The 125,771-nt window shown below is 37.9% G+C and overlaps 5 protein-coding genes across 7 annotated transcripts; 3 read left to right on the top strand and 2 right to left on the bottom strand.

Moving 5' to 3' along the window:
• Window positions 1–4,521: 4,521 nt before the first annotated feature.
• loxhd1b (lipoxygenase homology PLAT domains 1b) lies at window positions 4,522–25,820 on the top strand. The gene is made up of 41 exons (XM_017468490.3): window positions 4,522–5,704; window positions 5,898–6,012; window positions 7,376–7,456; window positions 7,554–7,738; window positions 7,866–7,964; window positions 8,082–8,230; window positions 8,952–9,075; window positions 9,451–9,701; window positions 9,995–10,130; window positions 10,296–10,456; window positions 10,560–10,646; window positions 10,740–10,875; window positions 11,052–11,206; window positions 11,314–11,474; window positions 11,565–11,641; window positions 12,257–12,453; window positions 12,552–12,744; window positions 14,366–14,526; window positions 15,158–15,476; window positions 15,683–15,834; window positions 16,144–16,277; window positions 16,448–16,593; window positions 16,674–16,778; window positions 16,966–17,094; window positions 17,471–17,632; window positions 17,883–18,064; window positions 18,177–18,293; window positions 18,373–18,535; window positions 20,443–20,597; window positions 20,726–20,935; window positions 21,068–21,173; window positions 21,349–21,557; window positions 21,793–21,978; window positions 22,354–22,481; window positions 22,590–22,707; window positions 22,928–23,105; window positions 23,527–23,712; window positions 23,852–24,022; window positions 24,144–24,282; window positions 24,567–24,719; window positions 24,821–25,820. The coding sequence occupies exons 1-41, from the start codon at window positions 5,419–5,421 to the stop codon at window positions 25,299–25,301; spliced, it is 6,783 nt and encodes a 2,260-aa protein (XP_017323979.1). The 5' UTR covers window positions 4,522–5,418; the 3' UTR covers window positions 25,302–25,820.
• Window positions 25,474–43,761, bottom strand: rnf165b (ring finger protein 165b). Of its 2 annotated transcripts, XM_017468488.3 has the most exons (9): window positions 43,304–43,473; window positions 36,783–42,473; window positions 36,389–36,698; window positions 36,115–36,246; window positions 35,637–35,766; window positions 34,767–34,871; window positions 34,465–34,560; window positions 29,449–29,552; window positions 25,474–29,235 (listed from the first exon to the last, which is right to left on the bottom strand). In XM_017468488.3, the coding sequence occupies exons 2-9, from the start codon at window positions 36,850–36,852 to the stop codon at window positions 29,118–29,120; spliced, it is 1,065 nt and encodes a 354-aa protein (XP_017323977.1). In that variant the 5' UTR covers window positions 36,853–42,473; window positions 43,304–43,473; the 3' UTR covers window positions 25,474–29,117. The 2 variants fall into 2 exon arrangements, with proteins under 2 accessions (XP_017323977.1, XP_017323978.1); XM_017468489.3 differs by lacking the exons at window positions 36,783–42,473; window positions 43,304–43,473 and adding an exon at window positions 43,510–43,761.
• A 9,467-nt stretch (window positions 43,762–53,228) lies between these two features.
• Window positions 53,229–62,687, bottom strand: LOC108265125 (polyadenylate-binding protein 1A). The gene is given in 11 exon segments (XM_053680277.1): window positions 53,229–54,376; window positions 54,560–54,598; window positions 54,709–54,842; window positions 55,282–55,547; window positions 55,712–55,802; window positions 56,451–56,559; window positions 56,681–56,833; window positions 56,836–56,889; window positions 57,260–59,426; window positions 59,866–60,035; window positions 62,159–62,687. Coding segments are annotated over 6 exon segments (675 nt in total). The 5' UTR covers window positions 57,441–59,426; window positions 59,866–60,035; window positions 62,159–62,687; the 3' UTR covers window positions 53,229–54,376; window positions 54,560–54,598; window positions 54,709–54,842; window positions 55,282–55,460.
• A 4,388-nt stretch (window positions 62,688–67,075) lies between these two features.
• Window positions 67,076–81,538, top strand: bnip3la (BCL2 interacting protein 3 like a). The gene is made up of 6 exons (XM_017468565.3): window positions 67,076–67,223; window positions 71,813–72,077; window positions 73,134–73,215; window positions 74,881–74,987; window positions 77,140–77,295; window positions 79,090–81,538. Exons 1-6 carry the CDS (start codon window positions 67,169–67,171, stop codon window positions 79,136–79,138), a joined length of 714 nt encoding a protein of 237 aa, XP_017324054.1. The 5' UTR covers window positions 67,076–67,168; the 3' UTR covers window positions 79,139–81,538.
• A 1,832-nt stretch (window positions 81,539–83,370) lies between these two features.
• On the top strand, window positions 83,371–123,438 carry dpysl2a (dihydropyrimidinase like 2a). Of its 2 annotated transcripts, XM_017469001.3 has the most exons (14): window positions 83,371–86,700; window positions 99,583–99,671; window positions 102,513–102,697; window positions 105,105–105,269; window positions 108,858–108,919; window positions 109,957–110,037; window positions 110,137–110,205; window positions 110,699–110,819; window positions 110,970–111,126; window positions 116,558–116,699; window positions 117,901–118,071; window positions 119,285–119,464; window positions 120,936–121,101; window positions 121,625–123,438. In XM_017469001.3, the coding sequence occupies exons 1-14, from the start codon at window positions 86,659–86,661 to the stop codon at window positions 121,714–121,716; spliced, it is 1,722 nt and encodes a 573-aa protein (XP_017324490.1). In that variant the 5' UTR covers window positions 83,371–86,658; the 3' UTR covers window positions 121,717–123,438. The 2 variants fall into 2 exon arrangements, with proteins under 2 accessions (XP_017324490.1, XP_017324491.1); XM_017469002.3 differs by lacking the exon at window positions 121,625–123,438 and having other exon boundaries at window positions 119,694–121,073.
• Window positions 123,439–125,771: the final 2,333 nt, after the last annotated feature.

Here is a 125,771-nt window from a genome sequence, read left to right as displayed (position 1 = left end):
GTGACATTCGAATGAGTTGGCGGTCATCCCAGTCAGTGGAGAGTCGTTTTTGCCTTCTGCTGGTCTGTGGCTTTGTTATCCCCAGTGTCTGCTGCTTGACCTTGTTCTTATAAACTGCCGTTTTTGAAATTTTAAGGATGGAAGCAACCCGATGCTCATTGTATCCCTCTGCCAATAAAGCCAGAATTTAACCCTTCTTTTCCTCACGCAAAACTTTCCTTTTCAACTCTTTTGGCATGGTCAATAGTTATTTTTTAATTGCAGTTACTTTTAAGGTACTATTAGCACTGTCTTTGCCACCCAGCTGGTCCTATTGCAAGAGTATAGTGACGAACACAGCAGTGGATTTTATACTTTTCCCTGTTATAGAAGATTTGGTTCATGTGATCACCTAATCAGTACCTCATTTAGTAGAATGACATGTGCCTGTGTTGGAATTCATAAGACACTGGAATGGAATGGCTGCCATACATGTAGAGATACTGATTTATGAAAACTTTGCAGTGGTCCCTTAATTTTTGTGTAATATAACAAAAATATAAGTGTATCTATCTATCTATATCTATATATATATATATATATATATATATATATATATATATATATATATATATATATATATATATATTTCCGGACTATAAGCCGCTACTTTTTTCACACGCTTTGAACACTGCGGCTTAAACAATGACGCGGCTAATTTATGGATTTTTACGAGCTAACGCGCTTCATGCCGCCAAAACATTTAGCCTCGTCACATCGGACCAATGAAATTACCGAACAGGTCACAGTGGATTCAGTGGTTCAAATTAAATCAAACGCACTCACACTAAATTCTTCAGATCAGTCATTTTGCGCTTCATGCACACCCCCTCATCACGGAAAACACACGAAGAAATGCATATGATGCAGCTTTCAAGTTAAAGGCAATCGATCTGGCTGTCGAAGAAGGAAATAGCATGCGAAGAGCAACTTTTGCTCCAGTCTGCCAGTGGATCCTAACAGCGTCGAGCAGTGTCATAAAATCTACCATCACCAGCGGGTTTCGAAAGGCTGGACTGCTGCGTGATGAAGAGGACAGCACAAGCTCAAGGGCGAATTTGCCTCGAGACGTAAGTGTCATTGAGAGCGACAACGAAAGAGAGACTGAGGAAGTGTGTGACGAAGTACCGGTAATTCTGAGGCTGTTCAATTCCGACACTGAAGAAGGCGACTTTAGTGGTTTTAGTGCGCAGGAGGAAGATGAAGATAGCGATCAATGACTTTTCCTGGTAGGCAACTGTATTTTTTTTATTTTTTAACCAGCCGTGTTACAGGCACTGTTCAGAAAAAAGCATTTACGGTACGTATTTAATTAAAAGGTTTTTAAAAAAAAAAAAAAAAAATCTTTGTGTAACATCTTTCTGTGTAAATATCTCATGTTACAACGTGGACACCTGCGGCTTATAGACGAGTGCGGCCTATATATGTACAATTTTTTTTTTCTTTTTAAAGTTAGTGGGTGCGGCTTATATTCAGGTGCGCTCAATAGTCCGAAAATCACGGTGTATATATATATATATATATATATATATATATATATATATATATATATATATATATATATGTGTGTGTGTGTGTATATATATATATATGTATATATGTGTATGTATATATATATATATATATATATGTATATATATGTATATATGTGTATGTATATATATATATATATATATATATATATATATATATATATATATACATATATACATATATATATACATATATACATATATATGTGTGTATATATGTATATATGTGTATATATATATATATATATATATATATATATATATATATATACATATGTATGTATGTATATGTGTGTGTGTGTATATATATATATATATATATATATATATATATATATATATATATATATATATATATATATATATATATACACTTAGCCACAAAATAGCCAAATGTTTACCAGCAAAGTGTGCGCATGGAATGTCGACAGAGTTAATAAAGTTAATAAAAGTTTTACGTTTTATTAAAATTTTAAGACAAATGTCACGTTTAATAAGGGACGCTCATGAGAGCCCAAACATCATGCATGTTTTTAAGATACAAGCTGATTATTTATTCATTCGACTCTAATTGTATGTATTTGTAATAGGTGAATTTCTAATTTGTGAAAATAAAATTTAAGAAAGGATGTTTGTGCAAGGTGCTTAAAACAGAGATTCTTAGGTAGTTCATCTTTGTGATTTTGTAAAAAAAAAAAAAAAAAAAAAAAAAAAATAAAGAAAGAAAGAATGCTCTTTGGCCCTTGTTTTGAATAAATGCTCACATGTTGCATGATCCAATTCTTTATCACAGGTATAATAAATGGGTTTGTGTCATGTCTAACTCTGAGTCCTGAAAATCAACAGAGATTGTGTTGATTTGCAAACTGAATAAATGGGTCTGAAGAAATGAAAACTGAAGAAATGGGTCACCAGTATAATGCGGTTTAGGTCTTGAACATTCAAATGTAATTGCCTTTGATTTTGCGCTTCAGGAAAATGTTGTCTTCAGGTTACATATTTAACAACATCCTTGTTATCCCTTTAAATGTTATCAGTGAAATGGATTAAGAAATTTAGGTACTAAAATAGAACTGGCCTGGCAGCCTGTGTTATAACATTGTATCTAAGCTGCCTATTTGTAGTAATGTGAATATTTAATAGTATGGCTACTTTGCAAAGGTTTATTTCCAAATGAATGCTTCTTCTAAATTAGCACCCTTAATCTTATGCAACACAAGATGCGTGATTCTTGTTTGATATTTTACTTTTTCTAAAGGTTTTATTTTCAAACCATTCAGAAATAAGTAATATATCTCCACACATCTCAATATGTTCCATAGTACATGTAGTGACTCCACACTAGCTATTAATAATATTCCTATTAATAATATTTAATTATTATTATACAATTACACATTTGCTCATTACAGGAAATATTTGTCCTCATATATCCCAGTTTGAAAGGAAGCTGAGGTCAGAGAACAAGCTCAGCCAGGGTGGTTAGTGAATTTCAGGATAACAGTCAAAGCCTCTTCCTTTTCTGTTGTGGATTTGTTTACACATAATTGATTTCCTTCTGCTCTATTTATTTGTATTTTTCCTTATTTTCAATGTGAGAAAGGACATAGTTGTTTAGATTAATATCCTCTTAGATTTGTGTAGAAAATAAGCACAGAGGACAATGGACAAGCACATCGAACAAGCGCACACAAATAGCTGAAGACTTATAATGCAGAATGGACAGCCTGGTCTGATAAGAAACTATAACTTCATCCATCCATCCATCCATCCAAGGGTACACCCAAACACTCAAAGGCATTTTTGTGTCTATTAACAAACTATACTTGCTAGTACATGCCTAGAAAATACTGAACTCTTAAGGGTTTTTTGGTTGTCCCAGGAACTATTAAAGGTTCTATGTACTATAGTACTCTAGAAAAGTGTTTCCCTGTTAGAAAGGATTCCAAGTAGAACCCCTTTTTTGGAAGCTAAGAATGAAAACTCATTTCAATTAGTACTTCATTTGTAAGGGAAGAACCCTTTCCAAAGTGCTCTTGAAGAACTTTTTTCACCTATGTATGTACTATGAGAAATGGTCTGCATTTATATAGCCTCTTTTTTAAACCTAGTGGCTCTATAAAGTGCTTTACGCTGTTTCCCATTCACCCATTCACACACCAATTTTAGCAGAGCTGCCATGCAAGGTGCTGGCTTGCCATCAGTAGCAACTTGGGGTTCAGTGTCTTGCCCAAGGAGACTTTGGCATGTGGAGTCATGCAGGCTGGGAATTGAACCGCCAACCCTATGATTAGTGGACAACCCGCTCTACCACCTGAGCCACAGACACAACACTGGATTATTTTCCAACATGAAACTAGCATGTGGCTCACTTTTTCAGATAAATATTTTAAATATCATGTAGTTTTATGTAGACAATGTTTAGATTATTTTGAGCCGAGAGTAAATAAATATAATAAATCTTAAATAATAATAATAATAAATATATACATTTATATAATTTAATACATTTTTATAATTTTAGTTTCCTCCACCTTCACAACATATCAGTCAAATATATGAGGGAATTTTGTGCATCTTTTTCCATAAACACTGTTTTATAAGTAAATAGTAGATCTAAAATCTAAATAAATTGCCTGGGTCAATAGGCTATCCCTTGCATATTAGATAACATAACATCAGTATCATATATGTACTATAGTCATAGGGAAATAGTATCATAATTTTGATCAGAGACGTTTGAGTTAGTTTGAAGTATGGTCAGCGTATCCAAGAGATCTGACTTTTTAATGTATGAACTGTCTGAAGTGGATTACAGTTACTTCACAGTTACTTAGGAGTATGGTAGAAATTACATGTTAAAAGATAATCTTACTTCTGTAAGCTTTTTATTAGTGCTTGAAATGCAGTAATAATGGGTTCACAAACATAATCATGGGTGAATGTCTCCACCAACTGGGAAAATGTGGGTATAACTGCCATGATAAAATCACAGCCCTTGCCGAGACTATGAAATATCTTTCTCTCAAGTAACTTTATTTATCTGTATATTAATGAAGAATTATTATACACAAAATTATTAGTCACCTATTTAATGTTTTTGAATTTAAATGGATCTTTTTATAAGTTATAGCTCCATAGTTATTTTAACGAAACTGTGAAAAACAATATGCAAATAATAATGATAACAATAATAATAATAATTATAATTATTATTATTACTAATGTGAGGTCTATAAATTTGCTTCTTAATGCTAAAAACACAGGACTTTCCTTACCAGTCAGTTTGACTAGGAACATGCCCTTTAACAGTAGCCCTGTCTAGTGAGTGTCCACATGACTAAGACATGGTAAATTTTAATGAGGCCAGTAACTGTTGTTGTTTGTGATGAGGAAGGCCCTGATGTTACAGCTTACTTGTACCCAAGAGCCCTTGCGCTCTCTCCATGACCCTTCCTGTTGGCAGGTCTCCCTAGCATCACAGGTCAGCCGAGGTGTCCTTTACGTGAACGCAAAGACGACAGTTAAAGTTACAAGGCAGTAAATAAATTAAAGATGCCCTCGAAGGGGGGTGGAACGCGGCAGGAGCAAGAAACCAAAGAAGAGAAGCAGCAGTCACAGCTAAGAAGGAAATGAAAGAGCAACGGTACAGATTTCGATAAATGTAGAATGAAGCAGGAGAACCTAAGATAGACTGAACAACAACTGATGTGAGGAAGAGCAAGAAAAAGGGTGAAATTGCATAAAAAAGCAAGAAGAAGGATAAGAAAACTTCATTGGAAGATGAAGCAGATGATGAGACGGTGAGAATTAGCAAAGCCAACTTAAGGAGTACGCAGGGGGGATAATGGGGTCAAAAGATAAGAAGTCCAAAGAGGAAGGTAAGAAAAAGAAGAAAGCCGAGAAGGAAGAGCAAGAAGAAGAAGACGAAGAAGAAGATGATGACTCTCAAAAGAAGAAAAAGAAGAAGAAGGCCAAAAAAGGTTCCACAGACAGTGATGATGAGGGTAAAAAAGGCAAAGGCAAGAAAAAGAAAAAAACTGTTGACTATGTTGAGATCTATGAGAATGAGTTAAGGAACTATGAACCAGAAAAAATAGAAAACTATGAAGATGAATACCATAAAAAGAAAGGTATGGATTCTGCTGTGGTTTTGGTTTATTAACGCACTGCTATAGAGTATTCTTATTCCATTTCAGTTGTAGTATTACACATTTGATACTTTATATTTTATATCAAGATGTATCCCTTGATTGTCTTTGCATAAGTACTCTGTAGAATGTCTATTTGAATCATCTGATTTATTGTCAATACCTACACCTCTAGTTTATGAGGTGGTTACCATCACTGGGGAAATAGCTGGGGCAGGGACGGATGCCAACGTATTTGTTACTATTTTTGGTGATTATGGCATAACTCCAAAGGTGCATCTTGCCAGCAAGTGAGTATATATCTATATATATCTATATATCTATATATATATATCTGTATATATAAAGGTAATTATTGGAAAATCAGACTCACAATTGTGATTGTTCAGACTGAGGGTTTCCATATAGTTGAATAACTGATTTGTAATTTTTTTTTAATATCATTATACTGATGATATTGACAGCAATTTGTGCTTTTCATTTTCCCCCAAATCCACAGCACTGAAAAGAGGTATCTGACTGGCATTTTCTCTCTGATTAAAATGACAGAAAAGCCAGTTGAACGCTGCTTAAAATTGTGTGGGGTTGTCTATACACACATGATATTCTATAGCCTTTTTTTTTTTTATCAAGGACCAATGTGCAATTGTTCTTCTAATGTATACTCTTAGAAAAAGGGTTCCGCAAGGGTTTTGTTGGATAGTTGATGGTTCTTCACTTCAGAGTCTACTTAGAAGTCTCTCTGATCAGGAAACACTATGTTGTTCTGCATAGAACCTTTAAGGGTTCCCCCAGAGAGACGATCCAAAAAACCCTTTAGGATTCTAGATTGATTTTTTTTTCTAAGAGTGTCGAGCTGTAACTACTTTAAATGTTGCCAAATGGTGCAAGGTGAAGGTGTGATTAATAAATCTAAAGCATGTGAAAGTTTTTGGAAATTTTAGAGGCAAATGGACTTGGTTCTCATGATAAAGTATAGAATATCCATGTGCTGTAAATTATTATAAAGGACCTGCTTGAATGTATGGTTTGGTTATGTGCCTTCTTTTTTCAGTTTAATAGGAAACAAAAGACATTATTCTACTTCCAGATGAAAATCAGGTTTTTTGTTTGTTTGTTTTTTTACTAAGAAGAGAATACAGAACACTTGTCTTTAGCATGCATGATTTGGACAAGGTAGAAGATATCAGCTATGTATCTGTTTGATTTTATTTAGTGAACAACATTGAACCTATTTTAAGAATAATTATGTAGCACAATGTGAAGACCAATTTTAAAGATACCATTTAATCTGAATGTTTCTATTTGTGGAAAAGATAATTAATGAAATGTAATGAAGTGGTGTAACTAAATTACATTTCTTTGCACATTGTGCTATACAATTAGTAAGAATTCACAAAGCCTTATGTACAGTTGAGTAGCTCTTTCAAGTAGATACAGGGCTGGTCATTACCTACAATAATTACATATTTGTTTACTGCTACTTAGCTAATATGGTTTATCTTATTAATTCATTATCAGTGAGAACTTATACTTAGCTAGCTTAATTGACTAAGGCTTTTTAGTCTTTAAACTCTTTTTAGTCTTTACACCCACCTTATCCTATTACTTTCCTAGAACTAAGAGCTTGTATTATATTTATCTTCCTTACAGAAATCGGACTGCTTTTGAGAAAGGCAAAACAGATGTTTTCCGGATAAAAACTCACAATGTTGGTACTTTAAAAAAGATTAGGTATTCTAAAATAACAAACAATTCCTTCATGAACTCCATATGTATCATCAATGTGAGTATAATTATTCAACAGAAGAGTTTCTTTTGCTTTTTTAAGGATTGAGCATGATAATACAGGCCTAAGCGCTAGCTGGTTCTTGGACCGTGTGATGGTGACTGACATGAACAGACCCCATCAGCGATATTACTTTGCCTGCAACAACTGGCTCAGCAGGAAGGAGGGTGATGGACTCATTGCACGAGATCTACTGGGAACTATAGATCCATCTGACATGCCAAAATGTGGGTCATTCTTTCATATGTCGGACATTTGATAATACAGCTGGACATACACAGAGGCATTTCTCATTTTGACTAATTCTTAACTTGACTGTATTTCCTATGTGGCCACATATTTCTTGTTTTGCAGATAATAAATATGTGGTGAGTGTCTTCACTGCAGATGTCAAAGGTAGTGGAACAGACGCAGATGTATTCCTTAATATTTTTGGGGAAAATGGAGATACTGGTAACCAGCATGCTCTTTACAATGTATCAATCATAATAGTATGCTGCTTTATATTGTACAACTAATTTATAATGTTATGTCGTTATTTGGCTGTCCTATACATTGTGTTTTGTACAGGGGAAAGGAGACTCGACAGTGAGAAAAACAACTTTGAGAGAGGAGCAGAAGACAAGTTTACTATTGATGCACCAAACTTGGGTAAATTAAGGAAGATCACCATTGGCCACAACAACAAAGGGTCCTCTGCTGGATGGTTTGTAGACAAGGTACAAGTTTAGTCTTTTATTACTTCAAAATCTATAACAGCGTAATGACCATTTAAAATGTTTTTGTTATTAAACTACAGAAAATTATGATGATGAAATGAGTATAACAATATCACATCTGTTTGTTACTTCCATTGCTGCTCTTTGGTTATTCATTCACTTGTTTGCTGAAGTAGGTTGTATAAAAATGTTATTGTACAGTTATACAGCTATTTGTTTCATAACATTTGCATCCCTATCTTATACATTACCAGACTCCTAAATGATAATTTAATGGTTTCTTAATAGGTATGCACAATCCATATCTAACGAGTGTGAATATGAAAGAATGTGTAGGAAATTACTGGTAAAAAATCTAGCTATAGGTTGTTTTACCATGGTTTTTTCCTTGGTAATGCACCTCAGACCTTGGAGTTTGACTCTGTAGCTTCCTCTGCATCTGTGTCACTCACACACTTTGAGATGAGGTCATTCTCCTGGACTGTAGTCACCTTATCTGTGTTGAAAGGAAACACCACTCTACTTAAAGGATTGTTTTTCCTATTGAAGAGGTGCACTACTGAGCACATAGATTTGCACATAGATTATACACATTGAATCTATTTATTCCAAACATCCTGTATGAGTAGATTACACACATTATGTAGTTGAACTCAAATAAAAGGAGATGCATATTTTTTTCTTTCAATATTTTATTTGACTTGATTTTGCTTGTGTTTAGGTGATAGTGGATGACCTGGGAAACAAGGCAGTGTATGAGTTCCCTGTTGGTCGCTGGTTTGCCATAGATGAGGATGATGGAAAGATTCAAAGGGATATTCTGGTGGGAGGAAGTCAGCCCACGGGTAGGAAAGTGATTTTTTGATTTTGATTATATTTATGCAGACAAAGCAAGGTGAAGTACCTAGTTAAAAGAAAATGCCCCAGATGCAACCGTATTAGGTACAACCTTTTTTGTAATCATTGATTGTGCTTAAAGTTGATCTTTTTTAGCAAAAACCTTTTGAGAAGAGTTTATTGACAATCTTAACATTACTGTTTTAATGTTTCATATCATCTTAGAAACAAGATCTGGACTATTTGTGTGAACAATTGTCAGTCTCCAACTGTAGACATTCAACCAGTCATTCTCTGTTTTAGGCCAGACTTTTTGGTGTTTCTGGAGAGTAAGCGCAGCCTCAAGAGAATCTAACTCCATTGCATGTAATCCTATCTTGCAGGCATTGTTTACAACATACAGGTGGTTACAGGAAACATCAGGGGAGCAGGGACAAACTCCAAAATCCACATAGTCATGCATGGCTCCAAGGGCACAAAGAACAGTGGAAAGATCTTTCTGGAAGGTGGCAAATTTGAACGTGGACTCACTGACATCTTTAACATAGAAATTGCAGCTTTGCTAAGCCCTCTTGGTCGCATAACTATTGGTCACGATAATGATGGAGTCAGTGCAGGCTGGTACTGTGATAAGGTGAGTTACAGACTAATATCATGTGACAAATAATTACTGAAGCAATCAATCTGCATCAGACTCTCATTAGAAAAGAGACTGGAGGAATGTTTCTAGTGCAGGTTAATGGTGCCTACTTCTTTTCCCAAGTGAAGCATTGTTAATTCTTCTTACATTTCTGCCATAATAGTTTAGTGGCCATTTATATTTGCCCAATGTTTTTCCACAGCCTTCCTCACTGTTTAAAGCACTATGGGCTTTTTGAAGCAGTATTAACTGCTTGAAACACTATTGATCATGCCTGTTTCTTTCAGGTAGTAATCTACTGCCCTTTCACTGGGCTTGAGCAGACATTCCCCTGTTCTAAGTGGCTGGATGAGGATGAGGGCGATGGCCTAATAGAGAGAGAGATTTATGAAATGGTCTCACTGCGACAAAAAAGACAAAAGAGTGAGCAGTCTTATAGCTCGGAGACAAGTTTTTAATTCAAGAAAAATAGTCATGAAATAATCTAACCAGAAAGTGAGAGATTTCATGTGTCACAGGACTGTCCTTACAGTGCTATGGCTGAGATGATTGATGTCCTGTTGTTCTACATGTTCTGCTGTTCATCAGAGTATCCATGGTCTCTGTGGATTTGGACGTCTGATCTTTCTGGGGCAGGCACAGATGCATCTATTATACTACAGATCTATGGAGAGATGGGCAAGTCTGATGAGATGAAGTTGGACAACAAGACAGACAATTTTGAGCAGGGTCAGGTTGATAAATTTATGGTAATTAGTGTTTTTAGAGTCAAAATATTTTTTGTTTTATTTCCTAACTAATAGAAACCCATAAGTCTCAATCGATGGGTTGAATTTCTATTAATGCCTTTAGATTGAACTACCTGATCTTGGAATGATGAAAAAATTGAGAATATTTCATGAGAAGAGAAATCCATTTGCAGGATGGCATTTAAACCAGGTAAATACAAATGCAAAGTTTATGTGTATGTTTTAACTTTTCCAAGAATTAGGCTTTTGGCTTGTGTGTAATTATTTATTTATGCCTCCAAAGGTGACGCTTATGAAAACATTAACAAAAGAGAAATACAAATTTCCCTGTAATCGCTGGCTAGATACAAGTGAAGATGACAACGAAGTAGTAAGGGAGCTCCCGGCAACTGGAGATCTTATCCAGGAGCCACTGCCAGGCAAGAGGCTAAATCATTTTCAAGAGTGCCTTCACAGACCTTGAGTGTAAATGCTGTAATGGCAAATTTGGTTTCAAAGCATTTGTACTACCACTAGATTGTCTTCAGCATATTATTTGATATTAAGGTGGCCTATGTTTTACTACCCTACAACAAAGCTCTTTCTTTATTTGCAGTTATAAAATACAGAGTCACAGTCTACACTGGAACTGTCAGTGGAAGTGGGACAGATGCTACAGTCTTCCTATGCCTGATAGGAGATTTAGGAGACACAGGTGACCGCATCTTAGTAAACTGCAAGAATAATGTCAACAAGTTTGAGAAAGGCAATGTAAGTAGAATTATCAAGCCAGACCTTTGTGGAATACAGACATAATATACCTTATGGCTTGATTTGTGCCCTTGCACTTTAGACTTTGCATTTGTGTTCATTTACAGGGTGATGAATTCATAATTGAGGCTGTGTCGATAGGGCAGGTACGCAGAGTACGGATTGGCCATGATGGGCGAGGGGGAGGCTGTGGCTGGTTCCTAGACAAAGTGACGGTCAGAGAAGAAGGACAGGCTGAGTCTGAGGCTGTAGAGTTCCCATGTAATAGGTTAGTGAGGTTTTAATTTCTTATTAATGTTGGTAGTTGAAATGATAATGTTTCAGTTGCTCGTGGTACAGTATCTCTTTACTAATTCAGATGGCTTGACCGTAATGAGGATGATGGCCAGATTGTTCGGGAGTTAGTTCCATTTGCTGATGGACAAAAACTCTTTAGTAAGTTTCTCCTGGTACTTCTTCATATTGTGTGTGCTTAAGTTTATTGGATTACATAACTAGAATAATAGAGGTCAGATTTAAATGCCACACATGTCCTCAATAATACAACTGAAAGCAATTTGAGACCTTTGAGGCTAGAATGGTTATTTATATGCTACTGAAAATATTACCTTACATACTGTAAAGGTTTACATTAAAATATTACTAAAAGTATTTAAAAAGTTGAACATTTGTATCTGCTTTGACCTTATTGATGATCATGGTTATGGCTCAATATCAGGCAGAACCTTATAATTCCAAGGTCTCAGATTGCAATCTTCTCATGAAGAGGTTGCCAGGGTTTCTGCCCTTCCTTTTGCTAAGTAAATTTAAGGGAGCATCTACAAGCTTGTGTAGCAGAATCTCATTCATGTAGTCAGTGGCATTGAGAGGTTAATGACCATAGGAGGAGGCATCTGATACTGATGGTACTATATGCAGTTTGGGTCCTACACTCAGAACCAGACACACCTCAAGCAAACCTGTTTGATTAGACATTTTAATCAATCGTACTGATTTTGTCTGTTCATTACATGAAATTTGCTTATAAACTTTTAAACTTTTGATTTTTAGACACCAGCTTTCATATTGAAGTAAAGACAGGAGACATCAATGGTGCCAGCTCAGACTCCAAGGTCTTTGTGAAGCTTTATGGTGAGAAAGGTGACACTAGTAAAATGATGCTGGTTGTTTCGTCTAATGACCTGCGGAACTACTTTGAAACTGGTCGGGTTGATATCTTTACCATTGAGACGTTTGACATTGGACAAGTGCGTATGGCTTAAGGGCTGTAACTTTTACTCTCCGATTTCTTATATGAGAAATGCCTACTTTAAACTGTAAACTGATGTCGCTGAACTTAATCCAGATCAACCGTCTGCTGATTGGCCACACCAACGAAGGCATGAGGGCAGGCTGGTTTCTGGACAGTGTACAGATCATGGTGCCCAACCAGGGCAAACGCTACATGTTCCCCAGCCATCGTTGGCTCTCTGAAGATGAGGCTGATGGCAAAACTGAAGTGGAGCTCTATCCAAGTGAAATACTTGATATTGAAAAATGTACTCATTTCACACTGTATAATATGTAAAGACAATTCATTATATGTACAACCCCAATTCCGAAAACGTTTGGACAGTATGGAAAATTATAAAAACAAAGAGGAGTGATTTGAAAATGTACTTTGACCGGTAAACAAAAACATATAAAGACAAGGTATTTGATGTTTTACATAATCAACTGCATAGTTTTTTTTTTTAAGTTAAACATTTATTTTGAAATTGATGCATGCAACACATTCCAAAAAACTTAGGACAGGGGCAATTTTGGACTAATATTGAAGGTATAAGAAGGTGATGTGAAACAGGTGAGGCAATTGTCTAATCATACTATATAAGGAGCCTCCAAAAAAGGCCTAGTCCTTCAAGGCCAACAGATGCGTCAACGAATAATCCAACACTTTGAGAACAACATTCCCCAAAGACAAATCTGTGGGATTTTGGGCATTTCAACCTTCTACAGTGCACAATATAATTAAAAGATTTAAGGAATCCGGTCAAATCTCCGTGCGTAAAGGGCAAGGCCGAAAACCACTTCTGAATGCGCATGATCTCCAATCCTTCAGACATCACTGTCTTAAAAACCATCATGAGTCTGTAATGGATATCCTGACATGGGCTCGGGAATACTTTGGTAAACCTTTGTTAATCAACACCATTTGCCGCTGCATCCACAGATGCAAGTTAAGGCTTTACTAGGCAAAGAAGAAGCCATACATCAACACTGTCCAGAAGCACCACCGATTTCTCTGGGCTCGGTCTCATCTGAGATGGACAGTAAAACAGTAAAATCGTGTTTTGTGGTCCGACGAGTCGACATTTCAAATAGTTTTTGGATAAAACAGTCATCGTGTTCTCTGGGCCAAAGAGGAAAAGGACCATCCACACTGTTATCAGTGTCAGGTCCAAAAGCCAGCAGGTATGTCAATGCCCATAGCATGGGTAACTTGCACATCCTTGAGGGCACCATTAATGCAGAAATATATGTACATATTTAGGAGCAACATATGCTGCCATCCAGACGTCGTATTTTCCAGGGATGTCCCTGCATTTTCCAGTAGGACAATGCCAAACCACATTCTGCCTGGAGAGTGCGGGTGCTAACATGGCCTGTCTGCAGTCCTGACCTGTCTCCGGTTGAGAATGTGTGGCGCATTATGAAGCGCAAAATAAGGCAACGAACGCCTTGTACAGTTGGGCAGGTGAAGAAATGCATAATGGTTGAATGGGGGAAAATTCCACTTGCTAAACTTAAGTGCCTAAACTTCAGTGCCCAAACGCTTAATAAGTGTTATTAAAAGAAAATACGATGTTACACAGTAGTAAACAGTCGACTGTCATATTTTTTTAGTGTGTTGCAGTCATCAGATTTTAAATGAGTATATATTTTCAAATATAAATCACATTTACAAAGTAAAACATCAAACCAGATTTTTTTGTTTTGTTGCAATCTTCCATACTGTCCCAACTTTTCGGAATTGGGGTTGTGTGTGATATATATATATATATATATATATATATATATATATATATATATATATATATATATATATATATATATATATATATATATATATTTGTTTGTTCTTAATTAAAATTCTCAGCTCTGTCTTTTTCCACACAGTAATAAACTATGAGGTTACTGTGGTAACGGGTGATGTTTGGGCTGGAGGAACTAATGCCAGTGTTTTCATCCAAATATATGGAGATCAAGGAAAAACAGAACTTATCACCTTGAAGAGCAGGTCAAACAACTTTGAAAGGGGAACCACTGATATATTCAAGGTCATAACTAACATTTATGGTGTTTTACATACTTATGCCATTTGTCTAATTTGAAATATTTCATTCAATTTCTGCTTGACAGCCAATCATTTCCTATAAAAATGTTTATACAGATTACTTGATGATCCTTAAGGTGGCAATGGTCTGCTTAACGTTCTTAAGTAGTGCACCTACCAGTTTTTTCAAGGACCACCAAAGAAAAAGTACTGGAAACCTGCAGATTGGCACTAATGTAATATTGTATCTAGTGGCAATGGGTATTGTAAACATAATTTGTCATCTCACCAAATCATCCTTAGTAGTTTATCAATTTCTTTGGTCAGAAAGTAGAAAATCAAGGATAAAAAAATCTTTAGATGTTTTAAAGTTTACAGAATGTTGAAAATATTAGTTTGCTTTAGTTCATGTCAATAGTAATGAACAGTCCCCACATTCTATTTAGAAATTTAATCAAACTTTAACTATACTGTATTTATCCAATACTAATTATTTCAGTTTTATAATACATCTTGTTCAAACACTGACACCACAGGAGAATTTCCAAACATCTAATAACAGTTTCAATTTATATGAATGCTCTGAATAGAACATCAACAACCCTGAGACACTTTTTGGTTTTTGTTTGAAACAGATTGAAGCTAAAGACGTGGGAAATATCTTCAAAATCCGCATTGGCCATGATGGATCAGGAATTGGTGCTGGATGGCACTTAGAAAAGGTGGACCTGAAGTACCTGGTCATGGCCATGGTGAGGAAAGAGAAGAAAGAAGACAAGAAGAAAAACAAAAAGAAGAAAAAGAAGGAGGACGAAGAGGATGATGAGGTTGAGGAAGTGATGCAGGAAGTAGTGAAGACGTTAACTTTTCCCTGTGATCGCTGGCTGGCTGAGGATGAGGAGGATGGGGAATTGATAGTGGAGCTTCTCCCTGAGGACAATGAGGAACTAGAGGGTAAATAAATGCATCAGAACTTTTATCATCATCTCAAATAACATCTCTTTATTTGATCATTAATCTATACACACAGGCTGCTTACTTTATTGTACCATCATGTAAATCGGCTTTACGGTGTATTACTGACTATCAAAACACTCATCACCATAAATATTAATGACATTCATGAAGGGAAATAACCATTTGAACATATCCATTCATAGAAAATACATATGAAGTCAGTGTCTTTACGGGGAGCATGTGGGGTGCGGGAACCGATGCCAACGTTTACATCAATATCTATGGCGAGAATGGTGACACTGGGGAGCGTCCCCTGAAGAAATCTAACAACCTTAACAAATTTGAACGTGGTCAGGTGAGTAAGACTCGATTATCACTCTGAGACTGTCCTCTAAAGTTAAGCGATCTGATATAGTGCCACCCATTATTATGAATAGATGCTGGTGTACTGTAGCTCTTAATGCTAACTGATCATATATAATTTATGCCATACCTTCATTATCATGCCTGAGGTAACACAACACACCATGTTCTTATAACTTTTGAAGTGTTGAAGGCAATGAAAATGTTCATTTTGTTATGTAGGCAATGAACTAATTCTGATAATTTTCACTTATTTTGATAACAAAATTTTGCAAGTCAGCTGCATCTGTATGTGTTGCAGGAAGACGTGTTCACAATAAAAGCAGTTGAACTGGGGCCTTTGAAGAAGCTAAGAATCCATCATGACAACAAACATGCCAACTCAGCCTGGTACCTGGACCGAGTTGAGATTATAGATACAAAAGATGACACCACGTGAGTGTGCCTTTGATAAGAAATTTTGAAGACATGAGTTAATTCTAAGCAATTTTGCTATTTTAACAACAAAAGTCAATTATAATTTTACTGCTAACTTTGATTTAGTAAGTTTCATGGAAAGCAAATACATTTCAATGCAATGATGTTCAAATTGGATGCTAATGCAGGTACTACTTCCCCTGTAACCGCTGGTTGGCTGTTGATGAGGATGATGGCCAGATTGTCAGAGAGCTGGTGCCTGTAGATGAGGCTTTCATGAAGAAGAATGAGGATGAGGAAGAGTTAGGAGCCACCTTAGGGCTTGAGCAGAAAGGTAAAGAAAAGGTTGACACATGTTGTGTTTTAAAAACTATGCACAAAAAGATACAAAGATACATTGATATTTTTTCACAGCCATGTCAACAACATACACCCTGAGGATTAAGACTGGGGAGAAGAAATATGCTGGAACAGATGCCAATGTGTTTGCAGTTCTTTATGGAGAGAATGATGATACAGGTTAAACATCATAAAGCAATGGAATTAGAAAAACTTAAAAACGAAGCAGTTTTTAAACGCTTTCCTAAAAGCATTCCTCAAATATCATATTTTCAATTTGTGTAAATGATTGCCACCTTCTTGGGGGCTTTGTGCGGACATCATCTGCTCTTACTGTTCTTTCTGTGATTCTTCATTAATTCTACAGGAATTATTAACCTGAAGGCCAGCAAAACTCACAAGAATAAGTTTGAGCAAGGATTCATCGATGAGTTCATTGTGGAAGCTGTTAATCTTGGAGAGCTTAAAAGGATCAGAATTGGGCATGACAATGCAGGTAAGTTTTTGGAGTATTAACCTATCTAAAATAGGAAGGAACCAGGTTAATTTTAACAGAATTTTGTTGAAAGTAAATGTCATTAATGCTAAACTAAGGCAGATTTACAGTTGTGCCTGACCAAGGCTTATTCTAGCTGGATGTAATTGACTGCTTCTAAAAGCTGTTAGTAAAGACTAGCTATCTGTATCCGAAAGACTATATTTATTCAGCAATGTGTATCACAGCAGTCAAGTGCAACATGAACCTGATCTTGAGGAGCATGGTTTATTGTATGAATGAGATTTGTTAAATATGATCGGTAATATAAGTCTGAATATCAGTGCCAACACTTTAGCAAACATGATGTTAACACATTGCATTGCCTCTCATTCAGGGGGTTCAGGTTGGTTTTTGGATTGGGTGGAGATTAATGCACCTTCTCAGGGTTTAAAACTCTGTTTCCCATCTGGCCGCTGGCTGGATAAGGGAGAAGATGATGGGGCATTAGCAAGAGATTTGTACCCAGCGGAACTGCAGACTGAGGTGTATACTCCATGTAAGGGACGATTGATTTTACACTATATTCAGCTTCCTATTTATATCCCATATTCTTCTGGATAATTACTCTCTTGCAAAGCTCAATTCAAACCTCAATGTAAATCACAGTTAATTAATCTGAAACTTAATTTGTTCAACTCCCTGCATGTCACCAGGGTCTGACTATATAATGTAAAAAAACAACAAAAAAACAAAAAACCTTGTATGATGATGTATATCATTGGTCTTTTTGTCTGTTCTATCTACAGTTGTGCCCTATGAGATTAAAACCTTTACTAGTGATATCTTTGGAGCAGGAACGGATGCAGATGTCTTCATTGTTCTCTATGGTGAAAATGGAGTCTGCACCCACCAAAAGTATCTGTGTGTGAATAAGAGAGAAAGGCGCATGTACTTTGAGAGGGGAGCAGAGGACATGTTCATTGTGGAGGTGAGCACAGTACATTACAAACTACTGCTAATTTAAAAACTTACAATTGGTCTTTATTTACATTTCCTCAGCTTTGGTGTGCATGACAAATTTATATTTTGTTAATGTGTAGCTGGAAGATGTAGGCGATGTCATTGAGAAGATTCGCATTGGACATGACAACAAAGGCATAAACCCTGGGTGGCATCTTGACCGAGTAGAGATTAGAAGACTTTTAAGGAAAGGAAAGGTAGTATATTTTTATGCTGTTTTCTTTCCAGACATAAATTTCCAGAAATAGTTGCAATTTAGTTTGTATCCCTCTTAAGGGATCTGAGACTACCATCTTCCCATGTGAGAGATGGCTGGCAAAGTCTGAAGATGATGGTGAGACAGTGAGAGAGCTTGTACCCTCAGACATCATCATAGAGAGGCTTCTGAGAGACGGCACCCTGAAATGCACTGAGACCGAAGTGGAAGATGCATTGGAAAGTATGTTCCCCATTGAGCACTTGTTTCTGACTAAATGTTGCATACTACGTAGTACACTATATGGCCAAAAATATGTGGACCATCACACCCATATGTGGGTCTTCCCCAAACTGTTGCCACAAAGTTTGAAGCACACAGTTGTGTAGAATATCTATGCTGCAGCATTAAGAATTCCCATAAGAGAACTAAGGGGCCATGTTCCAACATGACAATGCCAATGTGCAATGCTCTGTTCCATGCAGACATTGTTTGCCTCAGGTGGTGTGGAAGAACTCGAGTGGCGTGCACAGAACCCTGACCTCAACCCCACTGAACACTTTTGGGATGAACTGGAACACTGCCTGTCTGCCATGCCTATTCGTCTGACATCAGTTCCCGACTTCACTAATGCTCTTATGGCTAAATGGGCACAAATCCCAACAGTCACCCTCCAAAAACAATATATATATATATATATATATATATATATATATATATATATATATATATATCCAAATCTAATAGAAAGCCTTCCCAGAAGAGGTTGGAGGTTATTATAACAACTAGGGATGCACCGAATGTTTGATGCATTTAGCAAAAAAAGCATTTAGCAAAATGCATTTAGCATTTTCGGTGTTTGGCCGAATAAGTGAAAAGGCCGAATAAATTTGACCGAACAATGACGTGTTTGATGACGCGACAAAATAGCCTAGCAACCAGAGTGAGACGCGCGAATGTCACGACCTCGATGAGGGGCGCGCACATGCACGAGCTACGTGCACGAGCTACGTGCTCTTCGGATGTTTACTTTTTTGTTTCTGTTCCGGAATATTCTGTCACGTCGCAAGACGTAAGGGAGTAGAGTACGGAAGCGGGTAAAGACATATTTATTTAAGGGCAGGCAGACAAATCCAAATCGTAATCCAAAAAACGTAGTCAAGACAGGCAAAGGGAATCAAAGTCACGGTCACAGAAAACAGGGTCACAACACAAAACAAGAAACATGAACTAGTACTGTGGACTGGGAGTGGAAAAACCAACGGGGGCTAAATGAAATAATCTATAGTTTAAACTAACTAACTCTATCAAGGAACAGAACATTAACAACGTATCTAACTATACTATATCTACTATAATACTCCGCGAGGTGTACAGGGACACGAGCGGTATATATCCCCAATATAATCAGCCGTATAGAACCGAATAGAACCATTTTTTGCACTCTTGTCAATGCACTTTTTAATGCACTTTTTTTTTGTAGGCTACAGAGTGTTACATTCTTCCAGCAGTCAGTTATAGGCCTAACATCGGCTATTCAAGGGGGGCTCAAAGATGACCACATCAAAATATTTTTATTTTACTAATTTATTTATTTAAAGTTATATTGTGCCTTGTTGGTAGCCTATGCCTGCTGGAATGAAAAAAAATGTTCAGTGTTAAATAAATATTTTGAAATTGTAGTTTTTGTAATGTAAAGTTTTTTTTCTTTGAAAAGCAAGACAAAATAGTAAAAAGCACATTTTGACTATTTAATTTATGCAGTGGTGAAAAAAATGGCAAAATAAATGGAAAAAACGCGAAAAAACGTGTTCGGTATTTGGCCTTTGGCTTCGGCCAAGAATTTTCATTTCGGTGCATCCCTAATAACAACAAAGGGGGACTAAATCTATAATGGGGTTTTCCACAAGCACATATGGCTGTGATTTGTCAGCTATCAACAGACTTTTGGCAATATAGTATACGTATATCTGTGAAGTGATAGACACTGTTATATGGTGACAAAAGACATTCATATTTAGGTATTGAATGGAGAGTGTTGAATTAGCCTTTAGTTAAATTACTATGCCTACTATAAAAAATAAATCAGTTATGTATCAGAAGAACATTTCTGCTAAACACAGTTTCCTGTTTTTTCTCATATTCTTCAGCTCACACATATGAAGTGTCTGTAAGAACAGGTGATATGTATGGAGCAGGTACAGATGCCAATGTGTTCCTGACCATCTATGGAGAACTTGGAGACACAGGAGAACGCAAACTCAGCAAATCAGAGACCAACAAAAATAAGTTTAAGAGAGGAGCAGTATGTCTTTTCTTGAATAATATTTCAAAAGCAGTATTTCACAAGCCTGGTCATTGGGAATTCTGCATCTGTTTTGTGTTTAACCATTTTTACAATCCTTTCAATTGTTCACTGATTATTCATTCTAGGTTGATAGATTCAGCATTGAGGCTGTGGACCTTGGGCAGGTTTTTAAGATCAAAATACGGCATGACAATTCTATGATAGGAGCAGACTGGTTCCTAGAGCAGGTGGAAATTGTGGATATAGACACAGAGGAAATCTCCATGTTCTTATGTGAAAGGTGGCTCTCAAAAAAGAAGGAAGATAAAAAGATTGAGAGAACGTTTTATGTCAAGGTGAGAAAGTTTAAATTACTTCCACTATATAGTTTTTGTATGCAGTTTTATGATTTTTAAATATAATAAACTAAAGTAATTATTGTTTTTCGATACTGAATTATCTACCTGAGGTACTTGCCATTCTACCAGGGATACGAAGGTGAAAGGAATCCACAGAATTCTAAACCGAGCCTAGACAGTAACATGAACAAGAAGAAAAAGAAGAAAAAATCAACACCTGTAGAGGAGAGTGCTGGTAAGGTTTAATTTATATATTAATTTACAGTAAGTGCGTATTATAACTTAAAATAGATTTTAAATGAAACTATATTGTGTTCACTCTAAATACTTGCATTATGATTGCATTATATTAGCCAAGAGTCTTTCCACTGTGTCATCTGAATAATTATTTGTTATTTTCTAAACCACAGTGATCCCATATCACTTTACGGTGTCGACAGGATCAGACCGTGATGCTAGTACCACCAGTCGAGTCTTTGTGATCATCATAGGTGCAAATGATCTTGAAACAGACAGACTCTGGCTCGACCTTCCTGAAGGAAGGAAATGCTTTGCTGCTGAAACTATGGAACACTTTGAATGTTATGGGTTGGATGTAGGAGAAATCAGAAGAGTCGAGGCAAGCAAGACAAATGCACCATTGATGCAGATTGTTCTTTAAATTCAGCAATTTAAATTTCTTTAAATCTAATGCAATCACATGTTTTTTAAAACAGTTTCAAGAGCTTCAGTCAGAAATTGTATTGCACATGTAATTGAAAAGCTTTACATATCTTCTTTGCTACCTATTTTTTTCTTTCTTTCTTTCTTTCTTTCTTTCTTTCTTTCTTTCTTTCTTTCTTTCCTTTCTGCAGTTAGGGCATAATGGTGCTACTCCAGAAAGCTGCTGGCTGGTGGAGGAACTGGCTGTGGCAGTGCCTACTAAAGGCATCAAGTATATATTCCAGTGTAACTGCTGGCTTGCCAAGGATAGAGGAGATGGTCTCACATCAAGAGTGTTCAATATACTTGATGCCATCACTATTAATATAATTCAAAAGGTTAATTGTTGTTGTTTTTATATTACATCATTGTGTTACTGTTCTTTCTAAATGTCTTTACAATATTCACTAAATGCTGCACAATGATGCATGCACGTTTGTGGTGATTAGCTGGAAATTCAGTGTTTTTTAATGAGAAACACACATTTTTTTCTGTTGGTGTAGCATTGTATGAACACTCTATCATAGACTATAATATAAATATGAATAAATTATTCATTCATTCATCCTCAGTAAGCACTTTATACTGGTCAGGGTGGTGGTGAATGTAGGGTCTTTCAATGGGTTCTAGGCAGGAATACACGCTGTTCACACTTTTGATCTTACCTGACCACTGATATCTAGATACCCAAACCCTTAAACTTCTTTCTTCAGGTTGTCTATGAGATTACAGTTGTTACAGGAGACACTCAGTATGCAGGGACAGACACCAGCATATTTATATCTGTATTTGGGGCCAATGGGAGCACAGAGGAGATCTTGTTACCAAAGAATGAGAACAGGTGACAGATATTTATTATTTGGGTCCTCATTTCTGCAAATAGCGTCAGATGAGCTGATCACAAAATTATCTTTTAAGATGACATCCTACTGCTATTCACTTATCCTAGGTTTGAGAGAGATCAGGAGGACACTTTTAATTTGGAGATAGATGACATTGCTCCACTTAAAAAGTTAAGAGTTCGCATTGATGGGACAGGATGCCGACCCGATTGGTTCCTAGACAAGGTTAGTTTAAATATCAGACTGACATTAACGTGTTGAGTGAGTCTTCATTGGGATTGCTGGTTACAATTACACAGAAGCCAATTGTTTTTTTTATTGTTTGACAGTACAGTGAGTCACCTGCTGGATATTGTAATCTGGTTGGAGATAGCGGATGATAAACAGTGTTTGGGGTTTATGTTGCATTGTTGTCATTGTCTTCTTGTCATGTTACATGACCTAGATTATCATGCGAAACCCAATCACTGAGGAAGTGTCGGTTTTCACCTATGAGGACTGGCTATCCAAAACGAAAGGGCCAAAGAGGACAAAGGTTTGTGAGCTCCCTGCAGTGGTGGATGATGAGGAGATGGTGGAGAAAACCACCTATATCATTCAGGTTAAAACCAGTGATGTTGCTGGTAGGTCACACATGCATGTTTTTTTTTTTTTTTTTCGTTTTTTTTGCATGTAGTTTGCATTATTGCATAAATGTAACTGAAATATTGACCTTTTCCACCAGCGATATAGTGGCACTTAAATCTACATTTTATGTGACTACACTCCTCTCATCAGGTTATCCGTAGAACTACAGTTGTTACAGGAGTCATGCATGCTGTCACTATTTTTTTAATGGCTATGTAATAATGAAATTAGATGAACCTACAGTTTAAGCATATTGTAATAAGGCAAAATTATATAAGCAATTTTCTAAGGCCTTATTAGATAATAACATGCATTTAATGTTTGCGAATAGAAATGTGAGCTCACTTATCAATATCAATATAAAGGAAAAATACACAAATGAATAAAGGATAACATTATACATATATTATTTTCCAGGGGCAGGCACAGATGCTAACGTGTTCATGATTGTGTTTGGGGAGAATGGGGACACGGGCACTCTAGCACTGAAAGAAAGCAGCAACAGGAACAAATTTGAGCGCAATCAAGTGGATGTGTTCCACTTTTCAGACATCCTCAGCTTGGGAGAGCTTTGCAAGGTCCGAGTATGGCATGACAATAAGGGTAAGAAAAACAAAAAATTTTCATTCAGGCTAAGTCACTTCAGACTGATTACAATCTCTAGCATAATACCTGCCCAGTATCTATGATGTTGGACTAATATTGTCAAAATTCTGGTTCGTTTTTCTCTTCTTGCCTTAAGGTCCTGCTCCTGGTTGGCACGTAGAAAGCATTGATGTAAAAGATGAGTTCATGAGCCAAACCTTTCGATTCCCTTGTGACCGCTGGCTGGCCAAAAGTGAAGATGATGGCCAGATTATTCGGGAACTGGCCTGTGCCAACAATGATATCCTGGACCTCAGTGAAAAGACCAGTATGACACAGGATTTACATTTTACACTTTAGTTTCATATATTGATTTGATTTTGTATTTGTGTTTTGATGTGATTTTTAAACCTACACTAAATATATTTACATTTTTATGTTCATTTTAGAATATAGTATCGACATTACTACAGCCAACTATGAAGGTGCAGGGACCAAGGAGAGTGTGTGCATAGTGCTTGAGGGGAAAAGGGCACGTTCAAAGGAGTTTATGATGGAAAATTCTTCAAAGAAAAAGAGATTTGTGTGGTATGAACTTGCACAGTTAGCATGACCCAGAGCAGTAGTTCTTAACGTGGTATCTAGGTTCTCTGACCAGTGGTGAATTGAATTGAAATGAATTGAATGGGTTTAACCCAAAGATAAACTCAGCATATAAATCACATCACCTTACTCATTGTTCCACTGACCATTTATTTATTTATTTACTGTATTCTATTTTCCATCCTCATGGTTTCATGTGGCACATAGTTTAGCATGCTATAAAATTATTTTAATTGTAAATGATCTATTTTTTTTTCTTGATAATTTAGGGGTGCAACTGACTCGTTTGAGTTTTCCAGCAAACTTCTGGGAGATATTGTTAGCATCTCTTTGGGCCATATAACAAAAGATAAAAAAGTGAAGAATGAGGCTTACTGGCATGTTGAGGAGGTGGTGGTGACAGAACAAGAGCTGGGGAACAAGTAAGCTATATGTACAATTTATATATCATTAGTATGGGAATAACATTTATTTTTAATAGCATTTTTAAGTTCTTCTGTGTCCATCCCTCACACCTCTCCAGGTACTTTTTCCATTGTGATGCCCAGATCCCTCTCACTACGAAGAAAGGCGAGTTTGTGGCATTTGAGTGCATTAAGTGCGTCGAGAGCTTCGCCAGCAAAGTGCGCAACTTGGTTCCCATCAAATATGAGATTATTATCATCACAGGTGATGTGAAGGGAGCTGGGACTGATGCCAATGTCTTCATTACTATCTATGGTGTGAACGGAGACTCAGGGAAGCGTCCACTGAAGCAGAAGTTTAGAAACCTGTTTGAAAGGGGCCGTACTGACCGCTTCATTTTGGAGATGCTGGACTTGGGTGATCTCCAGAGAGTAAAGGTGGAGCATGACAACACTGGCCAAGCACCAGGCTGGTACCTGGAGTGTGTAGAGATTACAAACACTGCCAACTGGGTGACCACAATCTTCGTTTGTGGAAAGTGGATGGATAAAACAAAAGCAGATGGAAAAATTGAAAGAGTCTTGTTCCCCAGATACTGACACTTTTTTTATGAACTAGTTTTCCATTTTAATTTACATTTTTCATTAGTTTTTTAATTGTTTTTTTTTAAATGATTTTTTAAATGCTCAAACTATTTAGTACTTTTTTTGAATAGCAATTTGATCCAATATTTTATCTAAATGAAATAATGGATTTGACATGGAGCCATCGTAAAGCATTTTTAAAATTTTATTTGAAAAACACATACAAAAAGGTCATATACAAGACAAGAAATTAAAAAAGAAAGAACAGTTTGGGTTAAGCTATGCAACTTTTTGCATCATTAGTAATAAATACAGTACAAAATCCACCAAAAGTGAATCTAATTTTTTTTTCTTTTTTTTAACGCAATATACACTTAATCTAATTATCGTACATGATGATCATCGAGCTATTGCTTAAATATTGTCAATACATATTTTTTTCTACTCGACTATAAAATATTAATGTCAGAAAACATTGCGCAGTAACAGCAACAGCAGTGTCTTATACAAAGATAGCCACTTCCCTTTCACTGGCAGGTTATTCAATATTTTTTAACATCAGCAGCAGAAAAAACATCAGAAAGATTTATGGTAAAATATTTTAACATATCTATCCATTCTCATACGTATATTAAAACCTGAGAAAGACATGCATTATAGAGCTTGTGCTTTAGGATCTACTGTTCATTCTGTTTGCGAAACATAATACTATTGCTGTATGTCCAAAATTCTTCTAGTGTGGTGGAGCAAGGAAAAAGACCTTAAGGCTGGTGGGACAAATCATATGACAAGGCATGTCTTATATCATTTGTCAATCATATCAGGCGTCTGCAAATAAATAGGGAATTCCAATGTGTTTATCAATTCAACCAAGAAAATTATTTTCCGCTGGGGCATGTCAAAATCCCGTTTGACACAATCATGATCAAGTAGGAGGAATTTATGCCCTTTTTGGCTGAATCTATTCTAAATTAATGTACCATGCCGTATTGTTTCAAAGTTGCACCTCTAAAAATATCAGTGCATGGTCTAGCTGAGAGCTAAATATATTTTATAGGATTATTATTATTATTATTTTACATTTGCTGTTTCGTCCATTTCTTCATCAAAACATATCAAAAGAATAAATAATGGCCACATTACACTTAGTGATAGATATATCCTCAGACAGACATTTAGCTTCAGACCCTGTTACTAGGTATTAAAAAAAGATTAAGAAGTAGGGAAAACATATGCAATCAGAAGGTTAAAAATGACCGGTCCCTATGTAATAGAAATCCAGCTAATGTAAAGCATTTTGGACAAGTGGCTAATCACAGTACATCTCACGCTGCACTAAGCTGTGTTGTAATACTTTATAAAAAAAAAAATTAAAAAAAAAATGTTAGATACTAACCAAGTTAGAAAAATTCAAATAAAAAGAGTATGGTGCACATTTTCCAAATGCCAGTGAGAGGGTAGCAAAGCTGAGAGTGCAAAATAGGAGATACATGCAAAACATTTCCAGTCTATAGCAGTTTGTCTACTAGTTCACAGCTAAAGTATTCTTTGAAATCGCATTAATGGAATGTAACCAAATCCACAGCACCACACACTGACACGATTCAGCAGACCCTTTAGAAATTTTTTTCTTGTTTTGTTTCTCTTTTTCTCCTTTAAATAACAAATGCATGCAAAGCACTCCCATTAAAGTATGCACGATGAGGTATTTATACACGTTATGCCTATGTAAATAAATAAAACCGATTCAATAGCTAAACTAAATCAAAACTTAAATATGCACCCATAGTAGCTAAAGTTAGTCATAAATTATGATTGTTAAATACTTAAGGCATTTTTACTGCACAAAATCCTGTGTAAACTATTGAATGCTGCACACAGGAAGTGAGAAAAGACTGCTCTGTACCTTCGGAAGGAAAATTTTCATTGAAGTCACAAAAGGAATTTCAACAGACATTAACACTGCTCACACACAGAAAGGCCAGTAAGGGTTAGTTACACTAAACTCTCACTGAGACAATCATGATAATAATAAAGCCAATTTAAGATGTAACGGAAATTGAAACTTCTCCAGTTCTTTGTTTGTCAAGTACAATTTACCACAATGCTTTAAATTGACTCTAATCTTGGGGAAAGGCAAAAAACAAGCAAGTTGTATTAATCAATGCATTACTGCATTGCAATTAATTAGTGTCAGAAATAGCTACTAAGCCATGAAGTCACATACATTTAAGCGAGGGTTCAAATAATTTAAGTAATACAAGTGGAGCCAATGACTAATGTTAGGCCACGCTACTATTTTTTGGATGGAGTATACTGTCAGGAGCAACCGCAGTGTACACGTTCAAAGAGACAGGTCACTGAGTGCAAATGCATAAGCAGGGACAAGAGAAACATTCACAATCACATCAAAGTCAGGCAACCTCATAATATAGTGCATTTACAAAAATAACAGCTAGCTACATTAAGACAACAATAAATATTATTCCAGCATTGCAGCTACTTATTTAAAATGGTGAGAAGCTGAAACAGCCCCACGACTAGGTTGGCATATTCATCAATATTGGGGGGGGGGGGGGGGGACGGACGACATGATCAGAATGGAAAGAATGAAATTAACTCAAAATACAGTTTAGAAAAGTTATGTTTGGTATCTATAAAACAATGGCTTTTCTCCCTTTTCATCTCCCCCAGAAATGGCAGCAACAGTTTTCATGCACAATATGACTGCTTTCTTAGTTAGCTTCATACTCTACATATGCTGTACTTTCAAGCGATACCACAAACTTTACATTGCTAATGGAAACACTGAGAAGTAGGCTGTTATTAGAATGTGTGCTTGTCCTACAGGCATTAAGGTATACATCTCACTCCTTGTTTCTTCAGTGACATGTTAAGAACACAGTGTCTTCAGAATTAGTAAGATATCTGTCATGCACAAACTGCCCGTCTTTCCATTATGTTCCTGAAAATAAGCCTCAGCCTCTCACAGAACATGCATTTTGAGGATACTTTTCTAAGCATGGAGATTTCACAAGCACAAATACATACTGTCACAGCTTAAATCAAGCCTGGTCTTGCTGTCACCATGGTTACAGAAAGTATATTATATATCACTTCTGATAATTACAGTTAATAATTGTTAGTGTCATTTCATACCGTTGGATTACTTGATTTGTGAGAATAATGTTTTCCTTACACATTCCTTATTAGGATTTTGTTTTAAATCCATTTAACTTTTTTAACTACTCATACATTTCATACTAATTTACTATCTCCATTCACATATTGTTCCCACATAGTACATAATAATTGTTTTGAATATTTTTTTGAGTTGATTACCTGCACTATAGAAGAATGCAGAACATCTGAAATACATGACTGACTACTACTAACATTTGGAAATTTGAAAGCTTCATAAAGTTTTGTTATAATGCATTATGAAACATTGTGACAGAGGAAAAGCTTTAGGTTAACTGCAGTTGAGATCATCCAGGGGATGCACTTACTGTCCTAAACAGACTAAATGTCCATGCAGGGGACTTTGATAGGAACCATCTTAATGACAGACTCTGCAAAAAGTCACATTGAAACCTGCCCTGGACACTCGCACAGATCTGAACATTCTTCTCCATGAATCCTCAGACTCCTTTCCATTTTGCTCACTTCGCTATTCACCTTTAATCCTACGTGGATTAAAGATTTGCGTTTCGAATTGGCTCAGAAGGCAAGGTCAAAGGTGAGAGGTGATGGAGAGACAGACATTTGGCAAAGTACCCAAAAAAGGGACAGGGAAAAATGGCAGACCTTTCACCAACGCTACAGAAGACATCAGCTGTCTGGCGTCAGCTGGGTCTCAATGTCCACCCTGCAAATTGGACACTTCTTATTGGTTGCAAGCCACTGGTCAACACACACCTGATGGAAGAGGTGCATGCAGGGTAATCTCCTGATGGAAAAAAAAAATGTATATATATATATATATATATATATATATATATATATATATATATATATATATATATATATATATATATATATATATATATATATATATACACACATTAGCTGAAACTGAAGTAGAAACAGAATCAATTATACATCAAAGTGTAGTCAGAATTATAACCAAGTTGATTAACAGAACATTTGGATTGCATACTACCTCACATCCTCTTCATCCTCAAGCATGGACAGGCAAATTGTACACTTTTCATCAGTGTCCAGCTCATCTTCATCCATCCCTATTTTCAGCTCCAGTGGTCTTCTCTGTTACAGGAATGCAAAAATATAGACGATGATGTCAACAATGGAAAAAAGAACATTGATAAGGCATAGGCATATCACTATGAAAATCCAGTTCATAGACATTCCTGTCAGGAATCATAGCAAGCTTAATTGAATATGTGTTTAAGTACATAAACCTTTACACAAACTAAAAACAACACCAGAGGATCAGAGCACCAGTTACTGTTTGGAGAGGCATTCACAAAGACTCCAAAACCAATTACTAGATAATAAATTAATATTTGAAAGACCAGCATTATACAGACTCAAAAAGATGTTAAGAACCTTCATCAAGATATCAGCATCAGTGCCAATGTGACTATCAGATGTACTATAATTCTGTTTCTGATTTTATCACTAAGATAAATGTATAGACGCCTATTTGGGGGTTTAGTCACCATTGGCCTGCCCGGTATATTTATGACTTTTAAACTGGGTACCAAAACTGTCTATTTCTTTCTCTTTTTCCTCCACTGCCACCTCCTATTTTATTGGTTGTGGCAAAAAACAAAACAACAACAACAAAAACTTAAATGAACAACTATTTACAGTCCCCTTTGAAAGTACTGGAAAGGCAAGGCCAATTCTTTTTTTATTTGCTATAAATTGAAGATGTTTGAGTTTGAGATTAAAAGAGGAAAATGAGACGATAGATCAAAATTTCAACTTTCATTTCCAGATATTTACATGTAGATGTGTTAAACCACTTAGAATATGGCACCTTTCGTGGCAGACCACACAATTTTTAGGTAAGCATAAGTATTGGAACAGATAGTCAGAAAGTAAATAACACTTCATCAAGCCGATTTGCGTATACATTTAAACTTGCATACTTGGGGTAGAAATATAATTGGTATCACCAGACAATTTAGCATAACCAATCCAGTTGATACAGTGGATATATGTCCTTCATGGCGTTCCGTGATATGTGTAATGTTTTGGAAAAAATTTTGTACCCCGCTCCTTATCAATACCTTTCGACAATGAGATACTATAAATTCTTTGCAACATCTTTGAGGACCATGGCTTCAGCAATTGGATGAAACCAAGAAAATAACAAGAAAAGAACAGGTGATCTTTATTTGGGGTTAATCAGAATCACTTCATTGACAACAGGTGTATAATAATTACTTTTAAACATGAGTTTGAATGTGATTGGTTAATTCTGAGCACAGGCACATACCCCATTATAAAAGGGTGTGCACACCTGCAATTTTATCAGTGGTATGTAGACTTTTTTATTCACTGTATGTTGGAGGAAACCGGAGAACCCGGAGGAAACCCACGCAGGGGGATCATGAGAAACTTCACACAGACAGTAACCCTAGCATAGCAACAAATCTGCCTGTTGCGACACAGTGCTGCCTACATATATAAATGTAATGTATAATTTAATGTAATGTTTAAAGCACAAAATGTTTTTTTAAGTGACTCAGAATGTTGGATCAGGTCACAAATGGGTACAAGATGGAGGAATACCAGGAATTTAAATAGGAACAAGAAAGAATGTGGGAAGTGAAAAACACAGTGTCCCTACTGGTAATAGAAGCCCTCATAAGTGGAACAAAAGTTTCTCCAAGATCTTTCAAACTGTCTTAAAGATATGGCATCATTGATTCAGATGTTCGGAAGATGATAATCCAAGGATCAGCAAAAAAACTTTACCATACCCTCATACTCCCAAGTCTCTGGGAAGTATAAGATTGACAAAAAGAAAAATGCCACCTGTGTGTATGTAAATTTGGTGAACCATAATCTATGATAGCTTTTCTACATTCTCTGCATACTGAGTACTTATTCTTAAACAAAACACCATAGTTTCTTTCAGCCTGAAATACACAATCAACAGCAGGTTTGCTTTGTGGCAGGATATAGACAACTTTATGCAGAATCAGTTCCTGGGCTGAACATAGAGTGCTGTGAAAAAGTATTTGCTGATTTATTTTGTTTTTGTTTATATCTCATACTAAAAACAAAGGCAACCTGAGTAAACACATAATACAGTTTTTTTAAAAATGTTTTTATTGAAGCAAAAAAAATATTAAATAAATAAAGTCATCCAACACCTATCACCCATGTGAAAAACTACTTGGCCCCTTAAACTTAAAATCTGGTTGTGCCACCTTTAGCAGCAATAAATCCAACCAAATGCTTCTGAAAGTTCAGCCCCATCGGAGGGTTTTCAAGCATGAACTGCCCATTTAAGGTCCTGCCACAGCATCTCAATTGGGTTCAAGTCAGGATTTTGACTAGGTCAGTCCAAAACTTTAATTTAGCTTTTCAGAGGTGGACTTACTCCCTATGCTATGGATCATTGTCTTGCTACATAATCTAGTTATGGACTGAAGACTGGACATTCTCCTTTAGGATTTTCTGGTAGAGAGCAGAATTCATGTTTCCCTCAGTTATTTCAAGTTGCCCAGGCCCTGAAGCAGCAAAGCATCCCCACACCATCACACTTCCACCACCATGCTTTACTGTAGGTATGATGTTCTTTTCATGTAATTCTGTGTTTGGTTTATGCAAGATGAAACGGAACCCCTGTCTTTCAATCAGTTCCACTTTCAACTCATCAGTCCACAGAGCATTCTTCCAAACGGTTTGAGGATCATCAAGGTGTGTTTTGGCAAAATTCAGATGAGCTTAATGTTCTTCTGGGTTAGCAGTGGTTTTCACCTCGCCACTCTTCCATGAATGCCATTTTTGTTCAGTGTCTTTCTGATAGTGGAGTCATGAACAGTGACCTTTATTGATGCAAGAGAGGCCTGTAGTTCCATCAATATTGTTCTTAGCTCTTTTGTGACTTCCTGGATGAGTAGTTGCTGTGCTCTTGGAGGAATTTTGGAAGGTCGGAAAGTTCTGGGAAAGTTCACTACTGTGCTGAGTTTTTCTGTTTGGAGATAATGGCTCTTACTGTGATTTGTTCGCTGTCTTTTGGAGTCCCAGAGCCTTTGAAATAGCTTTGTAACCATTCCCAGACTGATGTATTTCAATTAGGGATGCACCGAAATGAAAATTCTTGGCCGAAGCCGAATATAATGAAAAACTTGGCCGAAGGTTGTAGGCCAAATACCGAACACGTTTTTTTTTTCGTGTTTTTTCCATTTATTTTGCCATTTTTTTCACCACTGCATAAATTAAATAGTGAAAATGTGCTTTTTACTATTTTGTCTTGTTTTTCAAAGAATAAATTCAATTACAAAAACTACAATTTCAAAATATTTATTTAACACTGAACATTTTTTTTTCATTCCAGCAGGCATAGGCTACCAAAAAGGCACAATATAACTTTAAATAAATAAATTAGTAAAATAAAAATATTTTGATGTGGTCATCTTTGAGCCCCCCTTGAAAAGTCGATGTTAGGCCTATAACTGACTGCTGAAAGAATGGAACACTCTGTAGCCTACAACAAAAACGTGCATTAAAAAGTGCATTAACAAAAGTGCAAAAATGGTTCTATTCGGTTCTATACGGCTGATTATATTCAGGATATATACCGCTCGTGTCCCTGTACACCTCGCGGAGTATTATAGTAGATATAGTATAGTTAGATATGTTGTTAATGTTATGTTCCTTGATAGATTTATTAGTTTAAACTATAGATTAGTTCATTTAGTCCCTGCTGGTTTTTCCGCTCCCAGTCTATAGTACTAGTTCATGTTTCTTGTTTTGTGTTTTGATCCTGTTTTCTGTGACCGCGACTTTGATTCCTGCTTTGCCCCGTTTATGCCTGTTTGCCGATTACCCGACGATTTGCCTGTCTTGACTACGTTTTTTGGATTACGATTAGGATTTGTCTGCCTGCCCTTAAATAAATACGTCTTTACCTGCACCTGCTTCCATACTTTACTCCCATACGTCTCGCGACGTGGCAAAATACTCCAGAACAGAAACAAAACAAACGCTCGTGTCCACAGTAAACAATGTCACGGTTGGCAACATCCGAAGAGCATGTGCTCGCTGAGCACTCGTGCATGTAGATCGTGCATGTGCGTGCCCCTCATCTCTCCGAGCCACTGCCGGAAGTGGAGGTCATGACATTCGCGCGTATCATTCTGGTTGCTAGGCTATTTGGTCACGTCATCAAACACGTCATTCTTTGGTCAAATTTATTCGGCCTTTTCACTGAACACCGAAAGTGCTTTTTTTTTGCTATTTCGGCCGAATAATTTTGGTTGCCGAACATTCGGTGCATCCCTAATTTCAATCACTTTCTTCCTCATCATTTCTGGAATTTCTTTGAACTTTGGCATAGTGTGTTACTGGGTAAGACCTTTTAACCAACTTCATGCTGTTGAAAAATTTCTATTTAAGTGCTGATTTGATTGAACAGGGTTTGCAGTAATCAGGTCTGGTTGTGTCTAGTCCAGCTGAACTACATTATGAATGCATTTTCATAGATTTGTGGAATTAACTACAGGGGCAAATACATTTTCACACAGGCCCAGTTGGTATTGGATAAATTTTTTTGCTTCAATAAATAACAATCATTTAAAAACTGTATTTTGTGTTTACTCACGTTGCCTTTGTTTTATGTTAGATTTTTTCATTTAATTTCTGAAACGATTTAGTATGAGATATACAAAAAAATGAAGAAATCAATACTTTTTCACAGCACTGTGTTATTGTTAAGTAAAGGGCTACTGGAAGGAAAGCATGCCCAGCTATGAGGTTTACCCTTTGTCAGTAGTTAATCAAGAAAGTACGAATGTTCAGTGGATATTTCTGAAGCTTAAGAATTATACCACCCTGTTTATCTATGTGTTTGGAGAGATGCATTGTATCTGGAACATTTTGTGTGACATTTTCACAATACCCAATAATGTTAATGATAAACTATTGTTTCTGGATTGCTTATTAGGATATAAAGATATATTTCAGTTCAGCTCACCTTTTTGTATTTATGAGGAAATGTAAACCTCTCAATGGTGGTCTGCATAGCCCCTCGATTCACGTTGCCAAGCCTGTCTTCCAGCTGTAAGAGTTCCTGTAATTCAAAACGTATGCATTTGTGAAGCTGTGCTTTTTACCATCTACACAAGTAATAACTTGCAATAACTTAAGTATTAATTAGCTAGTACTATTTTGTCAAAAATGTTTAACAAGTGAGGCCTTTTACTTAAGGTCGTATTTTGTAAATTAGCTGATTCATTAATAATTACTTCTCCTGGTCAGAATAGGATTAGACACTACCTCATAGCTTTCCCTCACAGCGGTGGCATGGCGGGAGGGATTGAGGCTCTGCAGGGTCAGTAGATGTAACTGTGGATAGGGGTAGTTTCTGATCTCATGCACAACCTGTGAAAAACAAGACCATTATCTGATCTGAATCAAGATAATTTCCAATGTAAATTGCTTGTTGTGGGAAAAAGACAAATGTTCCTATTTGCATACATAATAAGTATTACATAATAGTAAACTATTAAACATAATGTTTACCGAGTTTAGAAATTACAGTGTCACTAATCATCAGTACCATACACTTACTGTCCACTTTATTTGGAACACCTTAACATTCAGGCAGAATCATCCAATCATGTGGCAGCAACCTAATGTAAAAAACCATGCAGATACAGGTCAAGAGCTTCAGTTACTGTTCACATTAACACTGTTGCACGTGTTTTTTGCACCATTCTGTGCAAACCCTACAGACTGTTGTGTGTGAAAATCACAGGAGATCGTCACTTTCTGAAATATTCAGACCAGCCCATCTGGTACCAACATCCATGCCACGTTCAAAGTCACAGAGGTAATACTTTTTCTTCATTCTGATGTTTGATGTGAACATTAACTGAAGCTCTTGTGTCTGCACAAAATTTTTGCATTGCGATGCTGTCACATGATTGGCTGATTAGATAACTGTATGAGTGTGCCGGTGTTCCTAATAAAGTGGACAGCGAGTGTATGTTCTTTTCAGTATGGTATAATACATAAGCTAAAGGATAAATTTCACTGACAGTGAGTTGGACTAACAAAACAGAACTAACAACAGTCAACTTCCATAATCCATCCATAAACTGATGCATATCATTTTACTGAAAAGAATACATGTGGCAGACATACCACTTGTGCTGAGGATGCATTTCTGGGAAAGTGGTGCAGCCGCGGAGAGGCCAGGTAGTGCTGATAGTGCTGTGGGAGCTGAGGGACATGGTAGTGTGAATGAGGTAGACCAGGGTCCACACTCAAGTCCCTGAGAAGGAGGACCATGCAAGCATGGGTTCACAGATATTCACCTTTTGCATGAAAGCCTTGTTAACACCAATATATGTTTCCATGTAAATTTACTGGAAGTCTGCTGTTTAGTCCAGATGTACTTTACATTTCAATAAAATAAATACTGAAATGAATCATAAGTAAAGAAGCAACTTTGTTGTGAAACATCTCTTCTTAATGTTGGTTTGCGGTTGTACTTAACATAGCTATTAATATACATGAGCTACAATAATTTACTAAGAACAGCAATTAAATAATCAGCAATAATCTCTGACTCTATGAAGTAGCCAAAACATGTTTTATAAATTATCATTTTTAACATTACCAGTCTGTTCCTTCTGCAAGATAGCGTGGCTGCTGTGGCACAGGTGGAGGGGGAGGAACATGTATGGAGGGGGTGTATTCATAGGGGGCACGGATCGTCTGGGGATGGTGTGCTGTTCTCTCTTGGGCATGTCTGCTTGAAAGAACCAAGGTTTGATATCAGCTAATCAAGACATTTGTGCTTTTGTCATTTTAGGGTTTTTTTTCTGTCAGTATTTTATGACATCCAAATAATATATAATATTTGTCAGAGTATGGATTTTCCATTATCTGACCTGGGCTGTGGAAGGAACCTCCTGTGCTGTGCCTCCAGGATCTGCTGCTGGATGAGGTATTGCTGGTGTAAAGCCTGAGGTAGGAAGGGGGGGCCTTGGATGTCCTGGAACTGTGGTGCTGGTATGTGGCCGAGGGGAGGATGCAACGGGGCAGCTGGCTGGTGCGTTGGGCCAAGGTGCGGGTTCATGCCCGCCTGAGATTGTCCTGGATGGGGCATTGGGAAGTCAACAGGGATCTGGGCCTGGGGCCCTACTTGGAAATGCCGGCAAGAGGTAGCATGGCTATGCTGATGCCTGTTAAACTGAGATCCTGCAAGAACAATGACACCACATCAACTAATGTTGGGCAAAGAGATGCTGGTTTTAAAATTAATATACAACTCTTGTTGACCACCTCTCCTAAGCTCCCCAAACGTCTCTGCAGGTTTGAAGAACGCAGAGTGATATTTGAGTGTTTTGTACATATTCACTGGCTCGTAATACTACCAGGGCATCTCGGTGGTAGTCAGCAGCAGCGTGCAGTTTCTTTTTGGTTCTCATGGTCACTTCTCACCTCTCAGCAGCTGACACTTCAACGACAGATGCGAGCAAGTCTACTATTATTCACTGACTATTCCATGCAGCTAGCTGAGCCTCTCAGAGGGAGTTCCTTGGCCACACCTGCTGTCTCAAAGACCCTGGAAAATCTATGGGCTTTGGCTCAGATGAAGGATTCACTAAGAGGCTTGTACAGTTGTCCTGGCAAAGCATGCAGGAAAATACCACAGCAAAAAAAAATTCTCATTACATAAAGTGCACAAGAAATAAAACAGTGAGAATGATTTAATGATTTGTTCTGAGTGCACGTGGAGGAAAAAATAAAGTTCTTAATTGAACGGACATGAAATTAAAAAGTAACAATCATGGACCCAGACAAGACACGTGGCTGATCATTTCTAGGCATCTTCCATAATGATGTAAAAAGGGTGAATGTCATATGGAGAATATGTCTACACTTAATTACAAAAGCATGAGAACCTCCAAAACCTTAAACAGCAATTGGCAAGCTATGGAACATCTGTTTTCCCACAGCTTATTAAGGAGCTTCCTGTGCACAGGAAATTCCCTGCATATTTGTAAAAATATAGGACTTTTTAGCACTATATGCTATGTTTTCTGCTCATTGAAAATGATCGCCCTTGATTCCTCACTGGCTCTTAAGGATTTTACAACCAGTCATTATTCTGCTTTGTGCCATCTATGAAAACACCTGAATTAGGTAACCTATGCATATAACCAGTTGACTACCTGTACCTGTTCTTGGGAATATAAACACTAGATTGAGAACATTTAAAATGACATTTTAGACAAACTGCTCATTCTCCGTAATGAGTTTTTGACTCCAAATTAGATACAGTGCTATGAAGAAGTATTTGCCTCATCCTGATTTCTTCTGTTTTTGTGTATCTCTCATACTAAATTGTTTCAGAAATTAAAACAAAATTTAAGATAAAACAAAGGCAACCTGAATAAACACAAAATGCACTTTTTAAATGATAATGTCATTTATTGAAGCAAAAAAGTTATCAAATACCAACTGGGACTGTTTGGAAATGTGTTTGCCCCCGTAGTTACCATTTCCCCAAATCTATGAAGCTGCATTCATAATGGGGTTCAGCTGGACTAGATGTTACGAGACCTGGTTACTGCAAACCCTGTTCAATCAAATCAACACTTAAATAGAACTTTTTCAACAGCATGAAGTCGGTTAAAAGGTCTTACCCAGTAATTCAAGAAATGAGGTGGAAGAAGGTGATGCATCAGTCTGGGGAGGGTTACAAAGCTACAGTGCCCGCCACTAATATTGGTACCGTTGGTAAATATGAGCAAAGAAGGCTGTGGAAAATTATCTTTGTTTAAACTTTTGATATTTTATTTTAAAAAAAAGTCACAAAAATACTCTGCTCTCAATTTCCAATTTCCCTTAGACATTCATAACAATGGGTAAGACCAGGGAATATAGCTGTGATGTGCAGCAAAATGTTGTTGAGCTTCAGAAAATGGGAAGTGGCTATAAGAAAATAGCACAAGCACTGAAAATGCCCATTTCCACCATCAGGGCAATAATTAAGAAGTTCCAGTCAACTGGAAATGTTATGAATTAACCTGGAATTGGACGTGTGTCTATATTGTCTCAACACACTGTGAGGAGGATGGTTCGAGTGGCCAAAAAATCTCCAAGGATCACAGATGGAGAAGTGCAGAAGTTAGTCGCGTCATGTGGTCAGAAAGTCTCCAAAATTACAATCTGAAGTCACCTACATCACCACAAGTTGTTTGGAAGGGTTTAAAAAAAAAAAGCCTCTACTCTCATCCAAAAACAAACTCAAGCGTCTTCAGTTTGCCAGACACTACTGGAACTTCATTTGGTATCGGGTTATATGGTCAGATGAAACCAAAATAGAGTTTTTTGGCAGTAAACACCAGAGGTGGTTTTGGCGCACAAACAGAGGTAGCCATATGGAAAAGTACCTCATGCCCATGGTTAAATATGGTGGTGGCTCTTTAATGTTTTGGGGCTGTTTTTCTGCCAGAGGACCTGGACATTTTGTTAGGATACATGGCATCATGGACTCTATCAAATATGAACAGATATTACATGAAAACCTGACTGCCTCTGCCAGAAAGATTAAAATGGGTCGTCATTGGATCTTCCAACAGGACAAGGATCCAAAACATACATCAAAATCAACACAAAAATGGTTTAAATCAAGTTCCTGCCATGGCCATTCCAGTCCCCTGACTGTGGGCTGAACTGAAGAGGAGTGTGGACCTCGAAATTTGAAGGATCTTAAGAGAATCTGTGAATGGTCTCAGATCCTTTGTCATGTATTCTCCAACCTCATCAGGCATTATAGGAGAAGACTCAGAGCTGTTATCTTGGCAAAGGGAGGTAGCACAAAGTATTGACTAAAAGGGTCTCAATAATTGTTGCACGCCTACATTTAACAAAGTTTTTTTTATAAACCTGTTCTGTTTGCAATTGTTTGATATCCATGAGAACAGAGTATATTTGTATTCTTAAATAAAAGATCAAAAAATTAAACAATAATTTTTCACAGACTTCTTTGCTCACATTTACCACAAGTGCCAATATTAGTGGAGGGCACTGCATTGCAAAGGCTCTGGGACTCCATAAGACCACAGCGAGAGGCATTATTTACAAACAGAAAAACTCAGCACAATAGTGAACCTTCTCAGAAGTGGCCGACCTTCCAAAATTCCTCCAAGAGCACAGCAACGACTCATCCAGCAAATCGCAAAAGAGCCAAGGACAATATCGAATGACCTACAGGCCTCTCTTGCATCAATAAAGGTCACTGGTCATGACACCACTATCAGAAAGACAAGACACTGGACAAAAATGACATCAATGGAAGAGTGGCGAAGTGAAAACCACTGCTAACCGGGAAGAACATTAAGGCTCATCTGAATTTTGCCAAAAAACACCATGATGATCCTCAACCCTTTTGGAAGAATGTTCCTTGGACTGATGAATCAAAAGCGGAACTGTTTGGAAGACAGGGGTCCCGTTACATTTTCATAATCCTAACACAGAATTCCACCAAAAGAACATCATACCTACAGTAAAGCATGGTGGTGGAAATGTGATGGTTTGGGGATGCTTTGCTGCTTCAGGGCCTGGGCAACTTGCAATAATTGAGGGAAACATGACCTTTGCTCTCTACCAGAAAATCCTAAAGGAGAATGTCTGGTCTTCAGTCTGTAAGAAACTCAAGCGCAACTGGATTATGCAGCGACAATTATCCAAATCATAGGAGTAACTCCTAGTCCTAGATGTATATAAAAGACTGATCTCCAGTTATTGGAAGCATTCGGTTGCAGTTATTGCTGCTAAAGGTGGCACAAACAGATTCTAAGTTTAAGTGGGCAATTAGTGTTTTCACATGGGGGATAACTTTTTTGCTTCAATAAAAAAATTAAGAAATAAATACTGTATTGTGTTTACTTTGGCTTCATTTTATATTGTATTTCTTTTGAAGATATAAAACTATTTAATATGAGATAGACAAAACCAAGGGTTTTCACAGCTCTGTACTTTAAGTCTGAAACCCCATGGTTTATTGCTACTGCTTCTGTTCGGTCAAAGCCAATATAGGAGGAGGTTAAAAAAAAAAACTCTATTTACAACTTGAATGACTGAAACCTGATTGTATTATAAAGATTTTATGTTCAAGTGCTAAATAAAATTAGGTCCTTTGGTAAACGGCAAACTAAATTAATTCTTTATTTAAAAATCTGAGACCAGAGTGTGTTTTACATTTATTACATGAGCAAAGAAATCCCCCCCATCTGCCAAAATGTCTTCCAGGTGTTAGTGGAAGAAAGAATAATCAATCACAGTGATGGAATGTTTGGCTACCTCCACACACCACAGCATAGGGACATTGTGTCAGGATCATTTACTAAGAAAAGACTTAAAAGCTGCAGTTTTAAATGTCAATAGCCAACACCATTTTAAAATTATATGGTTTGCAATTTACAAAAAAAAAAAAAAAAAAAAAAATTACAATACAATAAAGCAGTAGTGAATTGATTTCCTAATATCGTTCAAACAATGTCCAGTCTAAAGGACCACTGGGTTCCCACTGCACCTTCAACTGCCTAAATAATCAACATAAATGGCCACATAAAAACTCATTGAGCTCTCATGATGAAGAAAGCAAGGAATCTATCTTTGTCACAGCAGGGGGGAGGAGGTGGGGAGGGGGCAATAAATGGAAATCAGCAAGAAGCACACTGGAGGTTAGGAAAAATACTATATTCTTTATTGAAAAATATTAGTATAGGTGGATTTGTGTCATAATAATACCATGCAACAAATAAAACAACATTGACCAAAGGCAAGGCCCACCATGCTCCGTACAGGGTTAAACAGAACAAAAGCGGCATCCAATGAGCAGATGTGTTGGCTACAGCACATTACAGTACAGCAGGGTACATCTTTTCTACAGAAAGATTACATTGGAGTCTAATCAATGTTGAATAAAAATAATATGAATAATGTGATTCATGCAATTGAAGTCTATTACCAGAACAAAAGGTAGAGAAACCACAACCAAACAATAGACATTTTCACTCTAATAGAGGATATTTGTAGCAGTGCAGGAAATTAAACATCCCTGTGAAATGGATAGCATTTTGGAATTTGTTAGTGCAGAGATCAAGTCAGGGTCTTAATTAATTAGCGTCATTTGCATTGATAAGCCTTATTTAGGCATTGTTAAAGCCATGTTGCACATGTTTGGGTGATCAACACAGGTGCAGTGTAATATATCTGTGTGGCCATTACGTTCTTGTTCGTTAGAGGATTATTTTAACAGGATGTCTCTTTATAACCAGAACAGGCACAGGTTCCCAATCCTGGTCCTGCACATTTTTTGTGTTTTCTCTGCTCGAACACACCCATTTCAGCTCAGGAAGGGTTCTTGTTTGCCAGATAAAATGAATCAGGTGTATTGAGAGCAGAGAAAACACTAAAATATACACGACAAGAGATACTCCAGGAGCAAGGATGGGAACCTGTGATACAGGGAGTAAAATAATTATAAATATGCCTGATTGAAATAAATAAATAAATAAAGCCAACACATTGGATGGGTACAATGCACCTTTGCTAGTCCGAAGGGCACTTCGTGTAGGAAGTATGAACTGTAAAATGCATCCACTTTACAGGAATTTACACATGTTGACTACCAAGGCTGGAAGGGATGTACATGAGTCAACTTCTCTAATGCTACTGTATACGGGTTAACTGTGTCAACTTAACATAGAGAAACACATTTTAGCTCAATGTTATTATTGTTATTTTTAGTCTTTAACATAGGGGAGCACTGTTCTTGGGTGTTCAAATACCAATGTCGTCTTCGGATGGAAAGAGGAAATGAAGAAGGGGGATCACAAAACAGCTAAATGCAGAGAACAGGCAGAGGCCACACCACACAGCAGCAGATGATCATTAGCTACACAATGGAGGGGGGACGACAAAGATCGGATAATGCAGAATGTAGAGCCAGCCTCGATACTATGAGACAGGAAATAAGAAACAGAAATAAAAGCACAATGAAATCGTTGATGCCACTCCATGGAGAAAGAAAAAAAAAATCAGTGCCACGCTAGCTTAGTTAACCAGCTAGCTACATTCGCTCAGCTAGCTAGCTAGTCAGTCGGGCAGCTAGTAGACGATGTGAGCAAGCTAAGCGTAGTTAGCTAGACAGCTAATTAGCGAGCACCCTGTGAGACCCGTGCTCAAATGCAAGCATAAGAATAATAAATATGGAAATATTCGCGTCCAATAACCAAGTGCCCCTGTGGTCATACAGTTCGTGGTTGCCAGACCCTCTAATTATCTAACGTGTGTAATAATGTTTGCTGCAAACAACTAACTGAGTAGCTAGTTACTCACTCAACAAAGAATTGCAGCTCACATGCGGATCCCCCAAACCCAAGATTCATGTTTTAACTCATAGCTTATGATTACGGATAATATTTGTAGGCTTGCACTAATTGGACTGCAGTGTAAAATAAGAGACGTGATCACAGCTACCCCAAATTGCCGCACAATCCCAATTCCTCAGCCACTGTTTCAGGCCTTCATTGTCTATTAGCGGCTCTAGCTAACTAGCTAGCCGCGCACAGATATTAACGCTTGGGGGAAATTGGGGACCATTTTGTTACTAAAGACAAAACAATAACCCAAATTTACGGTATGTGTCTCGCTAGACGATCAAATATGTTTTCCAAAAACATTCAGCTGCTAGCTGGCTAGCTAACAGATTAGCTTGCCCTAAAACAGAAATCGGTCATGCAACGATTATTAGAAATCCTCCCTTGTTGCTTCGCTTGCTTACTAACCAGCAAGGAGGGCAAACAGCCACGACGAATATGTTTATCGCTAGTTTACAGCCTGAGCGGAATTACCACCAATGTCGACGTCTGATTTATCTAGGGAAGTGGTCGTAGCTAGCTATGTTAGCAAGCAAGTGTGTTTTTTTTTTTTTTTGGAAGATTTCATACACAGCTAATGTTAATGGCTTAAGATAAATAAATGTTGTAAATACCTCTATTTCTTACTGAGCCGAAAACGGGTAGAACCAGGTATCCAACGTGTACTAACACCATCTTTGAATTCTTCTGATCGTTTAACAGTCTTTAAATAGATGGCTCAAAATACTCGACTAGAAATAAAAACTAGCTAACGTTACATTCAAGGCAGAGCGCGCAGTTGCCTTGAGGACAAAGACGGAGAGCAGCGGACTGATCGACACAAAGCTGGACATGAACAGGTTGAGGCTGTAAGTCAAAGCCAGATGGCGCCACTGAGCAGGAGAAAAAACACGTCTACGTTCAACACAGCACGCATCACTATTCTGATTATTGTTAAAATATGTACAGGTTATCAAGAAAAAACTCTGTGACAGCCATCGAGAGTACATTGTATGACTCAATTACTTCTTTAATTCTTTAATTACTTTTATTAATTAACCCTCACACCTCCAGGGTTGGAGGTTCCATTCCCACCACGGCCCTGTGTGTGTGGAGCTTGCATGTACTCTGATTTCCTCCCCCAGTCCAAAGACATGCACGGTAGGCTGATTGGCATGTCCAAAGTGTACGTAGTTTATGAATGGGTGTGTGAATTGTGCCCTTCGATGGATTGGCACCCTGTTCAGGGTGTACCCTGCCTTGTGTCTAGGCTGCAGGTTCTCCGTGACCCTGTAGGATAAGCGGTATAGAAAATGGATGGATGGAATTTATTAGGACCATACTAATAATGGGTGTTATGAACCACAAAAGTTCTGGAACCAAGATTAACCTCTACCAAAGTGATGAAAAGGCCAACTTGTGGAGAAAGTAAGGATCTGCTCATAATCCAAAGCATACAAGCTCATCTGTGAAACATGGTGGAGGTAGTGTCATGACTTGGGCTTAAATGGCTGCTTCTGTTAAGTAAGCTTAATAGTAAAGTAAGTAGAAGTTTAATTGATCTTTTTGTTTTGTACAAGACCTTGTTAGAGTTTGTTAAAGCTATGGCTTGTTCAATCCAGGGTATCTGCAAGTATCAGCACTTCAAATTTAATACTTTTTAAAACCATATTCAAGACAGTTCTAAAATAATTTAAGACCTGCACGTCACTTCAATCATGCTACACGATACATCTGCTATAATGGATTGTGTTCATGCATATACATCCATTTCTGGGTTTAAGTAAACTATAACAGGGTAAATTTCTATAGAGGTAGATGGGAGACCAGAGCAAATATCCTTTTTTGCATTACCATTTGCTCCAACAGTGAAAAAAAAAATCCAGTATTTCCTGCCCATGACTTTCAAAGAGATGGAAAAATATAGAGAGAAGTATTACGGCAGTCAGGAGAGAAAAAGATGTCAAATTTACCATATCTCCCTCAGCAGCTGTGTTTACTTTTTTTTTTTTTTTTTTGTAATTTAATGCCAGGGTAATGTAAAAAGTAGTGTTATAAATGTACATACATTTTTGTATAGAAGAAAATATATACATTAAAAAACCTTAGCTATTTTGTAATATTACTATTGCACTGAATAATACTTAATAATAGTAATAATAATAATAAATTTTTATTTAGGGGTACACATAGTAATATAACAATAGTAATATATTTCTGACTTAATTCACTTTTATGCCTCAGACCTTGTGAATCTTATTTTGGTGGAAACACACACGAAGACCTCCTTTTAGTTAGCAACAGTTTTTTTTTTTGTGTGAAATTGAGTTCTCATTACCAGTCAGGTGAAATGCTGTAAACCTCTGCTCACAAAAATGTTTGAGATTACGTTAATGTATAACCAAAGTGAATCTGGCACGTGTTTTGTCTAAATGCAGGTTATAAGCGACTCAAACTCACAGCACAGACAGAGATGACATTGGTGTGGAGCGGCAGTTACTGTGGGTTGAGCTGCTCTAAAACACTGATGAGCCGCACACACACTCTGAGTGCAACACAGTCACATGGGTTTACCATCTCAAACAGCAACCAGCCAAAAATAACATCTAAATCTTCTTTAGGGTGTCGGTTCAGTTGCATTTTAAGACCCTTTGAAACGTGAATTTAAGACATTTTAATGCTAATTAAGGTCTTGTTTTTACATTAAGGAATTTAAGACATTTTAAGACTTTTTAAGGACCCGCAGACACCCTGTCAATCATTGTTCAAAATGGCCAGGTGATGCAGATTTCAAATCTTTATAAATACTCTCCTCAAACCTTGTTCTAACAATCAGCAGCCATGGGCTCCTCTAAGGAGCTGCCTAGCACTCTGAAAATGTAAATAATTGATGCCCACATAGCAGAAGAAGTCTATGTGATGATAGCAAAGTATTTTCAGATAGCGGTTTCCTCAGTTTGTAATGAAATTAAGAAATGGCAGTTAACAAGAATGATGGAGGTCAGGTTGAGGTCTGGAAGACCAAGAAAACTTTTGAGAGACCTGCTTGTAGGATTTCTAGAAAGGCAAAACAAAACCAAATCAAACAGCAAATGCAAAAGACCTTCAGATAGATTTACCAGACTCTGGAGTGGTGGTGCAGTGCTCTACTGTGCAACAACACTTGCACAAATTGCACAGGGAGCATTTCACTGGTAGCAGGATGAATGGATTCAATGAAATGCCTGTTGGCTGAGGTGAGCCAATCGTAGACAGGGGAGGTCCACTCGTCTTTCTGTCATAACAGATGAACAACTGATCTGAGGTGTAGAGAGAGGAGAGCTGTAGTTCCAACCACACAAACTTGCGATGCAGTTTGCAAATGTTCATTGGGAACTATGGTTTTGGGAAACATCACATTGTTGAACTATGTTAATAATGACAGAACTTGCAACCATTGTTGGCTAACGATGCTTTTGGGAAACGCACCCCTGATCAAATCCTTGCAATCCGGTTGACATAGTAATCTAAGGAACCCACTGGACATAGCAAGGATCATCCACCCAAGTCCCCCTAATGCAGGGGTGGGCAATCTTATCCGGAAAGGGCTGGTGTGGGTGCAGGTTTTCAATCCAACCAAGCAGAAGCCACACCTGAATCTGTTGAAAGCCAAGATCAACTGATTAAACAGGTGGAATCAGGTGTGCATCCTGCTTGGTTGGAATGAAAATCTGCACCCACACCAGCCCTTTCCGGATAAGATTGCCCACCCTTGCTAATGGAATGCTGCAAGGTCAACTGACAGGTTTAAAAATGTGGATGATAAAACTCAGGCATGACCTTGGGTTTGGCCACAAAGTTACTGCATCATCTGTCTACCAGCATATGCAGGGTGGGCTTATTGCTTAAGCTTGCAGCTCTCCGAGTCTAATTGCTGAAGTGAGGGAAGGACCTCAAGGTCTCTAACACAAGGGTGAGGTCCAAGGCTGGGCTCGTGACAAGTTTATGAGAGCCTAGTGACATACCATCAATTGTCCTGCTACATACGGTATACTTTCAATGTATCTGAAGATTTTCCCTTGTCTGGCAGTGACTGCAGAATGGTTAATTCATTAGGTACCAGACAGTGCACAGCATTCATATGATGGAGTGCACACCATCTGCTAAACACTTGTTCATACCATTTATTTCCATTTGAAATGTCCATGTACTAAGGGAGCTTGCATTTAATAATGTTCCATGTACTGGTCTCAGTGCTTAACCTGCACTTCCCTCTGAGAGGTCATACTAATAGCTGCAGGTACCCTGGCTGAGGCTGCCTAGTCAAATTTGCATCAAACACAGCAGGTCTCTATGAGACATGAGCCCTTGTGCACTATACAGTGGCTAGGCTACAGCTTTGCTGTGTTGAATAGTAGTTATTCTGTGGGCCATTTTAATATTATTTGCAAGTTCATGTGGGCCAAATAAAACAAGATAGCCTTGGGTTTGACATGTATGCTGTAGGCTAATGTCCCATTTCTGAAAGTTCCTTAACTTCAGCAGCCCTAATGTAACACAGTTGCCCACGTCATGCAATTATTAGATGGTCCCTTACGGACTCTATTACTATAAAGTGCTGGTGACCTGGGTTTCTGAGAGATTAGCTTCAGGGGGATTTTTTGGGAAGAAAATGAAAAATATATTCAGTTGTACATTGTTCTCGTTCCACTCCAGGTTAAGACAATACACATTTGATCCTTTCTGAGTTTATTTTTTGAGAAATAAAAGAGAGAATCTCAAATGTGCAGTAAATGTCTGGTGACCGCAAGGCAGTCTAAAATGTGGTCGACTGTGAGTGATGTCACTTCCAAATACAAAAACGCCCATAGTATACTCCCACCCCCAATCAGGAGCGTAACCTGGCTTAAGCATTCAAGGTTGTAGCCCCGAATATTTTTTCTTTAGCCCCGAATAATTCTCTTCTTGAAGCTGTTTGTCACAACGTAACTAAATGTCAGTAAAAGAAGACCGCCTGTAATTTTGTATCTTCAGTGAATGGAGGCGAGACCAATCAGACGGCGTTTACAGGAAAATACATGGAAATACTCGTGTCTTATTGGCTAACAGCTCTCAATTCTGCCAAACCCTAGTTCACAGTCAGTCAGTCAGTTTGAGTCAGTTTCAGTGGAAATACGCCAATTTTTTTAAACCAGTAAATGGGTTGAAACTGAAACACTAACATCCTCTCATGCTGAGCAGGAAAACAAGGTGTATGAGTTTGTGAATAAGTTACATAAACATGATATGAGAAGAACATAATGACAGAAAACGTATTTTGCATGGCACTGTAGCAGCTAAACCCATTCAATAATAGCTTAGTTGTGCCTTCCCTTGGCTAGCGACCCCAAACTAGCCAGTCTTGTGTTAGATAGCCAAAAAGTTTTATGTTTTATCGGTCTGGTAGTCCTGCAAACAGTAATAACATCTGAGGCCAGTTTTATGATAAATTCAACTTTTTTGTCCAATTTTCAAATTTTTTAGAAGTACCTTAAAAAAAAATTTTGATGGAGAAGAATCTGGGCTCAGCCCCGCACGATTAATAGTTAAGCTAACGCCCCTGCCCCCAACACTGATTGGCAGGTTTCTTTGCAAGGCATAAGAAATGCAAATGCGAAAGGACTTGTGATTCCGAATTTGGTAGGCTCAGTACACGACACTGAGGAAGTGAAATAGCAAACGGGGTAATTGCTATTGCTATTTCAATATGACAGGCTCAAAACGCATAACATGCGGGAAATGCAATTGCAAATTGATTTTAAGTTTCCATTTGAAATTTGGCATACACTGTAAGTCTGTGTAAATGAAAATGCAAACAATAATACATGATTTGCATTTTCATTTGAATTATGTCACAATTTATGTTTCCACAATTTTTTAAGAATTATTTTTAAGAAGATTTTGATTTTTTTTTTTTTGCTGTTGCATGTGTAACATCAGACCAAAGACACAACCATGTGCAAAGTTCATGATATTAAAGGCCTATATAGTAAAGTTAATTTATTTATTTAATTGTTAATCTAATTCTGATTGTTTAATCTAATGTAGCTACATTTAGGCCTAACTTACATGGTGGTGGAAGAAGTGAACCTGTTTTTTCAAGTGGAGAGTTGATCAGAAGTTTAAAAATTGATTGGTTTAGTATAGTTACAATTATTTTTTTAATGATACAGTTCTTGCAAATTTATATATACAAAAAGGTTTTAATGTTTAAAAAAAAAAAAATTTAATCATAGTTACTTTTATGAATGTCCCCAGATTCATGTTATGTAAACAGTGGACCAACAAAAACATTGTGTGCAGATTATTTATTTATTTATTTGGAATCATTTGTTTTATTTATGATTAATGATGCATGAATGTATGAATATAAAAAATAAATGATGAAAACTGAGGTTAAGAGAATGTAGGGGAACGTTAAGAGAATGTAGGAGAACATTAAGAGAATATTAGGGGAACGTTAGGAGAATGTAGTGGAACGTTACGAGAATGTAGGAGAACGTTGAGAATGTAGTGGAACGTTAAGAAAAGCGGAATGTTAAGAGAGTGTTAGGGGAAAGTTAAGAGAATCTTATCAGAACGTTAAGAGAATGTAGGGGAACATTAAGAGAGTGTAGGAGAACATTAAGAGAATGTTAGGGGAACATTAAGCGAATGTAGGGGAACATTAAGAGAATGTTAGCAGAACGTTAAGAGAATGTTCATGGAACGCTAAGAGAATGTTACGGGAACGTTAAGAGTATGTAGGGGACTGTTTAGAGATTGTAGGGGCAGATTAAGAGAATGTTAGGGGAAAGTTAAGAGAATGTAGGGGAGCATTAAGAGAATGTTAGCGGAACGCTAAGAGAATGTTAGGGGAACGTTAAGAGAATGTAGGAGAACATTAAGAGAATGTTAGGGGAACGTTAGGAGAATGTTAGGGGAGCGTTAAGAGAATGTACGGGAACATTACGAGAATGTAGGGGGATGTTAAGAAAATGTTAGCGGAACGTTAAGAGAATGTTAGGGGAAAGTAACGTTCCAATAAGATTCTCTTAGAATGTAGGGGAACACTAAGACAGTGTAGGAGAACATTAAGAGAATGTTAGGGGAACGTTAGGAGAATGTTAGGGGAACGTTAAGAGAATGTATGGGGAATGTTGAGAATGTAGGGGAACGTTACGAGAATGTAGGGGCAGATTAAGAGAATGGTAGGGGAAAGTTAAGAGAATCTTATTGGATCGTTAAGAGAATGTAGGGGAACGTTAAGAGAATGTAGGAGAACATTAAGAGAATGTTAGGGAAACATTTGGAGAATGTTAGGGGCACGTTAAGAGAATTTAGGAGAATGTTAAGAGAATGTTAGGGGAATGTTAGGAGAATGTTAGGGGAACGTTAAGAGAATGTAGAGGAACGTTAAGAGAATGTATGGGGAATGTTGAGAATGTAGGGGAACGTTACGAGAATGTAGGGGCACATTAAGAGAATGGTAGGGGAACGTTTGGAGAATGTTAGGGGCACGTTAAGAGAATGTAGGAGAATGTTAAGAGAATGTTAGGGGAATGTTAGGAGAATGTTAGGAGAACATCAAGAGAATGTTAGGGGAACATTAGGAGAATGTTAGGGGAACATTAAGAGAATGTAGGGGAATGTTAAGAGATTGTAGGGGAACGTTAAGAGAATGTAGGAGAATGTACCAAGAATGTAGGGGGATGTTAAGGGAATGTAGGGGAACCTTAAGAGAATGTTAGGGGAACGTTAAAAGAATGTTAGGGGAATGTTAAGAGACTGTTATGGGAATGTTTAGAGAATGTTAAGTGAATGTCAGGGGAACATTTAGAGAATGTAGGGCAACATTAAGAGAATGTTAGGGGAATGTTAAGAGAATGTTAGGGGGATGTTAAGAGAACGTTATTGGAACATTAACGGGACGTTAGATTAACGTTTAGAGAATGTTAGGGGAACGTTAAGAGAATGTTAGGGGACCGTTCTTCAAATCTAAAAATAATGTTCTATTGCCATAAAGAAAACTTTCCTGGCTAACACTAAAAACAAACCATAAAAAGGTATGTTCTGGGAACCAAAAATTATTAGCTGTTTAGCTACGTTTCCATCCAAGGGTTTTATTTATTTTTTGTTATAAAAAGTTTAGCGCATTGAGATGTTTACTGATATAGCTGATGGATATGCAAATTATCTATAAAACTGATTTTTTTAAAAAGTGTCGACATGATCTTTTTTTCATAAGTTCTATGTAGATACTTAAATAGGGCATTCATGCAAAAAAAATGGTGAATTGATCCATCCATTGGGGCATAACCAGAGTGGCTGATCAGGAGAATTCCCAGTGGACTGTTCATAAATTGGGCCTGCAGACGTACAGTACCACTCACCTGCTATCTCTCAGTATCTCACACACACTCAGAAAAAGCATATGTGTTACATTATTGTGTGACTGATAACTAAAGTAACTAATTACACTATATTTGTATTTAAAGCAGCGCATCAGTTACTTATGCATTAAAAAGTGCCATTTTCTCACGTCACTTGGCTCAGAGTGCACATGCTCGCATGTACTGGTGTAACTATGTAGTTTACAGAAAGGGACAGTAAATTAATCTATTTCAAGAAAAGATTCCATTCACAGGGATGACGTCACACAGGGATTGTCGCGCCGATAATCGAATGCACAAATTCAACCATTACTATCCGTTGTGTGTCTGTAGAGGTATAGTCCCGTTTTATTAAATTGGCTTGCTTACTAGCAAACACGGCTAATTTTATTATTCACATAGAGGTTAGCACAACGTTGGCTCAGTTACAAGCAAACAGGGCTAATTTTATTATTCACATAGCGGTTAGTGCAACATTAGCTTGGTTATTAGCAAACGGCTAATTTTATTATTCACATAGCGGTTAGGGTAACGTTAGCTCACTTACTAGCAAACACTGCTAGTTTTATTATTTACACACAGCGGTTAGCAAACATTGGCTCGCTTACTAGCAAATACAGCTAATTTTATTATGACATCGAGACTATATGACTGCAGACTCGAGTCGGACAAATAAATAGGAAAATTCTCTGACTTTCTTGTGATTAATTTGCTCTTGTTTTGTGCACACTCTCATGTTAATTTGAATTCAAATGCTTTTTCCATAATATAATTTAATTAATATTGAAAGGGGTACTTTTAAATAATTTAGAAAAGGTACAGGAGCTTGAGCCCCCAGAGCCCCCCTTCTGCACATCCCTGTTGTGTTTGGTGGGGAGGCTCAATTTTAACAATCTCCTCAGTTTCTCTTGAATGTAAATTAAACACCCCCATACAAGGCATTGTGCCCATGGGCTTCTGAGTTCTTAATCCAGGCCTGACCATAGGATGTGGAGTCGCCTGACAGCTCCAGATATTTAGCATGTGAATAAACAAAGATGGTAAGCTTAACTTATCATTTTTATCACTGTAAGTCTTGAAGTTAATCAACAATTAACGTTGTTGCCTGAGAGGACAAAGTGATTCAAGTTAATATCAGTTTATTTCGGAGTATTACGGTATGTTTGTGAATGGGCGTTTGATTTACATTTGAGAGAAACTGAGGAGATTGTTAAAATTGAGCCTCCCACCAAACACAACCCAGTTACTGGGCTTTATGCCTCATCCTCTGTTAATGCAGATGAGCTGGTTATGTCTTGCAGCGTGCAGTCAAACACGATATCAGAAACCTGTGAATGTGGATGGTGTGAGTAAATTATTACCTCATCCAGATGTAATTGAATAATTCCAGAGGTCATTGACTTTTGGAACAATTAAGCATTTTTTTTCTGCTTCTCTTTCTATTGAAAATAATGGTGCAGATAAAATTGTATTAATAATTGACTGTTCAGCAAATAAAACCGTATACAGCTGTTCATAAAAAAAGATGTGTCTTAAAGACCTGATCTACCATATCTTTTAGTTTAATTGTTTTTAATTGTTTTAAGAACTTTAAAATATATATATTTGGTTGTTTTTAACCAGTATTTAATAGTATATTTGCACATTATTATATACGAAGACTATTCATTAGGCCTATTCTATATTATACACATATAATTATGCTATAAACAAACACTTAAGCATCCCTATAAAACAAAATGCTTAAAAAAAACATACTAATTGAAGGATTACATAGAAATTCAAGAAAACATAGAAATTCTTAAAGTTTAGGGTTAGGGGATAGAATATACAGTGGCAAGAAAAATTATGTGAACTATTTGGAATTAATTGGTTTTCTGCATTAATTGGTTATAAAATTTCATTTAATCACAAGTATAGATAAACACAATGTGCTAAAGATAACAACACAGAAACAATTATAATCTTTCATGTCTTTATTCAACACATCTCATTAAACAACAATGATCTTGCATACCCCTCAGCAAATGTGCAGTTGCACCCCTGCCTCCTGGTCTAAATGGGAAATACTCCCAGATCATTACAAGTGGTGATGTGCAACACAAGGGATTGCACCAAACCGTATCAATAATTTGATTACACATCGTGTCTTGTATACCCGGACAGACAAATAAGACTGTAGCTCGACTACACAGTAGCTCGATTATAACTGCCCATGTAAAAGTAGTTAATGTAATTAACAAAGACAGTGTGCACTAATGTAATGTTGATTACTCACTCAACGTCTCACTCACTTTCTCTAAATAAAATCCAAAAAGTATTTTGGCTACATAGTACAGCCATTTTTGCCATTTTTGTTGGATGGATGGGGACGAAGTGGACTTTCTTTGTTCTTTGTGGAATTTCTTTATTTTTATATAATTTAAGTGAGTCATATCAGATCAGTCTCTAACACAAATTATGAGACAGGTATACCTTGACCAAAAATAACCTTGTTTCTATAGATTTTACACCCATTGTTACGCTAAAATATACATGAATAGAAAAATGTTTTGGTGGCTTCAAAAAATTGGGGGGGGGGGGGGGGGGCTGCGCAGACCCCCCCACCCCATTCATAAATCTCTAGTGAAGTCCCCAATATAATGTCATGTACATTCAGATTTAAGATCATTTCAGATTTCTGAGTCGCGACCCTGAAGAACGAGTAAGCGGTAGAAGATGGATGGATGGATGGATGGAGATTTCTGAGATAACTAGGGTGCTCATGGTCTATTAGAGAAGTTATTCTCAGATTTGACAAGACACTATTTGAAGAATATTCCCCCTTTTCTGATGAAGTCTCAGCAATCAGGTCAAACCTCTGTTCTTTATCTAACTCAGCCTTTTACAACTTAATCTCTGAGTTTTGACTCTGTGACGTTAATTCTTCTCAGTTAATACTTAAGATTTTAACACTCTGGAGCTAATTCATTCACAATCTTTAAATTCTAAATAAAAGACAATAATCAAGATCCAAATTACTTAATAATATGTGCAATACTAGTTGCAATGTTTATTGATTCTTTCTTTTCTTGTTCTTCTTCTTCTTGTTAAATAACATATACAGGGTTTCCTGAAATAGAAATGCAGAGTGATTTTAGTCTACACAGTATGTGTGTCTGTGTGTCTGCTTTGTTAATGGAACTTTTTATCCCTGTGTAAACTATGTTGTAATGATAAATCTAAATATGAAATATTTTTATGTGTCACATAACCGATTATCAGCACATGTCCAGTTTTCATAAAAAATCCTCACCTGCTTATAACCAGCTTCCCTGGCCTTCAGGAGTGTGTCCTGAAGTATGAATCAGATATGAAACACTTTGTATATTGCTTGAATATACATTTGTTACTACAACCACTTAACAATATAATTGCTAAAATATTATGTGCGTGTGTGCTCACCCTGGTACGCAGGAGCTCAGGATATCCAATCATGTCCATGATCTCAAAATTGTTCACACCCTCCAAAAGCATCCAGGTGACCTTGTTAGCCTGAGTCGGGTGGATTTCCTCAACCAGAAGTAACATGTAATCATCTAGAGAGAGATAGAGAGAGAGAGAAACAGTGAATGGTGCCAGCCATCCAAATCATGTAACATGAGCGGGGCTTAGATGCCAGACTCGTTCTATACACTGTTATTGTGTAACAGAAGCAAGAGGAGTGGAAAGTTTGTAGGAGTTTTAGCTTTACACAAGTAAACACTTCCCAAACCATAATGGGGAAGTAAAATAAAGTGCATTAAATCACTGAGTTGCAGAGCAGGAGTGTATATGAGCCATATTTATGTGTGTTTGTGTGTGTGAATACATATATGAGTGTGAGACTCATGCGGCATCAGGAACTGGAACAACTACAGGAGATGACTCCAACATGTAGTTAGTCAGACGTTTCCCAACTGGTGGATATGTGGGTACATTCTGCAAACATTATTATGACTCAAAATTATAATTTCACAATTAGAGTTTTGTTCTTACCATTGTGTCCTTGTCCTGCTGCACTTCACTGATGGATGTTGGAGCTTGAGTTGGAGATGGAACCTCATCTGCAGCTGAGACACTATCTACAGGTGAAACTGTTTCTACAGTTGGCATTGTGTCTGCCACTGGAACAGTATCTGTAGATGTTGATGTAGTGATGCTTATACACTCTTCATTTAAACATGGCACTTCTGTTGTGATAGTACCACCGGTCTGCTGATGCACCGGTGCAGGTTGAACCACATCAGATATATTCTGGACATCTGAACAGAAAAAAGCACCAAACAAAGACATAATTACAGGCTTCATCCTAAACCATATCCTGCTATAGTATTACTATTCAGCCACTATGCAGCCGTGGAGAGACTGGAACACACACTGTATGACAAATGTAATACTGATATACAATCAGACAGCTGTGACTCACGTTGTGGCTGGATGGTCTGTGCAGTCCAGAGCAGATCTGGGTGGTGCTCGACCTTCTGGCTGGGGGTGTAAGAAACAGCCAGGTTCTGAGCCTGTAATACACAGATACACACAGCAGATAAAACACTTTATTTCATCTTGTTTCTGTCAGATCATCATCACAGCTAGCAGTTAGCTATATCCAGTTAGCAGTAGCCTCTTGAAGTAACTTGGGGTAGCTAGAGGTGGTTCTCATTCTTTTGCAGCTAGTGACCCCTTTAACTGCAATATCAATATATTGAATCTTTTTAATGTGTACACCATGGGTTGGTAGATGTTCTATATGTTATTAACATGCATGCTCGCCATCCTCTGCCTGTTCTGATGGGCAGGGTAAGCCTGACATTTCTCTGTCTGCTAGGCCACACCCATGTGTACCAGCTTCCTGCCCTAGCAGCCCGCTTCAGCCACGAGCTCCTCACGGGACTTAAAGTGTTCAATGAAGCTGTAACACAACAGAGGCCTGGCTCTTAGAATCTTTATCTAAACACTGCTGTTAGTCTTTATGCCTACGCCACCAAAATTACAAGCTAATGTTGGCTGAAATTCCCTCATATAACCAAACAGAACTTTTATATCAACAATATAAGGATTTCAATAAAAATCAAATGGAATTAGTTAAACACAAAAGAGCAAAAGTAAAAAGAACCCTGACATTAGAACCCAGGCTGCTAAAATGTAGTAATTTACACATGGCTTACACTTTACAGCCGTTCAACAGTTTGCCGTTTAGTCTCTTCATCGCCAAGTCCGCTGCCTCAGCAGACTCAAAATGGATGTAGCCATACCCTTTCAACCCCTTCTCATCACCTACAACCCATAGGAGAAACATGTCATGTCAACACACAATTTATATTAAACAGAACTAATACAGGACTTTAGTATAAAAAGCATGCTAACCACGCTATACAGATGCTATTCAGATCCAAACAGTTCAAAGCCCGAATCTTGCAAGACAGGGCTTTCACAAAGAATGAGAAGGTGTAAAAAAGGGTCAGGGTGTCAATCGACTTGTCCAAGTTCTTAATGAACAGGTTTCTATTGCTGGAGTTCCTCAGAGATGAAACCCTCTGAGACCACATTAGCGCATGGGCCATCCCATAAGGAGCTCAAGATGAAACATTTCCAATGCTCGCTCAGCTGAGGGAACAAAATTAATTACACCTCATTCATTTCAAATAAAAAGGCTAGGTAAAGTCATTTTCAGAATTATTGTCACCTTTGGTAAAGATGGATAAGAAAGGTTGTGAAAATGCTTTGGTTAATTAGCTTAATTGCACTTTTAACTGAAGTATTTATTCTAATAACTCGTAAAAATTAATAACTCATAAAAATTTTCAACAAAACCTCATGTCATTATGAGGCACATAACTTGACCTTATCCATGTAATAAAACAGTCAAATAAAACATAAATTAGAGACGTAGCCTTAAGTAGGCTATAAACTGGTATAAAATGTAGAAATGGTGTATGGAACAGTGATCTCCAGTATCCTGTGTGGTTTGTATTACCGTTGGCCCACTGCTGAAAGTTGATGCAAGCGTAGACGAGTGAGGAGCGGGTCTTCCAGTTCCTGCAGAGCCAGATAGAGTGAATGTGGCCTGCAGAGCTGAATTTCTTTGCAAGCATAGGCTCCATCACATCGGGGTGCAGATCAACCACATACAGTGTGGCCATCATTTTACGGTTCATTCTACCTAAAAAATAAATAATAAATCAATCAAACCCTCAGTGATGGAGGAAAGCAATAGCACTAAACCTACAGTTTTAAATAGACAAAGATTAGTATAGTAAAATAAAAATACTTTTCTCCTTGGATATCGGAAAAATCTTAAAACATAAAGGACTAAACGTTCTTACATTTCTCAGTACTAGGGATGCACCGAATGTTTGGCAACCGAAATTATTTGGTGGAAAATAGCAAAAAAAGCATTTTCGGTGTTCGGCCGAATAAGTGAACAGGCAGAATGAATTTGACCGATCAATGACGTGTTTGATGAAGCGACCAAATAGCCTAGCAACCAGAGTGAGACGCGTGAATGTCACGACCTCGATGAGGGGGCGCGCGCATGCATGAGCTACATGCACGAGCTACGTGCTCTTCGGATGTTTACTCTGGACAGGTGTGTTTATTTTGTTTCTGTTCCGGAATATTCTGTCACGTCAAGGGATGTAAGGGAGTAGAGTACGGAAGCAGGTGCAGGTAAAGATGTATTTATTTAAGGGCAGGCAGACAAATCCAAATCGTAATCCAAAAAACGTTGTCAAGACAGGCAAAGGGTAGGCGATCAGCAAACAGGCATAAACGGGGCAAAACAGGAATCAAAGTCGCGGTCACAGAAAACAGGGTCAAAACACAAAACAAGAAACCTGAACTAGTACCATGGACTGGGAGCGGAAAAACCAGTGTGAACTAAATGAACTAATCTACAGTTTAAACTAACTAAACCTATCAAGGAACAGAACATTAACAACGTATCTAACTACACTATATCTACTATAATACTCCGCGAGGTGTACAGGGACGCGAGCGGTATATATCCCCAATATAATCAGCCGTATAGAACTGAATAGAACCATTTTTTGCACTCTCGTCAATGCACTTTTTAATGCACTTTTTTGTTGTAGACTACAGAGTGTTACATTCTTCCAGCAGTCAGTTATAGGCCTAACATCAACTATTCAAGGGGGGCTCAAAGATGACCCAATGAAATTATTTTTATTTTACTCATTTATTTATTTAAAGTTATATTGTGCCTTGTTGGTAGCCTATGCCTGCTGCAATGAAAAAAAAAAAGTTCAGTGTTAAATAAATATTTTGAAATTGTAGTTTTTGTAATTGATTTTTTCCTTTGAAAAGCAAGACAAAATAGTAAAAAGCACATTTTGACTATTTAATTTATGCAATGGTGAAAAAAATGGCAAAATAAATTAAAAAACGTGTTCGGTATTCGGCCTTTGGCCTTCGGCCAAGTTTTTCATTATATTCGGCTTCGGCTTTGGCCAAGAATTTTCAATTCAGTGCATCCATACTCAGTACGATAATAAAATTACAGAAAAACAAATAAAAAACAGTCTAAAGTGTTCAGAATACCCATTTAACTATTAAAATATAAGAAAAAAGATTATTTGATAAATTATTACAAGGCTACTTACCACAGATGGAAATGTACAAGAGAAATACTGATCGCTGCTAACTGCTGCTAATCGCCACTAACTGCTGCTAATCGCTGCTTAATGCTGCTAAACGTTGCTAATCACTGCTAACTGCTGCTAAACGCTGCTAACTGCTGCTAACTTTTTTGTATCATGGAAACCTTATCATTAATGAACAACGAAAAATTATGTTTAATATATTCAGATGAGGGTGGCTTGGTGGTTAGCATGTTTGCCTTGCACCTCCGGGGTTGGGGGTTTTAATCGCGCATCTGCCCTGTGTGTGCGGAGTTTGCATGTTCTCCCCGTCCTTTGGGCATGTTCTCCTCCAGTCCAAAGACATGCAGTGATGGCTGATTGGCATTTCTAAATTGTCCATAGTGTGTGTGTGTGTGCATGTGTGTGTGTGTGTATGTAGGTGTGTGTGTGGGTGTAATTGTGCCCTGCGATAGATTTGCACCCCTTCCAGGGTGTCCCCCGCCTTGTACCCTGAATTCCCAGGGTTTCAGACTCTCCATGACCCTGTGTAGAATAAAAGGTACAGAAAATGGATAGATGGATATTCAGACGTTATTGCAAACCATATTATGTAGAGAATGAACCAAATATTGTGGTAATTATCTTTAATGAATAATTGTTGTTGCAACACACCACAAATATCTTTCAAAAGAAAAAAAACAAAACAAACATTTTCAATAATAAAACAATATTTTTAAAGAACTTTAAGTATTATAACAAAGGCTTTGGCCTATAATATATAGGAATAGTAATGAACCAATTTTGCAGTGAAATTTGATCACATGATCTTTTAAATTCAGATTTAGTCTACAGAGCATAGTACATATGTAATAATGTACAGTTGCATTTTGTATAGCTCTTACAAGCACGGTGTAAAATTCAGGGGTACATCAGGGTTCATCAGTACATGTTTGCAATCTGTTTTATAGACTGTATAACTTACAGTGGTTTGAGATGGACAGTGAACAATGTAGGGTTTGATGAAATCCTTAACCAGGACGATCCACCTTTGCCTAGGTGTCAAGGCTTTGCTGCCAATCTCACTATGTTTTGGTTTCATCAATCATGAAACCTGCATTCACAGGGATACTGCCCTGGTCTACACGTTTTCAGCTGAAGGAGAAAAACAAGAAAAAAAATGCATTGTTGTCAGTTGTTATGCATGTGTTAAGCAAGTATGGAGCAGTTGTCCTGACATGTAAGCTGCTTTAAACCCCAAAAGTACAAAAACGGAATACGGAAAAGTGTACGGAACACTATTACCCTATGTTAGCACCTACTGAATCAATATATTTTGCTCATTTGGCTGTTGAAGAGCATTTTGCGATTTCTGTCCACCTCTTCTCTTTCTTAGGCCGGTTGTGGTGTATCTCATGGGAGACATCATACAGGCATTCACGCTCCTGCCAAAGTTAAATTAAACTTTGCTCCATGAGTTGTGTCCACACTTTTCTTGTTGCCATCTTCTTTCTTGCTGTGTGTTCTTCGTCCTTGTCATTTTCTTTGAATGTTAAAAAGTTGTACGGTTCTTCCCTTTATGCTTCTGCCATAAGTTTCTTGGGTTTCCCTTCCTCACGGTGACCTCACCCCATGGCTTGCTCTCTCATTGGCTGTAGCTCATCGCCGCAGTCACTGCCAATGACAACACTTTTCACACCACAGGATGTGGAGTCACCCGACAGCTCCAGATATATAGCATGCCAAATATCTGTCTGGCGTCGGTGATGCCTTCGGCGATTTGTCGACGAGCATCTTTGAGCGTCGATGAGTAATTCACACAAAACGATCGACTGCCGATTGTGTGTATGTGTGTTTGTGTGTGAGTTAGGCTACACTGCACAGGGAAATGTCTTTTTATTGTTGCTGCTGGTCCAGGAAAGCATTGTTACAATCATGTGGTGTAAATCCTGTATGATGGAGAATATCTACAGGTGTTGATATTGTCCTTCAGGTTGTGATCATAGGCGGTAACCTGTCAGTGTGAATCCTGTATAAGCTAAAGGTGTTTCCAACAAAGAATACCCTAAAATTAAAAACCTTGATATTGTGTTTGTGTGTGTGTGTGTGTGTGTGTGTGTGGGGGGGGGGGGGGGGGGGGGGGGGTCTGAATTCTTAATCCGGACCTGCCTGCATATAATTTTTTCCTTCATAGAATTCCTGCAGGTATTTGTACAGGAAAATGAGCTGAAAATCCTGTAGGATATCTGCACAATATTCCTGCAGGATTCTTGTAGGTTTTTTTTTTGTAAGGGTTGCCAGGTAGCCAGCTTGTACAGGCCAATGTCAATCCGCTTTCAGGTTTGAACCAGTGGTCGGTGACAACCTGCGATGTGGGCGCAGCTCTCCACCACTACCTCCCAGACCCATGGGCTTCATCGTTTAAGGGCAGTTACTTGGAGCCCTATCAGACAAGCAACTGCTCCATTCTGAAATTTCACATAATTGCAATTATTTGTGAAAGTAAAATGAAAGTAAGCCGGCCAATTTGAATTAATAATCTCAATACTCTCTCCATTTTACAAAGATTTGAGGACATGCGGAATGCAAAAGGTAAACAATTTGTGATATACACAAATTTATGTATGGAAACGGCTCAAGGGCAGATTTCTTTTGCGATACACCAAAACTTATGTGACAATTAGTTGTTTTTTTTTAAGGATGGCATCATCATGCACACCCTTTTAGTGGTAAAAGGCCAATTGGATGGAAACATTGTCTATAAAAAAGTGGATGGAAATTTGGCTATGGTAAGTCAAGTAACCGATCTTTACAACCATGTTATGCAGAAAAGCATCTCAGCATGCACAACACATAAAACCTTGAGGACCACACTGGGTTACACCCCTGTCCACCAAGAGCAGGAATCTGAGGTTACAGCACAGGCTCACTGAAACTGGACAGTTAAAGTTTGGGAAGGCGATGTCTTTTACTTTTTTACATTTCACCTATAGCCCTGGAATATCCAACCCCAATCCTAATATGATTTTTTTCTGCTCCTTTTGAAGTGTTCTCTCAACAGATATAAAATTACATAAATATTTTAGATGTTCTCAGAATTATTTTAAAATAACTGTTTAATTGATAATTATTAACATCTTTTCTTTTAACAGTCAAAATTTGGACTGGTATGTAATTTTCTTAAGCACTCACACTACACATGTTAAACAAGGTACATCTGTGTTAAGTTCAAATCCACCTGTATCCAATTGCATGGGTGCACAATAAATATCACTGACCTTGGGAGTTCTCACAGCTAAAACATCAGATCAGATCAATCCTGCTATCATGAGCACCAAGGAACTGCCCATGAAGCTTTGAGATGAAGTTGTTAGGAGGAAAAAAGATGGAGAAGGTTATAAAAAGATCAGCATAGCTTTGAACTGTGGCTGGCCACTTTATGTCCCAGGCATCCTCATGTCTTTGTTACCTTCTGGCTCTCCTTTTTAATTATGCTGTAGCTAGTCTTGCCAGAGTCCTTGCTTGCACTCTGCACACAAGGTACACTGTCCTTAACCATTACGTGACAATAATCATACCTAACAATGTGTTGTGCTATGTGCAAGCAAACTTGAATAAGAAATGATTACTAGGTGATCAGAAAAGCCATTTAAAATATTTTACTAGCTAAAAGTGTTCTGTCATATGTATAATACACTCTGTGAGGTGTAATTAATTAATATTGTATTAATATTGTAGAAGTTGTAGACCTTAAAAGTGGGGAGGTACTGTTGTACAATCTAGTATGTTGTACCCTTGTACATATCAGAGCATGTGCAGAATCACCCTGTCAGAAAGTAGCCTTTATCTCTCACTGCCATATACAAGGAAACATGCAAGTCCTCAGCAAAAGTCTTAGGCGCCCCCTTTTTTTTACTATAAATTTTGACATAGATGTTTATTTTATGACTTCTGCATTATTGAGTCAAACTTTTCCAACAAAAAAGAAAGGAATGTTACAGAAAAATTTTTGTATGTCAGTAAAAAAAAGAAAAAACAATGAAAGCTGTTGGGTTTTGCATGCAATAAAAGAGAAACTGTGGCAAGATTCTCCAAGATGTTCAGTAAAATTTACCAGCTAATTTTCTAATACAACTGCGAAAATTGTACCGTATACTATTGTTTTGTGTTTTTTTTTTTTTACAGCGAAGGATTGTAACACATAATATATTCACTTTATTCAGTTTATTACTGTTGACTGCTGTTTATAGTTTTTTAAATATTATTTTTATTCTCTTTTCAAAATGTCATTATTTTTGAAGACATATTTGCTTTACATCATTTCTTTGCATGTGCCTAAACTATTGCACAGTACTGTATGTGCAAACAGTCACACCTAGACCTACTAGCACATCTAATACATCATAGTATTTACTTAATGTCATATCTCAAGTACAATGGAAAGTGAGTAAGATATTCTAAGATGTTTATTTTCCAGCTTTAAATGTGATATTTAAATTCCAGGTCCTTTTTCACAGTTTCACAATAGTGGAACAATAACAGAATTTAAAAAATCCAATCCTGCTCTACTAGTGCAGGAAGGGCTAAATTAATAGACTCTGAAATTATTGATAATTTGAGTAGTTTTGAGGTAATTTGATACATTTTAAATTCTTTAATCTAACATAGATAAATAGCCAAAAAAATTAAATCTACCTAGTTGATTCTACAAAACTATTATTTACAGACCCTCCATGCCATATTCTGAATTTCTTTATGAATTTGCAGAGTTTATCTCGAACCTGGTTGTTTCTGTAGACAAAACATGAATTGTTGGAGACTTTAATATTCATTCTAGTAATCCACAAGACACTCTGAAAACACATGAGATCATGTTATTATTCTTGATAGAGTATAAAATGTAGTTGGAGTTGAAAAAAAAGTCTCTTTCCTGGCTCAGGTCTTATTTGACTGATTGTTATCAGCTTGCAGATGTAAATGGTGACTTCTCCATACATAATAAAGGTAAATTTTGGTGTTCCACAAGCTTCTGCTAATGACGCAAAGTTATATGTTTCAGCAAAGCCAGATGAGAGACACTAGCTTAATAAAGTTAAGGAATGTGTAAAGATCATTAGACAGTAGATGCTAAGTCCACTGGATACCAGGACCAGGCAAATAGAAGCAAGCTTTCTGATTACATATTAACTCTGAATGGCCTTTCAGTTACATCATGTGCAGCAGTAAAAGACCTTGGTGTGATTACTGACTCCAATCTCTAATTTGAAGCTCATGTAGATAATATTACTACGATAGCCTTCTTTTATCTCAGAGTGATTGATAAGAAAGATAAGAAATATAATGTCAATATATGATGCAGAAAAACTAGTACATGCTTTTGCTTCCACAAGGTTGGATTGCTGAGATGCCTTATTGTTCGGATGTTCCAATAGGTCCATTAACAAGCTCCAGTTAGTTCAGAATGCAGCAGTCAGAGTCCTTACTTAAACGAGAAGATATGACCACATCACGTCTTATCCACACTGCATTGGCTCCCAATAAAATTTTGCACTGATTATAAAATACTACTATAAAAAATAAAATATAAAATACTACTATAATATACTATAAAATACTACCATTGACCTATGAATGGTCTCATGTTGCAGTACATGGGCAAACTGCTGGTCTTTTACGATCTGCCCTGCCTGCTTTGATCAAAAGGAGCAGGCTCTTTGTTGGTATCTTGAATAATGAAGGCTACAGCAAGGAGCAGAGCTTTCTCTTATAAAGCCCCACAGTTATGGAACAGCCTTCCAATTAAGGACTCAGACACAGTCTTAGTGTTTAAGTCTAGGTTGAAAACATATATGTTTAGTCAAACCTTTTGGTAATCTGATTTTCTCTTTGGTAAAGGTGCAGATCTGGAGGGTTCACGCACCTAGAATGTTTTGGTAAACTGTGATGTTTGGAATCTGTTCCCCCCCTCCCCCCTTTTTTCTTTTGAGCTACACATACTACTACTACTGAGTTAGCGGTTATCCTCTTAGGACATGCCTGAACCATCCTAATGCCCCCCTTCTGTTTGGAGCTTTTGTACACCTGAAAATCACTGCTAAAGCTCACCATGAGATTACTGTGAATGGTACCACACAGACTCCCCAAAGATAGCTTTTCTTTCTTCCATGGAATGATAGACTTCAAGTTAAAAATGATGATCATACTCAAGTTCCTGTTAACAAAATTAGCACTTTTGACTATATAGTATACAGTTATTCAAGAGAAATTAATCACGCCATCTGGTGTCACCCAGAAGAGGATGGGTTTCCATTTGAGTCTGGTTCCTCTCAAGGTTTCATCTCAGGGAGGTGCCACAATCGCCTCTGGCTTACTCATTAGGGATAAATTAAAGCCAGATTTTTGTAAAACTGCTTTGTGACCATGTCCATTGTTTTAAGCATTATATAAATTGAATTGAATTGAATCAACTTAAAGGTTTGAAATTGTGAGCAAATAAGTAAGAATAAAAGGACAGAGACAAAACAGAGACAGTTATGTTTACACCATTGCATGAATGGGATTTACAAGACAAGGTCATGCTTATAGCATGTGGGGGCATGGTTTAACATGGGTCTGTACTGGGAGGGAGGTCTGGGAATGAGCTAGTGGGGTAATGACTAATGTGGCACACAAGAGTGCTGCTGTTCCACATATATTTTATGTGATCTCTCTCTGTCTCTCTCCGTGACCAGTGAGTTGAGCGTGCATGCAAAGCCAAAGCCAAGCAAAAACCAGCAACAAACTGGAAAGCGGCAAATGTTTATTTTTTTTATTTTGAAATATGTTTTGTAATACTGACTGTTTACCATGCCAAGGACACAAGCACAATATCTTTCTTGTGCACAGGTCACAAGAAAAATCAGTTGAGAACTGCCTGGTCTTGAGCAGGAAAATCTTCCAGTAGCTGGTAACAAAGATCACAGTAGCAATCAATAATAACTTTGACATATTCCAGGCTTAACTGAAATGTGAGTTTATGGATTTATTGCCAGTTCTAACTCCAATAACTGAATGTGGTTGTCACATTCTGCTATCAACTCACTGTTTCATTACACACATAAGTGAGTCTGCCAAATCCTACATTAGCATCATGAATGGACAAGAAAGAATCTATGTGAATCTCTGGGGGTTTCCCGAAAGCCACAATTTTAAGGTAGCTTTGTTCCTAAAGTAACTTCATGTCAACACAGTCTTATTTAAACTAAGCCCAGGACTACAGCTTCATAATATAATCATAATTCAAGAACAGTGCAGTGGTACATCTGTTATTGATATACCACCAATTTCTCTGTATTGTGCACTATACATTTATTACCCTTTTTTTAAAAAAAAAAAATTGCATTTAAACATCTATATTTAGAGGTCAGCAATTCTATAATTCTATCTGTTGTTGCATAGTCATACATATGTGTGGGACTTGACTACTACGGATTAATGTTTGCATGTTTATTACATTTTGCAATTCTACAAGGAAAAAAGTTTGTCCCTCAAATAACAATTATGAAAGCATATGAGCCATTGGCAAACCATGGAATGTATTTAATCAATTAAGTGGTACTTAAAAAAAATTCAAAGGAAAGAAATCCTTATTAAGACACTGACATAATTTGTAGTGACATTTTCCACTTGACATAATATTTTCAAACTGAACATCCGATGGTAATAAATTGCATGTTTGTTTTTGTTTTGTGTGATTGTTTGTTTTTTGTTAGAAGAATAGTGCGTAGAATCCCTAAGTGGAATAGTGTTTAAAATGCTGCCTTTTTTCTTTGATGAATGACCATATCTGGGATCCAGTAACATACAGTATGCTAGAAAACTGTTGAGATATTCTAACATTTTCATAATCAGCTATTTGGGGAAGAAGGTGACGGATGTTTATAAAACCGTTTTAACTCTAGTCTTACATGATTGGTGTAGTGCAAGACTGCAAGAGAAAAAAAAAAAAAAAATATATATATATATATATATATATATATATATATATATATATATATATATATATATATATATATATACATACACACACACACACACACACACACACACACACACACACACACACTTTTTTTCTAATCGTGCAGACAGTCCCAGCCCTTTGAAGTGTTTTGATGAATGTCAGTGCAGCGACCCTATGATGACGTTGCAGTTCAGCTGGGGCCGCGAGGGCTCGCACGGCATTTGCGCGTTCACGAGGGTGCGCACGAGCCGCTGTGTTGACGGACCCGATAGTGTGCAGGAGAGGCAACATGTCTGCCACAGCCGCTGTGCAGCAGAACAATAATGAAGAGCCAGGCCTGAACGGTAAACTTTTTTTGGTAAACACTGTTGTAGCTGAAGCCGTTTACGTTGTATACGTTTTAATGCTGTTTTGCTTCTTGCTTGCTTACCTGCCATCGGTTTTAAACAGTATTATGCAACATCTATTGTTTCATATAGGCTAGAATTTCCTCCTCTTTCAGGCAGGGCGGGTTAGAGGCGGGAACATGTATTGCGTCATTTAAGAGTAACCAATAGAAATACGCGTGAACTAGTAAACACGTGGCTTTGCGCAGTAACGGGTGATGATTGACAGACTGTAGCCCTATCCTGTGTGAGGTAGTATATTAGCATCTTGTGAAAGGCGGAGCTAGGTTGAAACAAAACAAGGCAAGGGGGGTCAGAAAAATGGAGGCGGGGGCGAGGAATTGTAATTGACTAGGCAACTGTAAAAATTCAAGCTTTAAAACTGAGCTTTCTGTTTATTTTTTTGTTGTTGTATGGTCTATCCATTCTTAGTCACCCTCAGTATATTGTAGATTTTTAGTTAGATTAGCGATTCTGCCGATGTTAAACGCTGACAAACCCTTTTTCTAATGCGAAATAAAATAATACCAAATAATGTTTTTACTTTCTGCTAGAACTGCATACATATAAACTGTTAACAGAGTTAGCACATAATCGGGTTTGAGGTGTCTTTGTACCATAACAGAAAGTTTGTTTTTCTCGGTAATGAATGTTGAATTAGATTTTGTATCTGTTGTTTTGAGTCTCTGTGTAAAGACAAGTCCAGAAATGGCTTCAGGCGCTCCTGTTAATTTTTACTCACCACATAGACCTACGTTATTATCAGTGGTTAGACCTGTAAAAACAGGTTATTATTATTATTATTATTATTATTATTATTATTATTATTATTGATTTTTTTTTAAAACAAAAATTTAACTAAATACTGTTAGAGGTAGGTCACTGTTTAAAAAAAGAAAGAAAGAAATCCAGTTTGGTCTGTAAAGCATCTAGGGCTGCAACTATTTAAAATAAAATCCACAAACTGAGTGTTACAAATATAACGTTCAGACTAAAACTTTACACAACTGTTTGTCCAAAACAGAAAATAACTCAACACGCACACACACACACACCAGAATATATATTATTAATTTAGGACTATAGTTTTATTCGGTGCTTTTTGTGCAGGCATAAAAATAATGCATAATTACTTATAAATAATATAAACTAAAATAAATTAATCAAATAAATTATACATTTTATATATATATATATATATATATATATATATATATATATATGTATATGTGTGTGTGTGTGTGTGTGTGTATAAATTTTTTATAGTATCTATGCATAATTTTTTTATGGATGCATAAAAATCATAGAATTAAGCTACAGTCCTAGATTAATAATAAAAACTCACTTTCACTGCACCTTGTGATTTCTGTTACTCACTGCCTTTAGACATATTATTACTTGTGTTTATTTTTGATCATAATGTTTTAATTAGACATTACAGATCTTAATTGCGCTACACTCTGTATCAGTGCATTTTCACCGTGCGTGATCAGCAATGCGGCCTCGTCACTAACACATCACTTCCGTTATAATAAATGACAGAATTTACACTACAAGCGTGCAAACACAACAATATACTGAAATTAAACTAAGCCCTTTAAGCAACTCGCACCAGTTTCCCCTGACCCTTACACACAGTGGAGCATTTTGCATATAAACATAACTTTGTGCTTGTGCAGCACTGTTTGATCTTCGCGGTTTTTAATATAAAAAGCTCCCTTGCTTTAGAGGACTTTCTTCCTCAGTCACGTGATGATTTCGGCTCCGTCTGATGGTGACTGAGGTCATGTTGGGAATAAAAGGTAACGCTGACAGAAAGTAAACTGAAGAAAGTTATTGTCAGTGACTCTGGGTATCTGCTAATGCTAGCATGCGTATGACGTCATGCGCCGTCAATTAGGAAATGGTTTATACTTCTGGTTAGTAAAAAAAAAAACGCTATTGATATAATTTGAGATGATATTACCTTTCTAAAGTCCACACACTAGACAGTAGTGCAGAGTGCATAGTGTAAATGTATAGTACGTCATTTGGGACACAACTTCAGTATTTACTCTCTGAAACTTGTTTTCGGGAACAGAAGTAACGTAATGAGTAAACATGCCCCGTGCCGCGCAGACAAACTCATCGATAATGAGATTCATTGACAACGATTTTCATAATCAATTATTATAGATTTTATCAATTAGTTGTTGCAGCTCTAAAAGCATCTATGATGTTGCATTGGTAGCTGTATTTTAGAAACTTTTTCCATCTACCCTTCTGACCAGCTCAATCTGTGTTTTGGCACCTGGTAGTTTGTTAGAACAAACTGGATTTATTAGCAGAGTTATTTGCAATTGGTTTATGCAGGGACATTAGTGTTCACAGTGATGATCATGTAATGTTTATATATACAGTGCCCTCCACTAATATTGGCACCCTTGGTAAATATGACCAAAGAAGGCTGTGAAAATTTGTCTTTATTGTTGAACCTTTTTAGCTTTTGTTTAAAAAAAATCACAAAAATACTCTGCTCTCATGGATATCAAACAAAACACGGTTTTATCCAAAAACAAATATCTTTGTTAACTATAGGTGCTCAACAATTATTGGCACCCTGAGCCATCTAACCATGGCCCATTTTAAGCTTTCTGGCAAAGGCAGTCAGGTTTTCATGTAATATCTGTTCATATTTGATAGAGTCCATGATGCCATGTATCCTAACAAAATGTCCAGATCCTCTAGCAGTAAAACAGCCCCAAAACATTAAAGATCCACCACCATATTTAACCGTGGGCATGAGGTACTTTTCCATATGGCTACGTCTCTGTGTGTGCCAAAATCACTTCTGGTGTTTATTGCTGAAAAACTCAATTTTGGTTTCATCTGACCATATAACCCGATACCAATTGAAGTTCCAGTAGTGTCTGGCAAACTGAAGACGCTCGAGTTGATGAGGATGAGAGTAGAGGCTTTTTTCTTGAAACCCTTTCAAACAACTTGTGGTGATGTAGGTGACTTTGGATTGTAGTTTTGGAGACTTTCTGACCCCAAGACGCAACTACCTACTGCACTTCTCCATCTGTGATCCTTGGAGATTTTTTGGCCACTCGAACCATCCTCCTCACAGTGTGTTGAGACAATATAGAGACACGTCCAATTCTAGGTTGATTCATAACATTTCCAGTTGACTGGAACTTCTTAGTTATTGCCCTGATGGTGGAAATGGGTATGTTCAATGCTTTTGCTATATTCTTATAGCCACTTCTCATTTTTTGAAGCTCAACAACCTTTTGCCGCACATCACAGCAATATTTCTTGGCCTTACCCATTGTTATGAATGACTAAGGGAATTTGGCCTATGTGTTACCTCATATTTATACCCCTGTGAAACAGGAAGTCATGGTTGAACAATTTCCTGTTCCTAGTTACCAGGTGTACTGAAAAAATGTCAAATATTCTTTGCTCATATTTACCAGGGGTGTCAATATTAGTGGAGGGAACTGTATATATAATCCTAGAGGGAAATAAAAAAAAATTGTTCCAGCGGTTGGTTAACGGTGCCAATTAATCTGCAAAACCGGGGTGGTGGGTTGTATTATTTGTAACAAGGTTATTGGAATACAATATTATAGTGTATGTTATGTTATTATAGTGAAACTCTGTAGGGTATAGCATAGTAAGAATACAGTGGATTGTGGAACTCCTAGGTCAGTAAAAGAGCAGAATAGCACAGTTTGGCTCACTAGGTTTTTGTTAGGTATGGCACCTGGTCGGTGGCTGTGGACAAACACAGAAATGTGCTACAGCATTGTTGAAGGTGAAATAGGAAAGAATTTGTGGGATGGAGGGATGAGATAGATGAAGGACAGTGTCTTGTATACAAATTACATCCAGATGTTGAGAAGTGGGTGTTGGCCCATACTGACAGTGGAAGTTTACCAAGTTAAAGCTCTAATTGTGATCTGTTTATCATATATTAATTAATGACACAAGGACAACAGTGTCAAAAAACTTTCTACAAGAAGATTTATTTGAAATAGAACTTCTGGGTGAGTAGGAGCCATTGTGAGTTAGTTTGGGAAATGGTATATACACCCATTTTTAGAAACAAATTACCACTAAATGTATTTTCTCAAAGAGTTTTTACATGTAGTATTTAAAAATAAATGCAGTATTTAAAATGTCAGGCCATAATTGACAAATTCCTATGAATGGTAAAACACATGCAAAGTTTTATACAACAACATAAGATCTTGTTTTATATATGGGCCAAAAAACTGCAATGTTTAAATGCTGTGTGGTAGTGACTGTAGGTGACTGGACTTCTGATCAAAACTTTAATACATTTTACGACTTATCCAAGGAACGTAAGCATTCCCTGATGATGTCCTAATGAGTCACTCAAAGTACATCAGAACTATAAAGCCTGTAGAACAATGAAATGGCTTCAAGATTATAACACAGTCCCAGTCACACAGACTTAATATTCTTAGATATTCAAAATTCTGTGAATTTCAATGTTAGTGGTAACATTACAATCGAAAGCTTGGTTGGTTCCCCAGGGTCCTGGGTGGAGTTGGAATTGAATGGGAACATGGCATCTGGGAGGCAGCAACTGATCCCAAGCCTGGCTGCCTCTGTGGCCAATAGGAACCAGGGTGAGACTGAGCCTCCACAATCCCTGCAGGCTGTGAAGGAAGTAGGGGAGAGCCTGGTTGGAGGACTTGAGCATGTCCCTTCATCCTCCTCCATCCATAATGGAGACATGGAAAAGATCCTGCTGGATGCCCAACATGAGTCCAGCCCCAGTGGGTCGTCCTGTAATAGGTAAGAGGCCTGAGGAAAAAACAGGTGACCGTAGTATTTTGTGACTCTTTGCATAGGTAAGGATGCATGGCATAAGCTCTAAATAATGGTACCATTTTGCTTCATGTTTAGAAAATCTGTTTTCATGACATACTATTTTTGTTGCTATACTTACTCATTGTACATACCTAACTCCTCTCTAACATCATTTCAGATGGATATTATTCTTAGACCCTGAAGTATTTGTACTAGCATGATAATGTTTTGATGGATAATACAAAGCACTTCTATAAGTCACTGTAACTGTAAATGTGGTCATAAGACATAATATATTGTAAAGTGGAGATATGGGCAAATCAATAAGAGAGACATGTGAGGGAACCCAGACTGATAAGTAGCAATGTTTTTCAGCTATACTAATTTTCTCCAGTTAAGATACTGGCAGGGCAAATTATATGTCTGGCCATTTCAATTTAAATTTGAAATGAAATCCTGCTAATGGAAGCATAAAGCTCAATGTCAGTACTGTGGACAGCCCTTTTGCTGTGACTGAAAATTTCTTGCTTCTCACTCGTAATTAAAGTAGCACTATGTAGTATTAACCAAAAATCACTAAATAAGCTATTTAAAGAGTTTGAGATGTTATTTAAAGATCATAAGAACTAATTGGTTACTTTTTAGCATTTGTCTCTGTGCCTAATTTCTAAAGATACTTTGACTAAGCTACTGACCGTTCTTTTACATTCGGCTAAATATGTGGCAAGTATTACAGACATCTTTACGTAGTATATTATGGGTGCCATGGATGAAATGATTCGTAGTGACTACAGAATCAATATTCTAGCTTGTTAAGTACACTGATGAACACTGAAAGCAGCCTGGCTGAGATGATAATGACATTTGTAAATGGAGTATAACTAATTAGTATAGACTCCTGAAAGCCATGGGCCTTAATGTTTTCTTATTGTTCCGTTTCACTTTGGTAATTTCCTTGAATTCACGATATTTGCATTGTCCTTGGTTTGGTGTGCGTTGTCCTTTTTTGCCCTAATTGTGTTTGGTGTGCTTGCCCTAAAGTCCTCCAAGACCCCACAGTCCTGAGCATGATGAAGGCCTGATTACCTTCGATGTGGAAATGCCCAGTGAGAAAGATTGTCAGGTAAGGCATTTACATTTTAATTAACATTTATATTTCCGCAGTGGATATAACAGTTTACACACCCCTGTTAAAATGGCAGGTTTTTGTTATGTAAAAAAATTAAACCAATATAAATCATGTAAGAAATTTTTCCACCCTCAGTGTGAAATTACAACAAATAAAAAATAAAGTGAAAAACAATCACAAACATTTTTGGGAGAATAGGAAAAAAAACAAAACTTTACAATAACCTAGTTGCATATGTGTGCACACCCTTAAACAAATACTTTGTTGAAGAACATTTTGATTTTATTACATCACTCAGTCTTTTTGGGTAAGAGTCTATCAGTGTGGCACATCTTGACTTGGCAATATTTCCCAATGCTTTCTTAAAAAACGTTCTAGATCTGTCAGATTGTGGGGCATCTCCTGTGCACAGCCCGCTTCAGGTCCCCCGCAGATTTTTAATAGGATTCAGGTTTGGACTCTGGCTAGGTCATTCAAAAACATTGATTCTTGTGGTTAAGCCATTCTTTTGTTGATGTGGATGTATGCTTTGGGTCATTGTTTAACTTACTAGCAGACACCTTAAGGTTTTGCACTGAAATCGGCTGGTATTGGTATCCATTCATGATTCTCTCCACCTTGATAAAAGGCCCAATTCTGGCTGAAGAAAAGCAGCCCTAAAGCATGATGCTACCACTACCATGCTTCATCGTGGGTATGGTGTTCTTTTCATGGTGTGCTTTTTTTTGCTCCAAACAATTGGTCTCATCAGACCATAAGACATTTTTCCACATGGTTTGGGGTGATTTAGTTGGGCTTGGTTGTTTTTTGTAAGAAAGGGCTTCGGTCTAGCCACCCTATCCCATAGCCCAGCCATGTGAAGAATACAAGAGATTGTCGTCACATGCAGAGAGTAATCAGTACTTGACAGATATTCCTGCAGCTCCTTTAATGTTGTCGTAGGTCCTTGGTAGCCTCCCTGGTAAGTTTGTCTCTTGTTCTTCTACACATTTTGGAGGGACCTCCTGTTCTTGGTGATGTTACTGTGGTGCTCCATTTTTTTTCTATTAGTTGATGATGGTCTTTACTGTGTTCCATGTTGCATCTAATGTTTTAGAAATACATTTATACCCCTCTCCTGATCGTTACCTTTCAACAAGTGAGATACCATGTATGCTTTGTAAGCTGTGAAGAAAATCCTACAGAAAGAGCTGGTCTTTATTTGGGGTTAATCAGAATAATTTAATTGATGACATCTGTATGATAAATACTTTTGAACATGAGATTGAATGTGATTGGTTCATTCGGATCACAGCCACGTCCCCAATTATAAAAAGGTGTGAACAGTTATGCAGCAAGGTTATTGTAACTTTTTTATTTTTCACATTTTTTCCCTGAAATATTTCTGATTGTTTTACACTCAATTTTAATATGTTCTAATGTCACATAGAGGGCGGGCATACATTATTTTTTATTTTTATTTATTTATTTATTTTTCTAACATCACAGAAATCTGCCTTTTTAACAGGGGTGTGTAGACTTTTTATATCCACTGCATATGCTGCCAGTGACTTTAGTATATGAAGTGGGATTAATTCCAGACCATACTATTTACTATTTTAATTTGAGATTGTGTACAATTTTATTACAACAATTTTTTTTCTTCCTGTGCCCTTGCAGTCAGAGGATGACAGTCTGGAGAAGGACAAAGAGGACGACATACTCATGGTTAAAGGGGAAAGCTGGGTTGCAGACTGGTCCAGTCGACCTGAAAATATTCCTCCCAAGTGAGTGGACAGTTTAAACCATTTAGCAGGAATATCTTGTACTTGGACCCGATCCGTCTAGTCCATAAGTATTTGGACAGTGATATAATTTTAGTTGCCTCTGTACACCACCACATTGTATTTGAAATGAAGCAATCAAGATGATATTGAAGTGTAGACGTTCAGCTTTAATTCAGCTTTAGTTCAGGGTTTAACTAAAAGGAATTGCAGCCATTTTACATAATCCCTCCATTTTCACAGGCTTAGAAGTAATTTCACAATTGACTGATATGCAGTTTCATGGCAATGTTTGTTTCCTCATCATTTCACGACAGATTAAAGAGATAAAAGGTCTGGAGTTGATTCCAAGTGTTCAATTTTCATTTGGTATCTGTTAATGCAAACTTTGAAGATGCAGTCCAAACAGGTGTCGATGCAGGTGAAGAAGGCCAGCATTAGACTGAAATAAACAAAACGGACCTCTCAGAAAGAGAGCAGAAACATCAGGAGAGGCCAAATCTACAATTTGGTACATTATTAAAAAGAAGGAATGCACTGGTGAGTTCAGCAACACCAAAAGGCCTGGAAGACTACAGAAGACAGCTAAAGTGGATGATCACAGAATTCTTTCCTTGGTGAAGAAAAACCCCTTCACAACATTTAGCCAAGAACACTGTAGAGGAGGTAGGCATATAATTGTCAAAGTCTACAATCAAGAGACGCCTGCATGAATGTAAATACAGAGGGTTTACCTCAAGATGCAAACCACTGATAACACTCAAGACCAGAAAGGCCAGATTACACTTAGCTAGAAAACACATACAAAAAGCCTGCCAGGTTCTGGAACAAGATTCTTTAGACAGATAAAACCAATATTAATTTTTATGAGAATGATGGGAAGAGAAGAGTATAGAGAATGAAATGAAGGGCTTATGATCCAAAGCATACCACATCATCTGTCAAACTTGGTGGAGGAAGTGTAATGTTATGGGCCTGTATTGCTGCCAATGGAACTGGGTCAGTGGTGTTTATTGATGATGTGACTGCTGATAGACCTATCAGGATGAATTGTGAAGTGCATAGAGTTATACTTTCTGCTCAAATTCATTCAAATACTGCAAAACTGGTAGGACAGCGCTTCACAGTACAGATGGCTAATGACCCAAAACATACTGTGAAAGCAACCCAAGAACTTCTTAAGGCAAATAAATGGAATGTTCTTTAATGTCAGTGTTAGTCACTTGACCTCAATCCAATTGAGCATGCTTTTCAGTTACTGAAGACAAAACTGAAGGCAGAAAGACCAACAAGTAGCAACTGAAGGTAGCTGCTGTTGAGGCCTGGCAAAGCATCTCAAGGGAGAAAATTCAGCATTTGATGATGTCCATGGTTTCCAGACTTCACTCAGTCATTGACTACAATGGATTTGCATCTAAGTATTAAAATAATCCTTAGATTTATAATTGTTATTTTGTCCAATTATGTTTGAGCTTGTCAAAATGGATGGACTATGTAAAAATGGCTATAGATAGATAGACAGACAGACAGATAGACTGACTTTATTAATCCTGCGAGGGAAATTGTTAAATGGCTGTAATTCCTAAACGGTCAATGCAATAATTTTGTTAAACGCATGTAAGCTTTTTAAAGCTTTAATCACTTTATTTTAAGTCATTGTGGTGCTGTACAGAGGCGAAATGACTAAAATTGTGTCACTCTGTAAATACTAATGGACCTGACTGTATTTATTTCTCAGTGTTTGTAAAAGGAATGTCTTATAGTTTAATAGCCAGATAACCTACTGTTATGTTTGATTTATTTTGTATTATACGATGAATGCTTACTACTTTACATACTTTACAAGAGGATGACTGTAGCATCCTTACACTCCTTGACTGTAGCTATGACTGTAGCATCCTTACACTCCTTCTCTTCACTGAAATGCAATTTATTTATAGTGTATACCAACTATTTTAGATTTTTTTTTTACAGTGTAGTAGCATATACTGTCATACTAGCATCAGCACAGCTGTGCTTTTTATGCATGTTTGATGTACACATGTGGGATAAGCAACCAAACATCCAATGCACACTAAACCTTTACTGTAAAGTAAAGGTTCTCTGTTGCAATGTAAAACAAAAAAAAAAGCACTAAATGACCTGCTTTGCTCAGGGAGTTCCAGTTTCGGCATCCAAAACGTTCAGGTCCAGTTTCTCTGAGTATGAGGAAGACAGGTGCTATGAAGAAAGGTGGAGTGTTCTCAGCTGAATTTCTCAAAGTGTTCATTCCCTCTCTTCTGCTTTCTCACATCCTCGCCCTGGGATTGGGGTAAGTCTATCTAATGGCATGTTAGAAAGCTGCCTATTATGTCGAACTCACTTGTAAGAAAGCAGTGACGAATTACTGAGACCTATGAGATAAGCACATTTATATACAGTATCTCACAAAAGTGAGTACATCCCTCACATTTTTGTAAACATTTGATTATAACTTTTCATGTGACAACACTGAAGAAATGACACTTTGCTACAATGTAAAGTAGTGAGTGTACAGCTTGTGTAACAGTGTAAATTTGCTGTCCCCTCAAAGTAACTCAACACACAGCCATTAATGTCTAAACCGCTGGCAACAAAAGTGAGTACACCCCTAAGTGAAAATGTCCAAATTGGGCACAAAGTGTCAATATTTTGTGTGGCCACCATTATTTTCCAGCACTGCCTTAACCCTCTTGGGCATGGAGTTCACCAGAGGTTCACAGGTTGCCACTGGAGTCCTCTTCCACTCCTCCATGATGACATCACGGAGCTGGTGGATGTTAGAGACCTTGTGCTCCTCCACCTTCCGTTTGAGGATGCCCCACAGATGCTCAATAGGGTTTAGTCCATCACCTTCACCCTCAGCTTCTTTAGCAAGGCAGTGGTCATCTTGGAGGTGTGTTTGGGGTCGATATCATGCTGGAATACTGCCCTGCGGCCCAGTCTCGGAAGGAAGGGGATCATGCTCTGCTTCAGTATGTCACAGTACATGTTGGCATTCATGGTTTCCTCGAAGAACTGTAGCTCCCCAGTGCCGGCAACACTCATGCAGCCCCAGACCATGACACTCCCACCACCATGCTTGACTGTAGGCAAGACACACTTGTCTTTGTACTCCTCACCTGGTTGCCACCACACACGCTTGACACTATCTGAACCAAATAAGTTTATCTTGGTCTCATCAGACCACAGGACATGTAATCCATGTCCTTAGTCTGCTTGTCTTCAGCAAACTGTTGGAGGGCTTTCTTGTGCATCATCTTTAGAAGAGGCTTCCTTCTGGGACAACAGCCATGCAGACCAATTTGATGCAGTGTGCGGCGTATGGTCTGAGCACTGACAGGCTGACCCCCCCCACCCCTTCAACCTCTGCAGCAATGCTGGCAGCACTCATACGTCTATTTCTCAAAGACAACCTCTGGATATGACGCTGAGCATGTGCACTCAACTTCTTTGGTCGACCATGGTGAGGCCTGTTCTGAGTGGAACCTGTCCTGTTAAACCGCTGTATGGTCTTGGCCACTGTGCTGCAGCTCAGTGTCAGGATCTTGGCAATCTTCTTATAGCCTAGGCCATCTTTATGTAGAGCAACAATTATTTTTTTCAGATCCTCAGAGAGTTCTTTGCCATGAGGTGCCATGTTGAACTTCCAGTGACCAGTATGAGGGAGTGTGAGAGCGATGACACCAAATTTAACACACCTGCTCCCCATTCACACCTGAGACCTTGTAACACTAACAAGTCACATGACACCGGGGAGGGAAAATGGCTAATTGGGCTCAATTTGCACATTTTCACTGAGGGGTGTACTCACTTTTGTTGCCAGCGGTTTATACATTAATGGCTGTGTGTTGAGTTATTTTGAGGGGACAGCAAATTTACACTGTTACACAAGCTGTACACTCACTACTTTACATTGTAGCAAAGTGTCATTTCTTCAGTCTTGTCACATGAAAAGATATAATCAAATATTTACAAAACTGTGAGGGGTGTACTCACTTTTATGAGATACTGTATTTGATGCTCTTCAGTATTATGATCTAATCATATGTTTTACATAATTAATGGCGATCTGTTCCCCCCCTAGGGTCTATATTGGGAAGAGGCTGAGCACACCCTCCACCAGCTCATTTTAAACCCAAACAAATACCAGTGCCTGAAATCTCCATAAGACGCAGTTGTGTCCAAATATCTCTAACTTTGATTGTATGTTAGACTTTCTCTGTCCTACTCATTTTTCCCATGTTAGCTGTCATGCTGAAATCATGACCTATTACCAGAAAATGTTGGGCAGTAATTTTACTGCATTCATCATGAGTTAATATTTTGCTTGCCCTCTAACACTGTGTTGAACGGATTGGTTTTAGGTGTTTCATCTCCCTTTCATATTTTAAGTTCTTAATAGTTTAAAAAAAAAAAAAAAAAGCTTTTTCCCTTATATACTGAAATGTAAGGCAAAAAGAAGTTACATTTGTGATGCTCCAGACTCGTACAATTACTACAGCCAGCTGCACATTTCCAAGCTATCACTTCTTACTATGTTCGGTATCTGTGATACAGGTGCAATAGTGTTGTTATGTTTAGCTATATATATATATATATATATATATATATATATATATATATATATATATATATATATATATATATATAAATAAACAAAATGAAATGGTAAATGGCTGATGTGCATTTAGAAGTAGAATATTTAATTTTCTGCTCCCTTTTGTTTTCTAGTTAAACACATTTAGATACAGAGAATCTGTTTTATGAACCCAATTAACCTTTGAAGAAAGTCCACATCCAGCATTTTTTATTATTCCAGTTCTAGTATTGTGGTCTTAAATATTTTTTTTTATTTGATCATCCTAACAGTGCTGTTTCTTGAAGGAAAGATGAAAAGACACTTGCATTTTCTGTTACCCTTGTAATTTCCCACGGCACCTCTAAGGCACCTTAAAGATTGAAATATGGCAGAAAGGTTTTAAATAGACTGTTAATAGCACATACTTGAACATTTTGGTTTCATAGAAAGCTATCTGCCTTACATAGCCTTTTTCTTTTTTAGCTGGTTATCAGGATGTGACCCTTGTTTGGTAGGGAACACTCCCTGATTTTCCAATCTAAAACCCTTTTTTATTTTTTTTTTAATCTGCTTTTGATAGATGGTTTTGGAATACATAGATAAATAAGGAGATACCCCAAGGATATGGGAATATACGCTGGGGGAAAAAATATTTTTTCTTATTGTATATGGCTTTCCATTATGTAAAAAGGAGTCATCCTTCCAGACCTCACAAAAATATGCAGTGGATATGATTGGCTTTATGTTCCAGATATAAATAGAGGTCTCAGGTAAGGTCTGATTGATTTTGGTAGCACTCAGTGGAACATGTGCATGATTCCTAATTTGAAGAGAGGGTTACACTGCAGTGATTACTACATGCACACTCATTTGCCATGATGCATATCATTTCTGTCCTGGACCAGGCTTACAGAAACAACATACAATGCTTCTGAGTGCCATAGGGTCTCCACTGTGATGTTTACATCTGTACAACCCAACACTGACTCATTCTGTAGTAAATCTAGATCTAAAAGTAGATGTAGCTCTATCTAAAGTCTCTTATCAGTGCTGTTCTGTTGCACACTCCATTTGGCATTACAAAATGCCATGCAAGACATTTTATTGTAACTATAATCATGTAATTTAGATTTGTGCAGTGTGAAACATTCTGTTGTCATCTGTCATGTAATAATGTGAAGTAGGAACAGCTTTTTTCCCGTTTCTCTTATTTCAGTGTTCAAAGGTACAGTCTATGATATGTTTCCTCCTTTAAATATCATAGTGTCAGTGGAATTATCTGCTTTGTGGTTCTTAAAACTTTAAACTAACCAATGTTCATTGAGAAGATGCTTAAAACTGTATTGACACTCATGACATAAAATTTGGCCATTTGAGAGTTTTGAGAGGGAGTACTTTGAAGAATATTGTTACTTATTTGTTTTGGGTACATTTACACAGATGAACTCTTACCCAAGACATTTCCCGCTTAGCAGGGAGTACACCATGTAGCCGTCTGCTTTTATATAATGCGTAAAGGTTTATTGTGAACCTGTTATTTCCCATAATGTATGAATACTTTTTATTTTATTTAACATTTGCTTTGAAAGATGAGTTATTCCATGAGTGGGACAAAGAACTGTGAATGAAAAAGTAGCATGTTACAGCAAGATAAACTAAGCCCACCCTGTCTGTAAAGGATTGATTTTCCATAATGTGCATTTTACTTGCACTCTTTTGGGTTTTTGTTTGTTTTTTCATTTTTTGTTTGCTTGTTCTTGTTTTTGTTTTTTTTGCTTTGATCATGGGAGAATGATTGAAATATATTGTGTAGGGCAGGGCCCTCATGGCTGGCATCTTGTGGCTGTTTTGCACTTGAGTGTTGGAAGTGATTAAGCAGAAACATTTAGTTTGTTTAACGTTCAAATATTGGAAGTCAAGAAAACTGACATTAAAAATCCCAAATACACCCTAACATTCTCTAGATTATTATTATTATTATTATTATTATTATTATTATTATTATTCACACTATTTATATGAATGTTGTATTTTTTTGTAGGATGGGCTCAGCAAATGTTAAGATTATTGCTTTTTCTAAGCTGTATTATGATACAATGTAAAAACATTTCTACTCAAGCAATTCAGACACTTTTAACTGTTAACTGTATAGTATTCACTTTTGCTCAAACAAACAAGCAAGCACATATTACTAAATTGCTAAATGGTTCAACTATTGTAAGCTTATGAATCAAATTTCAGGAGCAGAATTTAGTTCACTATATAGAATTTACTTCAGTATAAATACCAGAATAAATATCAGAAAGGCAATTGAAAGGCCATCCCATCTTAAATCCTGTCACATTCCCCAACATTTCATTGCATGTTTAATTAATGGGAAATCGAATCCAGAAAGGTTTATAGTGATGAGTGCAAAATATCCAGTTAGAAACTGTACAAATGCATGCATGAATGTGTGTGGTGTGTGTAGAATATGTGATTATTTACCATTAAGTATGAATGCATGACTTTGGTGGTGGACTGTGACATTGGATGGTGCTTTTGGTGCAAACAGGCAAGCATGAGTTCTGAAGTATAGTGTTGCTCTCATTTGTCCTTATGCATGGAAAAGGTAAGAAGTATGTGGCATGGCAAAGAAAGTCCTATGTACAAATTTTCACTCTAACTGGAAATCTACCAATCATGAGATTACAAACATTATTGTGCATCAGTGATTTTTTTAAGAGCTCAGGCAAGATCAGTGTTTAAATGCAATTTATGCGATTACACACCATTTTATTACAGAATAGACAAAGAAACAATATAGGATGTGAAATGTTTTGATTAGAATTCTGACTTCCTATATTGTTTGTGTGTCTGGTTTTCTACCAAGTTCCAGATGAACCATTATTAAATTCATGGATTGAGTAATATTTACTCTTTTCCTTTACTGCCAGCACCTATGTCTCGTTTCATCAGCTTGCCTTAATGGAAATTTGTTCATAAGCTGAGAATCATTTATATTGTTTTATAGCAAAATGTATTATTTTACATAATGTATTACATTTAGATTTATGGCATTTGGCAGTAGCCCTTATCCAGAGCATCTTACAGAAGTGCTTAATTGTATTAATTATTAGAGAACATTTGCACATACAAATGCTAGGCTGATATTAGAAAGCTTAGTTCTGTTTGCTTAGTTCTATGCTAAATTGTGCAGAGGTCACAATTATTATTATTATTATTTTTACTTTTGAGGTTGTAATGTTTGTTTCTTGACTTTCTTTTTCTGTGAAAACATCCCCAGATGCTTGCAACTTGCTTTAGCTAAAGCATTTTAATCCCATCATTTGAACACATACCAAGAATGATGCTTTACATCGATTTAGTCTTGCTCTCATGTTTTGTTTGCATTAAAGATATAATAACTTCTAAATGACTCAGCATATGTGGTTTGGCGACAGAGATATTCTGTGAAATTTTAAATATTTACAGTATGATAACTGTACAACCCAACATAACATTTTTTTGTAAATTATGGTATCTGCTTGCATGTTCACATTTCTAAGAAGACGACCATAAATGACAGCACTGCTATAGTAGGAAAAACTATTCAATTTTATTTATGGGACGAAAATGTTGAAATGTACCATGGAGGACCTAATGAAACTGTCTGCTTGTGCAAATAAATACTCCAGCAATGAAACTCCATAAAGATTCAAATATGTTTTAAACATTGCCTATGCAGGGAAATGAGTGCAAGCCAAGGTAGATTATCAGCATGCTTACACTACTATGGTGGCCATTAATTATTTTGTTGAATCTGGATAAAGTGTGAGGCTATGCTCTGGTAGTAGCAGCACAGACTTCTAAATAAGGCCAAGAGAATGAGTCTTGTAAAGTGGCAGGTCACAGTAGGGGTATCTATAGGTTAAGGTGATTAATTTTACCAATGAGCAGGCCATTCTCAGCTTAGACAAGGGTCCCATGTCTTATGGCTGCTACCCAGTCCAAATAAAACTGAAGAACATGTACTGTGCACAGCAAAAAAAAAAAAAAAAAAAAAAAAACACTCCTTGAGGCCTGCAGTTCGATAAGCTGATGAAGTGATTCACAAAGTTGCACCCACAGTCATCTGATTTTAGATGAAATGATTACTAGATACTGATGAGGAGATACTGTGCAAGATGGAGAGAGCTATGACCTTGTGATGCCTGATGGTTCATATACAGTACCTGACCATCATAATCACCTGACCATCATTATGGACTAGCATGAGGTAACATCTGAAAGAGGCAAGAACATCAGGGCCAGATGGATGTCCCTCAACTTCAGCTAGTTGATTTGTTTTGACTTTACATAAGAGGGCCACGCACCCCCAGTACCCCTGTGGCACTACTGTATGGGAAATGATTATCCCTCTCTGGTTGGACACCACTCACATTTCAGTCTGGGGCATTTGGGATCCAGTTGCAGGCTGATAACCCACTTCTGGAACACCTACAGTTCTAGCAAGCCTAGGGGGAATACTGATGGAAAAACATTTCCTTATTGTCAGGAGGTGCGAGTTTGAATCCTAATCATGCCAAAAACTTAGTGTTCTCTGGGTGGGAGGGATGGCATACTGTCAATCATATTGTTACTAGCCAATTGCGGGCATCTGTGAGCTCATGCATGCAGAAAAGGGTGGATTGTGCTTTCCTCCAGGTGAGTTACTCTGTGACAGCAGCTTAGTTTGAAAACATTTGGTGGTTGGCTTCACAAATCTCAAAGGAATTATGTGCTAGCATTCACCCTCCCTGGTTGGTAACTGTCATATGATAGGTCGAGAGCTGGCTGGTGGGTGGGAATTGGCAGGTGACCAAATTAGGGGATACAGTGGGGACCCCCAATCTGGATTCATGCCAATAAACTATGTGACCTGCTTTGGTGAGGAGAGCTTTTCTCTGTATTTCACTCTGAAAGAGTCCTTAGTGGGGACAGATAGGAGCCAGTCATCCAAATATGGCAGTATCCTGATGCCAGTGGCCATCAGAGGAGACAAGGCCACCTGTTTACATCTTGGAAACACTTGTGGTGCTAGGGAGAGGCCAAAGAAAGGAATTTGAACAGGAATGCCTGCCCTTGGATTTAAGAATTGAGTTGTTGGCAATGGCTACATGAAAATAAGCACTGTGCATGTACACAAACATAAACCAATTCTGTGGCTGAATGGCTTAAACTAAATCTGTCACATGTAATATATGATAAGGTATGGTCTTCAGGAACTTTTTCAACTCTCAGAAAATTCCACATTTTTTGAAAAAGAAGTTGAATACAACTCACTTTGAATTGTGAGGTCTACCGTGTTAAACCTGCACCCTCCTATCTAGAGGTTTGTTTGGCAGCATGTCCAAAGAGTGACAAAAGCAAGGTTCGCTGGTGAGTACTGTACCAATCATGACCCAGATGCCCCACTATCTGAAGTGAGGTGTTAAACAACTCCCTTACAGCGGGGTTAGCATCACCAGATTGGTGGGACTCCTTCAGTGCTAGCAACCAGGGAGCCATCAGTGTGTCTGCATTCAGTACTGGGACAGCACATACCTGAGCATACTGTTTTCTGTGGTGAGAGCATCAGCAACATGGCACAAAAACCGACCTGCTTGTAATTCATCCTGTTAACCAGATAATGTGCCACAGAGCCCAGGTGTCTAAGAGCTTAGCATGAATCCCTTCTGAAAGGTGCCAGTAAATTCAGGTAAAAGCCCTGTCATCACAGGTGCTGACTACATTCCCTGTTATGTGTTGCATTGCACTGTCCAAACCTACTTGAGTCACAGCCATCTTCATGATGACTGTCACAACTACACAAATAATGTTTGTAATATAGTAGAAAAGTGCATTCACGTAGGTAGAAAGGAGTAAGAGGAGGTATCCCCGGCTTTAGAGGGTAGGATACCTGTAGCTCCAGCCACGGTCAAAAGTTCCTAAACATATATAGTTCCACTGTGTTCATGTACTCCAGCATAAAATACACAACAGGACTGTTTCATTTGCTTCCATATAAAAACAGTTACACTGAGCAATATGCTTTGTTTACATTGTTGTAATATCCTGTTCATATTTTGTTCAAGAATTCAAGTGTATTAGAACAATTCGATTTTATTCCATGTTTCCATTAAACTCCGCGTTTTGTGTGTTGTGCTGATTTATGCAAGCCTGATGTAGAAGTTACTTACAGCATGCCATGTAACCCATAGCAACCACTGTAGCCCAGTAGGTGGAGGGTGTTGTCTTTCAGACCTCTGATTGGATGATAGCTGGTGATTTTTTTTTTTTTAATTCGTGTGTGTGTGTGTGTGTTTGTGTTTTTATATCTTGGTTAGTACCAAAATGTCCCCACATCGATAGGAATACAGGATAGTTTTGAGCTTGTGGGGACATTTGGCTGGTCCCCCACAAGAAAAACAGTTTGTTATTATTTTAACTTCCTTGATTTTTAAACGAGACAAAATACTTTATTTTGGTTAAGGAGGTTACCGCAAGGGTTAGCTTTATGTGTAGGCATAGCATTAATTAGTTGCATTAATAATTGTGTCAGTGGATGGTCCTCACAAAGATAGTAAGGAAAACGTGTGTGTGCGCGCGCAGATACTTCTAAATATACGCTTCTATCTATGGTTCTAAATACCCTTAGGGAAATTACTCATGGTATTACTGTGGTAGTATAATCTATTCGGTCTTATCTATTATCTTTTATTATTCAGTCGCGTTTCAGCATTTGTTCTCCATTAAGTGGGACAACAGGGCGGGGTGGTGCGCATGCGCAGTGGCATTCGCAGCGCAAATCTCCCCTTATCGGCGATAGCCAGAAGTGTCTTGGCGCAACGCCGGAACATCGGGGAAAAAGCTGTCATTTAAAACGAAGCGGATATTTCTCTCTTACCAGTTCCGCCACCTGTGAATCACAGCTGTCTTAACATTTTCAGCGCATTTTAAAATTTTTGTTAGCCACCAGACGGCGGGTGTCGTCCAATCGCAGGGCGTCGACTTGAGCATCCATCTAGCGGTTGAGAAGCGGCGAACAATACACAGTCCGCAATCTCCGTCGATATGTCTGGATACCAGGGCAAAAAGAACATCCCTCGCATCACTGTGAGTATCTATGGATTCAATTTCGACCTAACTCTTTAAAATCCTCTATCCCTAGGACGTAAAAAAATCTGTAGTAAATCTCGCCCGCTGCAGGTGATTTATAGAAATGGCAGCGCAGTAACCAAACCTGGACCTAAAAATCACCCGTTATTATAAAAAAAACAAAACAAAACGTGAAAGTAGACTGACTTATAGTGACACACTGCCCCCTCCCTTGGTTTCACTTTGGCCCAGTTATGTCTAATGTCTATGGTTTAGTCTTACTGTCAGATAAAGACTATGTTCTTTAATCATACTGTAAAACGGTTTAATTCTTATTTAGACTACAACCTACGTAAAAATAAAAACCATTGGTGTATACATCATGGCTACCTAAAATCTCATTTGATACGCTGCCTTCAGGAATTTCATCAATGATGCTCTCATAGGCTGTACAACCTAATGTTAAAGAAAAGATTGAGTCATTATCTTGTATTGTAAAATGTAATTGCCTTGGAAAATCTTGGAAAACAAAGGCCCTGGAAAACAGGTGCTTGAAGCATCCACTTTTCTTCATGTATCCAGGCATCTCAGCTGCTCTCCTGCACAATGGCTTCCCTACCTACGCCTGTGCTGCTTTTGATATCTGCTAAATAGAGAAAACTGAATGAAAATCCTGTTTCGGAAAGTAGGTCAATGGCCTAGGCTGCATCTTCTTTTGTTGCAAGTTAGTAGAAATATGTTAGTTAAAGACTGTGTTTTTAAAATGATCATCAGGTCTGAAAACGAAGGGAGAGGGAGTGGTAAAGGAGGGAATCGAAGGAATTCTAGGCTTTTTGGTGAATGATGGCAGACGCTTAGCTGGGCATCCAGTGACTGAAGGCAAGATGTAAGTCCTAGAGTTCACAGTGTCCTGCCAGTGATAGTGTAACTCACTGCATTACAATATGAAGTGCTGTGTGATATGATGAAAGTTTAATCCTGATTATTTGCACTAAACCTAATAGATTATACATACCATTATACAACAGTAAGTTCCTGGCCACTAATTTAATTGGACAAGTGTGTTCCAAGAGTGCTGATGTTGATGGCACTAGTACATTTCACTGTTTTTATCATTCCCCTTGTCTGTGTTTGCCACATAAAATTCCACTTCATGCAATAGATTGTAAGATTAAAGCCATTGCTACATTTACTACAGGAAGTCAGTTTGTGCGTGGCATGGCAACACACAACTCTATCCAGCAGTGATAGAGTTGGCCATTTTAAGTCTGAAACATCAATTACTTGATATTAATTTTGTTTACCGATTACCTGTGGCACAAATCACATACTGTTGATAGAGCTGCAACAAATAATCAATTAAAATTGATAATAATCGATTATGTCAAGGAATCTCATTATCGATTAGTTGATCAGGGCACATTTAATCTGTTACTTCAGTTCTGAAAACACTCATCTGAGAGTTCAGACCAAAGTTGTCTCCCAAATGATGAATGATACACTTACACTATGCACCATGTACTCTACCATCTAGTGCATGAATTTTAGACGGGTAGTATCATCTCAAATGGAACACTAGCGTTTTTTTCTAACCGGAAATATAAGCCATTTCCTAGTCAATTGCGAATGCACGTAATGTGACGCTGCTAGCTTTAGCATTAACCCAAGGTTAATGAAAATGAATTTCTTCAGTTTACTGTTTGTCAACATAACCTTTCATGCCTGACATGACCTCAGTCACCATCAGACAGAGGTGTAGTTGTCAAGTGACAGCGGAAAAGGTGTGCAGACCAAGTCCTTTTATATTAAACGCTGCAAATTAGATTGTAACCTGCAAACTTTGCAAAGTGGAGCTTATGTAGCATGGAAGCATGACAGTGATTTACAAGCACAAACTTATGTTTATATCCAAAATGCTCCACTGTGTGCAGGGGTTTGGGGAAACAGGTGGTATTGCTCAAAAGGTTTAGTTTAATTCAAGTTTGTCATCGTGTGCTGTATTTGCATGCTTGCAGTGTAAATTCTGTCGTTTATTGTAACTGGAGTAATCTATATGTAACGAGGCTGTGTTGCTCCACACATGCAATGTAGACGCTGTGATAAACAGTGGGAGCACAAGTAAGAAATCTAAAACATGAGGCAAAATTGTGAACAGGAACAGGCAAGAAGTCAGACAATCAGTAAACAATAGTTTAAAGACAAAATCTGAGTGCAAGAAACCAGAATATAATTCATGGAATCAAAAGGCTTGGTAAGTTCAGGTAAATGTACACTGAGCATAACTTTGCAATGAGACTGGTTTCAAAGTCCATTTAGGCTTTGAGGGTTATTGGAAACAGGTATGCATTATTAGTACTAAGGAGAGAGTGAACATGCCAGTGGAGTGAGCAGCCATGGTTGCAGGCTGCGCTGTATTCTGGAAAGTTGAGTTTCTGGTGAGGTGAATTCTGGCGCTGATGTTGCTTAGCCGCTGAACTCTTTCTTGGTCTACCTGTGGGGTGAGGGCCTGATCATTCTTGGTGCTTGGCTTGGAATTCTTGGCAGATCAAGGGGTCGAGAACATTGTGTGCTGGAATCCAAAATTGTTACTCAGAACCGTAGCCCTCCCACTTGATGAGGGACCACAAATTCCCATCTTTGCACACACAAATTCAGGATATTCTTGACCAGGTAATCTGGTTGTCTTTCGTTGTCAAGTGGTATAGGTGGTGTGGTGAGGGGAACATCAGCCGCTAGTGGTCCAGGAGTGACAGGATTGAGACGTGATGCGTGGAAGGAGGGTGCTAGTTGACTCTGGCGTGGCATTCTTGAATCCTTGAGTGTTTCTGCCGTCTTTTGGTAGACCATACGGGGTCACCAGGCTGAAACTGTGGGGTTTGTCGGTCAGCAAATCCTTGTTTCTTTGAGCCACCTGTTCTAGGCTCCTGTGTGCATTCTCTCACACTTGCTCTGCTTAAACCACTCATTGTGGGTGAGTCCAGTCCTCTTGGTTTTTAGAGCAGAAAGTCCTCAGGACACATGCAATTTCCTGATTTGCTTATTCCACTTGTCCTTTGGCCTGTGGATGGTAGTCATACATGAGGCTTACCAAGACTCCCAGCTTCTCCATGAAACTAGCCCAGACCCTCGACCCTGAACTGAGTGCCTTGATCACTTACAGTGTCCTGAGGGATTCCAAAGTAGCAAAACATAAGACTAGGTAAGACTAGTTCAGCAGTTTTGAAAGAGGTGGGCAGGCCAGTCAGAGTGCCAAGGCATAGGGATTTGAAGAATCTGCTGTCATAGCCATAATCACTGTATTATCATCAGACTCAGGTAATTCTGTGATGAAATCTATGGCAGTGTGGGACCATGGTCGCTGAGATGTGGCTAGAGTTTCCCTGCTAGGAGGGAAACTCTAGGCGTGCATGTGGAGGGGACTGGTGCTGGTGTGCGTGCAATCTTTCTGTCAATGTCCCAAGTTATAGCTCTCACAAAGCAGGAGAAGGGCAGTATGGGTTCTGGAGTCTGATCGTTGTTTTCAGTGGGATAAAGGTGGGACAGAGAGTCGGCTTTGGTGTTCTTGGAGACTTATCTATACAGAGTGTGAAGTTAAAGCAGGTAAAGAACGGAGCCCACCTGGATTGGTGAGGGTTTAGATGCTTGGTAGTTCTCAGGTACTTAAGGTTCCTGAGGTCAGTGACAATCGTGAATGGAAGTGCCGTTCCCTCCAGACAGTGACACCACTCTTCTAGGGCAAGTTTCACTGCCAGCAATTTTTGATTTTCTATATCGTAGTTCACTTCTGCTGGTGAAAGCTTCTTAGAGTAGCGAGCCTTTAGATGAAGTTTAAGTTTTTCTCTAGACCTTAGGGAGAGTACCACTCTTACCCCAGACTCCACGGTGTCCACTTCCGGAATAAATGACATGGATGGGACTGGGTGTTTAAAGATGGGAGCAGTGGTGAATGTGATCTTGAGCTTCTTGAAGGCCTCATCTCCTGCTGTGTACCACTCCAAATGCTTGGGTCCCTTCTTCAGTAGGGACATTAGGGGAGTTGCGATGGAACTAAAGCCCCTGATGGACCTTTTGATAGAAGTTTACAAACCTTAGGAATCTTTGAAGCTCTCTGAATATAGTGGGAGTGCGCCATTCTGTGACTGCTGCCACCTTTTCCTGAACCATGGCCACCCTCTCAGGGCAAATGATATATCCCAGAAACCATATGGTGGTCACATGGAACTTGAATTTCTCACCCTTAAGAGCTGATTTTCTAAGAGGCAGGACTTGCTTGATGTGCTGAACATAAATTTCCAGAGATGGAGAGTAGATCAAAATGTAAGCAATCACAATTTTTCCTAGCATGTCCCTTAAAATGATGTTGATGAAACATTGGAGGACTGATGAGGCACAAGTGAACCCATAGAGCATAACGCAATACTCAAAGTGACCAGACGTGGTGGTAAGTGTTGTCTTCCATTCATCATCCTCTCTGATCCAGATGAGGTTATAAGCACTGTGTAGATAAAATTTTGTGAATACTTTAGCTGAATGGAGCTGTTCCAAGGGTGAGGGGACCAGTGAGAGGGGATATTGGTACTTGACTGTGATCTGGTTGAGGCCTTGATAATCAAACATGGATGAAGTCGCCCTCCTTTTTTCCACAAAGCAGAATCCAGCAGATGCAAGAGAGGTGGAAGGACGTATGTAACCTTGTTGCAGTACTTGATAACAGTTCTATGGCGTAGTCATAGGTTCTATGATGGCGTAGGCCACTAGCTTTAGCCTTGCTAAAGACCTCTTGGAACTCATGATATTCTGTGGGAATGTCTATCTGGTACTGGGCTTCAGGTCTCTCCACAGTGGTTGAGGCAAGGATGAGGTGAGGGAGCTGCAGACAATGCTTATGGCAATGGAAGGACCATGTCATGATTTCCTTCTCATACGATAATATTTGAGGGTCATGAAGGTGCATCCAGGGGAATCCAAGGATGAGGGGGTGTTTGACAGTGATGGTAATGTGGAAGGAGATATGTTCCTGGTGGAGAGTCCTGACATGTAGCAGAAGGTGTTTGATGCATAATATGGCAGGTCTATCTTCTATGGGTCCTCCATCAATGGCGCAAATCTTTAGGGGATGCTGTAGTGGTTGCATGGTTATGCTGAGCTTCATGATGGTATTGTGGTCCATGAAATTCCCTGCCACTCTGGAGTCGATCAGCATGGAGCGGACAGAAGAGTGTTTTCAATTCAATTCAATTCAATTTTATTTGTATAGCGCTTTTTACAATAGACATTGTCTCAAAGCAGCTTTACAGAAATATCAACATGGTATACAGATATTAAAGGTGTGAATTTATCCCAACTGAGCAAGCCACTGAGTGGCGACGGTGGCAAGGAAAAACTCCCTAAGATGTTTTAAGAGGAAGAAACCTTGAGAGGAACCCGACTCAGAAGGGAACCCATCCTCATCTGGGTAACAACAGATAACAGATGTTTTATCTGTACCTTTAGTGTGAATGATTGGTGAGACAAAAACTGAGATGGACTCACCAAAGAGGTATATGAGGAGGTGATTGGAATGACCGTAGTAGAAACATGGATTTTCTTTTCTGCAGAAAGAGTGCAGAACATTTTCAGCCACATTTCTCTTCCCTTGTGTGACCATTAAGGGTTGCTCACCAATTTCCTTGCCTTCGTGGGTGTGATCGAAAACTTGCTGGAACAGCTCCACGAAGCAGACACATGATGATAATTTCCCACTTTTATGCCAGATTACACTATCACTTTAGAGCTTTTCCCATGAGTAAGCTGAACAGTTGGCCAATCTTTTTTTGAGCCCCGACACCCTCTTGGCCAGAGAAGTACAGTGATCATTATAGCAGAAATCCTTTGCACTGGGAAGTAAGGACAGAAGATAAATGAGCTAGAGTTTGCAGCCGGGGTTCAGTGGGAGACCAAGGTGGTGGAGATAGCGTTGGTGAGCATGTTTAACTTGTCGTCTACCTCGACCAGATGTTGTTGGTGTTCTCCTACCAGCTTTCCTTCGGCTTACAGTGTCTCACCGGTTTGATTCTCCTGCTGCATCCATGGTGATGGCAAATTAATCTGTCATGCGACGGAGTCAGAGACAGATGCAAATGCAGTTTAGAATTTATTGTAAAACTGGCACACCAATCCAAAACATGAAGCAAAATTGTAAACTGGAACAGGCAAAAGGTCAGGCAATCTGCAAACAACAATTGAAAGACAAAATCTGAAAATGCAAAAACCAAGAAACAAGACGATGAAAAACCAGAATATCAGTCATTGAATGAAACGGCTTGGTAAGTTCAGGTAAGTGTATACTGAGCATTACTTCACAATGAGGCTGTGTTCAAAGTCCATTTATAAAGGCTGTGTGGTTGATTGGGAACAGTTGTGCAGTTAGGTGAGTGTGAACGTGCTGGTGGAGTGAGGTGCTGAGGATTGTACTGTAGTGGTGTATTCTGAGAAGTGGAGTGGATTCTGGCATTGGTGTGAAAGGTTGATAGTACTGCTGTGATGGAACTCTATTTCCAACCTATTTAAAGCTTCAGTTGTTCTGTATGTATGTCTGTCTTCAGGTCTCCTTCATGCATTAGTCTCTCCTTCACTCTCCTTGATGCAGAATGAGTTCTTCCTGAGGTCTCTTTCCTGTGTTTTCCTTATCCCACGTGGTGTCTCTCCGGCTCTCTCTCTCTCTCTCTCTCTCTCTCTCTCTCTCTCTCTCTCTCTCTCTCTCTCTCTCTCTCTCTCTCTCTCCCCCCCCCCCCCCCCCATCTTTGTCAGTCTCGGTTTCACTCTCTCTCTCTTTTTCTCATTGTCTCTCGCCTCAGCTGCCTCAGCCTCAGTTGTGTCTGACACTGTCACCCTGTCATGCTGCAACAAATGCAACATGAACATTGCCCTTCACTCATCATAACACTCGTACACGCTTGAGGTTTTTTTTTTTTTTTTTTTTTAAACTGCTTTGATTGTTCACCACACACACTGCCTGGCACTTCTAGCGCTAGCTCTGTTTTCAGACAGACAGTTAAACTCATTGGATAGTCCACTGTAGTGCCCAGACTAGAAACTGTGCCCTTGCTAATAATATCGTCTCTACTGCTTGACATGCAAAATGCAGACCACTACAAAGAATTTTGACCACTGGAATAAAGCACATTTTCAAGAGCTTTCATATTATAGTAAATACTGTGAGTCTTGCAGTTTCAGTGGTTAAGAGCCCACAGTTACGTTAATAAAACAGCCAAATAAAATTAGAGACTCAGAAAAGAGAGACTCGGAAAAATAATGATGGGTGTCAAAATCTGCAGATCAAACTGTTGCTGTTATTTAATTCCAGATTCACTGATTAATGGTGCTGCTATTTTGAAATAGTGGAATTAAAAATATGTCTGACGGCAATGATAATTTAGCAGTGTATTGATCGTCTTATTTGTTATTGATATATGCTATCATTTGAGTTACATATCATGATTGTATGAAAGGCTTAATCAATAAGGGACAGTGGAACGTTTCCACAATTAGGCAGGTTGACATCATGTACTGACCTTTTTATGTTGCATATTCAGTTAGTCAGCCTGACATTATTTAGGAAAATATAATGTGTTGGTAGGTTGACATCCTTGGAAAATAGGACCTAGTTTGTTCCATAGGTGTTAACCTATTGGTAGAATTTTAGGACAGATCTCTATTTAGTAGGACACCAGAAGAGAGTTCAGTATAGAATGGGTGGATTCGCAGCAGCAACCACCATGATCCCTAAGGGGTCATGCCTATGAAAGATAGGATGTGAAGTAGGCCAGCCGAGGTATAGTGATGCATAGTAAATTCAGTTGAAGATGGATAAAGCATAAACTATTGTCCTAGGGCTTTATCTTTCGCCTCCACATACCACCACGCTCTACAACCAGTCTTTTTAAGAGGCACCCAGAAGACAATTACAAACACATGAGGGCCTAATTGAGGCTGTTATGTTGAATCATTATGTAATTGGCTCAGTTTCAGTGGTCACATTTTTGAAACTGTCTCTTTGATTGTTTTACATATATTACACACTGCATGTTAAGTAATAGTGGCTTTAGATGTGGAGTTAACATACATGAGTGTTTCTATACATGTACGTTTAACCTATAATGCAGCAAAAGTATTTACCCCATCCTGATTTCTCTGTTTTTTTGTATATCTCATACTTTATAGTTTTAGATCTTCAAACAAAATACAAAATAAAACAAAGGCATCCCGAGTAAACACACAATACAGTTTTTATTTATAATTTTTATTTTTTTATTGAAGGAAAAAAAAAAATCACCCATGTGAAAAAATTGCCCCTTAAACCTAAAATCTGTTCATGCCACCTAGGGAGGTGCACACCTAAACGGGCACACAGACGCACACACACACACCTTATACTCTAAATGCAAGCATTAGTTTAAATTCACTGATATGGTGGCAGGCCAAAAAGATTTATTAAAAGCATGAGCATTTGAATAATAATTAGTGACATTAGGCTACATTTAGCTGACAGGACACGGGCTGAATGGCGATGCATGGTGGCTCATTAGGAGGTAGTTTATAACACTGCAATGTGTTAGCGTCATTAACAAATAACTGTCTATCGCAAACATTACATTGAGCATAACATTAGCTGGTTTCACGGCCACAATGCCAGCTGCCTCAAACAGACATAATATAGGACCGTCTTTCAGGTGCCTCACCAAATTCCAGGTGTTTCCTCACTTTGTTTGAAATGAACGATAGCATCGGTTGCACACTGGCTTCACAGCATCAATTATATGTTTATCATCTGCCTTGAATGCAAAGTATTTACATATTTGACTCTTACCATCTTTAATCTCAACGAGTCGGGGCAGCGCTAAACTCGTAGCCATCTTCTCTAGTTTTTCCCGTGTGCTTCCAGTTGTTGTAATCTCTATAGCAAGTATTGTGATAGCAGTTTATCTGAAAAATGTTCTTGGAAAATCTCAATCTGGGTTCAGATGAGGTCATAACACAAAGGCAGCATGGTGAATGATAAAGTCGGTGTGCATGAAAGTATGGTATAAATGCTTCATTTGACACAGTCAGCCATAGTTATCTCATGACTTGCCTTTAAAATTGTCCTAAATCCTAAAGTGGTTTAAAACGTTTAGAAGAAACCACTTTTATGTGATTTGTACCTTTAGGACACATTACTAAAGAACATGGAGTCAGATTTCATTGTTAGGCATTTGAAATCCAGTTATGCCAGTAACAACACTGAGAGACTTGTCTAACAATTAAGACCACAAATTTTCAATAAGAGATGGCCACTGTGCTCCTTTAACCATTTATGTGTTTATTTGAATGTATGTTTGGGGTCACTGTCATGTCAATAAGTCCATCTATGGACAGGCTTTAACCTCCTGGTTTAGGGCTAAAATATCCTGATACAAAACAGCCCCTAAGCATCCAAACCACTTTTTTTCAGTATAAAGGATTTCATGGCTTCACTCTGCAGCACACGTATTGCAGACAGCAGCACTTTGGTGGATGCTTCAGAAATTTTGGTATAATTTGTTTCTGAAATGGGAGCACCTGTGCTACCTGACGAATCAAAATTTGAGCTTTGAATTGTAATCATTCAATCGGCAGAATCGGCCTACCAATCAGTCAGGTCAATACTTTGTTAAAGAAGTCATTGACGTATAGAAAATTAGCTGAATAGATTTTTCTCCTCCTATTGCTACAATTTGCCTTTTTCTTTATATACTCTATCTTCCTTCAGAGAAAAGGCTTTTGCATAGGTTTTAGCTCCTTTCAATAGGAGTACATGGTGCAATGATAGCTACTTATTAACAGCCAACCAGCCATAGATTAGCACTTAATGAGCAATTATCTCATCGTGGTGATGTTTAATTATGGGCTGTGATGTAGTCTTTGTTCTTCTCGCCTTGTACACATGTGTACATGGAGCGATCAGCTTTAGAGATTGTGACTGTTGTTGGGTATACAAGAAACCTGTCCTCCAAAGCTGGTGATGGGCTACTTTAATCTCTTCTTCCATGATAAGTGTACTAAGGTTTACATGCATTTCTTTTACGTGAGTTTTTCCTCTCGATACAGCATCCTGTTCACTGCTAAGCCTGCTACATTAGCCAGATTGCTAACACACAACCTTCACAGCATATTCTCCCCTCTGGGTTGGATCAAGGGAGTCCTTGACTTTTTTTATGCTGAGTTTTCCACATCTCAAACCTAGTGACAGACTGGTATATCTGGCTACATGCTGCTAACATGTTTGAGTGTTTTTTCACCATCATAACCCATAAAACCATCTAAGTTTAATCTGCGATGTTGGCTGAGTTTTTGCTAATACACAGATTTGGGGCTGGAATTAGGTTGCCCTCTGTATAATAAACCCCCTGTTCCCTCACAAGTTTTTAAATGACACATTCTGCAAGACTTGTGTTCATGCAGCCAGTTTCTGGATCTTCTGGAAACCCATGATGGGCATCAACTATGTGCTTGCTGCCTCAGAATTGACCGTCTTAAAGGTGCAGTGTTCAGATATCCCATGTGCTGGCAATGCTTTTGCTGAAATGGCACACCCTGATGGCAGCTTGAGACCCTGTTTCAAATCTGGCCCAAATGCAGCAGCTTAAACAAGTTATTAGTTGTAAGTATTTATGTCTGACGGTGACTGATTTGCATAGTAAGAAGCAGAGAAAAGTAGTTCAAGTCACTTTCTAGTTGTATGGATGACCTGGCATCAGACATAGCTCAGCTGAAATCATTGATTCTGGAACTGAGACTATGCAGCATGGAAGCTTATGTCCTTAAGAGTCCTCATTATACCTCAATAACCAGTCTTCCTTCATGTTATGAACTTCTAAGGAGCACAAAGATGTCTACAGCCACATCTAGCAGATAGATTTTCCCAAGATGATAATTGCTTGGCAGTTGAATGGCCATGTTCACCGTCTGGATTAGGTTCTGCCAGCTTGCATGCACTGGTCTAAACTAACAGTGACAAATATCATCAAAATTCGGGGGGCTTGAGTAGGATTGGATAGTGACATACTAGCATTGTAACAATCACTCCAGTCTGCATTTGTTGATCCCTCTATGGTGGAGCTGATTGACACGTCACAATTTCTGCCAGGTTGGTTTACAAACATCACCAAATGTCTGTACATAGGTGGTTTTCCAGATATGGGAAAGGTTTGGCAAGGTACAGGTGGACATTGGTGATGCCAAGTCAACTCATTGCCGATTGTGGTTTTTGCTGGTGGAGCCAGACGGCCTTCTGGGACAGGGTGTACTGACACACAATGGGCTAACCATCTGTAGTACACTTTTCTGCCCATGTTGCACAAAATTTAGGAAGTAGGCAACAGAGTCCTACTTGTACTACTACTTTTGCTAGTGGAAGAGAAAGAAAAAGAAGCATTTATTTGACACACATACATTACAGCACAATGAAATTATTATTATTATTATTATTATTATTATTATTATTTATTTTATTTTTTTTTGCATATCCAAGCTTGTTACGAAGCTGGGGTCAGAATGCAGGGTCAGCCATGATGCAGTGCCGCGGAAGCAGAGAGGGTTAAGGGCCTTGTTCAGTTCCCCAACAGTAGCAGTAGCATCTTGGCAGTGATGGGGCTTGAACTTCCGAAGAGCTCCTAGTACATGTTCCTTGTATGCTCTTAGATGGAAGCTTTCTTTAGGGACTACAAGACAAGTCCCTACCTACACTAATTGTGTATGGGGCAGTAACTGTAGCGTGTCACAGCACTGTGGATGGCATCACTTTGGGGCTAATATCTTATTATGATCTTTCTGAAAGGGACAACAGTGAATTTTTAAACAATTATGATGGAATTAGCTGTAAAAGTATTACTGCTACCATTTTCCATTTGTCAACAGCTGAGTAGTATATCCAATGCAATCTGTCAAACCATTATCACATAGTGAATGATATTACTGAAAAAAATAATGAATAAGCTTGTCTCTTTGTACCTCTAATGGACAGAAAACAGCCTAGAAGGGCTGTAGAATGTGATTTGAGATATTCCTTGATGTGCCTTTTTCTGGGAAGTTGCTCTTTTTTAAAAATAGAAAATAACAGCTACATTAGGCAAGTACACTATAGGGCCAAGAGTTTGTGGACACCCGACCTTCACTCCTATGTCATTCCAAATGTAGTTCCCACTTTCCCACTCTTCTGGGAAGGCTTTCCACAAGATTTTGGAATGTGGCTGTGGGAATTTGTCCATTCAGCCACAAGCGCATTAGTGAGGTGAGGCACTGAGGCAAGAAAGCCTGGGGTGAATTTGGCTTTTTGTATGCGACTTGAGTTTTTCCACTCCACCCATGGCAAGCCATGTCTTCATGGACCTCACTTTATACATAGGAGCATTGTCATACTTAAACATGTTTGTGCTAGGCCTCTTAGTTCCTCTTAGTGAAGGGAAATTGCAATGCTACAACATAGAAAGACATTCAAGACAATTGTGTTCTTCCAACTTTGTGGAAACAGTTTGGGGAATGTAATTTAAGACTTGCTTTTGTACGATTGCATTGATGGTTACATTTTCAGTGACCGAAGCATTAATGAAGCAGTATGTGTTCAAATGTATTTTTACACCTGTAAGTGATATAAGTGACCAAAAAACCATTTGGATCACATCAATTTTAGACAGATGTTTCGAAACAGATTTGTGTTATTAGTCAAGAAACGTAAAGAACTTCTTTAAGTCAAGTAATATTTAGATTCCAAATTAAGCTTTGTGTGTGATACAATATATCAGGGGTTTTGTGGTCATGCTGACCACACAGCATACACTTGTGAATCACTGCAACTATAAGCTGAAATGTTTCATGACCCTCTTCATCTTTCTCTTCTTACAGAGTGATCGTCTGCTTATCAAAGGGGCGAAGATTGTGAATGATGATCAGTCCTTCCATTCTGACATCTATATGGAGGATGGTGTTATTAAGTATGTTATCTTCCTATCTATTCTGTCACTTCTCATGGTAATCTTAAGGAAGGACTGAAATAAAATGTTTCAGGTTAGGAAATAACATTTAAATGATGAGTTAATAGTGGCAAAGTATATAATATAGTATATATATATATATATATATAACACATAACACACACATATAAAATGTAACAGTAAAAAGAACATGCTTAGGTTGACATATACTCATAGATCACTTTATTAGGAACACCCATACACCTACACGTTGCAGTACAATTATCTAATCAGCCAATTGTGTGGCAGTAGTGAAATACATAAAATCATGCAGATACGGACCAGCAGCTTTGGGTAAATTTTATATCAACGCTCAGAATGGGGAAAAAATGTGATCTCAGTGATTTTGACTGTGGCATGATTCTTGGTGTCAAATGGGCTGGTTTGAGTATTTCTATAGATGCTGATGTCCTGTGATTTTCACACACAATAGCCTCTTGAGTTTACTCAGAATGGTGCAATACAGAAAAAAAAAACATCCAGCGAGCATCAGTTCTGTGGACCGAAATGCCTTGTTGATGAGAAGTCAATAGTGAATGGCCAAACTGGTTTGAGCAAACAGAAAAGCTACTGTAACAACTGTACAATTGTAGTGAGCAGAAAAGTAAAACAGCAGAAGACCATGTTGTGTTCTACTTCTATCAGCTAAGAACAGAAAGCGGAGGCTGCAGTGGGTACAGGCTCATCAAAACTGTGGCCTCTGAAGTTAGTATTGCCCCCTTTAGCAGAAATAACTTCTTGTATGCATTTTGTATAATTCTCTACCAGTCTCTGACATCTGCCTGCTGGATTTTTTGACCACTCTTCCATGCAATATTCTTTCAGTTGCAAGATGTGTGAGGGTTTTCTTTCATATTCTTCCCATTTCAAATCCCCCCACAACATTTTAATGGGATTTAAATCCAGGCTTTGACTAGGCCATTCCATAACCCTCCATTTCTTCTTTTGAGCCATTCCTTGATGGATTTGCTAGTGTGCTAAGGATCATTATCCTGTTGAAAGGCCCACTTTTGGTTCAACTTCAACTTTTGGACAGATGGCCTCACAATTATTTTCAAGCACTCTTTGATATGATGCAGAATTCATAGTTGAATCAATGAATGCAAGCTGTCCAGTCCCTGAAGCAGCGAAGCAACCCCAAATCATAACATTTCCACCACTGTGTTTCACAGTTGGTATGACATGCTTCTCTTGAAAAGCTGTCTTTGGTCTGTGCCAGACATGTCTGCTGTTACTGTGGCCAAACAACTCTATCTTTGATTGGTCTGTCCAGAGCACATTATTCCAAAAAGCCTGGTCTTTGCCTATATGTTCATTGGCAAACTGTAGTCTTGCTCTAATGTGCTTTTTCATGGCACGCCTCATGCAGGTCAAATTTGTGCAATCTCTTTGTAGAGGTATGCACTTTGACACCAACATTTGCAAGACTTACTAGCAGATTCTGTGATGAAATTTTGGAGTTTTGAGAGGCTTCTTTTTACATCAGACGGTCTGCTCTTGGGCTGAATTTGCTGGGACGGCCAATTCTGGACAAATTGGCAGTCGTTTGAAATTTGCACCATTTGTAGATAATTTTCCTTACAGTGGACTGATGTATTTCAAATAATTTGGATATCTTTTTAAATCCCTTGCCAGACTCCTAGGCATCCAAAACCATTTTTCTGAGGGCCTTTATAGTAGAACTTTTTAGATATTGGCATGATGACACACACCTCAATAACAAAGGGAACACCAGACACTAGATGTGAGACTTTTAAATAATATGGGTTCCACCTGCACTTTTTAAGCAGGTTCTAACCACTGGCACCCAATCTTGATCACCTGATTCTAATTATATGGATTGAAGTTGTGATAAATGTAGGGCTGTACTTACTTTTTCCATGTGACTGATCTGTTTTTTGTTAATTTAAATTGTAAAAATTACTACAAAATGTAAATTTGTTATTTGATAGTGTATCATCTTTATTTTTCAAAGAGGATCAAATGTTTGCCTGTCCAAATATGTCCCTTCACTGGCTTCCAGTAGCTGCCCGTATGAAATGCCTTGATGCTCACGTACAAGACCTTGTTTGGAACAGCACATCCCTACCTCAGCGCACTCCTTGAGGCTTACGTTCCCTCACGCAACCTGCAATTGATTAATGACTGAGGCTTAGTAGTTCCTACTCAGCCTGGCTCAACGTCCCTTTCCAGAACCTTCAAACTAACTGTTCCTCAGTGGTGGAATGAACTTCAAACCTCAATCTTGACCACAGAATCTGTTACTGTTTTCAAAAAACAGCTAAAGACCCACCTCTTCTGTGAGCACTTAACTAACCTCTAAAATGCCATACCCCACATTATCTTAAAAAAAAAAAAAGAAAAAAAAAAAGGGTAAAATCAAATACAAAAATGAATAATAAAAAAAAAAACAACTTACTCTGGCGTTTACACCTCGACACTGTGCACTTTGCTTCTCTAGAACTCAATTATAAATCTTGCATGGTAGCACTACTTGTATTGTTCTCTGCTTAATATATCGCTTTGCTTGTATTTCCTCATTTGTAAGTCACTTTGGATAAACGTGTCTGATAAATGAATGAGTGTAATGTCAAAAAAGCCAACAATTTACATGGGGTGTACTTATTTTTCACATGAATGTATGCTTATCACTGATTATTAGCATATCAACACATAGGAACTCACAGTTTTATCCCTTCCATATTTTTTGTATACACTTTTGCTCCCTGTTTTGTTTTTATTTCCTGTTCTCCCTTTCTTTCTTGTACCCTCTTTCTACTGTCCTTTTTCATGTCTCTTTAGACAAATTGGGGAGAACCTCATTGTTCCTGGTGGGGTTAAAACCATTGATGCCCATGGCAGGATGCTGATCCCTGGTGGCATTGATGTGCACACCCGATTCCAGCTGCCTGACCGGGGCATGACTGCTGCAGATGACTTCTACCAGGGCACTCGTGCTGCTCTCGCTGGAGGCACCACTATGATCAGTATGTGCAAAGACGGAATGCTTAAAAACAGCCACCTGTTTCGTTCACTACTTAGCAATGGCTGGGTGGTTCAGATAGGCCATGAAATTTGAAAGATTTTAAATATTAAATGTGAAAACTTCCAAACAGAGTTATATAGTACCCAAAAAAAACAAACAAACAAACAATTCGACTGATTAGTTCATACTCCTTTTTTAATTCCACACACTTGCTGAGTATTGTAGAATTGCCTAGCACACTGGTTTTCAAAGTGGGGGCCGCCAGGGGGCGCCCGGTGGCCTCAACAATTTGGTGTGGAAAAATAACTAAATACATGATTTTCTCTTTATCACTCTCAGACAACCACACACACACACAATCAATTCCTAATCTAATGTAATGTAAAGATGCAAGATGTAATTATTAATTTAAAAAAAGGGGGGATATATTCATAAGTTTGTATTTTTAATGTGTTTTAAAGACAACTTTAACCACTGGCCTAGCATGTGTGAGCCTACAGCAGATGTCATCTTGCTTTGGATTTGTTGAATGATTTGCGCAGCAGTAAAACAGGTGGCCAATTGACCCAGACTGTGTGTGTGTGTGTGTTTGTGTGTGTTTGTGTGTGTTTGTGTGTGTTTGTGTGTGTTTGTGTGTGTTTGTGTGTGTGTGTGTGTGTGTGTGTGTGTGTGTGTGTGTGTGTGTGTGTGTGTGTGTGTCAGGCCTGGGATTGTCAGGCATGTGCAGAATACATCACCAAACTCTCAGCTAGAGCATATGAACAGGATTTGAACTGAGCTGTCAATTAACCAGTTGTTGCCACTTTCCCTGAGAAAGATGAATAGCAGGTGTTCTGTTCATCATAATAAAATCATTTTAGCAGGTGTATTTTAATTAATATTATTTTTAACCAAATAATTTAATTCTGATTATATTTGTGATGTTTAGATAGTGAGATTTTTGGTCAATGCACAATAAAGTGGTGTGTTTGTGATATCGGCCTATACCGATAGTTCTGCCTTTTATGTCTTCCTTTAAATTAATAATAATTAATTCCACAAATCTGAAAGAAATGCAAATAAATAATATTCTCTCCATTTCAACAAGTTGTTTCACAGTAACTGGTCTCATAGACAGCAAACACATTACTCAAATTAACATGAACACATTAACTAAATTCTGAAGATTAAACCAAGTTTTCTTAACTTATTGAATGTTATTAATTCATATTAATATTGACTGAATTCTAAAAAAAAAAAGCAACTCATGTTAGTCTCACATTAACTCATCACAAACAAAAGCATTTCTACTTCATCACTGAACATCAAACTGGTAATATATAATATAAACTTTTTTATATATATTAACATTAACTGTATATGAAATACACTACTCTACAAATATATTTTCAGTGCAATATATATATATATATATATATATATATATATATATATATATATATATATATATATATATATATATATATATATATATATATATATATATATATATATATATATATATATATATATAATATACTTTTTGTCAACTCCTCTTCATTTAAATCTTTCAATGGTGTACTGGCGCTTTAATTCAGTGTGAGCAGCACGGCCAAAAAAAACCAAACTCCCGCTTCACTGTTGCTTACTTCCAGTGTAAAATTTTAGCAGTGCAGAGATTACGGAGGTTACAAACTGGAGTTTTGTCATCATTCCACACAAGAGACAACATCTTTACACACAGCATGAAATCGATGTGTTTTCCCGCCCTCTTTTGATTGACAGGATAAAATCGGCCCTGATCATCGGATGTTTTTAAACATCGGCCGATAGCGTGAAAAATTGCCATTATCGGCCGATACCGCATCTCATTCCTATATACATATATATATATATATATATATATATATATATATATATATATATATATATATATATATATATATATATATATATCACTTTGTATTGTTTCACCTGCACTTAATATTGTGTAGTATTGCTGTTTCTTGTCTCACACTTTTGTTTCAAATGACCCTCAATGTCAATAAATTGTTAACTGAAATAATATGATAAGGGCACCATTTAAACTGCTGTTCATCTGTGTGCGCGTGTGTGTTCACTATCTTCAAAAAACAGCTAATGATCCACCTCTTCCATGAACACCTAACTAACCCCTAAAATACCAACCCACATTATCATAAAAACATCTACTCTGGCACTTACACCTCTACTCTGCAATGCTTTGTTTTTCTAGAACTCAGTTAAAAGATGGTAGCACTAGTTCTCTGCTTGATATATCCCTTTGCTTGTATTTCTTAATTTGTAAGTCGCTTTGGATAAAAGCGTCTGCTAAATGAATGTGTGTGTGTGTGTGTGTGTGTGTGTGTGTGTGTGTGTGTGTGTGTGTGTGTGTGTGTGTGTGTTTGCAGTTGACCATGCGGTGCCAGAGCCAGGAGTTAGCCTTCTAGCTGCATTTAACCAGTGGAGGGAATGGGCGGACAGCAAGTCATGCTGTGATTACTCACTTCATGTAGACCTCACGGAGTGGCACAAGGGCATGCAAGAAGAGATGGAGACCCTGGTGAAGGACCATGGTACTATTTACATACACCAATATACGTTTCACATTCAATTACCTGCTAACCCACTTTACATATTACTGATGTTCTATTGCCACTATATTAGGGTTGCCAGTTCTGCCTGGAAAAACCCCAAAACATATCAGTGGTCAATGGAGTCAGCCCAGTTTTTTTTTTTTTTTTTTTTTTTTTTGCAGTTTTCCCAAACAGTAATTTTACTGAGGTCATAAAATGGCTGAAAATATGTTAGTTACACATGTACCCTGGACAACCAACAGCATCAGTCAAGATCACCTGACTACCTTTTTGTGTCTGTTTACTCACATGCCAAGACCAATCAACAAAGTCACATAATGATGTATAATGCAGTCGTCATGCAAGACATCTTTCCCTGGAACCTTCTCATTAAGTCCTCATCGGGTGGAGCAATGTTATTTATATAGAACATGACGATAATGCACAGTCACACAAAGATTTCCTGGAGCGACATGCCTCTAAATATTGCCCGTGGGGCTAGGTGGGAAGACGTTCACCACCCAGGGTGCCACCTTGGAAATCAGTCCCCTTAAGTTAATTTTATTTTTTTAAAAAAATTAAAACTTTTTTTTTTTTTTTTTACAACTGATTAATTAATTACTCATGGAAATAATAAAAAAAAAAGTAAATAAGTTAAGATAGGAACTTTTTCTTTCGTCGCTCAGGCTGTTGTAATCAGAACATAATAAATCCCTTGGCATGCACTGATAGACTTATTGAATTATTTTATTTTATTTTATTTTATTTTATTTTATTTTATTTGTAAGTAAATGTAAACATTGTGTTGTGTTGCCTATTAACAACAAAGTGCCACTAATATTCTGTGTATCAGAGAATAAACTCCAGTGTCAATTTATTATGGTATTATCATTTACCCGCCTCATACATCATGTAGAAAACTGTGCTTGGTCGCTTTATGTGTCCATCAGATGGTCTCTTCCTATTCATGTGAGCTACAATAAGGCTCTTAATTCCTGTGAAGTAAGCCTTCACTGCAGATATACAATGAAGAGGACTATTATAAAAAAATTAACGATTGGTCGCACATCACTGCTCTTTTGAAACAGTAACTCATTACTGGAAATGCTACACCATTTTTAAAGTAGAAGCGCTACTGTCACACTACTGAAAGATTTAGTTAAGTTAGTTAACTACTCCCCAACACTGGTTTAGAGCCTGACAAAGGTTCCTGCAAACTAGCAGGGACTGTCCTGTACCCATTGTCAGACTTTGCTGAGGCTATATTTGATAATGGTTGATTTAAAAAAACTGTATCCTGCAGCTCTGTTAAAGCTGTGAGCACATATATATACATATAACACTATATGGCCAAAAGTATGGGGGCACCCCTCCTAATTATCGAATTCAGGTGTTCCATTGCTAACAGGTACATAAAATCACATGGACATGCAATCTCCATAGGCAAACATTGGCAATAGAATGGATCATATGGAAAAGCTCAGTGATATTAAACTTGGCACTGTCGTAGGTCAGTTTGTGAAATTTCTGCCTTGGTCAACTGTAAGTGTTATTCTAGGAGCAGCAACAGCTTATCCACAAAGCAGTAGACCACACAAACTCACACAGTGGGGCTGCCAAGTGCTGGAGCGCTACAGAGTTCCAAACTGCTTCTGGAAGCAACATCAGCACAAGAACTGTGTGTTCGGAGCTTCATGAAATGGGTTTCCATGGCTGAGCAGCAGCAGCTGGAGTAGTGTAAAGCATACTGCCTCAGCTTTGGAGCAGTGGAACGTGTTTTCTGGAGTATTGAATCATGTTTCACTGTCTGGCAGTCTGATGAATCTGGGTTTGGCAAATGCCTGGAGAGCACTACCCACCAGAATGCATAGTGTCATGGGGTCCATAAAGACATGGTTTGATGAATTTGGTGTGGAGGAACTCCATTGGCCTGCACAAAGCCCATAAACGTTTAATTTTATGGCATTGGGAAGATGCCCATATGCAGAGCAACTTACATTTATCTCATTTATACCACTGCACAATTGAGGGTCAAGGCCCAGCAGTGGCAGTTTGTTAATTAAGTTCATATTGGTGTGAATTCAGGTGTACACATACTTTCGTCCATATAGTGTAGCTGGCTCCCAGCTTCTAAGGGATTCAGACACCAGTTGAATGATCCATGAGTCTGGCTCTCTGCCTATAGTGAAAGAAGTGGGGGATATACAAATGAAGTAAAAAGAACGAGGGATCCATTGTATAGAGACTGTATGTGAAGGATTTTCCCATATGTACATGTACATAATATACTATGCAATTACTATTTGTTTTTTAAGGGTCTGAGCACAGATGGTGCTAGGACCCTATTGTATCTGCTCCGTTTATTATTATTCCATGGTCTTGCATTTTTGAGGGCCTAAACATACTGAAACTTTGAAACGTGCAAAACTTTACACACGTGTCTGATACAGGTTTTAGAATTAGGTGTGGCAAAATGGCTTGATAGCGCCACCAAACACACATGAAAATCGGTAGGCATATTTAACATGCCAATCCGTACAAAAAAAAGTCTCCTAGAGCCATATTTTAAACCCAACAGGAAGTCAGCCATTTTGATTTTTCTCTTATTTTTTTTGCTCAGATTTTGCCATTTCCAGGCCTTATACTTTTAACAAACTCCTCCTAGAGATTTCACCTGATCAACATCATATTCGGTCAGTCTCATCGAAAGGCCTTGGCAATGCTAAATTGCAAAGCTTTTGAGTTTTCCTGGCACAGGGGGGCTGTGGCGGTATGACACATTTCTATGTTTCGCCATGCAAGAGGAAGTTGTTATAACTCATACATACAATGTCCAATCTGCTCCAAACTTCACATGTTTGATAACTGTTTCAGCCTGAATACAATTACATCTCAATATTCAGTTATAATCATAATCAATTATAATCTATTGGCAACAGGAACTGACGTGTTTTGCATCGTGATACACTCCTAACAACATTTAAGTGCTAAAAAAATGGAATGGCATAATTAATGTAATTGTCATGTCCAATCTGTTTCGGAACTCCAATTCCCAGAATGCAGTACTGCCTACAAACATGGCGAAAACGGACTACACCTCCCAATTCCGCACAAAAGCCTGCTCTCAGTCTCCAAAGTACTAATGACAATCAGCTGTTGCCAATCACATACACTCGCACACCACCTTTTTTAATGTAATGCCCAGTTGTATTTACTCTGACTTACCAAGCCATTGTTTATCTTTGCTGTTCTGGTTTTTTGACTTTGCTCTTATCTTGGGGGTGTTCACAATAAACTTATCAAATCACACTGCATAAAGTTAATATAAGTTAACTAACCAAGCACAATATTATAATACAATATGATTATAAGACAGTGCATTATAATTATCTATGTCAAATTCACAGTCAAATAATCTCCTTAAATAGTATCACCCATTTAACTGATGTAACTATCATTACTTTTATATTACTATTGTTTTTCACAGTATCTTGTACATTTGGATATTTTCAGAAGGAGCATATTTAGTTTATCTCTGTACTTTTGTTAAAATTTGATGTTCATGCATTTTGTGATTTCTTTGTGTAGGTGTCAACTCTTTCCTGGTCTATTTGGCCTATAAGGATGTTTTCCAGCTTAATGATTCCCAGGTATAATTATAATGCTTTGAAAAAAACACAATTGTTATGAGTCCATATATAGAAACCCTTAATACTAAATAATATTAATATTATCAAGGGAGCTTATTGTTTCAGGAAATTGTGGGCTCCTCATGAAATTGTTATAATTGGATCTGACTTATTGAAAGTACTTTAACAGACTGTTAATGCAGCAGAAAGAGTTGAATGTGTATAGTCCCTGGGCAAATGTATAGCATGTGATAAAATGCTTTATATACCACAGCTCTGTTAAATTCACAAATCTGATGGCATTGATTTTAAGAGCATGTCTCTGAAAGTAGTTCTGGCTGTAATTTAAATGGAAAGTTTATGTTAATGCGCTCATTCTAACATGTTATCATTTTGGTAGTATCTACAGTAACTCATTCACAACTACTTGTATGACAGATGCTCCACATAATTAGAAACAGAAGAAAACTTTTGTTATTTACCAAAAAAAAAAAAAAAAGACATCATGAAGCTTTCTGTGTGCACGTTTGGATTCAGCCGCCAGCCCCTAAACTAGCATTTATTAACCATCTAGTTGGCTAGCATTTGGTCACTGTAATGAACCGTGTATATATACAGATTAATTTATTCTTTGCAAGTTTCATAAATGAGTTATTGATCTATTGACTATGACATTTAGATTTAGTGTTCTAGATGGGACTTCTGACAAATTTTTCTCAAGCTAATCTGGCCACCCATGGGGAAACCACACCTAGCTGAAAAGGCAAGTATGTCAGTTGAGTGGAGGGAGTAATGTCACGGAGCTGTAACCAAATTTATTGTTAAAGAATCACAGCCTTTTTCAACTGTTAGAACTTTAGGCATATACATGCAGACAGCTAGTTATGATTTATCAGCAGTATATGCTATATAATCAGCAGTGGTTACAATAACTTGTGCTTTGTGTATTCTCACAGTTAGAACAAAGGTGTAAAAAATGATTATTTTGGTATCCGTAATGAATTCAAGTACATCAGTATAAAAAAAAATTTAAATTATATTTTTTGTTTTCTGTGCAGATGTATGAGGTGTTCAGTGTGATCCGAGACCTGGGAGCCATTGCCCAGGTGCATGCTGAGAACGGGGATATCATTGCTGAGGTAACATAACTTTCCCCTTCTTCTTTAGCTGCATGCATTAGCCATCTTGATTTTGTCTGCTGAATTTTGCTGTAATTGTCTTGGTGTAAATAATTTCAGGAGCAGAAAAGAATCCTGGAGTTAGGCATCACTGGCCCAGAGGGTCATGTTCTCAGTCGCCCAGAAGAGGTAATGGTATTTATCATTTGTTTTATTTCATTTTGTAAAGCAAGTGCATGTTGCATCAAATTGGATATGGGAGGGATCTCTTTTTTCTTTAAATTGTTAGAATATAATATAAACAAAATTTGTTTTACATTATATTGTATATTACATCAGTATATATAGGATATTAAAATATAAAATCAGGAGAAAAAAATAAAATAATTGATAAATAAAAATGCATGGAAAACAAATGTTAACGAATTGTTTCAAGCTTCTTTTGTTTTAAAATATATTCCTAAACCTCTCTTTCAATAAATAATGCTTTTAGATAATATCCCTCTTCTCCTTTCAGCCAGTTTTTGTCTTCAGATTGATTGATGAATGTACTGAGACACTTTGTTGTTATTTTAGATTAGATTCTTGGCCCAAGCAAAACAGTATCATTTAGTTTAGAAGTTTAAGGGTTGCATTATACTTCAGCATAAAGGCCAGGCAGAAAGTATGTGCTGTGTTATAGGTGGAAGCTGAGGCAGTCAATCGTGCAGTAACAGTGGCCAATCAAACCAATTGCCCCCTGTACATCACCAAGGTGATGAGCAAGAGTGCTGCTGATGTCATCGCTCAGGCCAGGAAAAAAGGTGAAAAAATGGAAACCACATGATATCATTCTTGTGAATTACACTTGGTTATTTTGATCTATAGCTTGTTGAGACAATTTTATTCTGTGACGGTGTGTGTACAGATTAAAGTGCTAAAGCTTCCTTTCTTTTCTTTTCTTTATACATCAGGTACTGTGGTGTACGGGGAGCCCATCTCTGCTAGTCTGGGCACTGACGGCACTCACTACTGGAGCAAGAACTGGGCCAAGGCTGCTGCCTATGTGACATCTCCACCTTTGAGCCCGGACCCCACCACCCCTGACTATCTCAACTCTCTGCTCTCATGGTATTTTATCTACACATGGCCTGTTTCTCTGACCTCACTCATATACCGTGCCCTCCACTAATATTGGCACCATTGGTAAATACAGTGCATCTGGAAAGTATTCACAGCGCTTCACTTTTTCCACATTTTGTGAGCCTTATTCCAAAATAGTGAGCCTTATTCCAAAATAGATTAAATTCATTACTTTCCTCAAAATGGGCACATGGTGGCTTAGTGGTTAGCACGTTCACCTCACACCTCGAGGGTTGGGGCTTCGATTCCCACCATGGCCCTGTGTGTGCGGAGTTTGCATGTTCTCCCCGTGCTGCGGGGGTTTCCTCCGGGTACTCTGGTTTCCTCCCCCAGTCCAAAGACATGTGTATGTGATTGTGCCCTGCGATGGATTGGCACCCTGTCCAGGGTGTACCCCGCCTTGTGCCCGATGCTCCCTGGGATAGGCTCCAGGTTTCCCGTGACCCTGAAAAGGATAAGCGGTATAGAAGATGGATGGACTTTCCTCAAAATTCTATAAACAATACCGCATAATGACAATGTGAAAGAAGTTTGTTTGAAATCTTTGCAAATTTATTAAAAATAAAAATACCAAAAAAAGCACATGTGCATAAGTATTCACAGCCTTTGCCATGACACTCAAAATTGAGCTCAGGTGCATCCTGTTTCCTCTGATCATCCTTGAGATGTTTCTACAACCAGATTGGAGTCCACCTGTGGTAAATTCAGTTGATTGGACATGATTTGGAAAGGCACACACCTGTCTATATAAGGTCCAGCAGTTAACAATGCAGGTCAGGGCACAAACCAAGCCATGAAATCCAAGGAATTTTCTCTAAACCTCCGGGACAGGATTGTATCGAGGCACAGATCTGGGGAAGGGTACAGAAACATTTCTGCAGCATTGAAGGTCCCAATGAGCACAGTGGCCTCCATCATCCATAAATGGAAGAAGTTTGGAACCACCAGGACTCTTCCTAGAGCTGGCCGCCCGTCCAAACTGAGCGATTGGGGGAGAAGGGCCTTACTCAGGGAGGTGACCAAAAACCCGATGGTCACTCTGACAGAGCTCCAGCGTGTCTCTGTGGAGAGAGGAGAACCTTCCAGAAGAACAACCTTCTCTGCAGCACTCCACCAATCAGGCCTGCATGCTAGAGTGGCCAGACGGAAGCCACAGCCCACCTGGAGTTTGCCAAAAGGCACCTGAAGGACTCTGAGACCATGAGAAACAACATTCTCTGGTCTGATGAAACAAAGATCGAACTCTTTGGCCTGAATGGCAAGCATCATGTCTGGAGGAAACCAGGCACCAGTCATCACCTGGCCAATACCATCCCTACAGTGAAGCATGGTGGTGGCAGCATCATGCTGTCGGGATGTTTTTCAGTGGCAGGAACTAGGAGACTAGTCAGGATCGAGGGAAAGATGAATGCAGCAATGTACAGAGACATCCTTGATGAAAACCTGCTCCAGTGCGCTCTGGACCTCAGACTGGGGCGAAGGTTCATCTTCCAACAGGGCAACGACCCTAAGCACACAGCCAAGATAACAAAGGAGTGGCTACAGGACAACTCTGTGAATGACCTTGAGTGGCCCAGCCAGAGCCCAGACTTGAACCCGATTGAACATCTCCGGAGATATCTGAAAATGGCCGTGAACCGACACTCACCATCCAACCTGATGGAGCTTGAGAGGTCCTGCAAAGAAGAATTGGAGAAACTGCCCAAAAATAGGTGTGCCAAGCTTGTAGCATAATACTCAAAAGACTTGAGGCTATAATTTGTGCCAAAGGTGCTTCAACAAAGTATTGAGCAAAGGCTGTGAATACTTATGTACATGTGCTTTTTTTGTTTTTTATTTTTAATAAATTTACAAAGATTTCCAACTTCTTTCATGTTGTCATTATGGGGTATTGTTTGTAGAATTTTGATGAAAATAATTAATTTAATCAATTTTGGAATAAGGCTGTAACATAACGAAATGTGGAAAAAGTGAAGCACTGTGAATACTTTCCGGATGCACTGTATGAACAAAGAAAGCTGTGAAATTTTTTCTTTATTGTTTAAACTTTTGATCCTTTCTTCAATAAAATTCACAAAAATACTCTGCTCTCATGGATATCAAACAATTGCAAAAAAAACACAGGTTTATCCAAAAGAAATATCTCTTAAATATACAGTGAGGGGAAAAAAGTATTTGATCCCCTGCTGATTTTGTACGTTTGCCCACTGACCAAGAAATGATCAGTCTATCATTTTATTGGTAGGTTTATTTGAACAGTGAGAGACAGAATAACAACAAGAAAATCCAGAAAAATGCATGTCAAAAATGTTATAAATTGATTTGCATTTGAATGAGGGTAATAAGTATTTGACCCCCTCTCAATCAGAAAGATTTCTGGCTCCCAATTGTCTTTTATACAGTTAACGAGCTGAGCTCTTAAAGGGAGTGCTCCTAATCTCAGTTTGTTACCTGTATAAAAAACACCTGTCCACAGAATCAATCAATCAATCAGATTCCAAACTCTCCACCATGGCCAAGACCAAAGAGCTCTCCAAGGATGTCAGGGACAAGATTGTAGACCTACACAAGTCTGGAATGGGCTACAAGACCATTACCAAGCAGCTTGGTGAGAAGGTGACAACAGTTGGTGCGATTATTCACAAATGGAAGAAACACAAAAGAACTGTCAATCTCCCTCGGCCTTGGGCTCCATGCAAGATCTCACCTCGTGGAGTTGCAATGATCATGAGAACAGTGAGGAATCAGCCCAGAACTACACGGGAGGATCTTGTCAATGATCTCAAGGCAGCTGGGACCATAGTCACCAAGAAAACAATTGGTAACACACTACGCCGTGAAGGACTGAAATCCTGCAGCGCCCGCAAGGTCCCCCTGCTCAAGAAAACACATATACATGCCCGTATGAAGTTTGCCAATGAACATCTGAATGATTCAGAGGACAACTGGGTGAAAGTGTTGTGGTCAGATGAGACCAAAATGGAGTTCTTTGGCATCAACTCCACTCGCCGTGTTTGGAGGAGGAGGAATGCTGCCTATGACCCCAAGAACACCATCCCCACCGTCAAACATGGAGGTGGAAACATTATGCTTTGGGGTGTTTTTCTGCTAAGGCGACAGGACAACATCACCGCATCAAAGGGACGATGGACGGGGCCATGTACCGTCAAATTTTGGGTGAGAACCTCCTTCCCTCAGCCAGGGCATTGAAAATGGGTCGTGGATGGGTATTCCAGCATGACAATGACCCAAAACACACGGCCAAGACAACAAAGGAGTGGCTCAAGAAGAAGCACATTAAGGTCCTGGAGTGGCCTAGCCAGTCTCCAGATCTTAATCCCATACAAAATCTGTGGAGGGAGCTGAAGGTTCGAGTTGCCAAACGTCAGCCTCGAAACCTTAATGACTTGGAGAAGATCTGCAAAGAGGAGTGGGACAAAATCCCTCCTGAGATGTGTGCAAACCTGGTGGCCAACTACAAGAAACGTCTGACCTCTGTGATTGCCAACAAGGGTTTTGCCACCAAGTACTAAGTCATGTTTTGCAGAGGGGTCAAATACATATTTCCCTCATTAAAATGCAAATCAATTTATAACATTTTTGACATGCGTTTTTCTGGATTTTTTTTGTTGTTATTCTGTCTCTCACTGTTCACATAAATCTACCATTAAAATTATAGGATGATAATTTCTTTGTCAGTGGGCAAACGTACAAAATCAGCAGGGATCAAATACTTTTTTCCCTCACTGTAGTTGTGCAACAATTATTGGCACCCCTATGATTTCATATGAGAAAAATATATTTGAAGTATATTCCCATTAAATGTTTTATTTTTTCAGTATACCTGGATGACATAGAAAAGGAAATTGTTCTACCATGACTTCCTGTTTCATGGGGGTATAAATATGAGGTAACACACAGGCCAAATTCCCTTAGTCATTTAGCTTCACAAAATGGGAAGTGGCTATAAGAAAATAGCACCAGCATTGAAAATGCCCATTTCCACCATCAGGGCAATAATTAAGAAGTTCCAGTCAACTGAAAATGTTATGAATCAACCTGGAAGAGGACATGTGAAGAGGATGTTTCGAGTGGCCAAAAAATCTAAAAGGATCACAGCTGGATAATTGCAGAAGTTATTGTGTTTTGGGGTCCGAAAGTCTCCAAAACTACAATCCGAAGACACCTACATCACCACAAGTTGTTTGGAAGGGTTTCAAGAAAAAAGCCTCTATTCTCATCCAAAAACAAAATCAAGCGTCTTCAGTTTGCCAGACACTACTGGAACTTCAAATGGGATCGGGTTCTATGGTCAGATGAAACCAAATTAGAGCTTTTTGGCAATAAACACCAGAGGTGGTTTTGGCGCACACAGAGAGGTAGCCATATGGAAAAGTACCTCATGCCCACGGGTAAATATGGTGGTGGCTCTTTAATGTTTTAGGGCTGATTTTTTGCCAGAGGTCCTAGACATTTTGTTAGGATACATGGTATCATGGACACTCTCAAATATCAACAGATATTAAATGAAAACCTGATTGCCTCTGCCAGAAAGCAAATCCCCCACAAAAGAAATCCAAATCATACATCAAAATCAACACAAAAATGGTTTACTGACCACAAAATTAAGGTCCTGCTATTAATTTGTATGGTATTTGACAGACATCCTTATCCAGAACGACTTACATTTATCTCCTTCATAGATCTGAGGAATTGAGGGTTATGGGCCTTGCTCAAGGGCCCAACAATGGCAACTTGGCGGTGCTTCCCTCCTGGGAAGAAATGGTCTCAGATCCCTTTCCATGTATTCTCCAACCTCATCAGGCACTATAGGAGAAGAATCGGAGCCATTATCTTGGCAAAGGGAGGTAGCACAAAGTATTGACTAAAAGAGTGCCAATAATTGTTGCACACTTATATTTAACAAAGTTACATTTTATCCATGAGAGCAGAGCATTTGTGATTTTTTTTTTTTTTAAACAAAAGGTTAAACAATAAAGACAATTTTTCATAGCCTTCTTTGCTCATATTTACCAAGGGTATCAATATTAGTGGAGGGCTCTGTATGCACAAAGGTATAAATGTAGAGATGTTTTATACACTATAGGGAGCCATGAAATGGCCTACTGTTCAGAAACAAAAACATTATATAATTTTTTCTGCAACTTGCCGCCATTGTAAATGACAACCTGCAGTATGTTTACTGAGCTTAAAGTGGAGGAAAAAAAAAACCCCTACATTTATTTCTGTGTTTCCTTGCACAGTTGGCTAATGCTGATAATTTGGTTAATGCTAACGAACATATATTAGAACATTTTTCAAATTCCATTTGAACTTTGCAATAAATGTGATTAAATAAAATAAAAATTTAAATTAAAGTGACTCTTCCGTGTCGGATGCTTGTCTGTGTGATGTATAGTGGTGATCTGCAGGTAACTGGCAGTGCTCACTGTACCTTTAACACCTCTCAGCGAGCTGTAGGCAAAGACAACTTCACCCTCATCCCAGAGGGCACCAATGGCACTGAGGAGAGGATGTCCATCATCTGGGACAAGTGTGTGGTGAGCATTCATAGGTGTATTTCAACAATTGGTGAATTGTGCCTATTCTGAATTTTATGCAGTTTAATACTGCCAGTATAATCTCTTTGGATAGTTCATTTGTATGCTGAAATCTCATTCATGCACTATCAAATGGTATCTGTTAAGTTTAACATTACATAAGTGTTAACTTTACGTAAGTACATTTTGATTCAATTATATAGTCATCATTAATTAGCATAGATTGTAATGCTACTATGCTTACAAATTAGGCGTGTTCCAGTCCTCAGAAACTGGGTGCAAATTGCCTGGGAGGATTTCCCTGCCTCTGCTTTTGATATCCCCCTCTCTGGTCATTTATTTTTTATCTTTGCTCGATACATTTTACACCTGCTTCTTCAGGCTGAATTATATGAATACATTTCTTATTCCCATCAGTAGGTTGTGCAATTTAGTAAGACTAGTTACTAGTATTTCAAACAAGATGGTATCCTCCTGAGAAGTGGCATAGTTAGGGGGTGGATTTCAGGTTTGAGGTTTGTCCTCAATATTAGGCAACATTTATCAAGTCAGAGTAGCACATTGTCTTTCACTTTCTTTCACCACAACTATTTAAAAAAATATTTTTTCTTTTCACTTTTTCACCACAACAATTTAAAAAAATATTTTTGCTTAATCGTATTTTTAGTATGGTTATCTCAACATTGATAGGAGTAGCGCTTCAAATTTCATTGTATGCAGTGACAATAAAGATCATTCATTCATTCAATACGGATTTTTATTTTCTATCTTGTGTACCACATTTTCTTTTCAGCCTTGCAGCCTAAGCTAGGCCTGCTGGTGAAAACAGTGTATGATCCATCCTGGCCCAAGATGGATCCAGTTATATTATGGATTTTTTGGGATAGCTGGTTGAGGCAATAAAAGTGTAATGCCTCCTAGGTCTTCTACTTGTTGAATTCATTCATAACAAATATTATTGTCTGTAATTTTTCTGTAGAATTTTTGTACAGCTTAGGAATTGTTGACTGTGTGATATGAATGACATTAAAATTCCAATGTAGAAATTCAAATTATATATATATTTCCAGTACTGGAAAGTTAGCGGTGTCTTTCAAATTTATATTGTACATGGCAAAGCACAATGGTGGCTTAATTATCATACAGAGAAGTGATAGATCCTAGTTTTTACCCTTTATAAGACTAACACTGCTCTCCATAGGTGACTGGTAAGATGGATGAGAATCAGTTTGTGGCTGTGACCAGCACCAACGCGGCCAAGATTTTTAACCTGTACCCACGTAAGGGCCGCATCGCTGTGGGCTCTGATGCTGACTTGGTGCTATGGGACCCTGATGTCACTAAGATTATCTCTGCCAAGAGCCACAACCTGGTGAGAGCACGCATATGCATATACATACCCTGTGATACACCAGTAAGATCAAAGAGCGGTCTCTTCCAGGATGCCATTTCCCCATCTGCATGGCATGAGGGCTTACTGAATGGTTTGATAAGTATGTTGATGCAGTCACCAGATATCAAACCAGTTTAGCACCTATGCGACATTTTAGAGTGATGTGAGCGAGTGGTCACCACTCTCATCAAAACCACTAAAACAACAAATTGAAGCTGTTCTTTTGGCTTGTGGTGACCCAGCAGCTTACTAACACACTTTTTCATACTGTTTCTGTATATTTTTCTCAATAGAAAGATGGTACATTTATGTTTTTCTTTGTTATTCTGCCTGTTAGTTTATTTTTTACATCACTTCCATTTCAGTTAAATTAATAATTAAATAGATTATTCATATATTCATTTATGTGTGTATTCTTTTGAGAAATGTATCAGGGCTTGTGTGAGTAGAGCCACTGTTTCTTGAATAGTGTGTAAGCAACTGTCAAAAACTATAATGAGGTCAGGCCTGTCTCTGTCCTCCATTGTGTTTGATTTAATTCAATGTCCCTGTAACAGTGTCTCTGCTTATTAAGCCTGTCAATAGCAGTTGTTGTGATTTTATTTTCCCTGAACTGGTGAGATCCTTCACAGGCAGTGCCTTTAGTACCTTGTACAATGCAATAGAATTTACAGATTTTATAGAATTTATATATCACAGTATTTGTTGATGTTGATTCAAATTATAAATCGACAGTAAGTTTGAATTAAACAGGTATCTTCCTGATGGATGTGGGTTGGGAAAAAAAATTTTTCACATTAGCCATTGTTTCTCAAGTAATCTTTTTTAAAAAAAAATTGTCACCTACATGCACATACAGTGGGGTGAAAAATGCTGCTTCCAGGAATGTGTTGCTACACACAAAATAATATACACACTAATGTATGAAACACAGGATGAAAGTGAAAACAGTTTAACTTGGACAACATACAGAATTACAGTTTGAGTAGAATGGTCCAGCACAGTACAATAAATACAACAAACAGGACCGTGCAGGTAACAACATAGTTCACACAATACACAAAACAACAGGTTGAACACACTGACACAAAACATCAAGGTCAAGAGGTGGCATCTTTGCAAACTCACTACAAATGCTGCATGTGACTGCAAAATAATTAGCAGCATAAACTTTCTATCTCCCTCTCTACAGGCAGTTGAATATAATATCTTTGAGGGTGTGGAGGTGCGTGGTGCTCCCTTAGTGGTGATCAGTCAAGGTAAGATTGTTCTGGAGGATGGAAACCTCCACACTACTGAGGGATCAGGACGTTACATAACCCGCAAAACCTTCCCTGACTATGTTTACAAGAGGATAAAGGCTCGCAGTAGGGTGAGTGTCCATTCCAGGCTTTGTACTGCAACATACTATATGTCTCTTCAATATACCACTTCTTAAGCCATATTTCCCCTTTTTTTTTTTTTTTTTTTTACAAAATGAGTAACAGACTAAAACATATTTTTAAAAAGCTTTTGGTACCTGACTCAATTCTCTAATCACTATCATTTATAATTTTCATAGTTATAATTCAGATATTCATTCGTCATTCATTAATCTTCAGTAACCTCTTTATCCTGGTCATGGTCCGGTGGATCCAGAGTCTTTACCGGGAACACAGGGTAGAAGCAAGAATGCAGCGGGTTTGGAAAGTATTCAGACCTCTTAAATTTAAAGTTAATTGCTTTTACATTTTTGTCCATCCATCTGCACACAATAAAAATGACAAAGCAAAATTTTTTGCAAATTTATTAAAAATCCAAAACTAAAATCTCCCATTTAGTAAGTATTCAGGCCCTTTATTTAGTACTTTGTAGAAGCATCATTGGCTGCAATTATAGTTTTGAGTCTTCTTGGGTAAGTACAAGTTTTGCACACCTGAATTTTGGCTGTTTCTCCCATTCTCCCTGGACAAACTGGGTTTATGAACCCACTGGTACACCCTGGATGGGATGCCAGACCATCTCAGGGCATCACACACACACATTTCATGTTTTTGGGAGATGGGAAGAAGCCAGAGAACCTGGAAGAATTCCATACAGACATGGGGAGAACATGCAAATCTCCATACAGACAATAACCCAAACTCAGGTTTAAACCAGGAACCCTCGAGCTGAGGCAGCAATACTACTTGCTGGGTTTTCATAAATCTGAAACTAAATTCAGTGTCACATACAGCCAGCTCCATGAATTTTGGAACTCTTGCTAAAGATAGCAGTGTCCTTGAGGATCTGGATAGCTTCTGTATTGAGGAGCAGTCAGACTGTTTGGTCTGTATGCTCCAATCTCATCAGGCACTACAGGAACAACTCAAAGCTGTTGTTCAGGCAAAGGGAGGCTACAAAACACGCTAAATGTTTATCAGGGGTGCCAATAATTGTAGCAAATAATTGTAACTAATCTATACCTTTTATTTACACATACTTGGAGAACAGGATTGAAGCTATATCTATTGCTAATGGCTAATGAGAACACAAATTTCACTTCATTACATATTAAACTGCATGCTATTCTATAATGCTTCAATGTTTTATTCTATTTAATACTATTCTATAAAGGCTTTAACCTAAATGTTTAGCTGTTTTGATTAATCAAAACATGGATTTAAAAAAAAAAAACTATCTGTATTATTTATTGGTAGAAATAATGCAGCCCTGTTTTGAAACATAATGCCTAACCATATTGTGCTGTCCTAGTACAGAGATTCTTATGAAGGTCAATAAAATAATAAGCTATCCACTGTTTTACAGCAGTAATATTTCTCCTATCATGTAGACTGGTTTCACATTGTATTTTCTGTCCTTAGCTTGCTGAGCTGCGTGGCGTTCCACGTGGCCTTTACGATGGTCCAGTGTGTGAGGTCACTGTGACACCTAAAATAATGACCCCTGTGACCTCTAACAAGACTTCTCCAAACAAACCCACCCCACAACCCATTCGCAATCTGCATCAGTCTGGATTCAGTCTGTCTGGTCAGTAACAAGCTCTGTGTGATTTTTGTCCTGGGCATATATTACATTTACATTTACATTTGTTACACATGTATTATTCTGCTACTGAAAGTCAGTTAAGGTTTTCAGTTATGCAGGTTGTTTTAAAGACCTTCTAACAGTAAGTCATGGACCTAAATTTGGAGTTTCACCATTCAACTGAGGGTGATCCAGTTAAGTAGTAAAAATAGTACATGTACTGTACTGTACTGTACTACAACTAATTTGTAGATGTGGGAGGTTTTGTGGTCAAAACAAAAATCTCCCACACTCCTTTTTGTTAATTATGAAAATAAATGTTTAGATCATGCAATAATATTCTTTCCTCTGTTCTAGAAACATCTCAATTTTCAGTTCGTCATGTTGTCAACAAATTATTTACCCAGCTGCCCTTAGTTAAGAAAAAGTTCAAGTTGACGAATGCTCCCCTCTTCTAACTGCTAACCTGTCTTGCTTATTCTCCCACAGGAAATCTTAATCTTAATCGTATTCTTAAATCTCACAGGAGCTCAAATTGATGACAATGTTCCTCGCCGCACCACTCAGCGCATCGTAGCTCCCCCTGGTGGCAGGGCAAACATCACAAGCCTGGGATAAAGAACCCACTTGCCCAGTCCTGAAAGAAAGGGGTGGCAGGGAACCAAGGGCCCTTGCTCTGGCCATCACTTCTACCAATGAGACCCCTACCAGGCCCCTACAGTACAATTCAATATGACAACATCCTCAAATTCTTCAGTATTTTACTCAAAAAGAAACACGGTCAAGGCATTATTGTGTATTTTCCAGCATTATCTTTAAACTACTATTCGGGTTTTTTTTCCCTTGTAGGAAGTGTAATGTGAATCTAAACTAAACTTGTATTATTTTATTGTTACACGTAAACCATGTAAATGACAGAGAAAAATACTTCCTGTTCAGAATTACCCTTCAGTCATTTTTGTTTATTCAACACAATTGTTAACACATTGGTCTAGTCTTTGGGATATTTTCTCAATTTTAAGGAACTTGGGTAATTAGGTGTGTTGTTCTAGTGTCTTTCCTTTCTGATTGGTAGGATTTTTGTGCTGCCAGCATAATTCACTTTGTTTTTATGCACTTTCTTGGCATTATTTTGAAAACAGTAATGTCATTTATACTTTTTGGCTGTCATGTTCATTACATCAGATTTAGGATTAGACCATTTATGTCCTCTGAATAGTGGGGGTTTCAAAAAAGAACAATGCTTGGCTGAATGAAAGAAAAGAATCTGTATCCCTTTGTATCACCCACCCCAAATTCCCCCAGCCCCCCTCTCTAGTTGCCCATGAGTAAGGTATCCCGGCAACAGCCTTTTAACCCTTCAAATAATGGTTTATTGGTTTTGACAGGCATGTTATGGTGCTATTTAATTGGCACTGCTGATGTGAAATGTGCCAGACTGCTTGTCCAACTATGCCAGAGCCTGTAAAACCTATCCACCGGTAGTCAGCAAGCTCCCTCTCTCCTGTAAGCTATTTATCCTTCTGATATTCACTGTATGGTCATTTTGTGGTTTCTTAGTGACCATAGTGATTGCATATCATCTGGCATGTGTAGAATTGATCCTGTGGAGATATGGTGTTGGTTCAGTTTACCCGGTAAAAATGTTTTTACTTTTAATTCTGCTGTTTTCTTTAATGTCACATTCACTTGCCTGCTTGTTTATTAGATGGTTATTGACTGTCTGTGAGTATTGTTATAAAGACCTAAGAATTTCTCATGGAAAAAAAAAATTGTACAGAGTTTGTCTCTCTGCTTCATTCCATCCACTGTATGAAATGTTACTGCTTAAAGGCCAACTAATCCACAAATGTGACATTGAGCAGAGTCCTTCATCTGCAGTAGCATTAAAAGGTCATAGAATTCTAAATAGACCTAGATCAATACTTAATATCCATAAAACACCTTTGTACAGCATTATGTCTCACTTGCTGATGTTTACAGTCCTCTTATAGTGATGGGAATGTAGAACTGTGGTGGAAGATGAGCAAGTTGGGTACCAGTACCATACAAATACAATACTTCTATGATTTGCTCTTGAAGCATCTAAATTTCCACTAGTTTTGAAGTGTGGATTGCAGAGGAGAAAGAATATTTTAGTGTCTTTCTTATTTTAATTTTTCTGACTTGTTGCCCTTTGTCATGCATTGTTGAAGGTAAAAAAGCAATTGTTGACAGTGTATGTTTTATAGGCTACTGGGATCTGCAAAAGTTTTCTTCCTCAATTAGAAAGCTTTGCATTCCATATGTGTTTAATGAAATGATTTTAAGTATTAAAAATTAAACAAAAAGTCAAAGTTTTGTCTGTATCCTGTCTAATAATCCTGTCTTGACTATCTTTTTTTTTTAAATATAGGTAAGGACATATTTATTTAGTTTTACAAATATGATCTTTTATGTAATTTAAACTCTCTTCTAACAGTCAATGCAAATGCACATCAATTTCACACAAATCCATTTGGAATATACCATACAATTTTATAGGAAATGTAACAAATTATATGAAATACAATATATAATACAATTTGCACAAAAATACTATTTGCACGAGTAGCTATATGATTCACACATTACAAACAAAGAAATAAACATGTGGTATCATGCTTTGACTCTTGCTGGCATCATACTTCTGTGAGAAGAACCAGTGGGGTATTACAGAAAGAAGCTTTGAACATTTTAAGACTGAATTCTAATAAACAAAATAAAAAAACAAAAACAATTGTAAACAACTGTTTACACCTGGTGTGTCCAAAGTCCAGGCCAAATGTGGCTCGAGACAAATGTTAACTGGCCCATGGCTTAGAGTGTATGATAGGGGGTTCGGCAGCCAATGCATTACAATTTTCCCTTTCACCTTATGGTGGTAGTATGTGTAATACAGTTAGCTAAAATACAAGAGCCTTTATTTTCTCTGAAGACATCTAAAAATTAATTTACAGAATGATATTTAGTCATGACTACAGACAAAAATGCAAAGTTAACAGTGAGAAGAGGCGATTTCAAAAGCACTGTAAACCGCTAAGCATGGAAAACCTTTCCTGAATAAAAAATGACGCTATAATTTATGATTGTTAAATTGTCCAATTACTTTTGGTCTCTGAAATAGGAGGGTAACATAAAAAGCACTACAGTTCCTACACCGTTCACCTGTTCTGGATGTAAATACCCTCAAATTAAAGGTGAAGTCTGCACTCTGAAACCATATTTGTTATTTAATATATTTATATTTTCATATATTTGTATTTAATTTAATATATATGACTTAGGTCACCGTCTGTCGAACTGTGGAAATGTGATCACTTATTGATGGCATTAAATAAAAAATAAGCAGCAGCCCTGTTCACAGTTGGAAATGAAAGAAAGATGCTTTGCATGGCACATATCTCTGTTAGAGGTAAAGCATTAAGATTAAAACTGTGTAAAGCAGGTACCTGAATTCACTACTTAAAGCTAATGTGTAGCAGGTTTCATGTATTTCTGACTGCATTATAAATAGTAACGCAGGTTGCAATGTACAATTTTATATAATTGGTATATAGTAATACACCCAGTATTCAGCCTTGAGGATCACAGTGGCCATTTCCACCCTTGCTCCTTTCCAGCAGAGCATGTGTTTTAGTTTCAGACCATAAGTTGTCATGTTAACTAAACTGTTTTTACTCTTAATTTTGTACCTGGAAAAGACATTTTTTGCATCTCAGGTTAAATAACTGGCTAGTCTTGCTTTCTAAGATAGAACAAGGCTTGAGCAGAATGTGCTCTTGCTAACAAATAGTCAACACATTAAATAGGTTTGGATATAACCTTATGAACAAAAGCCAATAAATGTTCTATTAAGACATAATTGGCCAATTGAGACATCATAATTGTTGTTTCTGATAGGCACCTAACCTGAACAAGTGAACAACTGCAAACTCCCTCCCATTCAAATAAATACACAAGTACAGCTTGGTATATGCTGAGTTACCAGTTTACACATCCTCTTGCTTTCACAACAGCATGAATTTCCTGGGAATTGATTCTACAAGGTGGTGGATGTGTTATGCAGGAATGTTGTACCATGTAGAAATGATTGGACTGAGACTGCACTAATCTAACTAGCTAACATGTCTTGTTTTCAATCTCCTCACCATCTCCCACATCAAACTATTGCTCTGTTCCCTCCACTAGAATCCATATAGCATCCCCCACCTACCTGAAAACACATCAATCTCCACTCTGCACCATGTTCTCTTCAGGCCACAAGCATAGTTAGACTTGATGCCATGCCTTCCCTCAAAACAGAAGCTTAGAAAGACATGTATCAAAACTCTTCTATCCTGGCATCAAGGTGGTGGAATCAACTTCACCTGACTGTTCAAACTGCTGAGTCACTGGTTGAACACATACCACTTCATACACATATGAGCATAAGCACTTAACACATAAGCACTCAAGCAAGAAGTAAACATAGACAATTAATAGGACCAACTGTTTTAAGCTTTATGCTATAACTGGAACATCGCCTATGTGTACTAGCATAATGATTTATTTTATAGCAACTACAAGAGCACTTCAATAAGTCATAATGGCATCTGATTTATGTAAATGTTAATGCATTGTGGTGAAAATTAGACAGACACCGAATTGCAAAG

The sequence above is a fragment of the Ictalurus punctatus genome, chromosome 5 (genome assembly GCF_001660625.3).
Source record: "Ictalurus punctatus breed USDA103 chromosome 5, Coco_2.0, whole genome shotgun sequence".
Taxonomy (NCBI): domain Eukaryota; kingdom Metazoa; phylum Chordata; class Actinopteri; order Siluriformes; family Ictaluridae; genus Ictalurus; species Ictalurus punctatus.
Note: the sequence above shows the minus strand (reverse complement) of the source record. Positions and strands in the feature narration are given on the sequence as shown.

What these genes read in the sequence shown, in the direction of transcription:
- loxhd1b (XM_017468490.3), top strand. Translation starts at nt 5,419, where the DNA reads ATGGGGTCAAAAGATAAGAAGTCCAAAGAGGAAGGTAAGAAAAAGAAG. An exon ending in GGTACTTTAAAAAAGATTAG is followed by an intron (nt 7,457 to 7,553) that starts GTATTCTAAAAT and finishes TGCTTTTTTAAG; the next exon opens with GATTGAGCATGATAATACAG. An exon ending in AGTGGAAGATGCATTGGAAA is followed by an intron (nt 18,536 to 20,442) that starts GTATGTTCCCCA and finishes CATATTCTTCAG; the next exon opens with CTCACACATATGAAGTGTCT.
- rnf165b (XM_017468488.3), bottom strand. Translation starts at nt 36,852, where the DNA reads ATGTACAAAACACTCAAATATCACTCTGCGTTCTTCAAACCTGCAGAG. An exon ending in AGGTTCCTTCCACAGCCCAG is followed by an intron (nt 36,247 to 36,388) that starts GTCAGATAATGG and finishes TCTTTCAAGCAG; the next exon opens with ACATGCCCAAGAGAGAACAG. An exon ending in GAGGATGAAGAGGATGTGAG is followed by an intron (nt 29,236 to 29,448) that starts GTAGTATGCAAT and finishes TTTTTCCATCAG; the next exon opens with GAGATTACCCTGCATGCACC.
- bnip3la (XM_017468565.3), top strand. Translation starts at nt 67,169, where the DNA reads ATGTCTGCCACAGCCGCTGTGCAGCAGAACAATAATGAAGAGCCAGGC. An exon ending in AGTGGGTCGTCCTGTAATAG is followed by an intron (nt 72,078 to 73,133) that starts GTAAGAGGCCTG and finishes CTTGCCCTAAAG; the next exon opens with TCCTCCAAGACCCCACAGTC. An exon ending in CCAGTGAGAAAGATTGTCAG is followed by an intron (nt 73,216 to 74,880) that starts GTAAGGCATTTA and finishes GTGCCCTTGCAG; the next exon opens with TCAGAGGATGACAGTCTGGA.
- dpysl2a (XM_017469001.3), top strand. Translation starts at nt 86,659, where the DNA reads ATGTCTGGATACCAGGGCAAAAAGAACATCCCTCGCATCACT. An exon ending in GACCCTGGTGAAGGACCATG is followed by an intron (nt 105,270 to 108,857) that starts GTACTATTTACA and finishes TTCTTTGTGTAG; the next exon opens with GTGTCAACTCTTTCCTGGTC. An exon ending in TCATCTGGGACAAGTGTGTG is followed by an intron (nt 116,700 to 117,900) that starts GTGAGCATTCAT and finishes TGCTCTCCATAG; the next exon opens with GTGACTGGTAAGATGGATGA.